Below are 122,338 nucleotides of genomic sequence, written 5' to 3'. Positions count from 1 at the left end.
GTCAATAATCAATATCTTATTATCTAGAGTACGTGTAATGTTTTACCATTGTACGATAAGGTTCTTTGATTTTGTATTTGACTAAATGTTTAGAAAAAAAATTATGATACAATATATAATTCCTCACGATGTCATTGGGTTTGAACGACTAAACCTTATCCTCAAAAAGTCAAAAGTAAAACTGGTGTGATTGATTTTCACCAACATTTAACCCATCAATAACACTCAACTGCTAACGCCTACCTGTTTGACATGACATCCTTTTTCCTTTAAATTCTATGGATTTTTTCGATCTTTTAATATTCATTCTATTCTATACCTCTGTACGTATGGCTGTATATCATCATCATCATCATATTATTATGTTGATATTACTATAATATTAGTATAAAATAATCCATCAACTTGTTAAATATTTCAAAGGAAATAAATAAGTTTTACACTATTACATACTACAATTCTTTAGTATCTGATTTGAATGAGTAATGTCTTTTTGTGGGTTAATAATAATAAAAAAAAAAAACCTTATTCTAACTATTTAAGTTTATTATTTATTATATCTAAATTTTATAATCTCAAACTTACTCTTTTAAATTCTACCTATCCATTCCAGTCTTCCTCTCTTTTAACCTCAATTAAAATTATGTTATTCTCGGATCTTAATGCACCTTCGCAGTCTATATTAGTTTGATACTTTTAATCGATATTCATGAGAGAACTCATAGCTCATTTTTAAATGCCATAATTACTAACCATTATATTTTTGATAAACGTACTGCGACTTGTTGTAATTCTCCATGCGCCATATAATCTTTGAGAGTTGCATTTATTTGCACTATGGTACAACTCGATGTTTGTAATTTGTACAGTAAATACTTGGTACTTACACATGCACATTCAAGAAAGAAAAAGAAAAACAGAAACAAAAGGTTAATTTACACGTTAGAACACATAACGTTTAGATTTTTAAGCTTACCAGTTACCACGTACGTAGATGTACTATTAATCAAAGTATTTCATAAGTGTAACACGTTAAAACACAAAATGTTAAATTATAATAGGTTCATGATAGTCGTGTAATACATATTTTACATCACTAGACGAAAGCCCGCGTAGTACGGCGAGAACGGTGATAGTGGTGGTGGTGGTAGCAGTGTGGTATTGGCGGCTACGGGTGGTGGCGGCGGTGTGGTTATTGATATAAATATAATTAATATAAAAACAGTAGTGTGGTTTTTTCAAAAGTTGAAGGATAGATATCTTTTGATACCTCTTTATAAAAATTATCATGTCTTCCAGTTTTGGAAATAATTACACAATAGTTACATACAGAATTACTAAATTACTCTTAATAAACACCAACTATGGAAATAATTTTTATAAAATACCAAATTTGTCCTTAATGAATTAATTTACACTCTAAACCTTTATTTTAATATTTAACACTTTAAGCTTTTATATTCTAAAAAATTTCCACTATCACAATTACACCAATTTACACCACTTGACACCGCCTCCACCACCAGTAATACTATCAACGACACCTAGATCGCCTTCCCACCACCGCCGTCGCATTGCGCGGGTATTATGCTCATACTCCTTTATAAAACTATCACACCCTCCAATTTTAGAAATAGTTACACAATAGTTACATACAGAATTATTAAATTACCTTAATAAACACTTACTATGGAAAGAGTTTTTATAAAATACTAAATTTGCCCTTAATGAATTAATTTACACTAAACCTTTATTTTAATAATTAACACTTTAAGCCCTAATCTTTTAAAAAATTTCACTGTCACAATTACATCAACCTACACCACTTGACACCGTCACCACCACCAATGCCATCACCGACCCCACTAGACCGTCATCCCCACCGCCACCGCCGCATTGCGCGAGCACAATGCTTATAGTAAATTATTTAAATAAGGTTATTTTAGGTATATAAGTTAATTACAAAAGAAAGATGTTGAAAAAGTAGGGATATTATGAGTTTTTTAGAGACTTAAAAGTTTATAGAAAAAAAGGGTTGTTTGCTTTATTAAATAGTATAGATAGAGATTAGAAGTGCAACTACAACACTATAAAACACAATTTAGTAGTAAATGGATAAAAGCGATAATGTACATTTCAACGATGTAATCTCTAACCAAGACAACAATCACTCCTTGTAATTATAATAGATGATAGTCGTGTAATACATATTTTACATCATTATAAGTGCAACTACACCACTATAAAACACAATTTAGTAGTAAAGGGATAAAAGCGATAATGTACAATTCAACGATGTAATCTCTAACCAAGACAACAATCACTCCCTGTAATCTCTAAAACACAATTATAATAGGTTCATGATAGTCGTGTAAAACATATTCTACGTGCTTTTTTAATATTATGCGTTTCACTCATTTTTTGCGGTATTTTCATTTTATCCAGATTTTGACCCGATACCATTTAAATTAACCAAAATGTATCTTTTACCTTTATTGTTTTTACTTGTTTTCTGCTGATCGTGATCTATGCAAGCCTGCAATTATACACCAAATAGACTGATGGTGGAAATTTTGAATTATGCATTGTGCTATGCATAAATTATCATTTTGAAGATGTAAGGTGTAAACTAGATAAATACACCTTCAAACTACAAAACATAGTGTTAAATGACTATGCATGCGTACTCTACCTCTTTAGTCTAACAGAAGTACAGAACTTGGTATGTGGTAATATCTCTCATATTTTAGTTCTCCAAAAAACTGTTTTGACCAGCCCTCATGACACATAGTCTATGCAATCTCTCCAGTTTTAAAGTCTGAAACTTTGCTTACACATTCACAACATTTTGGGAGTGAAACCCAAAAGTACATACATAAAGACGCTCGTTTCTAGCTGTTACGTTCAACGGTTTGCATTCTCAAGCAAAAACTGGTGCCCTTAGCAACTACATGAAGATGACCACATAAAGTTACAACTAAAACTTAGCAAACCCTTAAACAAGTGGACACTTTTTGGGAGTTGAATATAATGATGGGCTAGGCGCAACCTGTTCCGGTTGATGGGTCCCACCCCGGAGGTTTGATGTCTGGCCAATCACCCCTGCATCCTAACCGAATGTAAAGACCCTTCTTACCTTCAAAAAGTTCCATATGTTCTAATTACACTTCAAGATTCAGCTGTGATGTGCAGGGGGTTATACAAAAATGAGCTAAAGTATGTACCTGGAAGCTTTTTGTCGGACAAGATTAACTGCTTGAGGGCACTCAGTGTAGCCTGTGCCACAGCTTTTGAGTAGTCCGGATCCCAGCCACTGAGCTTGACTACCACATCTGCATTGGTGAAACCCTGGCTACCGCTCTGAATGGTTATCCTTGCCTCTTCTTTTGCTGCAGCTTCATCTAAATGGATCAAAGAAGAATACGATTCAGACGTTGCAAGTGTGTTACACAGATAGGTTCTAACTTTTAGAGGGGATACTTGCAATCCATTTACTTATAAATGGGTGAGTTATGATTACACCATATCTTTATAGGGTTAAACGACTCGAACATATCAAAAGTTGCTCAAAGTGTATTTTTAGCGTTGAAAACTGCCTGAATAATTTAATTTCAAAAGTTCAGTCATTGTTGAAAATTGAAATAGATATAATTTCTTTAATAGAATATGATAGTTGCTTCTTAAAAAGGTTAAAATAAAATATGGAGTACAGACTGAAAGCGTTTCAGGTTAACCTGATCCAACCCATTATAAGTTTATAACCCGTACCAAAACCTGAACCTGTTGATATTTTGATCCATAATCCAACCCGTCCAAGTTGTCCCTATTTACCACCAATCCTATTTTACATTACGGGTTGGTTAGATAGCAGTGCAAGTAGCGACACTTATATGCTGAAAAACATTGAGGGGCTTGAGTGCTTCTAACAGGTCTTGCCATAGGAAACTAGGAATTTTTATTTTAAAAGTAAAACATAAAGCTTTTATTGCGTTTCTAAGAGAATGAAAGTTAATTGTAAACGCGGAAGATGAATAGTGCATAGTGAAAAAATTGAAATGTAAAATGCATTACCTTTAGCTTCAGATTGAGAAAGCCAGACGGTAAATCCCGAGTAAAGATGCCTCCATTGATCACCTCTTGCAGCAGCACCATGTTGCCCTCCTATGGTAGCAACAACTGAACGTATATGGCTGTAGATATATATGTACATATAGTAGTTAAAGGACTATTTATGTAATTAGTTGACAGTTAGTTGTTGCTTAGTTTTGTGATGTATATACACTTCATTGTTATAACTTTTCTAATGCAATGAAAATGGAATTTTTTCCTAACTCTCTCTAAATTCTCTCTAGTTTTTTAATGACTGCAAATGGTGATAATATAATGTTTGATGTCTCTAGATTTCCATTAAGCAGAATAAGAATGGTGGCAATATAAAGGCGTGTTTGGCTCATAGAATGTTTTTGGAAGGAATGGAAGTTGTCAAAGGAATTGGAATTTGAAAGAATGTTTTTTGCTTTTGGAGATTCAAGTGACGGACGGAATGAAATTCATTCCTAGACCATGGAGATTCCATCAAATGAGAGAATGTTTATATTCCAACTAAATGGAATCTGTGAACCAAACGCGACCTTACATCTCTAAATTCTGATTAAGTAGAATAAGATCGAATGGTTTCAGGGAGAAGTCCGTACCTGCTTAGGCTTTCCAAGATGGCACTCTCTACTTCTGCTATAGCATCAGACCCTTCTGCAATCACCACTAGAATTGATTACTTGTCAATACTCAATACACAGAAGTATCACTTTATTCATGTTGTAATAGATTTTGATTCAAATAACATCATAGTACTTTAACATAAACCAAATATACTGAAGCAGATATGGTTGCAATAAAAAGAAGATCAGGGAAATTACTCACATGAATCAACTGTTTGCTTGGTAAAAGTTTCAAGCAGCTCTCTTGTATCGAGTGGTGTATATCTGAGAAACACAAAGAAAGGGCATTATGGTATATTCACAAAGGTAATACTTAAATAAATTGTTTTTAACAATCTTGAATGAACTTGTTACAAAAAGAAGTTTTGCAATTCTCATTAGAGCGTACCCTAGGCCAACTGCCAGCTCCCGAGAAACTTTATAATTAATTTCAGAGAATTCTCCAACTAAAAAAACAGACACTCCTTGCAGAAGTTGTGCAACTCCAACCGTTAAGGACTCCCATGTTTCCGTGATATCAGGCCATTTCATCTCGGGATCTTGCTTCTTCAGATTAACAACCAGTTGATCATCATCTAACAGCCTACGAATATGTGAGCTTTTTTGTTAATCTAACAGCCTAACTTAACAATTAGTTTCTAACCAATGCATTACGCAATACCATATTGTTTCTGCTGGTTTTATCCTTCCATAAAGATTAAGTTCCATGGCAGTTCTAAATGATCCATCCTGTCTTGTCTTGATCGTTATGAAATTCTCATCAGCATCAACAAGCACATCTTTTGAGCTCTGAATACTTTCATCTCCAATAAACAATCTCAATTCTACCTCATCTGAACCATCAGAAAACTGTCAAATGTATCAGAGACTGACCAACTGTTTATGATCCCGAATCACATTATCTACGCTATCTATTATATTCAGTGGTAAAATGCATTGTTTTTAACCTTTTAAGAAATAATTTCCAAGAAAAGTCACCAAAGATCCAAACTTGAAAATGCAGGGTAGCAAAAGTTTTCTCTCCCGTAAGGAATGGAAGTTTAGTTTTCAAGAAACTAACGGAAACTTTGTCAAATTTTAATTATGTCATGTCACTAAATTTGTTAAAAACTGAACTTTTATCTTATACGGTTTATCAAAACAAAACGTTCACTCCTTTTGAGGAGCAAGAATATTATCGGTACCCCGCAATGTCAAATTTCAGTTCTTTTTTGTTAAATGGTTGAATACTAATAAACTAGTTAACTGTTAGAAGAAACGCCTAAAATCAGGATTGAACACAAGGTCGTAAGGAGCAAGTGATACCAATGTGACACTTGGTCCAATTTGGGATCTTTGATACCTTTCTTGGTATATTTCACCAGTTTTAAGTATTCAAATCGTCTCATATTCAAGGCTTCAAGCCAATGTGCCATGTCTTCGCACACAACTCAAAAGAAAAAAAAATGAGAGCCCCTTTTGCCAAAATAATGAGACTCACTAACATGACCTCTTATGCTGGTTACAACAAGAGACGAGTTCAATCCTACTTATAACAGATGACTAATATTTCGGTAGCGAAAATTCCCTTTTTCAATCCTAAAAATTCAAAATTTTCAAATCCATTGAACTTTCTTCCACCAATTTCATTTCCTTTTTCTACTTCATTTCATTTATGGAGAACTTTTCGTCACAAAATACGAGTATGTCTAAAAGGATAGGACCACCCATTTGGAAGTCTTGATTCCCTCCCCACCCCATGTGTCACAACACATTGACATATTTTAACAGCAAACGAAATCATCATTAAGACAAAAGTACATTCAAGTCTATTGATTTTTTTGAAAAAAAAAAAAAAAAAACACTCAAACCTCTCAAATGATATTATGAATCAAACACAAATATTGTAGCATGGCATAATAATCTAGGGGACCATTTTTGTAATGTAACCGTAAGTAATGGAAGGTACTGCAAATTAATATGTAATAATAAAATTGAAAGCAATAAATAGCAAAGAAACAAGAAGAATAAATCATAGTGAGTACAAGGTTACACCTCATAATTAGTGGTGTTTGTTGATACAGTAGAAGAACTGTTGCAGATGAAGGTCTTTGGGTTTCTTGATGGGTTGAAAGTGAGTGAAAATGAAGGATGAAACGATAAAGATTGAAGTGAGAAATGAGGTTTTGAGAATGAAATTAAGGAATTTGGGGAATTGCAATCTTTAATGGGTTTTGACGAGAGATAGAGTGGCGATGATGATAGTGTGGTTGGAGTGGACATGTTTTTTTTTTGTTAAAAATTGTGTTCGGATTGAGATAAGGAAGGAGGGAGGGAACTTATAAAAGATTTTCCGGGTCTAAGTCTTAACTATCTCCTATCCAAAGCCGGCTAGAAATTGAAAAACTCTAACGAGTCCCGGTTCACTTTGAACCTTTCACGTAGCGACGGTCTAGGCCGCACGCTGCAACCGGGACACAAAAAGACCTCTATACGAATTTTTCATTTACCTGTTGGAGACGTCTTATTTGCTAAAAGGATGCATAATTTCGTTTAATTTGAGAATCATATTACATAATTAATTATAATTAGTTAATGAATATATATATATATATATATATAAATGTTAAAAACACTAAAGCAAGAAAATATGTTTACATACACATGAGTATCATTGATAACATTAACGGTCCGTTTCTTTTTTTAGCTATTAATTGCTAAGTGTATTAAGTAGCTGAATGTATAAGTAATGTTTGTGTGTATTAAATAAAAAATAGATAATTAACGGTTATTTTTTGTTTATTAAGTTAAAGAAAAAAAATTGAAAATTGGCTGAATATATTAAGTTTTTAATGAAGTATAAGTTTCAAAATTTTCAAAAATCAATTTTGTTTTGTTATTTCTCGATACTTTAATGTTATAAAACCTCCACGTTTGTTGGTTATTTACATAGCAAATCAAGAGATAAAATATTTTATAATTCTCAAAATCCAATTCATTTTTATGTTTATCAAATTATTAGTTTATAACAACCTAATAACTCTGATTATTTTTGACTATTTTTCGAAAAACTTAAGATATTTATGAGAAAATAATAAAACTCTTACAATTTTTCAAGAAGTTATTAGAGTTAGTTGATTTTTCTTATTAAAAAGTCTAATTTATATCTTATAAGGCCATAACTTAACAATTTATATAATCTTTTTAAACGTCAGTTAAAATCCTTTATATATATATATATTAAAACGTTAGTTAACCGAGCTTTCTAAGGGATGCTCCTCCATTCAAATCTATCCTTAAACTTTGCCATGTAGGATTTATCTTATGTGGTTTCTCCATATTTGTTTTACAACATATATATCAAAAAAAGTTAAAATAAAATTCCTCCCATATTTATCAAATCTTAACTATACATATGAAAAAAAATATATATTTATATAAACTAAGTCAAATCTTGAATATATTTTGAAGTTTTAGTAAATATCTTAACATTTTGTATGTAACAAATTAAAATTTAAAATTAATACAATTGATTTTTATTTTTTTTTTAAAAAGAGACATTAGTTTATTTTTGTATATCCTTCTCATTCCAAATCAAAGTCCATCGATCAACACAATCTTTATAGGAAAGTTCATAAAAAAAAAAAAATCTTAATGGGTTTTCCATCTATTTAATTAACATGTGGTTTTAATTGTTAGTTTTCATGTGTTTTATAATATGTTATTATTGTTTTTTTTTTTATAATTATTTAGGACATAGTACGCATTTTTTATTACTTTGTTCAGGAGCAGACTTCGGGTTTTCAGATTATCATTCCGAAAATTTATTGTGTAAGTCTATATCAAAAGGTTTAAACCAACACCAATCGAACAATAACTTATAATAATTCGCGCATCGCGCGGAGTAAAAGACCTAGTATATATATATATAAATAAATACGTTTTAGTTTTTTATACTAGCATTTTGGCATATTTGTTCATCCCCCATGGTTCTTACTTTCATACCATAGATTAGAAGAAAAATCCTCCAATAACCCAACAAACGACCCGATAACTAATTAGAGTCTTGGATTCCGAATGTTCAATTAGGTCGGTTGTTATTATTGAATAAAAAACCGCATTTATTTATTACTCACTAATTTGGTTAATACAACATAAACAACCAATCGACATATTGTGGAGTTTTTAGGTGTATCAAATATTTCGTCTTTCAAACCCTAACCAATTATAATCCCAATTTTCCGATCCCCATTTATCTTTCTCATATCAAAAACACTTTCCCCCAATTTATTCATTCAAATTCAAACCTATACATATACATTAGGTATATATATATATATATATATATATATATATATATATATATATATATATATATATATATATATATGGGAAGAGAATATGAGGCTGTTAGACACCCAAGTTAGGTGAAAAATCTCTGGGGTTTTTCAGTCAAGTTAAGTGCATAACAGCCTCATACTCATTTTTCTCACATATATATATATATAATATATATACTTACAAGCAGCATCACATCTTTCACCATGAAAAAACTATCATTTGCTCTACAATCATCAAAACCCCAAAAACCATCAATTAAGCCTTCTTCATCTACACCATCATCATCTATTCAAAAACAATTCGTTACAGAACTCGACCCATCTAAAACCCTATCCGACCCGAATTCCCAAAACCCTAATATCATTGCCCCAATTTCCAACAACTGGCAGCCTTACAAAAAGCCCCTCGACCTCCCCCATAAATCCGATGACCCCAATCTTCAATTCGAGACCTCTGATTCGACCGTCGAACCCATTGATCCGAATATCGTATACAGTCTCAATCTTCGGGTTAAGAAGAACCCGAATTCGGATCAGGATCAGGGTTTGAGAGAGAGTAATGTGAATTCGGGTTCTGGGATGGATAGTTTGATGTTAAATAGATATAGGAATGATATAAGTAAGTTGCCTGATGATAGAGGGATGGATGAGTTTGTCGATATGCGGGTTGAGGATTTCGGTGCTGCGTTATTGAAAGGTTATGGGTGGGTTGAAGGGAGAGGCATTGGGAAGAATGCTAAAGAGGATGTTAAGGTTGTCGAGATTTTGAAACGAACCGGGAAAGAAGGTTTAGGGTTTGTTAATGATATGCCTATGCCAATGTCGAAAAATGACAAGGAAAGTGTTCCAAATGGCGTAAAACGAGATGGGAATGTTGGTAGTGGTGATATAAATGGTAAAGATAAAAACTTGAATGTAAATCAGATTGATAAGAATGACGGTGAAAGGAAGGGTAGTGATAGGAAGGTTAATGATTCGAGGAGGGATCATAAGGATGAGAATAAGGATAAGAAAAGGAGTCGAGATAGATACGAATATGAAACACCGAAAAAATCTTGGTTGAATAGTCGGATCAGGGTTAGGATAATTAGCAAAGAGTTAAAAGGTGGGAAGTTGTATTTACAAAAGGGTGAGATTGTGGATGTTGTAGGGCCGTCTACGTGTGATATATCGATGGATAGTAGTAGGGAGATTGTACAAGGAGTTGAGCAGGACTTTCTCGAGACTGTGTTGCCACGATGTGGGGGGCATGTTCTTGTTTTGTATGGTAGACATAAGGGTGTGTATAGGAGTTTACAGGAGAACGATATGGATAATGAGACTGCGGTTGTTCGTGATGCAGATACTCATGCGTTGTTAAATGTTAAGTTGGAGCAAATTGCTGAGTATGTTGGAGACCCTGATGATATTGCATACTGATTGTTGCCATGTTTCAGGTACTTGAGTTTTTATTTCTAATATTGATATGAAATTCTAGAACTTTTGCCATGTTGACTTGATTTTCGATATTATTGTTTTGATATGTTTTTTAGTGTTTCGGGATATGTTTCTTTGTTAGTTTGAATTAAACCTGGGTTCGTCTTGTATGAACTTGTGTAGATTACTTTTTTGATGTTATTTTCTACATATCTTATCGGTACATTATTGCTAAGATTTCACTAACTGCCATTCTACCATTGTTAAAAGTCTACCATAAGTATTGCAAACAGGATATTGTGTGGTAAAGTAACTATGTTACTATGTTTCTCGTGCTTGGTATATATATATATATATATAGGAGTAGGAATTTCAGAGACGAAACAAAATGGTGTTAAATATTAGAGATCAAGTGTAAGAAATGACGGGTTCATAGGCATGAAACAAAGGCTAGTTACTAGTCAAATATTGGAGACCAAAACATTAAGATTGAGGCCTATTAAACCAAAACTTTTGTATCTGTTAACCAGGTGAAAAGTTATCAAACCACAGTGTAATAAGTGAGGCCTATCAAGTTTGTAAGGTCATATCTTGTTCAACATCTACTCAATATATCATTTGGCTTGGCAGTTAAATCTTTGTCATTGCTATTCAGTATTCACTACATCAGGCTTAAATTGGTTCTCTATGACAGAATACCAACTATTATTGGACCAATGTAGGTGTTACTTGATCTCAATTCACCAGAATTTGATCTTCACATGTAGACATGTAGTTATATTATTATAAGGGATGTTGCTATAGTGCATTCTAGCTTATTCTTTAGTTGACCTTCTTGATTGCCAAAATTCTCATGATAAAATGGGAGTTACTAACAAAAGATTGCTATTGTGTATTAGGCTGTTGCATTGTGATCAAAATTGGTTGCCAAGTTGGTCAAATGAAGCATGAGGTTAGTATCCTGAATGGGACCATACTTAATTAGGCTAATCAAACATGAGGGTGGTATTACAGAACCATAATTTGTAGAGAATCTAAGAAATCAAAATTATTTGGTCATCTATCTAAAGTTCAAACTAGTTTCTGTTGTAAGTTTGAACAACTGAGATAGGCATTCAATTTGCTTTTCTGGTGAAACCTTGGTTTTAAAAAGGGCGCAAGTCTTAGAGCTAAAGCGCTCATTTTTAGGCTTTTTTGTGAGCTCAGTAGCTAAAAAGCGTGAGCTTATTGTACACAAGAGGATTTTTTTAATAAATAAGTAAAAAAAATTCTTACCTCTTCTTTCTCAACAAGATTGATCTCTTCTTTTTTATTTTTTACAACGAGACCAACAATCTTTTGAGAGTTTCTTTTCAAACACCAAATTTGATCAAAGTCGGACTTAAACTAGTATCTTACTGATGGTGTTTTGGTATTTTATGTCTTATAACTGTTATATAAATAATTTATAATTTTTTTCATAAGTATGCGCCTTGCGTACGAAAGCTTTCCGCTTTTGTGCTTAGCGCTTTGCGCTTCCGAAATGGACCCCATCGCTTTTGTACACCTATCGCCTTTTAAAACCAAGGGTGAAACTTATATTGGGAACTGTGATCTCTTGCAACTTCTATAGCTGGAACATGACCACTTATTTAACTGATTTTATGCAGATAAGTAGATAGCATCTACCTTAAGACATGTCTAAGTAAAGACTATCAATAAACTTGATCCACATTGTAGCTGTTTAATTTGTCAAATAAGTTTCAATTCTTGAGGTAGTTTATGTAGATTCTTCTTCATTTAGCTTCTCTCGATGCGTACTCTTGTTTCATGCAATAGTTATTTTTTTATAAGAAGCGTACAAGTGTTGCATCGAATATCCTTTTGACAAGGCCACAATTTTACATTAAACAGATGGAAAGTTTGGGAAAGGAAGAACCTTAAAGAAGCTGTTAAAGAATGAAAAGGAACCCCGAGTCAAGGAACTATACGAAAGTTAAGCTAAATAAGGCTAAGTTTTTATATACGTTTGGGAATCATTTCAATGACTAATGATTCGATCAGAAGATAGTTTTTGGTGGAGATTGCATGAAGTGATTTTGATTAGCTATTGAGCTTCTTATAGGTAAATAGGTAATAGACAGTTAGATATGGCATTTCAGTGAGGTTTCTTATACGTGTATGATAATGACAATAAGGGAGTAAATCTTCAAAATTGATAATGTTGGTCAATAGATACACACATTGTGGTTGAATTGGCTCAAAGCTTGATCGGTGTATATGATGATTGCAAAGTTCCGTATGAGCAAAAATAAGTGTGTTTTATATGAAGTGACATCGTTTGCTAATATTTTGTGGGGAGATCATTGGACCAACTAACATTAATGCTATTAGAAAAGCATGTAAGCTACTTATGTTAGTATGGTGTTGGTGCACACCATGTTGTTACACATTAGTTGTTGATCTAGTTTGGTTCATACTGAATTGTGCCCTTACTGCTGATTGCTAGATCCTAACTGATGAATTGATTCGGGTATCGTCGAGGGCAATAATCATCAAGCTTTCTAGATCCCAATCATCGTATGAGAGGAAGTTTTGCTTTGATGGCTTGAACTCCACTTCTCTTATTGTTATATATCAGTTTAATTTATTTTCTGGATCGTCTCTTTCTCTCTTCCTTTGTTTTCTATTATACCCTGCAAATTTCCACATACTTTCTATTGTATTCTTCAACAATCAACATTCAACATGATCAAAATATGTCTCTTTCTGAAACTGAGTGTGCGGTCACCTTGTTTGGAAAATTAGTTGTTCTTTATGAATTATGATCACTAGCAGTCTAGCAGATAATCTCCATCAATAGCGTCATTCAACATTGAAGTTGCATGAAAAAACTTAATAGTACCTTCATAAGCATTTCAATTTCAACATTTTTCAAGTCCTTGATATCGTTCTTCATCTTCCTTCCCAATTGTCATTGAATTCAACACGTGTTTATCAAGATTTAACTAAGAACGCCAGGCAATGTGGATGTAGAAACAAATGTTTCTATTCTGGATTTTGAGATTTATATTTGAACTTGATCAATCCTAGAAAGAGCAATTGAAATCCCTGGGAAACACACGAGTTGACCTCATTTGCTAATCTGCTAACAAGATGACTAAAGTTCGATCTCATTTGGTCATTGATTTACATATCCATAACATCCCTTTCTCATAAATCTTTTGAAACCATTAAATAGCTAGACTCCTGTATATGTACACAGTGCCATGAAAGATATGTCCATCTTTGCCTATTACATACGAGTATTACATCATAGATGAACCCGTTGCTAAACTTCAGATTTGCTTGTGCTAAATCCCGTGGTCGTCCCTTGGCATCATCAACGTTTTTTGCATCGTTACTATCTGTGATTGCCGATCCCGGCCACCATGTTTTCCATGTCAACCATCTATGCTGCAATGCAACTACATTGTGCCCAAATAAGGTTCTTACTATTTATAAGTCTTCGTCGTGTTTGTTTCATATATGATATGAGCATAATTATACTATTAACTTGCAATTAAGTGACAATTGTTGCTTGTATTTGATATATTCCACTTTAAATTCTAATAGCGTTTTGTATTGTGCTATCATCAATAATGATATAAGCTAAATAATGCAAACAATGACTCCCTTTTTCAGATTTTGCATGGTCAAAAGTCTCACGTAACATATTCCAAACATTCCTTTACAGCTCAACGCAACAAACATTATTGTTATTATTATCATCATCAATAATAATAATAATAATGTAATAATCATATGAGATGATTTGATTCATTCACAATGCTTTCAAAAACTATTTGTGGGTTCCAGTTTCGTCTCTATTCTTCTATGTCGGTCTACGAATGTCATATCACTTTTTATTTTCTTCATTGGAATTGGAATTGAACTTTACAGGAAAGCACGGAAATTTATAAATGGCCGGTTTTTTAGTTTTCATACCCTTTTTTTAAACAATAATTTTAGCGTATTTTTTCCATTTATTCGAGATCACTCATTATCTTTCACATTATCTACTTATCTTTCCTTTTTTATATACTTTTTTTCTTGTCTTCTTTGACAAATAATTAATAATGGTATATACATTTTAACAAATTACTTATTTGCTTATTTTATAAAAAAATACACACTTTTATATAAGCAGATACTTTTTTCAATGTCTAAACACTTAAAACTATTGCGAATACTCCTAAATCAAATTTATTTTAAAGTTTGTCATTTTTTTTTCCTTTTCTAATTAGAAAGCTAGTTTTGAATTGTGATTGCTATCGTTTATAAGACATTGAACTGATAAGTATGAGTTATAGATGAGATTTTTTTCCCACGAGAAGTTATATACGAAAAGATAATCAGATAAAAAAAATAGCAATAATTATGTGGCAAAATTAACTTCGATATAGATGTCACGTCGTAGCATAAAACTAAAATTTAGTAAATAAATGAAGAGGTTGAAGACTAATACATGGAAAACAAGAAGAACAATCTATAGAAAGTAACTCCCAATGCCGTATTCCACGGGTTTTGGGTCCCAATACCATCTTCGACGGTGTATGGGGGAGGTTGATATGTAGACAGCCTTACCCCTACCAAAGGTAGAGAGGCTGCTTCCAGGTTCTACCATAGGTAGAAAAGAACCTCCAGCCTTGCTGGGCATGAGGATCAAACTCATGACCTCTGTTTCTAGAGGCATGAACTCCAACCACTGATCCAACCCAGTTGGTTTTAAGAAGAACAATCTATATTCAAGGCAATGATCTTTCACTCATTGTTACAAAGATTTGTAGGACACTAAAAAGTGAGATATTCCCTAAACAAAGTCATTGATAAAAGATTCAATATGTTCCTCAATTTTGTTTCATCCTATCAAGCCTTTGAAAAGGATACTATGCTCTATGTCAACAATTTATAAATGGTAAAGATAAAGCTACTTCACTTCGTGAGCATATCTATTCAAGTGATATTGTGTTGGTTTATTGGTGAAAGCAAAAGATATATTTCTAGTTGTATCATTTGGTCAAGTTATATAGAATCATTAGTGCAACTTTGAGATGCCAACTTTTTTACTTTAAACGTATGTAAAGCTTGCACAACCAACAACGAAATTAACATGGTTTGAATCATATACCTAATTTTACTTTAGAATTCATTCTTACTTTAACTTTGTACGCATATATTTTGTTGGATAAAAGTAGTAGTTGTATAAAAAACAGATCATAATCTTGTATTTCTAAAACTCAACTTTTGCTGTGTAAGATTACAATGCTTTATGGTAGAGAGAATATATAATTGTGAAGATGGATATGAATTGTCGAATACAAAATGGTTCATATTATTTTAGATCTTAATTACATTAAGATTGAACATATTTATATTGGAGATGAGATGCAATAATGTTTGATGCGTCGTAAATCCAAGAAACAGAGTATTTAATGGTGTTGGGTTTTTGTGCCATCCACACGACATTTACAAATTTCAATCGTGGGTCATATAAGGGAACATCCACAAATTTTGTGGCACAAGTGCATTTCTTTTAAAATACTCGTAAATTGGTTTTAAAGTTTTTTATTTTATTTTATTTTATTTTGGTGCATGTGGATCCGACCATGAAAAAAAGAATACAGCCCACGACTTTAAATTGTAAGTTAAAGGATGCTTTTATTAGAAATGTGGTCGAAAGAATGGAGATGATTCACGTTGAAGGTGCATAGAATAGATTTTGGTATTTCCTCTTCACTTTATAATCAAAGCTTGTGGCCGGTTTGATGAATTCCACACCCCTTTTGAACATAAATTACCTTCCACACTTTCCTTAGGTGGTTACCAGTCACCATCTATATGAAAAAGACCTTCATAATTTGTACAATCAATTTAACAATTATAAGGCTAAGTTCGATGAAGGTCAACTACGAACAATGACCATATAAATTTATTAACTATTATTATTATTATTATTATTATTATTATTATTATTATTATTATTATTATTATTATTATTATTATTATTATTATTTGAAATAAAGCCCTAAAGGCGTTAAGCTGCATTAATTAGTTGTATACTTACCATAAAATTCAGGGGCCGACATTTAAGTGAAGCCCTTAAGCATTTTCCTTATTATTTTATAAGATAAATACGACTCATTTTTGTTAAGAAACAACATTAAGACGTGACACAGAAGCCTCTACGCCACGTACAAGGGTCGATCCAATAATAAATGTGTTTCTACCCGGACCTCTATGCCAACTAAACCGCTGTCTGTGTGATAAAATTGGTGTGTAGCTAACCTGAGAACAGCATGTAACATTCTATGACAAATTAAAAAATGTCAAGTGTCATTTTTTAAAAAAATTTGATGCGTAACAAGACGTGACATAGAGCCTTATATGTAATGTAAAGGTTCCATAAGATTTTCCAACTCGCTTTGGCTAATTTTGTCAAATTTTGAGGTCTATGCGATGTATATATAGAGACATTTGCGCCACATATAGTTATTTTTTATTTTTTAACTTTTTTTCATAAGTGTTTTTCTTTATATATTAACTACGTATTAAAGTAATTTGTAATGTGATATTGTAAATAAACAACGCATCATATATTATGTACACATAATATATTACAATAAAGACGCATTATATAATAATACAAACAAACAACATAAGCTTATAAGGTGGCGGTGGAGGAGCAAAACGGACCTAAAGTTGTCTTACTCGAGCTCTTGCAATTTGACTAGAAACAACTTGCTAACACATGAACCTATCAACATATATGTTTAAAATGTTTGACCTGAAACCATCTTGTATCCCACCTAGCTAGTTAATAATATGTGAGATGTTATTAGGTTTGTGGGTTATTTTCGAGTCACACATGTCAAATGGATTGACAGGCTGACGAGTTAGTTTCAAGTCAAAATGTCAAATATTCCAAATGAGAACATGGGTAATTTTGGATCGAATATTGTCAAATTTAATCTAATAGAGGTTTAAGGGGTTAACTAACTTGTTTAAACTTTAAGATATTTTTATATTTAATTAAAATTTATGTGTTAAAAATATTCAGTCAATTTAAAGTAAGAATTTTTATTATTTAAAAGAATAAATCAAATAATTAAAATAATAATTGTTTTAAATTCTAAAATAATTTTTTGTTCCTTTAAAAAAACATTACATGTTTCAAAAGGATTGTCAAAAATTAGGTAATTAAAGTATTATTAACCCAACTATTTAAAATTTGGATAAAAAACTTATAAAATTAATTTCAACATTATAGGTAAAGTGAAATAACTTACCATTTCTATTACAGTCAAAGATCAATATTTAAAAACTATTTTTGTATTTTGACATATTAATTATTATCTAAAAATCAAGACCCCTCAACTTTACAACCTAATTTGTCTCTAGCATTATATTCTATAAACGAGGTTTTTTACCCGCACGATGTGCGACAATTTAAAAATATAATTGAAATAGGTTTTGGTTAAGTTTACAATGTAGACGTCAATAATGATTAATTATATATATTTTTAATTTGGTAGTATTATGCTAATGTATTTTATCTTCTTTTTTTCAATTTAGTATTATAATGCTAATGTATTGTCTATTTGTTAATACATGAATAAAAATAATATACTTAAGGTACGTTCGACAAAAGTAGTTGTACCTTATATCCGTTGCTTTAATTTAACTTTAAGCTATTGCTTTTAAGAAAAGTTGTTAGTTAAAACTTTTAGTGGGACAGAGGAAGTATAAATTTAGTGTATTATTTTTTTTTTGTTAATGTATGAATATACATAACAAATTTTAAATAGAAAAACAAAAAGTACAACCAAGAACTTGATATTTACATGCTAAACAGACTCATGAAGTTAAGTGACTCATACAAAAGACGAAGTCGTTAATTCTTACCATCTACATAAACCCGAGAGTATAAATCTGTGTTAAAAAAAGTCTCTTTGTTTTGAGTTTGGGAGTCACCGAAAAAATCATTGTTTTCGTTGTATCCAACCTATTGAACCTGTTCTAACCCACAAACAAAACAAATTGTTATTGTCATTATTATTAAGAACATTAAACATGTGAATATTAAGTTTGCATGGAATTAGAATCATACTATTGAAAAAAACTTGAAAGAAAAATATCTATGCTAAAAGTTGTAACTACAAATAGAAATAAGGGAAACTTAATTACGGAGCTAGTCAATATTATTTTTGCTCTATATTGAAAGATTTATTCGATAGGTAATATAATAACTTTCTATATATAACAAATATATATAATAGATTCTATATAATAAATATAGGATATAAATATTTCAAAATTTTATTTTATTATGTACCAATAATTTTAATAAGAAAAAATATGGAGATGTCACATAAAATTTATCCTATGTGGCAATGTTATAAGCTAATTTTAAATTGAAGATGCTTTGAAATCGTTCGGTTAACTACTGTTTTAATAATTATATAGATACTCTTTTTGTCCTACTAGAAGTGTCCAGTTTTGAATTTTCAAAGTCTTTTTTGTGCAACTTTGACTTTAAGTATATTTGTTTGTGTTATATGATACTTGATAAAATTTATATGAATTGATTAAGTTTTAGATGTGTTTTTATTGATGAAACTTCATCGAATATTATATAACACAATTAAAAATATTTATGATCAAAGTTATAAAACGAAAACTTTGAAAATTCAAAGTGGGACACATATGATATGATGTACAGAGAGAGTGACATTTTATGAAGGATTAGTTACATTGCAAGTAGCTTGCCTATACAACATTTTGTTGAAGGCTTAGCTACAATGCAAACAGCTTGCTTGGCAGATTGTTGCGCAACAACCTATCAACATGCCTACTTGTATGTTTTCTTAATCGTCCTGACTCACAGATTATTGCACAATTATACCTAAGCTTGCATGTTTGCATTTTTAGCCTTTTTTTCTCTTCTTTTTTGATCACGTTTAGCCTATATGTTGATCTTTCATTTGTTATTTTAGTCACTTATTAGTATTTGATTTCGTTAGTGTTTTTATAAGTTTTTTAGATGGAAAAAAATATGTGTTCTTAAATAATCGTTTGCATCACTTTTATTATTCGTGTTGTACTTTTTTTTTTTACCTTTATGATACCCTTTTAATATGCATGTTTTGGTTTATATGTATCATCGATCTTATACACATTTCAATTTTACGTACCGTTAAATTTTGTTAGGCAACACCCAGATGCAATAACTAGTTTAATATATTTATATATGTGATCTTTCAAACTAGTTTATTATGTGATCACGTACATGAACACACAAATGAATGATGCAAGTCACATGTTCAAATTTTATCAAAGACAATTGATGAAACTGTATCTTGTGATCGATCCATGTGCGTGGGAATGTTGAGTTACCGAATATGAGTTCAATACAATATACGCTTTGTATACTAAAATGATACATGAGATCATAAGGTTCCATCCAGCTCGTCCAAAACCATTTCCAACTCGTCATTTTTGGAAGCTAATGCCAGCGAGTGTTCGTATCTCGTCGAAATGGAGTTTGTTCGGAATTAAGAACCGCTTGGACGAGCTCTTGTGGGGCCGTTGAATAGTATATCATTGCATTAATAAAAAAAGGTTTAGGAAGAGGTGAGGAAGATGTGGAGGAAGAAGTCTTAATGTTATGGGTAGCTCTTAAATTGGAACATGTTAATGTGACATTTAGGAAGAGGTGAAAAAAAGTTTTAAGATGGATCTTATTAAGAAAGGCTTAATTAACTTTTTTTTTATTATTATTATTGTATTTGTTTTTCTCATTTCTGTCCTTTTTTTTTTTAAATTAACCCCACGTACATAGAAAAGAAAGCTACTCACACAAACACGCACTCCCTTTCTCTCTTTTATCTCTCTCTATCACTCGTCTATTCAAGTGTCACTTTCTCCCATATACTTCACAGAAGAGAGATACAATAAAACCATTATACCTTGTCATTTGTCTTCAATTTTTTCGCCCTTTCTCTCTCAAAATTCAAACAGTGTAATCCCATCACACCATTGATGGCTAAATCCCATCTAAGAAGTTCTTGATTTCAACAAACTCTAATTTACTTTGAAAACTCATCACTCAACTACTAACATTCCCTTCAATCTGTTGGTGTACGTACCCTCTTTACAACCTAAAAAAGAAACAACAAACAATTAACAAGAAGAAAAAGAGCCGATCGAACTTGCAAGTGTAAGTAAGTAAATGGAACTTTTCCCAGCTGCCCAACCAGACTTATCTCTACAAATCAGCCCACCAAACACAAAACCCTCATCAACAACATCTTGGAGAACATCAACACCACCACCAACAACAAGTGGTGCTCATCACCATGGTTTGGATTTAGGGAATTTTTGGAATATTAGAGCTTTCAACTCACAACAAAACCATGCCTCAACCACAACACCACAAGTTGAACCCTCTTTCTGGCTTAACTCAACCCACCCTACACATTCCATTAATATTAATAATTACAAGCCTGAACTAACCAATCATCTCACCAACCAAAACCAACATCACCTAGGGTTAAGATCAGATGATGATCACTTAGGGTTCTTAAGACCTATAACAGGAGTACCTATTTATTACCATACTAATAATAATCCTTCTAATAATCTTAGCACTATATTATCTCATAATAATCCACATCATCTATCTAATTTACAAGATTCTAATTCTGCTAATAGTAATACTTCAATTCATTATGTCAACAATTTTAATGCACAATCAAGATTATTCTTGTCTTCTTCTTCTTCTTCTCCGAGGTTTCCGGTCAAGAGAAGCATGAGGGCTCCACGGATACGGTGGACTACAACCCTCCATTCTCGCTTTGTTCATGCTGTTGAGCTTTTGGGTGGCCATGAAAGTAATATATATATATATATATATATATGTTCAATAATTCTTGATTTTTTTTTTGGTTTGCATATGTTACATGCATTTGGTGATGTATCAATTATATGAACGTTTGTTTGTTTTTGTAATGAATTTAATTAGGAGCAACACCAAAGTCAGTTCTTGAGCTAATGGATGTAAAAGATCTCACATTAGCACATGTTAAATCTCACTTACAGGTATTCCATCTATATATGATTCATTCTCATTTCCCCAATTAATACTAATTAAATTTCATATATATGATAAAAGTAGAGTATGTATTTTATTTGAGTTTCTAAAAAGATACATGTTGTTTTTATTAGGTTTTTTTTAAGTATTTAACAATATTTGTATTCAAGATTCATTTATCGATCTCAATATAAATACTCATAAAAATAATACTCGTAACTTCAATTTGAGGTCGATCTCGAAAATATATGTGCAGATGAAGAGGCAAATTAAACTTTTGTTTTCAATACCGTATTATTTTTGACTTTTAATACTAATAAAAAGAGGAAGATTAATTAATTAAGGATTAAATTGTGTATCAAAAATAATTAAACAATATAAATCACAAATTCCGATGCTAATTTAGCTGCAGACAGGTACATGTAATTCTTGGCACCTGTTTTTCTGCAGCTAGTACTAGACCTGACCGCTTTTCCGTATATATGGGTAGCTATAAATTTTTCAATCTAACTTCTTCTGATTGAATTATGAGGTTATGATTATTACTCGTATTTTTTGTTTTGTTTTTTTGTATCTATAATTATTTATTTTTTCTGAGATATATATTTTAAGTTGTTTTACTAATTCATGTTCCGCAGTTGTTATATGGATTTTAAGTTGTTGATAATTAAATTAGACTATTATTTTTAATTATATAGTCACACCACAAGGAAATCTATTATTTTATGATGCATATGTATTTTTTGTCATGTGTTTTATATTATATTATACAATCTATGATTTAAAAGTAATTTTTTTTTATGGAATAACATGATTTTACACCTAAATTAATTACACATATACCATATCTGATATGAAATCCAAGACTCTTGAATAGTATGTATATTGTTACACACCTACTCAGTAACAAAAATTATTTATTTTATTTATATTTATATATATATATACCAATCCATTGTTATGTTGCATATGGTTCCCTTGATTCTTACTTGTCTTTGATTCTTACAAATAATGGTTAATTGAACACGTATAATGTATAGTAGAATATATAGTATATAATACGTAACTATATATTGATATATGAGAATGAAAATATAAGTCTGTTAGGTACCTAAGCTTAGTTGTCAGACACTCACATATAAATTTTTTAAAACATAAAAATCATGACGCCCTTACATTTATTCATTAACAATAAATAATAAAATATTAGTATGTGAAGGGATCCACACCTAAAATTAAATGTCGGACAACCTTATATTCTTTTTTCTCGATATTAAGATAAAACTATAGATGAACTATATAGAGGCAACATTATACAGAATTATAGACTTACGGATTTTGCGGTACAAGACAACAAAGACCAAAGAAATTGAAAACACAGACACAGAACCCAATATATATATATATATATTAGCCAAGACAAGATTACACACAGTTCATTTCTTTATTGTATTTTATAAAAGAATTTTGTGGAAACAAATGAAAACATTATTATATTCTCCTTTTTCCAGAACTAAAGACTAGAAAAAAGTACACAAAACGCCATCATTCATCAATGATATGTATATATATAGAACTGTAACATATAAATGCATATGCATATGTAATGGAGTATTATTATTGTCTAGGAAGCATCACATGTGTGGTTTCAAATCCAATGTTAACCATGGTTAGGTCAACTAGCTACATGACTTTCACCTGTATGGACATGCGCCATAAATATGTGTGCTTCTGTGCTTGGTCACATACATACATATGTAGTCACTTCATCAATTCCTCCTGCTTATTTTGTACCATTTATCAAAATAAATAAATTTTCTTTTTAACAAAGAATTTTCCAAGGTTTGAAAAAGTACTATACTAGCTAATATTTCCATCATTGAATTAATTTTAATATATCATCATAGATAGATTAGTACGTACTTATGAATACAATTAAACGTGTTCAATTTCTGATATATATATAGATACGTTAAGAGTGATCATTATTTTCTTGTTTCCTCAGATGTATAGAACCATTAAAACAACTGATAGAGCGCCAACTTCTTCGGGTAAATCGCTTAGCTAATTTGACTTATGTTTCATATTCTCTACCAAAGACATCACTAACACAACTAATTAGAGTTAAAATATGTTTAAACTATATGTGATTAGGGCAATGGGATAGTCATGAAAATGGATCATCGGGAGATACTTGTAGTGATGATATATTGCATGACATTCAAAACCTAAAGAAGACTAATAATAATCAGCCATCGATTGAAACCGCTGGAGGAAGCCCTAAGGTTTATTCCCAAAAGGATCATGGAGTTTGGCGCAATTCTTCAAGGTAATTACCACTACATATACATTTTTAGCTTGAACTTAACTAGCTTATTTATAGGAAATAAACTCTTTTTAGTTTCACGGCTAACTTATTTTTTTGATTGGTTGATAATTGTTTAAATCACCTATCTTTTAGTAAATATAAAGATAAAGATTAGTCGAAGAAACATACAATCATTTGCTTTTAGTTAGCTAGGTTTGTGCTCGATCTTACACTTTTTATGTTTGTTGATTTTGGGATTTCGGCCACATTGCTCTTCAATTTACATATCTTAGTCTCTTAGGTATAATACGACTTGAAATCTACATTTCATCTCTTCCACACTTTAAATCCGATAAGAATATTGGGCATCGGTTGATTAGGGATCTGGGTTTAGTTAGCATATGATATTGTATGTCGTGGTGCCTCAAAGGAGGCTTGTGACATTTTCCTCATGAAATGTAGGGTAATTTTAAGTTGGGTTATTGATTACTTTAAGTATATATCCTATTATTAGATTACTCACGCAATGATTTCAACATTACTTGATATAGAAAATATCCCCTAATTATGAACCCCTTCAAAAATAAGACCAAGCCAAAGATGAACATATCTATTCCCCCCATTGATTTCGTGGGTTCACAAGGTCATTCTTAATTAGTGGGATCCACTAGCTAGTTAGTAAATCTTGGGTGTCAAAGCCAAGACCCTTAGATGAATTGAAGGACCCATTGTGTGAGAAACTTTTGGGTGCCAATTTTGCTCACTTTGAAACTTCCCTTGTACTTTGTTTCTGTTTTATCTATGTACTACAAGCAAGTTTTTCCCTTTTATATTTTCTTGCTTTTCAATTTACCCTTCTTTCATCTTGTATGTTAATGGGTAAAGAAGCTATTGCACATGGGATGATTTTAACTTTATTATCTAAAGATATACATAATGAGATGTAGCTTTCTTTATAAGAGTATGCCTTTTCTCTCTTCTTTCTTTCCGTCTGCATGGGCTTCCCACTGATTGGAAATATTCCCTTGTCTATGTGTACTACTGATCTATATATATATGTATGTAAGCAGGGAAGAAGCTTGGATGCTAGCAGCAGGCAAACAAAAAGATTCTCAAGTAAATTTACCATCTCTTAAGGTAGATTTCATATATAGATATATGCTCCTTTTGTTTCTGAAAGTTGTTTACATGAATTTCCTTTCACCACTTTTAATAGCATTCTATAAGGTTATGACTTTATTTGTCAAGAATATTATTATCTCAAGTGGATAAAAGATGAAGGCTTTCCAAAGACTAGTCAAGTCATCCAAATATATATTAAGGCTCAATTATTCCTTTTGTAACTATAAGCTCATGGCATCAAGGCTAAAAGCAAACAAATAACAACCCATTAAAGGGATCCAAGATTTTGAAACCCTTAAAGCAGCTAGTGCCCTGGCCACTATAACTATGAATTAGCATAAGATATACACGCACATATATATAACGTATATATAGATCAGCTAGAATAGGAACGCATAATGTAGCTAGTTTGAGCCTTGATAGAATGCCTTTTAGATATATCATTGGGAAATGAACCTAACTGCTACTCGTATAATATAATTGCAATGCTTTCTCATATATGTATCATTTTAGATGGAAAGAAGGGGACATGCACCCAATATGTTTCGTCTATATATACTCACACATGCATTTATGATCGATACTAGCTTTCATAAAAAACATTTTGTGCACATTTAAGTGATATATATGATAGAAATACCATATATTCTACCATTCATTTTTTATAACTAGCAAAACCAATTGGAAATTATATATTAATGAGTGAGTTGACTACTAATTATACTATTACTAGTTAGATATTATCAATAATGGTCAACCTAGCTAGTCAGACACCTGTCCGGTTTTACTTAAGGCTTTGAGTTTGATCATCAGGGATGACAAGTTTTAAGGTTTTTCCATCGAAATACTTGTAATGTCCCATGGTCAACTTCTCGTTGTACATACGTGCAAGCACTCACCATCATACGGTGAGATTTCTCTAACGTCCTATCTCGAATGATCGAATGTTTGGAAAAAAAAAACTAGTTAGATATTCAATCGCTTAAAGGGTTAATTAGATGTGTTATAATAATGTTGGCCATGTATGCAAGAAAAAACTATTTACATGACTTGTGACTATTATACGTTTATCAAGTTTGTGCATTACGAGTATTTTGTAATTTTAATAATGCCTCTAGCTGGTTGCTTTCATATCTTATCTACAATAATGAAATTTCATTGTCTTTATTATCACATCATGACATACTATACACATTCTCAGGATGCAGTCAAGATAACATAAACATTGCTTTTATTTTTTCTTTTGTTACATTGATAGATATATTCCTGATCGATATATACTAATCGATCGATGTCATGATTCTCTTTCAGAAGGAAACGAATTCAAAAGGTATGAACTATGAGAGATTATCAGAAGTGAAATTATCAAAACTTTTACCCATGAAACCCAATCTAGAGTTCACTTTGGGAAGGCCACAGTAGTGACATACATACATATGTTGGTCAATGGTCATGATGATGATACTTTACATATACTGATTGTACTATTCATTACCATATCATTATGCATGCTTTTTTGAATATATGGTTAATGGTGAAAAAGATTGGTGAGGTCCCCACTAGAAATCAGAAAAAAGGAGAAGAAAGGGGAAAAAGAAAGAACTAAAGACACAAGGAAACAAAAGGGAGGAGGTTGTAAAAATTAAAGCATGTTCTTCTTTTTCAAATTTGTAATTAAACATAATTTAAATATATTAAAAATATATAGTAAACACATGAGGTTTTTCCATTTGAGTTATTAGGGGATGGTGAGTTTTTTTTACTCAGATATATGTGATTTATATTTGAGGTTTTTGCCACTTCCAAGATGTTTATTTAAGAAGATTTCAAGCTTAAGACTTTTTCTTAAGAATCAGAACGGCCAACCACTTTCGACCTTTGTAGTTTGATTAATATCTTGATTATAAATATATAATGTTAGTTATGCTTTATATGCAAGAAAACATGATGTCTCATTTAATCTTTTTACGTTTCTCTGCACTAAAGAATGAAAGAGTACTGAGCTAGCTTTAAGCCTTTAACTTTGTCTAAAGGATATATGAGGAGGTGGTATTTGGTAATGTAATAGACCACTTTACATAGAGCAGAAAAAGGAAGAGCATATTTTTACGAAAGGTGTAAGAGAGAGCTCCCTCTTCTTTCCTAGGTAGTGTCATATGCTTTATACTTGCTAAAACAAGAAAAAGTAAAGAAAAGGATAGCTTATTAAAATGAGAGCTAAAGAATGTTTAGATCTCCATTGCATCTTGAAAGCCTATATATAAAATGAATTGAAAATGAGGAAATTTAACTTTAACAACTAGGGCCAACCAAAAATGAATAAAATTGCTACTTAAATATTACGTCGAAATGTTCAAAAAAATAATAATATTACGTTCATAGCGATATCAAAATTAATAAGTTTTTCTTTATTGTATTAGTTTATTTATTCGTATATATACTTGAAAAAGTAAAGTGATTTATAGATGTATACTAGAAAAAAATCGTCAAAGAAAAAATGTTAAGGGATTTAGATATGTTTTTGTGAAGTATAAAAAATTATATTTCTACTTAATGGGTAAATCCGCCACCTATCTAAAGTTTTGGAGGATTAAATCATGCTGAAGAAACCTACCCGTCAAATTAATTTAACTTAAAGTAAGGATAGACGGGGTGTTTGGAATCCGTTTATAAAATAGATTATGCATTTTCGAAAACTAAAGTAAGGATAAATGGAGTGTTTGAGATTACGTTTAAATAGATCATGCATTTTGGATTAACATGTCTTAATATGTTACTGTGAGAACTCATATAATCAATTATTTTGCCAAATACTTTTTTTCCATTAACCACGTCATATAATATTGTAAATACAATAATCAGATAATCAGTTTAAAACGCAAATACAGACACTCTTTAAACCAGTCTTAATCACTGCAATTTAAAAACTACTAACCACCATTTTTTTAAGTATCAATGAATATCCATTATTTTTCATGAAAAAAGAAAATAGTATTCTGTTATAGAATGTAACTTCAACTTATTTTAGAAATTAATTAATCAAATGCACAGGATGATATTTTAATTAAGAATGATAATATACGTTATACAACGATACTTATCATTTTACTTCTTTGAACAACATGATTATGAGTTTTGTTAATGACAGTCCTTAGGGCTGTCAGTATATACTAATTTGATGCATTAAAATTTGTATTTTGTCTTGTGAAAATTCAGGGGATGGTATTGATATATATAGTACTACTTTTTATGCATGTAATAAGCTGTTAATGACAACTTTTAAGGCTGTCATTATCATTTTTCTATTTAAAAAAGTCAATAACATAGTACGTATAATTAAGGAGTTAAGAAAGTGTTAAGATAAATTCTCTTTGAGAAATTTGAGCATGGAGACCCAAATAAATTAAAAGATAGCTTAAAAGTATGTAAAGATAAATTTGATTTTCCTTTGGCTTTGTACTATAACTTAAAAAATTGTTCCAAGAAATATATTAAATTTATAAAGACGTTTCCCACTTTTTGGTAAATTTCCCGCTTTTCTCCTTTATCCTATCCTGTTCTTTTTTTTTTTTTTTTTCTTTTAAAATTTTGAGTGTCAAAAGTTCAACACAAATGTTAGGGGTTTGGAACTATTTCGGATGTTTATTTAGAGAGTTTTAAGGATATATATCTTTAAAATTTAAAAAGATTTGTTTTGATGCAAAAGATTTATGATAGGGTTTTAAATATAATTATCTATTTAATATGCAAATAAAAAACATTTAGAAAAAGGAGAGAGCTCTAAAGTAATTAGGAGAAAGTTTTAAGATTAAAAAGAGCTTTAAAGAATGCTAAGTGTACCCTCAACTTCTGTTTTTATTATATGATAGATACACAAATAATTATGGACCAAATAATCTAGCTGTAAAGTAGATCACCAAAACCCAAACCGTTATACGAGTACATAGATATAGCAACAACAACTTATATGATGTTTTATGCTATCAAATACTTTACTTGCAAGTGTTCGTATATAGATAGTACGGATACGGATATACTCTCCTTTCGTGCAAAAGTTATATATGAAAAAAAGGTTTTAACGGAAATTAAAATATTGGGAAAAAGCTCTAGACCTAGCTAGTACATAGAGCTTGCAAGCTGCAACAATCTATTGCAATTATACTATGATAGTATGATGTATTCGGAAAAGGGAAAAATATTGGGCAAGTAGGCAATGGTTGGTTGAATGTCAGATACTCTGAAAGAAATGTAAATGGGTCCAAAGTCACTGGGATTTGAATTCGGCCCACTAGGCCACTTTTCCAGGCTGAATCTTCCGTAGGCCCGTGTCTCAATCTTCTTTATATTCATATTTTTTTATTTTTTATTTACCTTAGCTTAACCTAAAATGTTGACCTGTGGCTATTAATAATCAATCTACTATATCAAGATTGGATGGATAAACTTAAATTCGGCTAAAAGCATGCCTTCGGGTTTAATTGAAAGTTTCCCCTCCTACTAAGTATTGAGAATGAAGGGCCTCTCTAGCACGGACCCGGTTAAAACAACGTAAGATAAATCTTTTTTTGCGAGCAAATGATCCGCACCTTTAAAAAAAATTCAATACTCGATTTTTTTTTTAATAAACGACTATAGAAATTACAAAAGTCCTGTTCATTCTAAAATGAACATCCTTGTCTCTGGAGACAGAGGTTATGGGTTCGATCCTCATCCCATGCAAAGGTTGGAGGGTCTTTTCTACCATTTAGGTAGAAACTGGAAGCAGCCTCTCTACGAGGTAAGGTCTGCCTATATCTTAACCTCCCCATACACCGTCAAGGTATTGGGGCTCAAAACCCACAAAAGGCGGCACTGAGCAGTTACTTACTTACTTTTTTTTCTTTTCATTCTAAAATGAACTCTCAAAATGAAAGGTTTTTAACACACCAATTGAATTTGAGGGAATACAAAAAAGATTGGTTTTAATTGTTCAACTCATAGACATATTATATATAACTAGCATTGTACCCGCGCAATGCGGCGGCGGTGACGGCGACGGTGGTTTAGTGATGATCGATGACATCAACAATTGGTGTCGAGTGGTCTAACCGTGTAAGTTAATACAATGGTGATAATTTAGAAGATAAAGGTTTAAAGTGTAAATTAATTCATTAAGGGTATTTTTGATGATATCTAAGAACCATTTCCTTAAGTGTTGTTTATTAAGGGCAATTTAGTAATTTCTCATCTAACTATTTTTAACTCTTTCTTAAAATAGGAGGTGTATAATTATTATAAAGGAGTAGTAGATAAAGCTTGATTACACCTGTTATATGTATAGTGCGTAAGCAACACTATATTGAATGAATATATTGTGATTCCTCCTCACCTAGTTATGTCCATCAAATGATCATATACAACCACACAACTGCCATACCAAGGGGCAGCTAGAAACCAACATTTTTGACGTTGTATCCCATAAAATCTATGTTTTAGTTTTTTGTACCATTTTCATAAAAATTCATAACAAGCTTTCCTAATCATCCTTGAAGATTTTGTGTGTGTTTTTTTTTTTTAACATTTCGATGATTGTCAACTTCTGCACAACCGTCTTGGTGTGATTCTTTTGCTGCTCCTGCTCGATAATGTATCAAAATAATCGTTTATCTGTTATGCAACTCCTGTCGGGATCGAAACAAATACACAAATAGTACTGATGCTTCTATGTTTATTTTGTCATCCATGTCTCTTTATTGACTGACTGGTCTTTAATGAACGAGACCATCTTATAAAGAAGAATAATTTTAATTAGGTTAGTACCTGGAGTTAGAAACATGTCAATTGTTGTGTCAAAATGATTTTTTTTTTTTTTTTTTTTTATGAATGAAAGTCCTCTCAAATTTAAGCACTTATAAGTTATACGAGTAGCAATGTAAATTTAATACGTTGCATTTTTTAATTAAACCATAGGTTTTGTGAGGGAAGAATAATAATAAATAAATTAAAATATGATGCACAAATGTATTTGTACTTATGCTGCCCATAGACTTGAAATTAACGTTCCTTTATGTCCTATTGTGACATGGAGTCCGTCCTTAACTCCAAATGGAACTATAGGCTAAAACTCTTAATCCTATATTTATAACTATGATTTTGCTTTTCTTTCTTCTCCCTTATATATCATAACTTTGGACTTATTCCAGATTGAGGTTCTTGTATGGATTTGATCGCTCCAAAGTCTGGAACAGGTCTAAGGAGACGTAATTCATTTAGCACAAGTGATGCGTCGAGTTCAACTGTGAAAAGACGACGCAGGTGTCCATCTATGCTATCATTGAATGATCCGAAAACCATTGGTGATGAGAACCAGATTTTGACATCAACAACGCCGATTGTGGATCAGTCTAGTAGCGTTGTAACGGCCACCACACCAACCACCCCGACTACCCCAACAACTGTGAAAAGAAGTTCAAAGTACCGGGGAGTCAGCAGGTACAAAAGATATAAAAAATTGTACATGAAAAGACAAAATGCCATAGAATTGACATTTTGTCTAGCTACGGACATTGTTATGAACTTATGATCAACAATGATATATATTTTTAGATTCATTGTAGCACATTAGATTTTATGAAACCTTTTCTTCTTATATAGTGACTAGATTACGGGTATTTGTGGATTTATAGACATCGATGGACAGGAAGATACGAGGCTCACTTGTGGGACAAAGGGTCATGGAATGCAACACAAAAGAAAAAGGGAAAACAAGGCAAGAAAGATGGTCATTTTATAAATCAAAAAGACTTCAAATAATAATATATAGTTGGTCTATCATAACTAAAGTTATACTACGAGCTCCTATACCAGCATATAAACGCTAACTCGAATTTTGTTATTTTGAATCCTGTATATATTGTGTTGGATGCAACTATTGGATGAGGCAGTTTATCTTGGTAAGACTCCAAAGTTAAATACTTGGTTTGTTTAAATGTACTTCAAAAGAGTGATCAGTCATGACCTTATTGGCTTTTCTATTAGGGGCATATGACGAAGAAGAATCTGCAGCAAGAGCATACGATTTGGCTGCAATCAAGTATTGGGGAACATCGACTTTCACCAATTTCCCGGTATCATATACATTTTTATTTTACATTCAGCTTAAAGCCTTGAATACAACGTCAAATGCAGGATCAAAAAGTGTAGTTTCAACCATATATATGTGTGCTTCAGGTGACAGAATATGAAAAGGAATTGGAGATAATGGAAAATACTACCAAGGAGGAGTATTTGGCCACCTTAAGAAGGTACTCACATAAAAGTGGATTTTCTAATCATAAAAAGATACATTTATGTGATGCATACTAAATCTATATATTTGTATGAGCATATGAAAAAGAAAATGTCATGTATTCACAGGAGAAGCAGTGGCTTTTCAAGAGGTGTGTCAAAATACAGAGGGGTTGCAAGGTTTTTCCAAAATATTTGCTTAACTTTTTTTTTTTTCTTTTTTCAACTTGCTTAACAATTTTAAACAAAGATGATATAAAACTTTGTTAAATAACAGGCACCATCATAATGGTAGATGGGAAGCAAGGATAGGAAGGGTTTTTGGCAACAAGTATCTCTACCTAGGCACTTACAGTAAGTTCCCAAATTTTCACCAAAGGCACTTACATTGAATAAATGAACCGAATAAGACTGAAGGCTTGATAACTTGACCATTTCCAGGTACTCAAGAGGAAGCTGCCCATGCTTATGATATTGCAGCCATAGAATACAGAGGAATAAATGCAGTAACAAATTTTGACTTAAGCACATATATAAGATGGCTGAGAACAGGTTCCAATTCGGTTGGCAGCAGCGGCGCCTCTCAATCCCAAGATCAACCTCCGCCTCCAGAAACTATCAGCCACCAAGTTAACCCACTCATAGAGGAGCCTCAGTTTCATTTTGGGCCCGGTTCATTACCATTGGGGATACCTTCTGAGAACCAAGAACGCATTGATACAAAGATGCTGCCTGATGCCAATAAGGAATCATCACCTTCTCCTTCTGCTTTAAGCCTTCTCCTTAGATCATCTATGTTTAAGGAACTCGTGGAAAAGAATTTGAATGCAGGACATGAAGAAGAACATGATACCAAGGAGACAATGAAAACAGAAGGGAATGAATTTCGAGGGATGTTTTTCAATGGATTGGATCCTTCCAAGGTTGGAATGGAATTGGATGAAGAAGATGATGATAAAGATGAGTTATCATTGTTTAGGAATCCAAACCAGTCGCTATGGAATGGATCTTTGAATATTAACACGCCTTCTTCTAGGCACTAACCGTCTCTGAAAACAGATGTGTGTATCCTTTCTTAACATTATTGAAACATAAGTTGCTTTTGGTCAGAATAATGGTTTTTCGTTTGTGCTATGCATTATAAATAAAACTTCCAAGAAAAAAAATGGTTCAATGAGAGATGATAAAAGTCAGACAACTAGAGGTTTTCGGATAGATAAGATGCCTCAAAAAAGATAATTACTACTAATGTGAACGTGTACAAACTCAATCATAGACTAAAATGATTTGGTTTCAACCTATGCATAATATACCATCAATGGATTCAGATTTGGTACCACCCCCACCATCTCTTATTGTTCACAGCTTTTAAATGATCAAATTCAAGGTATTTCTCCTGTTTCACGCCAACAATAATGACGAGATTGATTTCATGGAGCATAAAAATTAAGATACGAGTACATAATATGGTGGAGGCTTGTAAGAATGTGGTTAGTATTACCTGGTTAGCAATCTTGATGTACGTTCTGGTCTAAATCTACGGTTTTCTGGTGCGCCATTTGTTGTGTTAGAATTCATGGGATGTAACTCGTCAGCGTTTTCTCTCATACCCTGTAGAAGAAAACATCATATGAAATGAAAATCTTCTGGCAACTAATAATTATCTATACTTGTACTTATGAGCATACAATGTTAAAAGATGAAGTTCAAAAGTCTGAGCCTAACCTCATGAGTGAGCATTCCTCCAGATAAGAGAAAACGGCCAGAGGACTCACCCGGAAGATTCAATCGTTCCTATATTCAATTATAGCATCTGACTAATGTGAAAATTAATCAAGAAAAAGGAAAAAAATAATATCAAGAAACACAAGTGAAGGCTAAAAGGGTGCTTGACGTACAACATGTGCAATGGCAGGGATTCTATTTCGATCTAACTGGTCGCACAGATACCAAACTCCTTGATTAGCCAAATCCTGTTTGAATAAATTGATCAAGTGTATTATCAGATATAATTAGCAGAGTAATATGGCCGTAAATGTTGTTTTCTTATTAGGTCGTTTACAACAAGACAGTTCACTAACATGTTTTTCTTCCAGTGTTAACATCCTGCCAGTCTGCAGTCCAGTTAATAGAGAATTAGTTAAATACAGAATATTAAAATCTCAAAAGCATATGTAAAGAACTAAAAAGAATACTCACCAAACCAGAAAGTTTCTCAGTCAATGAATCCACGTTATCCTCAATTTGGGCAACATTATTAAGAGTATCATTCACCTGTTTCACAAGTGTAACAATTTACTGTTATATCGTTAGATTATGCATTTAATCACATATATGTAGTGTTTTTGTCTAACAACTTTACATCATCTTGAATTCTTTTGGCTCTGTTTTGTTGGTCATTCACTTTATCATGCAGATTCTCAATTCTCTGAATTAAATGCTTCTTTGCTCCCTGATTCAGTAAAACACCGAAAAGTAAAAACCATTAACATCAACTAATCAATCTGACATATAAATTGTCCTCAGTCTCAACATTAAAACTTACTGCGATAGCTTCTGAAACATTATCTAGATTACTTTTCAAGCTTGCAACCGCATTTTCCATATTTTCCTTTGTCACATACATGAGGTCTGAAAATGAAAGTCCCTAATTTGAAATAGAGAGTCAATCTTCAAGAGTTCACACTTCATAGTTCATGAAAAACCAGAGTCATTAAGTAAACGATAAGTCAAGATACCAACATACCTTCCACCGCATGTATCCATAACCCACAGCACCCGCTGCAGCAGCTGGTACCACTACAGATGATACACTGGCTGCATCATTGTAACATTGATATTAAAGATAACAAAAATTTCAGATCAAGAAAAAATATATGACAAAAATCATGAGATTATGACAAAAAGATGACAATATCTACATAAATTTATAGCATATAGAAGTATAGACAATATACCACTGGAACCTCCATTCACAACAGTGATCTGGTTGCCTGAAGCCAGCTGCCGAACTTCCATTGCTAACCGACTAACCTGTTCTTTTAGAGTTGTTAAGATCTAAGTCAATAACGGTGAGCTTGTACATCAATGACCTACAAACAAAAGAGTACCTGGCGAGAAACGGCATCTACATAATCACCATCAGCTCCCTCTCCCTGATTTTTTTCAAATAAACCCTGACGAAGAACTTTAAATTATAGGCTATCTCCAATGCTAAGAACGCCCTTAGGCGTCCTTGAGCTGCCACATCATATCCTTACAAATCCTTACACATCCTTAGAAACCCTTTAAATCCTATAATTTTATCTCCAACCATACATACATCCTTAGATATCTTTACATATCCTTTAATTCCAGTAAAAACAAAAGAAAAATATAAGGGCACCTAAGGGCATGCCCTTGGGTAAGGGCATGCATCAAAAAATCTTTAGTTTCAGACAAGCTTCAACCGCAAAGGATATCCAAGGGCACCTAAGGACACCTAAGGGCGCCCAAAAACATCCCCAATGGAGATAGTCTAAGTATAACTAATCCAATTGACATCACACATATATTTAAAATTTACTAAGTAGTCTAAATCTCGCTACATCAAATGACGACAAACTATTTTAGAAAAGAGAAAACAGAAAATTAGTAGCATATCTTACAGGAAGTTCACGCAACACGTCAGAAAGCTTGCCATTGTTAAGCAACACCGAAGTTGTGTAACCTGAAAGATAAACACATCGACATTTTCATCGATTCAAAACCTATCTTACACGAGGGCCATATAAGTACAAAAGATTGCATCCTTACTTAAAAGCCTTGAAAATAAAGGCAAAAGTTTAAACACTTAGGCTATCTCCAATGCTAAGGACTCCCTTAGGCGTCCTTGAGCTGACACATCATATCCTTACAAATCCTTACACATCCTTATAAATCCTTAAAATCCTATAATTTTACCTCCAACCATACAAACATCCTTACATATCCTTTAACTCCACTAAAAACAAAAAAAAAAAATGTCAGGGCACCTAAGGGCATGCCCTCAAGGGCATGCATCAAAAAATCTTTAGTTTTGGACAAACTTCAACCGTAAAGGATATCCAAGGGCGCCCAAGGGCGCCCAAAAACATCCGCATTGGAGATAGTCTTATATGTATATAACAGTTTAACCGAAAAAGTAACATTACACCAAACTATTTTATATTAAGATATGACTAATACTTTTGGTGACTTTTATCCCCAAAAAATTCATAGCACTACAATGACATCCTAGACCCTCATTACAAAAGGTCTACATAACCACCTCCAAAGTGGTCTAGTGGTTAACATTTGGGGCCTCTTTACAAAAGGTCTCGGGTTCGAATTTCACAAGGTGCAATACTTGGCCAAGGAAATGTTCAGAAACGGTCACTGGATACCCAAGTTAGGCCACGTACATCTAAGTCAATAAATACGCGCCTTCCTGGGTAGCCTGAATAGGGAAAACCTCATTCATTTACCCGTTTAACTTTTGTTGTTTACAGGTCTTTTTCAAAAACGCAAGCTACCCCGATGACATATAATGATTGTATTGTGAAGACTTGATTAGTGTCTTTGAAGCAATGTACACCGCAAACCACAAAACAAAACATCCCTATTTGCATCAATTCAACACTCTATTACACCAGGACGTCACTATGATAATATGTAATTGCTTAGAATGAACCCTAAAACTAAAGGAAAAAACCGGAAACACTAACAAAAAAGATTTACTTATTAACTAATTGTCTACAATCAACCACCATGTACCCCAAAACAAATGCTGGATTGTAAACTACTACATTTTTGTTTAGTTACAGAGGCTAGTGCCCAAAAAAATATATTAAACTTGTCACGTTTCGATATTGTGTACATTTAATTCTCAAAACCTCGTTGTTATATAGGCTTTATCTTGATGTACATATTTCATTACGTAGACTCTTCAAACTAGTCACATTCAGATCTCGTGTATGTTCAACTCTAAAAACCTCTGTCGTAATTAAGGGCATGCATGAAACTATAAGATATGATAGCCTTCATATTGATATTTATATTGATATAAATAAACATATATTGTACATAAATGAAAAAAATATACGAGTATATATTAATACCTGCTCCAACAAGAAATACAAGCCTCGTAAACCCGATTGGCATTGCCATGACTGAGGTTGAAAACTTTGCAGAAACCAAATAAACCCTTTTGTATTTTTGGTATATATTTTCTAATTTACTCGTATTTTTAATTGATTGTTGGACAAGACACACGAGTTATTATGTTTAAATTCTCTATACTTCTGGTATTCCATATTAAAAATTATATTGGAGTGTTGAAAAGTTTACAAGTTTGGGACATGAGATTTTATTCTTTTACTCTTTCACTTAAAATAAAATATAAATATCCTCATTCTTTTTTTCTCTCTCTAAAACAACACACAAAATATTCTTTCTTATGCATATCAAAACAATACACTCATTTATTTCCGTGAATAACCACCGTCGTCGTTCATCATCACAAACACACCTTGGCCATCATCGTCCATTATATCCGTCGCAACGCGCGGGTACCATGCTCGTTTACTATTATTATTATTATTATTATTACTCGATGGCCAGAGGTTAATTTGTGGCGGTGGGGTCATATTTAAAAAAAAGTCTTGTATATCATAGTAGATCATGATGGTGGTGTGTAACTTACGAAAATCAATGGTCCTTTTTTGAACTTTTTTTAGTTGGTCTCAAATTATCTTTCCCCTATATATATATATATATATATATATATATATATATAATTAAAGATTGGGTAAACATAGAGTGTTACGAAATTCACAGATTATAGAAAAACTATTTTGAACGGTGGGTTAGTAGGTTAGTGATTTAAACCGGTTTCAACCCAAGACCAAGGGTGTGATACATGACCCGCACGTATCTGAAGATGTAACCATGGGGAATTGAGATTCGATCCCTGGTCTCAAAGTCAACATCCGCTCCCCTAGAAATCTCAAAAAGGGCTTCATGGCCACTTGAAAGACCTAAGTCGTTTCACAGATTATACATTTATCCGTTCATTGTTTCACTCATTTGTTTGTAACAATTATGGAGTACGTTTGTATGTATGCAGGCTTTTTCCCTACTTTCGAACTCGAATGTATTAAAACTATGATTTGCTTTTAAACATGGAAACAAAACAAGGATCCAAAATTCAAAAGACTACGGGTGAACTTCTCGCACACCCTCGAAGATTTATTCATATCTCACCACAAAATTATGACAGTAGGACTTACAAATGACAATACATAGTCAGCGGGAGAGTGCGTGACAAGTTTTACATAAGTAGGGCGAGAGTCAAGTTTTTGGATATTAATATCTTCCAATACGGTTTTAAGTTATGTTGGGGCAGCAGGAGTAGTATGCAATGTGGGATGTAGTTAAACATTATAAACATTTACTCTTTTCTTGCGGCCTTGCGGTTTGATATGATAAGTTCTTTTGCGGGAGGCGGGAGCACATGTATGAAAAATACACACTAAAAGGCTCGAGTAAGGCCCCATTTGACGTGTTTTCTAATGTTGTTGCACGAACTTGTTAAGGACACTGCCTTTTCTGAGCCATTACCACTTCTACTGTTGGGCACACCCCCATTGCTGGAGGCGGAAAAGATTAGTCAAGATATTAATACCATGCTAGTCGTTTCCTAATATTCAATTTGCATCTGCAAATTTGAGACCCAAACTCCCCCAATAATACGTGTACATTAATGATGTACTTTGTTTTCCTAAGATGTCTGGCACTGCGCCTTGGCGACTCTTGAAAATAATTTATTGCAAAATTTTATCCAAATTGTATTAATCAATCTTGTGTATTCTGAATTTCTGACTATGATAGTTTAACTTTGACCAACCTGTTCAACTTCTTGAATTATATACTACGTAGTTATTGTGGGTTCTAGGGTAATGCTCACTTGATGCAAAGAGATATGAAGCCATGAAGGCACCTTGAGACAGAGATGGCAAAACGGGTGGGTCAGACAAATTTGCTCAGGTCAAATCAGGAACTCCTAATATTTATGTGCAGTCAAGTGATTGAAAGAACATCTGGATAATTTTAGCTGCAGATGTAAATTCATGAACGTTTTGGATATATTCGGCAGATTTATCATGTCAGAAGTATATGAAGCTCTTGTTTAGCTTTTGTTTCCCTGAAGATTTAAATATAATCTTTGGCTGTAATTATCTGATTCATTCAGTTTCATGCTGCTCATATGCTTCATTTGGGGATGATGAATTTAGCTGATTTCAAGTCATGACTTCGTTCATTGTTGGATTTACTAGCTGACTTCATGCAGTGGCGGATCTGGAACCAGAAACCACGTGTGTGCGCATCGATAGTTAAACTAACAAAAAAGTATGTCTAATATGGGTTACCTAACGGGTCAGATCTAATCCTTACAACTTGAATGTGAAAATACCATCAAACTTCTTCCAACCTTCCATGAAAAACTCAAATATTAAGATTAGATAAACAGGATAACCAAACAAACTATATTAAACAACAGTTTTTGCTAAGATCCAAACTATCAAAACACTCGGGTTTCCATGTACAAAGCTTAGCTGGTAATCTTGGTCTAATGGGATCTCTAATGAGTATTCATCTACATGAATTGAATTTTTGTGTATCTTTGTGGTTTAACTGGATTGTATGTGGTGCTCGGAGATTTTCCATGCTGAAGTGGCTGTGACCTTGTGATATCATTTTAGAAAAGCTAATAACAACTTTATTACTGTATCATTTTAGAGCAGTTAATCTTGTTGGAATACATCAATTTCATGAGGCAAATGTCAGTCAGGGAGTAACAAAGCAGGTACAAAATACACTTGAACATAACTTCAGCATTGTTATAATTAAAAACATCATCAAAATTGCAACAAGACTCAGTTTCAGCACAATATTCACCAAAAACACTTGAAACTGATAATAACAACAATCTCTAAATGTCAGTGTCAGTTAATAGTTACCTGAAATACGATGTGCTTACAAGATTCAAAACTGATCATTTGTCTAGAAGGCCTGAAATCACATAAATACTTCTGATTCAAGACATCATTGTTGATATCTACTTTGGTTTACTCCTGAAAAAGTTACAATTACGCCAAACTGAAACCAGCGGCAACATACATTACCCATGACTCAACCATTGCAGGATATCATTGCGAATCACTCCATTAAACCCAAATCCCAGTTTACCTTTGTTGTTGCTGGACACCAATTGCCTGAATTGTATATTATTACTCATCACAGGCTCTCGACGTCTCAAAAGCTTTGCAACAGTTGGATATGTAGTAAGCCAAAGGTTCCTTGACGAGTTGACTAAACGCCTTCTAGATTCCAGGTACCGGAAACCAGCATTAGTAGTTTTCTGACGCCAGGCCTCAGTCAACCGCTTCCTTGGTATACTAACGGTGTTACTACTGCTAGCATATTGTGTAGGACCCCCTGGTCGAATCTGAGCTGCTGGTTTTGCCTTGTCAAGCCACCTAAGAATCCAGTTTCCTAAATTTCGACCAAGTTCAAGATCTCTTTTTTGTATCTCACGATGAACCTTAAGTGTTGCATCAAATACAGCCCGGGTTCTCCTGTTACACAACAAGCAGTCAAAATCATAAATATAAAAACTAACAATTTTCAGTCACTGGGTTTACATGTACCAGCAGGCCTCAACTGTATTCAGCATGTTTTGTAACGTGGTTAAGACCCCAATTGTCGTCAGATTTTCGGCTTAAATTAAATGTTGGATGTGGTATGTAGTCATACACAACAATTTACAGATAGCATATACTATTATAGAGCGTACGCAACAACTTTTGGTCATACACAACCGATACAAGTAGCATATTATACGACAAATCCGGTCCGATGGTTGTTCTCCACTAACCACAAGGATATAGGGACACAAAATGTATAACTATGAAGCATTAGGTTGTTTTTCATTCTTAAAGTTAAATCAACATACATTTTTGTAATCGATTTCTGCCAATCAGGTAACCGGCCCCACTTATATCAAATCCTGGCTATAACTCGAAACAATTAATGTTTTTTCGACAAGACCCTTAATAACAATGAATGACTGCTGTGGATCATCCCAATAAATATTGTTGGAAATTAGTGAGTGAAACATCAAGTATCAACTACTTTTGTAACATCATCATACATAGGCATATAAATTGATTTTCACACAATTAAATTCTCCAACAACCATATTCTTGTAGCAAATATAGTACGAAAAAGGAAAATAATAAAAGGATGTAATAAGTAAAAATTACCGATGAAAGAATTGACGGATGTGGGGATATTTAGGGCTGATAAGACGACGTTGAATTTGAAGAGAAAGCTTGTATGTTCTTTTTAACCCTAAAAAATAAGCTGTGCCCAATGCGATTTCCCATAGCACCATTCTTCTTGTCAATCACTAATTACTATTACTGTATTATTATTAGTACTATTTGTTATTATTCAAGAAAGAAGAAGATGATCTTGGATTAGTTATTAATATTTTAGTTGAGATCGGATTGAAAATATCTCATTTTCTTTCTTATCCATCAAGACATCAGTATTTCGTTTTCCCCAAGGCACAAATGGGAATGGGTCTTCAAAAGTCAAATATAACTTCACGCGTACGAAGATATCAATTCTGACAATTCAATTATGTTTGGCATTATAAAATGAGAAATGATTAATACTCTTAACAAAAGTTAATAATGACATGTAGAAAAATTAGGAAACAATTTTAAGAAAAATAATGACTAAATAACGGATGGAGATCCCCAAGTTACTTTCAACTTAAGGGGTCAAGTTAACAGTTTCTTAGCTCTTAGATGAAATTCAAGGGTTAAGATGTAAATATAATCTTTTAATCTTTGCTCTTTATTTTCAATCAATGGTCAAGATCCCCTCAACTTGATTCAAGTTGGAGTTTCAACTTGAAGAAATCCTCATCCATAAATAACACATGTCACCTTCTTAAAGTTTTAAAAGAATTTATCATTTTCCTTATAAAATATCTTTGGTTTTTAAGCATAACAAACTTATTTATATCTACCATGTTGCGGGGTGATGGAAGTTTAGTCAGTTGTTATCCTATTTCTTTTTCTTTTCAATGAGAGGCTCTACTAGGACGATGACGACGTTGATAGTGGCGGCAATGAGCCGACAAGTGGTGGTGACAACAATAGTAGTAGTGGTAACATGGGTGGTAATGACGACAGTGACATAATAGGAGTATAGTTATTAATGTAAAAAAATTTAGTATATTTAGACTTTGACCACATGTGTGGGCAAGCAATGAACCTCTAAATGAGGCATTTCCATTATTGTTTAAAAGAAAAAAAGATAAGTGATTGGTTAGAGATAAATTCAATTGGGTGTCGTAATCCTTTGTGGGGAATGAGGTGGTGGGTATTTGTGAGCCGCTATCAGATTTCGAGGTCGGTGAAATTTAGTAGAATAGAGGGATTACTGGAGACATTTAAGTTAAGGAATAAGAGTTATCAATGGGAATGGATTGGGAGCAATATAAGGTGTTTACAGTCAAAGGCGTCAAAGAATATCTCATAAACGACAAGGATGACATTAGTCATTTTGTTTTTGAGTGGTCAAAATGGGTGCCAAAGAAATGTAACATCTTCATGTAGAGGGTCGGGTTGGACGTATCCAACTGTCATGGCTTTAAAGGCCCATAATTGTGTGTTCAACTCGATAATGTGTGGACTTTGTGACAAGGAAGAAGAGACCGTGAATCACCTTTCAATGCTTGCAAGGTGTCTATTGTTATTTGGCAAAAATTGATTGGTTGGTGTAACTCCTCTTTTTTCTTTTCGGGTTCAGATGTGTTTGATCTCTATGACCAGCAGGGATATGGGAATAAACAAAGGAAGGTGTTGCAAGATTTAGTGTACATCACGTGTTGGTGTTTATGGAAATCCCGTAACGACAATAAGTTTGACAACAACAAGACTTATATTAAAATAATTTTTTATGATGTCAAATTCTTAGGCTATTCATGGTAAATAATCTATAACAATATATATTAAGCAGATGTATATAATTAACAAATAAATGAGAAGGACGTTTTAGTTTTAATAATTTCTTGATTAAAAAGGGTTATCTTTTATAATATAATAAAAGTGTAAATAATCTATCTATCTATACTTCATATATAAACAAATTACCCCCTCCCCCATTCAACTCTCTACTTTTGAATTGTCTAATTTACCCTTCTAATTTATACTACCTTCACATATCTTATCCCCGAAATTCCAAAATTACCCTTAAAAAAATCCACAATTACCTTCAACTCTAAAATTATTTAAGAAAGTATTGTTATGGATAAGAAAAAACATCTTAATTGTCATATATTATATCACGAAACAATTAAACAATAATTACTTTTTATAGCTCACAAAATTGCTAACCAATTATGTCCTTTTTTATATTCGTATTAAATTTAAATCTTTGATTATTTATTTTTTTTAATTGCCCTAACCTCCTCCCCTACAATTGTATGTTTCATATAATTGGTTATTTTTCATGGTTAGTTTTTGCACTCCATTATTTCATTATTTCTTGCACCTAATCCGCGACTTATTTTTAGAATGATAGATACGGTTAGATATTGCATTGATGCATCTCATGAAAGTAACCTAAATGCTATAAACCGTTACGACATCTAACGCGTTATAGACCGTCGCTGCTGCAACGCGCAGACACCACTCTAGTAATGATAATACATTTTACGAATCTACATTTTAAGTTCAACAAACTAAATTACCAGAAATGTGTTCTTAAATTTATTTTTCCTTTTATAATTAATCCAAATATCTATAATATTTTTATTAATTTACATTATTTATCTCTTAACTCATAAAATAACTTCACTATCCACCATCATCACCACTAGTCGCCGATACACCATATTCCCCATCGCCACTGGTTGTCAACTATCCACGTTGAACATTTATAAAATATCTACCGCCATATATCATGTAAACATGATTCTAGTTAGATCGAATATATCTCTAAATATATATAAAAAAGAAACCTTAAATCATAATTAGAGAAGTATGGACCTTTAGATGAAGTTCAACTTTTAATTAGAGCCATTAGATCAAATGATGATGTCATATACCTTATTTAACTTTTTTAGATTTAATTTTATTTTAACAAATTTAAATTATTATTATTTCCTTATTTAAGTTTGTGATGATTTTAGTGATATAATTATGAAAACCGATATTTTTATATTTTACATCATTTTTATCTTTAAAATTAATTTTTAATGATTTTTTACAATAAAATTTTATTTTTTAATGTAATACGTTTTTATTAAATCATATTTTTGTATAGAATTTTTATCATATAACGAATAAAACTTGGTTATATGGATTTTTGAATAGGACTTTTTTATCATCAAACGTTTTTATTAAATCAATGTTTTGAAAAACTGGACCGGATGTCAAACCGGTCTTCTTAATAAATAACTGAAAAACAAATATGGAGTTTATAGTAAGTTATTACAATTATATATCAGAAAATAATTGTATAAAAGTTGTAATGATAATTATGCATAATTTTAAGTTAGATTAACAAAACATGCGATATATAGATTGATAATTAAATTGCTTAGTACTTTTAGCGTATAACTAAATTATTCGATCAAAACGTTAAAACACAAGTACAATGACAATGCAGACATATCCGGATGAATGAAAGACATCCAAATAAATGAAAACCTTACTTAGCGAGACATCTAATAGATAATGTATCCATTTTTCAACTCTCTCTGTTAACCGGAATCTAAATGACCACTAATGTAATTTCATGTTTTTTAATGGTTTAATTATTATCTGGTTAAATATTCGTGAAAATTATAATATTATGAAAATTTTACATGTCATTAATTATATATGTTTCTGTGTACTAGGCAGGTAATAATCTAATATTCAATACATATGGAAGCTGAAAACCACCGAATTAAACAAAACTATTTTAACCTAGCCGATGTCAGCATATTTTAACGTGTATACCAAATGCCATACCATTATTTTTTTTATAGTGGCAATTTTGATTCCCGTTCATTGGAATATTCAACTAAAGTCGATGGAAAATTTCTAACAACAAAGACAACAAGTATATAACGATCAAATGGACAAAACCAGTTTGGTGAAAAGAAAGAAATGAATAAAGAGTACTTGAAATAATTCTGTGGTGAAATAAAATACACCACCGACAGGAGCAATATACTTGTGGCATAGTAGAGTTAAGCAAGATACATTTAAGTGTACATCCAAATCCCATAAATGTTAAACCATCCGATTACAATGCCAGTCAATAAAAAAAAAACACCACAAAACAATAGCAATATAGCATACTAAAATTATGTAACACGTATATAGTCAGTAACATCCCGACCCCATGATATAAAACCAACTGACTACAAAAGAGCCTTGCTATTACCTTAACTTTTTATGTGTAGGTTGGTTTTTTTTTTGGGTGAATAGTTCTACCATTATTACTTAGGAAGTGATATATCTTTTTATAAATAGCTTAATAATCTTTTTAAAAAATATAAAATATGATAAACGTAATCCACCCATTCTTTTTCATAATTTCATTATATCAAATGTCATAATCACATAGTTTGAGAGACTCTTAAGAGCATTATTTAATAAAATTTATCAATACTCACATTCATTTAGGGGGTGTTTGGGATTGTTTTTTGAACATGATTATTAAATTATTGTGTTTTGAAATCACAGAAAATCTATTTTTAGTGTTTGGTAAAAAAATTAACAAAAATTGATTTTTAACATTTTGAACCTTTATAAACGTGATAATCCAAAAGCATAAACCTCTTACGGTAAGAAAACGCTACTAAATTATTTTATTCTCCTGCTTGTTAGCTTACATTAATACCCTTTATAATTCACGTACCTCCACATGCTTATTTACGGCTTAGTTAAATACATAACAAACTAAGTATAATTCTTACTCTCTGTGTTTTTTTTATTATTATATATTACGTAACAAACTTGTTTACTTTATACATGAATAATCCCTATTTACGTAAACGAAATAATTGATTTATATATGATAGTTATAGTTATTGCTTATTATTTTTATATATTTGTTACTCGTATGTTATTATCAGTGCGCATATTTATCATATACGAGTTTTAATATTTTAATTATAAGTAATGTCCTCTTTGGTCATTTGACTAATTTAGTCATCAAATTATGTAATTTACCAAACACTCAAAAAACTAATTATTTGATTATAGCGATATTAAACAACATAATTAATTCCAAACATTAAAATACATTAAAATTTTATATCACGTTTTGTTACAGTTAATTATCTGATTCTGGTTATACAAATAACATAATCTATTTTCAAAAAGCAATCCCAAACACCCTCTTAGTTAAACAAGATTTTCTATTTTTAAAATAATTGGTTGATCGTTGAATATTTCTATATCTATAATTCCTTATAAAATAAAGTGAATTAAGAAATTAAGTATTTTTTCATTATACTCAAATTACCTCTAATTACTTTTTCAACACTTTTTATATTTTCCTTTATTTCCTAATCCTAACGTATGTTTGGCAAAAGTAGTTGTAGCTTGTAGCTGGAGCTTTGTAAGCTATCATTTTTAAGCAAAGCTGTTAGTAAGAGCTTTTATTTTTTAGAATTGTTTGGTATGATAGATATAGCTGCAACTTTAAGAGATATTTGTGTACTTTTAATGACTAAAAGCTTCATCGAAAAGCTAAAGCTCCTAAAACGCTACTTCAATAAGCGTTTCATATTAGAGTTTTTTTTTCAAATAAAAGTTAAAGCTAGTTGATTCCAAAGAAAGTTTTTAAAACAATAGGAGCTTTTATTCAAAATTAATAGCTAAAGCTCCTCAAAAACTCTTGAAAATATCTTGTCAACCATAGCCGATATGTGTATTCAACCTTAAAACATATCTTAGATTCTAATCCTAAAACATACCCCTCCTTGAGCTTTCGCTCTCTCTCGCTAGCTTTGACACCACCACCACCAAACTGCTGTCGTTAACATTATCGGCGCCGCATTACTCGGGCATACATCTAGTTTTAAATGGTAGATTTGCATTCAATAATATTGCTTTTTTATTTATATTCTACTAAACTTCCATAGAAAATCCATTTCTAAAAACCGTATATCTTTGATCTTAAAACACTTAGTTCATATTAAAATGTGAAACTAAAACCTCCAAATAAAGCTAAATCACATTACGATCCAATAAAGCTGAATACCCTCAAACAAGATTGAACTTGGCCAATAGATTATTATGTCAATTTTATAAAGGGTAATGATCAATCCTCATAATTAGGAGGATGATAAATCCTCTTAACAGGATTATGACATGTGAAAAATCAAGGGGTGAGATTAGGAAAAAGAATTAGTGGATTACATGTGTTAACAAGTGGATATATTAAGAGGATTTTTAGGATGATTGATTATGAGGATTTATCATTTTATTTATTTTTATAAAACTTCACGGGGCGCAACAAACTTCCAAAAGATGACCACAAATCGACCCTACAGTAGTTAGGGGCATCTTCAATGAAAACATCATATGATTGCGTTATTTTAATGAAAAATATATATGTTTTAAGCATAAAAAGTTATTAGTTTTCAATTTATTAATTAAAAGTTAATATTAAGTCACTTTCAATTTTTATACATCAAAACTTTGAATTATACTGTACATAGTAATGTTTCAATCAAATAATTTTATCAATTTAAATCTAACTTATTTCAAAAAAGTTAATTATGGAGTATATATTAGTTAATTTAAAAAATAATAATTTGATATTAACAAAGATTACAAAGGATTGATAAAATGATAAAAAAAAAAAAAAAAAAATTAGTCTAAAATTTTTTCTGATTTTTTTAAATATCCATGTTCTACTATTGTTACAGAATATTTAAGCTAATAAAATATATTATCATTATCCAAAAAAAAAAAAAACTTATCACACTGCTTTAAATTACACTTCCTTTTCTTTTTTTATCATTTTCCTTTATCATTCTCTGTCGTTCTCTTTTTCTCTCTCACACACACGCTTTTTCTCACCAAAAATATACCACTAAACAAGTAACATAATTAAGCATAATGCACCGTCAATCACTCGGATCACCGGCGTCCAAACTCCACATCCACAACGCTATCTTCACCGGCACCGTAGCTATCTCCGACGACATATCACCGTCGTCATCTTCTTCTTCTTCCGCCAGCGTAACAGAAGAACGCAAGTCACTACATAAACCTTTATCTTATTCTTCTTCTTCTTCTACAAATAAACTTATTCACTTAATTCCGTTACTTACATTCTTATGCTTTTTAATTCTGTATTTATCTTCTCACGATCCTTCTAGAACAGGTACTCAACTTAATTAACATCATTATTTTATTTCTATATTATATAAATACTTCTAGTTACAAAATTAATTCATCTAGCTTGTAATAAATTTTTTCAATTTTTTTGTTATGTATTTCAGATTTTGCTAACGTCACATCTGGATTCACAGCGTTTTCTTCGAAGAAGTCTGTTATAGGTATGATTCTAATTAGAATTTACATATCTATATATAATATAATTATTTGATGATTTGGTTTATTTCATTTTAGAGTAATTTAATTTTGATTAGCTGTTGCTATTATGTGATAATTTTGAGATTTAATTGATAACGATGATAATGTAGCTTGATTTTCAATTAGTGATAATATATATTGGTTTTTTTTGGTAAATAAATGTTGTAGATTCAATTGATTTGGATGATAATATTGGAGGAGGATTTCTAGAGATAGAAAAGAATGATGTAATAACAATCAGAAGTATGAGGAATTTGCAACAACAAGAACGACATCGTTTTCACCGGAAATTTGGTCAATAAGAATAAAAAGTCAAACCTCTGCTTTTACCGTCGTCGGTGGACTTCACACGTGCGTAAATGCTGAGAAAATATTTTGTTTGTATACCACGAGTGTGTATGTAATGTATTGATGTTATAATATAGATGGTGATAACTTATATACGTATATACATTACATACACATTTCATATATATATGCATGTGAATTTGGCATTTTAATCTGTAACCGTGTGTGTGACACTTCTCAATCGATGATTGTTTTTCTTTTCTATTGAAAAGAAGAAAAAAGCCAAAGGAAAAAGTGACCGTACTGAATTCAAGGCGTATGGCTAAAATGCGCATTATTCATCATAAATAAAAATAGGTGATAACATCTGCACATATATTATTGTACAAATATTTTTGTATCGTTATATTAAGTTTATTAAAATACAGTGTACCTTTATGAGGTTTTAAGAAATTTTTGTTATCATATGATAACAATATACTACAATATTTCTTTTTACTTTTTTAGTTATTCCTAGGAATCACATGTTAAAGTCTTCAAGAAGATCATGAGTTTAAATTTTTATATTAGATTAGATTATTAGATGGTTAATTTTGTTTCATTTAAGATGGATTTTTTATGTTGGTGCGAAAATAATTTGGTGAATTAATAAAAGAAATACCACATTACGAAGAGCGCATGTTATCATAAAGATGTGCTGGCTTTTTCGTTTTCTCTCTTGTGAGTAAATGGAGTACAGCTGGAAATTGTAAATATAAGACCGTTGGGGTTCATTGGGGATTTCGCTATTGGTGTTGCTTGGCAGCTAGTTAGCTAGGAAGGGTAATTTGGTAAATTTAACGTATCATATTGATTCTTTTGCTCATTTTTTATGGTGACAGCTGGACCCCCCAGGTTACGGTAGTGAATAATTCATGAAATGAAACTGTAGCTACTATCAGAACATTTTCTATTCACGTTCTTGTGAAAGTGTTCAAAATAAAATTTCATTGTTCAAACTATTGTATGATTTTTCCACAAGCAGTGGTACTACTGTGGTCGTGCAGTATCTATATACTATTTTTAAAGCAGTACCCGTATAACGTAGGCTAAGCCATAATTTTCATTTTAGAGTTCGAACAGTTTTCATTATACCAACAAACATACAATTAACATATTAAATTAAATTACACAAGTCTTGTCAATATATAAAATAGTACTAAAATTTGTAAATGTTGTCGGATCGTCATGGTCATCCGTGATGACCACATAGCTCCGACATTAGGTGTCAAATACTTTGTGGTCAACAAGGATAGGTAATATTAGCATATTTCATTCAAAATTGTTGTTAAGGTTTATTTCAAGATTTATTTTGTAATTATACACTTTAGCAATTTGACGTCTTACTAGTTGCTTTTAATAAAATATCTACTGTTTTGAAAAAAATGGTTGTATAAATGAATTCTAGGTTCAAATGATAAAACCCAGATGAAATGAAATGTATGGCTAAAATTAATATGTGTTAAAAAGAAATGCTAGAATATTTTCAAGCTTTTTTCAAAAGCAGTAAACTTATCAATTACGAGTATTAGTTTTTATAAAATCCCATACAAGAATCAACTAGATATTGAACCCTAATCTATAAGTAAAAACTTCTCATGCTACTGCATCAATTATCAGATCTAGGCCTCCTTGGTTATTTTTAAGCATATTGAGTAAATTGTATTACATAGAAATTAGATATGGTAGCTAGAGGTAAACCAGATATAAATCTGTTACCCTCTTGAAATTAATTGAAATGCATAAACAATTTATAAATAACTATCAATGAAGATAAGAATAATTTAGCTAAAAAGTTTCGATTGTTGGAGTAAATAATTGGTTGGAGTATATCTAGATGAAGATGTTGATGAAAGAATCTAAACCGATACCAATAGTTTCGATAGTGTTTCCATGATTTTTATTTTATTTTTCTTTTCAATATGATTTCTACAATTGGAATGCAACGACCGCCTTATCTTCTTTTCTCAACCTATTCTTATTCTTTGGACAAAACGATAGACTCGTTTCGTTACTAATCTATTTCAACAAATTATAGGGCTCCTTAGTAATTACTACTTCCGTCAATAATTGTCCGCAAACATAAAAAGCTTTATCTCTAAAATAAGTATAATTAAATAAGTTATTAAATTATTATAGAAGTTTTGTGCTTGTAATTGATACAAAGATGCCGTTAAATAAAAAATACAAAGATAACTTGAGTAATTTTTCCTTTGGATTAAAAATCGAGCAAAACTTCACGATTTAACTTGAGAAAAGTAAAGCAATTTCGAGCTGTAAAGGAGAAAAAGATTACAAAGATCATGGAAGAAATGGTGCTTATAAGGTTGTAAAAGTGTATTTATGGATTCTGTAATTTTTTACTTTTTTTCGTATGGAGTTTCATGGTGTGGGGTTTCATGGCGGTTCGGATCGAGTTTGGGTGAAAATCGGTGGTGCGACCCCTTGTCTCGATGATTTTTTCCTGAGCCTCTTTCAGGTTTTTTTCCATACATTTTAGTACTCTCGCAGTCAAGATCCGGACAATGGGTAATTTAAGTTGTTGTTATGGTTTGTAAGGTAAACTTGTACCTTTGCTTTACTAGCGACTTTCTAGTATTTGCGAATACAATTTTCTTCTACCTTTCAGGAAAAAAAAAAACTTGAGAAATTACAACAATGGTACAGTAAATCTCTATAAACTAATAATGTTGGGACTGAAATATTTTATTAATTTAGCGACCTCTTAATTTATCGAGTGTTATTTACACTATTTCTCTTAACTTGGGTCTGGATAAATTATTAACTTTATCGAAGTATTAATTTATCGAATACGAGTATTAATTTATAGAGGTTTGAATGTAAATGATTAAGGATAAGATAGATAAATGATTGAGTAATTTTGTTGTTTGTGAATATTTATTTTGGTACAAAATAAAATAAAAAGACAAACATAAAAGTGAAAAAGAGGAATTATTATTTTTTTGACAAGTGAATTTTACTTCAGACGCGTATGATGTGTGCTAATCACACAACGAAAGGGTCCCGTACTAAGCGGATTTTAAATAGTTTTTCTCACTATACTCCCTCTTTATTGGAAAATACCATCGAGGAGAACCTACCAAGGCTCGAACTCGAGACCTTGGAGTAAACTCCCCCGGGGCCCGCATAACAGGTTTAATGAAACACCCATGACCATTGGGGTTTAACCCAGTGGCTAAAAAGAGGAATTACTTGATTGCATATTTAAGTTGTAAAAAAGAAGTGACTCCTTCAATTTTGTCACTTCGTAACCTGTTCTGTACGTCTTTCAAATTTTGTCACGTCGTATGTTATTAGGGCAGTGCTTATAGGTTGTCTTCCACGCGTCCCAAAGCCCCCAAGAAGCTCCTCCTCTATTGAATCTGTGTGTCCTTCTTCTGCGTCCCTCCAAAACGTCTTCACGTAGAACACTGATGGACGCTCCTTAGTGGGCCAGCAATCACGTTTCATCCAATTAAAAAAAAATAAAATTGAACGTTTGGAATTTAAAAGAATTGATAATGTGGTGAAGAAGTTCTGAAGAAGCTGTCCTTATAGACAATGAGTGTCTTGAGGAGAGTCCTGAGAAATGTGATGCTGACGTGGCAGGCAAGAAGTTTTGAGGACGGCCTGCCTATAAGCACAGGGCTTATAATATAGGTCTAATGGTTTGATACAAACACATGATATATATGATCAAATGTTTCAAATAGAGAAAACCAATAACTTTATGCAACATTAATTATGTAATGTATAAACAGTAGATTTTTCAATATAGTTGCCTATCAATTAATCTTATACATCTATTTTTTTTTTTATTCATATACGAACTCTTGAAAATACTACAATGCATTCGTATTTATTATTCAATGGGAAGTTATTTATGTACCACGAAAATTATAAATATATCACATATGCTTTAATAATTATACAATATGTTTTAAAAGTTGTACTGTATAGTAAATTTATTAATAATTGTGATACGAAAATCATTTCCCTATTCAATATATTTAGGAGCAAAGTCAAACAGTCAAATAAACGCTTGATATTTCATTATGCGGGTCCCAAACATGTGTTCATTTTTAGCCTCCCGACTACATTATGTCACAGGATCATGAAAAATATGGATTAGATTTTGCACCAGAGAAGTTATACCCCGTTATGTATTATCTTCAAGGGGTTGGTTAAATAGAGTACAAGCAATCCAAAAAGTATAAGGAGATCAATCTCCACCGTTGGATCGAAAATCTTCTTCCTCCTTCCTTCTTCTCTGGCGAGACAACCACCGCCACCACCTCCAGCGACATCTCTGGCAATCATAATTTTCGTTTTCCGGTGGATACGGTATGAGCGTCGCCCTCATTCGTTTTAAAGTGGTTGTCACCGGACGCATAAGGCCATCGTATGGATTTGATGGGCGGCAATCCAAGAGATGGTGGCGGTTTAATACGGTAAGGCTTCGTCCTTGCTGCCGGTGTCGGCGCCATGGTAGGGTGGTCGGAGATGATGGTGGTGGCGGTGGTTGTCTCGCCGGAGAAGAAAGAGATGGTGGCTGGCAGGGCTCGCCGGAGAAGAGGGAGGTGACACAACAACCGAAGAAAGAGGAAGAAGGAGGAGGAAGACTTGATTTGAGTTCTTGATCGGACGGTCAGGATTGATCCCTTTGTACTTTTTAGATTGTTTATAGTCTAATTATCTTTCCCCTTATCTTCAATTCTCATATATATATATATATATATTAGGTCAAGTTTTGAAAAAACGAGTTGTATTGTTTCATTGGTTGTCTAACTCGGAGGCCAGATAAAATGTTTCTTTTTATCGATTGATATAGATATACATAATTTCCTAATGCTTTAAAAGTTATCCGTTAAAAACATCCCCAATGTTCAAGCTATACGATGAAAGCTTATTTTTGAACAAAGTTTTTTTATTAGTCAATTTTTACTCCAATACAGAAACAATCTTTTAGATGATTCTTTTTTTTTATGATAGGAGAGAAGTTAATTGGTGTCAAAGACTTGACAAACACTAATAAGCTATTGGATGCTAAGTGCTTTTTCCCCACCGTTAAAAAATAACTTATTTTCCAATGGAAAAAAGCTAAGCTAATAACTTTATTTTCAATGATAAAGACACATGAAATATACGAGTAACAAAATTCATGTCTTTCCACGTTACGTTATCCATCTCTCGATAGTATATATTGTTTACTACTATCTTGAAAAATAAAAAATACCTTGATCATAAAGGTTATGAACCAGTTGCTCATTGGTATGCTCAACCTGGTTATTAAAAAAGATACAACTATACAAGTTACGTTTGAACCGGAAGCCGCCCGAGCTTTTCTAGACTCGGCTCGATTAAAGCTTTTGAGAAATTAAACTCTAACAACTCAAAAATAATTTGACTCTAGCTCGTTTACATAACGAACACTTTTTTCAAAACTCCAACTATTTTACCTAGAGAATTAAAAAAACGAAGTCCAACAAATATTTTACCTAGAGAAGTATTATATTTTAATTGAGTCATATTAAATACTTTAGGTTTTCGAGGGTTGACCTTGTAAATTGTAAGCAACAAATATGCACACTTGTGATGCTAGCGTCCTTTTGACGTTGCCTTTGTAAAAAAGAAATAGGAAAGGAAAAAGTAAGAAACAAAAATTTGGGACCCTTATATGCCATAAGTGTAGAATGTAGATTATTGGGTTGGATAATGATAAATATGTCTAATAATGTGTTTAATAATGTGTCTAAAAATATGCATTTAGCTTTAACACATGCATTTCACATTTTTTCTTTCATAACTTTTACCATTGAATTGTTATGTATCAAACTCTCTTTAGTAGATATACTTTTAAGCATATTTTATAGGCACATTAATCATTTCGCTATTGAGTAATATTCATTTAACCAGCTATTTTCAATTTGCATCGTATTTCAACGATTCAAAAAACAATATGAAAAATGCTATAGTGATTCAATTTGCATCGTATTTCAACGATTCAAAAAACAATATTGAGTACTTCAACGATTCATTTAAACAATAGATTACTTGATTTGTTGTTTGCTAATTGATGTATACAGTTTCTAAATTAATTAGTTAGCAGTAAGCTTCTAATATACGTTGAAAATGCGTTAACTATGTAGATTTGACATCGAAAAAACTACAAATGCAGTCGAAGGAATTAAACAACATAACAGTGTATCAGTCACGATGGCAATAATTTTTTGTAAAAAAAATCCATCTTATATTAAAACATTATATATTGATATAATAACGCATTAACATAAGAATATGCATTAGTGAATACTGAGGATATCCACCGTAAAGGCGATGTCAACGACAAGTTTTTAATGAATTTGTTGAATTTTTACAGATTATGATTTTTGGTGGTGGTTACTTTATTGTTATTCGGATATCCAAAACTTCGGATATCCGACTTTGAATACCTCTAGTTATGTCTACTAATACTCAAATACATTTTTTTTATATAAAAAAAAGCCAAAACCGATTTTAAAGGGAATATAAATTGGATCTTAAACGGGTTTTGTAGGGTGAAATTTCTATATGAATACAAACATATAAAGTACATGTTTCTATGTCTATGTTTTATTGTTTTATATGTTCAAATGGAACACTATTTACTATGTATTTTTGGGTTTGCGCTTTATCTTCTCTATTTTTAATGTAATTAGGTATTACGGCTGACTCTGTTATTTATACCTTCTTACACCTTGTAGATTTTCCTCGTTTGGCCAGAGATTCCTATGAAAATAATCTCTCTACTTTCTAGGTAGGGGCATGACGGACAACGTCATACCTTCCTTATACCCTGATCACAAGGATTAAGACTTGTTGTTGTAACATATTTCTATGTGAATATATATATTTTAAATCATGCATGAATGATTTAGCATTTCTTCTTCTTGAAAGTTTAGAATATTTTTTTCTTTTCTAATAATTAGAATATGGTCATTGATTTTTAATATTGGTTGTTGAACCTTCGTACGCGAGATAGTATAAAAAATATTGTCGTTCAAAAAAAATACTATAAAAGTTAATTTGATTCATGTAATCATGTATCTTTTTGGAAATTAAAAAAAGAAATTTCTGATGAATTATAAATGAATTCATTTATAAAGACTTGTATTATTATAATGTTTTGAAATAGTCTTGTAATGCATATCTTATCACTTACAGATTCTTGATCGAACTTATAAGCTTACAGCTCAGCTGGCACCCTAAACACGTTTACTACACAATAATTAAAAGAAGCTATATTCATACACATCTTTTTTTAACGCCAAGTGTTATATATTAATGATGCGAACTCCAGCAGCGACATCCAAAGTGGACGGTATGCTGGAAGTTACAACTCGCACACTTCTGCTGAACAAGAGTGATAACACGTACGTATGTCAACACGCTTAAGAGGTAAATGCCCGAAATCATATGGAAACGTATCTTGTAAAGGGCATTAGCCATTAGCTAGCTAGTGATAAAAACCAACCAAAATCATGAATGATGAACAATATACGCAAACTTTATACCCTACATGGCTAACTACTATATCTTCACCAGCAAGTCTTACTAGAAAGTGACGATATTATAATTTAAAAAGCCACAAAGCAATGCTACACACAAAAAAAAAAGCATCAATCATGAAAAACACACCCAGCGTAAAAAGTTTAATTTCAATCATACACGTAATTTTTAATGGAAAAGATGTGGAGTATAATACTTGAAAATGCAACAACTTAGAAAATCATGACTAACATTCTATATCTTTTCGAAAGCAATATGTTAAAATGCGTGGTTTTGTTGTATCTATCAGCTTCGTTTTCATGGAGTTATTCATGGATATCATGTTTTTAGAGAGTCCTGTTCAATGACAATGAGTCAACAAATGTGACAGCCTATTAAGTCATGACTAATCCTACAATAAGATCAACGCACAAGACAAATAGTTGAACAAAACAAACATCAACCCATCAGGTGTTGAAAAAGTTGAATAAAACAAGAGTAGGGAAACCTGAAGTCTTCCTTCTTGAGACATGTACTGTAAAAAACTACTGTATTTCCTTGCTAATCAAGTATTTATCGATACAACTACAATAAAAGATTCTTATTTGCCTAAAATAATCACATATAATTTACTTTTTTCGTCAAAGACAAATACACACATCTTACACTTATAATTGTGCATAATGAAACTTAACCTATAATCTTTTTAATCAATAATTAATGCTAGTATTTGATTGCCTAGAAGATTTCCACATTTGTGATTTAATTTGATCAATTATTAAGACTAGACAAGTCAGTTTTTGATTCGTATCAAGAAATAAATTGGGTATGGTTACTTGGTTGGTGACAGTCAGATCAAACATCGAAGCACACTTTCAATGTTTTCAAAACACATGGTTTGGGAATTGGGTCACTAGCATTCAAACGATGCTTCAAAAGAGGCACTTGTTTATATATGAAAGTCTGAAATTTTAATCATTGACCAGATATTCACTACATAGATATACCACCAAGAGTCCTGCTCCTACATAACACAAATTTGTAAAAAAATAAAGATATAAAAAGGTTCCATAATCATTACTTAACTTCATAAAACATGGGAGTCAAGAATGCATATCCCAAGTTCACTAGAAAGAATGCAGTGCTACCAAATACCAGAAAGGTTTTTAGTCTTGCGCGACAGGTGGAGTGTATATACATAAAAAGGTGGTTTAGAGGATTAAACCTTGCACTGGTTCAGGCTTAGAAGGTGGTTGCTGCTGCTGCTCCTGTGGCTCAATTGGAGCTGAGGCTTTTGGAGACTCGGATAAATGAACTTGAGCAAAATCATCCACCACCTTCTGTTTGTCTCCATCATCAGCCTTGCCCACTTTCTCCTTTGTTTGTTGACCAACTTCCGAGGCAGTTTTGACTACTTTATTGAAAGCACCCGTTACCCATGAAGCGCTAGTAAAAACATACCTGTTCTTCATAATGGCAGATCCAGCATTACTTACGGTTTGTTCTGCAGCTGCAAATGCTGATTTGGCTTTCTCAGAAACTTGAAGTTTCTGGTCAACTTCTTTGACTTTTTCATTGACTATGGAGGTACCTGTGCTGACCTTCTCAGTGAATCCTATTTTCTTGTCAAAAGAAGCAACTTTAGCAGATGCTGTGGAAGTTAGCCCATGTTTCTCATCAAAGGATTTGGCTTTACTAACAGCATCTTTACCCAAGACAAAACCCTTTGCAAACATGCTGCTCACCACATCCTCAGCCTTGCGAAGAGCAGATTCATTTTCTGGAGTGTTCATGGCTCGTGGCTGTAAAGAATTTATGATTATGACATAAACAATTAGAGGCGACAAGACAGGCAGGTCAGAAAACAGGTCAAAATAGATATGGACTGAAATGAGTCAGATTTTTAGAATGGGTCAAAACAGGCCAGGCTGGGTTGGCTTGAACGGAAACGATGTTTTTGTCCATTTTATAAAAAAAATTATGCATTAATTATTATTACAAATAATACACCAATAACTTGAATCTTTGAATAAAAGACGACATAGGTGAGTATGCTTGTAGGCATTAAACATAGTGGTAGCCACTTTCAACCAGTTCGGTCCGTTTACCCAGTAGCTACTTTTCGTTAGACCCAAATGAAATTAAAAAAAAAAAAGTGCCTTTATCGACCCAGTTATAAGCAAGTGGGAAGCATTTTCTTTCTTTAGAAATAACAATATGTCAAAGAATATTTGAAAGCATGTACATCTTGAAGGATTATCTTACTGAAAGGGCAGCTGTAGCTTCTGGTGGAAGCTGATACTCTGGTGCCAGAGTTACAGTGACGGCTGTATCAACTATTGTTGCTCCCTGATAATTACAAATAATAGCAAGCCCAATCATTTCCACATGCATAAATGAGGGATAAGTTCTTTCTATTACGTAAGGTGTGCCTATGAGATAATATCTGAAGCTGAAAAAGTGAGATCTAATAAAAACAAAAATAAATAAAAACGACATGAAAATTAGTAGACATAAAGTTATTTCATCACCTGATACAGGATTTTAATGCAAACTATTGACAGAGAGACGATGAAAACCCTCATGAAGAAAATACCAGGTGACTTTTTAAAACTTGATAACCTTAATGTAAACTATTCTTCCTTGGATATAGCACTATAATCAAATCTCTATTAAATATTAATCTATCATAGGTATAATATTAACCACTTGAGAAATGGAGCGTTAAACCAAAATTTGTGAAATAGGAAGGATGAGTATAGTGGCAATGAAGGAATATGGATTGTATAGATGGTTGGAAGCGTGAGTACTTAGAAGACGGTATCTAGAATCTGACTTTGTTAGTATTTAGTTGTTGTAATATGTGCTTTGACTGCTCGTAGTTGTTGTTTAGGAATGCCCAAATGGCTATTAAGTGGTTCTACTTGTAATGTTTTTTGGAAAAATAAATTGATACAAGTGACTTTTGAAATGATTACCCTCAATTCTTTACATGTAACCAACCAAATAAGTTTTTGAGAATTAGGAAATAAGAGGAAAACGTTGCAGTGGAGAATCAATAGCATGAATAATGGAAAAGGCAAAAAAGTATCACAACTTCACAAGGAATCAAGGATTATAAATATGTTTCACGTGGAAATTTTATGTAAAGAGGGGGTGCAATAAAGGTCCTTGGAAGCCTGGTATAAGTGTGTTGGCATGGTGTCTAGGGCAATAGGGCCTGGTCCTAGCTATAACCAGTACTGTTATAACAGGTCCTCGGACTAACATTTTTAGGCACGACAATCATAAACGGTTAATGCCTGGTCCATCAACCTGTTTCGGGACTTTTACAGTTTGTGCATCTCTCAGGCCAAAATCCCGGTATGCTAAATGCCCAAAATTTTGATGGTCTCAATGATCATTAGTTCTTAGTTAATTTGTAGTACCCTGTGTAGGCAGGTAACCCTAATATGCAGCGATATTATCTTAAACAGATGCCTTCTGAATAACTAATTTTTATTGCCTATATGTACTTTTTGAGTTGTCCCGTCTAGACCATCCACTTTTTATCCCCTTCGGGACCGGTATAGTTTTCAGACATCTTTTTAGGTTATTAAAACTTTAAAATGTACCTCTATTAAGTCATTTTATTGTTACCAAAACGACGTCATTTGGGTAACAACATGGCCTAAGAGGACATATTTTAAACTCTTAATGACCTTAAAGGGGCAAAAAAAAAACAAGGTTCAATGGACTTGAAAGGACTAATTAAAGATTTTGAATTAAACTAAAAACAACTTACCATGGTATCAAAAGAGAGAACCAAACAGAATGCATACAAGTATAGGAATCTAAGTTTTAGACTGGATGAATAATGAGTATATAACATGGTGGTAAACAATTTCTTTTGCTCTTCCTATAGTCTTCTAGCCATTGTGATATTGTATGTATGCAGAGAAAAAACTACTGTCTTACAAACTAGAAGTTACTTACAGAAAGAAGAACAGCTGTGTCTGCTCCTTGTGAATCTGTGAAAGTGACAAATGCATTTTGGGAAGATTCGTCATTACTGCACAGAAAATTGCATATTGATGTTAACAGAAACTAAATAAAAAACTTTAAGGTAGAAATTAAGTTGGATACTAACCTTTGCACCTCAACATATATGATGTCACCAGAAAAGGAAAAGAACTCCCTTACATCCCGCTGAGAAGCCTTTAAGGACAGATTACCAACTTTAACAGTTTTTACCTGCATGAATAAAAGATACAATTAACACTAGGAGACGAATACTCGATCATTCAATCAATATAGCTAAGGATATGTCAAGTTAATTGTTCAAAAAGCTTTGGCTTCCATGTTATACGTGACCCATGAGTAGAACCTTGACCTAAAAATCATACATCATGTAGTATATAGTACAATAAGAAAGCACAAATAAATCTCAGTAACATATATATCCTGTTAAGTTACTCAAAAGCAGATATGAAACTCTGTTTGTTTGCTTTCTGTTAGACCTATCTGATATCTGCTAACTTTTCTTGTACTAAAATTGTATTACCCAACCTATATTCGACAGAATTAACGCAAGTTAAACGGTCACTTGTTCTTCTATAAACCTTTGAATCTCAAAAAGAGAACAGAAGAATTCTATACCATGCCTCAATATATATTTCGCTCATAGGGAATGAAACCACATAAGACATCACTAAGATGTCAACCAAAAAGGTTACTCTTAAATAATGACAACCAGGAAGGAGGTGTCCAAAAGACACTGCTGAAACTCAAAACACACTCAATAACTTCAAAATTCATTGAAAAAGAAAGGAGACTGAAAGCTTGTTAAACAGATTGACATTATCTAACACCGGATCTAATAGTTTATTTCTGATGCATCAAACCGACATGATCTCTTAACATATTTGAACCATTCCATAATTTCCTACTTCCTTGGGCTATTTCCAATATCTAAGATAAGTGACAGGCTACCACTGGGAATACTATCGGCCAATCAGAAAATTCAAAGTGAAACATTTACATCAACAAAATCTGTTATGATAGAATAAAAACCAATCCAATTCCACATTGAAGTTCTTCCATATCCATGGTAACGACAATCCTTCCCAGACTCCACATCCCTTACTGCTCAATAATCAACAGTACCAATCATCCCAAATAGATATCCATGTTATTTCTATTCTTATTCCAGATAATCGACTAACAAGATTTAACGCTTTGTAATTTGCTTCTTATTTTTATAGCTTCATATTCAATAAATAAAAATGAGAATTATAACACGCAAGTCCTTAGCATCGATTGTACAATAAATGTATGACTACTATATACTCTAAATGAAACTCTACTATCAGTTTTCTTACCTAGGTAAGTAAAAGTATTTTAATCATACCTACTATCTACATTCAATAGTTGTTGAGTTAAACAAAAATACTCATACAAAGTCCACAAAACTAAGATGTGTCATTAACATCGACCAATTATCACTCGTCGACATCTAGAATACTTGACATAAAACTCAGATTATATTAAAGGCATACAAGTTTTCTGTGCTTCAAATTAAAACAGATCTAATCTATCTATACTATACAAAACAATAACACAAATTAATCATATCTTACAAATATGAGCTACTAAATAAATCGTAACAACAACAAAATCACAAAAAAAAAAGAGATTAAAAGTTACAATTAACACAGCAGTAACTGTTTAGCTAAAACAGATCTATATAACTATAATAATATGCTCGTACGATACATATATATACTGACCGACGACATATTGCGAAAGCTTTGAAATGAGATTTCAGGGATGACGTGTCAAAGAGAGGGTTTTGAATAGATTTTGATTTGAAAGGGAAACAAGGGCGCACTGTGTTTTTTTTTGTTATATACTATTGAAAAGCTTAGCGTACAAGCTTTGTTGCAAATGGTACTACTGGTTATTTCTGTTTGATTATGTATAGGTCCGGGTTTCTCGGGTCCGATCCCCGTTTATGTTTTGTCTGAACTTGCCTGAAATATTTACCATTTTATTTTCATTGTATGACCGACCATCCGTTTACCTTTTTTGACTTTTTCACTAAGGCCTTATTTACCCAACTTTAGAATCATTGAATTGGCGCAAATAGGGGTGTTCATATTGCGGTTCAAACCGAGAAAACCGGACAACCGACCCGAAGTTGGACCAAAACCGAACGAAACTGAAGCTTACGGTCCGGTCCTCGGTCCTATAAAATCATCTAATTCGGTTCTCGGTCCGGTCCATGTATAAACCGAGAAATTGCATGTTCAGAACCGAGAACATGATACAAGATTAACTTCAAATGGTATTCTAAGTTCCTTTTGATTCACTCTTCTAGAATAACTAAAATCTTTTATCATATTTTATCTTAGATTCCTAGTATCCTAAATTCATAGACATGCATGCATATCATATTGTTTTGCCACATACACGCTTTAATATGAGTACACATTACTTTGATTACATCTCTAATACAATTGATTTACTCATATATGACATGTAACATATTCATCACTCATTTTATTTTGGATCATGAATACCTCTATAATGGAATTGATTTTGCTTTAAAATAAGGAATGTGATCAATTTTCATTGGATGTTAAAATCTAAATCTTGCGTAGACTTTTAGTATTAAAAAAAGTTCGTAAACAATTTAATGTTTTGAAATTTTCTTGGTCCCGGTCCAACACTTAAAACCCGAAAATCGACCACAAACCGAACATGAACCGAACCGAGTTAGTTGGTTCAGTTCTCGGTCCTATATTTTCTTATAATCGGTTTTCGGTCCGGTCCTGAGTTGGTCCGGTTCTTGGACCGTGAACACCCCTAGGCGCAAACAAGCCTGTGGATAGAATCATTGTTTAGGCTTCCAATATGCGTTTTGGATTATTGGGTTGTCTCTTTCCAGCCTTTTGGATTAGGCGATTCACCGATTTTGAAAGGCCTTTCAGTGTTCTATTAGCAAGATCCATATCATCTTGAAGCAGCAAAACATAACGGCTAAGATCTTTATCTCTTTCTAGTTGATCTGTAGGCTTTCTTGCCAACATAATACCCGAGGCACTAAGAATGGCTGTTAACCACTTCCAACAATACCGTATACATATCACCAATAAAATCGGGACCAACCCTATCATTTTGCATATTACCACAATCGTCATTTGAAGTGCTATACACAAGCTCAAACTATAATTTTGATATTTTGGATGAATATCTTGCATTTGCGACTACCAAATGAGAACGATATTCTGCTTTTTTTCCAATCAGATAATTGGTTAGTCCAGTAGCTCTCTACTTTAAAGACCTTGATATGGTTCCAAATCCATTTTACGGATAACTTATAGCTCAAGGTTGCAAAAAATTTAAAAAGAGGGGAAATTGCACCAAGTATGACTCCTATTGATTGTATAACTACAATAACCTGTTTGAACCACGTTAATGTGACCGTCACTGATCGTTTATCATTCGTGATATGATAATTGGCGATAATTGAAATCCCTATGTCTAGTAACTATACGATGGGCGTATTTACTCTTAAAGACATAATATAGGGTTTCTTATTAGATGATTGGAACTTCAGGGACTAATGTAGCACATAATAAACACCGGGGTTAAAACTGTAAGTTCTCTTATTATAAATAGAGACTCATGGGTTACATTTTAACCTCCTAATCTTTCACATAGTCTTGTGTGTTTGCTCTCCCAAATTCTAATCCCCATCTAAGAACAATCATCTTGTTTTGGGAACCCGACATCAATGACAAACATTATTGCTTTTATAAGGTCCTCTAGATTGTTAGGTACACATTATTATTATCATATTTTCATTATATTTATAATACGAATCATAATTATTCCAACATAACCAACATAGACCACGTATAATATGACCTATAGTCTCCTCTAGTACCATATCTAATTAAAACGTAATACATATAATAGGTGTATAAGATAGTGCTCACAACACATATTGCCCCAGAAGCATAGGTTGTTGTAAAGCAAACTGCCATGAATTGGGGGTTACTACCGGTTCGTGCCATGATCCAATAGTTGCTCACATGTTGCTTAAGCTTCTCACAACTTAATATTCTCGGTATTTGCAAGTCTAGATCTTTCAAAGCTGCTTCATGACCTACTTAATTGGTATTTCGATTCTATCATCCGTTTAAAATTGAGAATATATAGCGAAAGATGAACAAATATGTATTATCAGCAACATGAGTAACATCGGTATGAACAATGTTGCTACACAGAGCTCTCGTCAATTATCGGATAAATTTGGATATTATAATTCAAAGAAATTTCCCTACCCATGGATCGGCCAGCAGCATACGAAAAAACACCAGTATTAATTTGAATGCAGACATTAACGACCAAAGTGATGACCAGAATACCAAAAGCTATGATATTTGTGAGAAGTTCCTTGTTGTCCATGTTTGCTAGAGAAGGCAATAAATTTGCCATCATGGTACACATGAAAGGCATTGGATTATTTAGATCCATGGGTAGCTTCATTGCAATAGCTATCATGGTGAGAGCATGGTGAAATATTTACATGGAAACCATAGTTTTTTGTTTAAGAAACCATGTAATAAATCAGCCACCATCGCCAGGATGCAAATAAGAGAGGCTAACGCGATATACATCCCAATCCATGGCATAGGTTCACTATACTTGTTTTGCTCATCTCACTGGTATACTAACATGCATGGCGTAACTCCACAAAGAAGTTTGTAAATCTTTTGAAACGTTATAAGATTGCAGTTGTTTCAATACATGGATGTATTCATTAAAGTTGGAACCCGTATATAGTTATGTTTCTATAAAGTACGAGTAATTGATTATTTGTGATTAAAGGTGTTGCTGAAGTTGGTGGAAATGATGACAATTAATTAACTAGAACAATACATGTGCATTGCTCGGGTTACACTTGATTATTAAATATAACCTCTTTTTTTTTGTTTATTTACATACTTTAGTTAAGTTTCAACCGATAATTAAATTTAAGATTGGAATTGGTATAAAATAAAAGCAAGTAATTATATGTAGGAATGGCATGAGACATGTTCGGGGCGGGTGGTACCAAACCCGAACCCGAACCTAATAAGGAAAATATGCTACTTGAACTTGACCCAATATCCATAGGTACCTTTATCAAAATCAAAATATTGCTCAAAACCAACCGGATATCCGATCCCCGTTAACCATTCGAAACCCAACCCTAATAGTGAAAACTTTCTTAACATACCAAATATTAACATCTAAATTTCTAAATATCACTATAGATATTCACGTAAAAAAAGACAAGCATTTAGAATATAGATTTCGATGAACCCGGTAGCGGTAGCACATGGGGGATAAAAGGGGGCCAATGTCGCCCCAAAATTTAGACTTTGTCATGTAATTCTAAATTTTTCATAGATTTTTAAAATTTTATTATTGGTTTTCTAACATTTTGACCTTTTATATTTATTTTTCACAGTTCTGAGATTTTTTTTTGTACGTCTCTGGATGAACCCAATGAAAAAAGTGAAAGGCACATCACAAGTATTACTAACTCAAAAAAGGAGAAAAATATAAAAGTGATACACACATGTAAGGAATGTGAGCGTTTACATACCAAGATATATAAGAACGTATTTGGCACGCCACATGATTTATATATATCTCTAAAACAATAATCCTCGACACAAATGATTTGTAACCCAAATGATGTTTGCTGGAAATTTATAAGCTATGAATGTGTATCGTGTCCTTCATCAAGTTATAATAAACATAGATGAACAACCTCGCTTAAGAACCCGCTAAACGTGATGTAAACCTATATTTTGTACCTACCAGTTGATATCTTTTTAACCTTGCATATTTTTTATAATAAAATGTTGTTTAAAACAAAACAAAAAAAAACATTGAAGTAATTATAAATTCACGAAAAAAAAGACTCATAAAATGATGAGTGCCACTATTAACACGAAACAATGTTACAGTACTAATATGACCAAAACATCATGCATTTAAGTTCGCAAGGATATAATATATATCAAATAATTAAGAGGAAAAAAATGATATTTTATAACATGTTGATGATGTAGATTGTAGCGGCCGAAACACATATGAGAGCTCCATCCACAAGTCCACATTGCTTGCTAAAGATCTATATATCATCACAACTATATAAATATCATATCATATCTAATTAATATATTTAATGAAAATTAAAGCAAGTAAAATCACAGTCACACATTTCAAAAATTGTGAGCCGATCCACTTTTCCATCCGTCCTTTTTTCATTATTTGTCTGTCCAGCTTCCAAATCCTTCTTCCATTAATCTTGTATCTTTAGGACTTTAGATGGGTTTACTGATCGGTTTTGTTGGGTTATGTATGGTGGTGGTGAAGAGCCATGGCTTAAGGAAATTTGCTACTCAAGAAAGTTGGTTTTGGAGAGCAATGGTGTATGTGAATGGACGGTTTCCATTAGCTTAGAATCTTTTATTCTTGTCATATATGCTTGATGTTAATTATCATCCACCCATTTAAAATAGATTTTTTGCTAAAAAGGAGGGAAGTTCGTTATATGTCAGCTAATTTCCAATACCCACGTTTGAATTATCCAATTAACAATCTCTCCGTTTTAAATGGAGTAATTTAGACGGTTTAGATCAAAAGAAATTTGAAACTAAGGATCAAGATTAAATTTTATTAATAAGCACCGGTAACAATCTACCAATATATATATGACAATGTCCTAAATTTTCTTATGGAGAAACAAGGACCGTTAGATGAGTTCTAACTTTTGATTACAACCCTTAGATCTAAATAATAGTACCATTACCAAATTTAATATTAAGTAAACACAACATTAGTCCATCTAATTTAAATAATTTACATTTTTTTGTTTTCCATCACTAATTTACACTTTTCACCATTAATATTCAATCACTAATATTAAGAAAACATAATATTAGTCCTTGTATTTTAAATAATTAGATATTGTATATTCAATAAAGTATATATATATATATATATACGTAAGAAGTCATAGATCAATCGATCAGTGTAATGTGTAAACATAATAAACTAATATATATATATATAGATGGGGGACAATCTCATACTCGCTTTTTCCATATATATATATATATATATATATGCATTTATGAGTTCATATTGTAATTGTACTATTAAGTTATCAAATTTTTACAATTATATTATATACATTAAAGTCTTTTAGATTATTTGATTATTATTTAACCAATATAGATAACTATTAATTTATTAATTAAAGAAAAAATATGTCATTCACTATATATATTAGATACTAGATTAAACCTGTACGTTGTACGAGATAATTGAGAACATAAATATAAAAACAATAATTGATAGTTACATTATCATTCATAGTTATGGTAATATAAAGAAATGTCAGATTACAACTGATGGAAACAATTAAATTATATTTTATGAATATATGATATACGCCAAGTATATATAAAAGCAAGACTAATGAAACATAAATATTTATAAATCATAAAAATCTTTCTCATGATATATAATTTTTAAATATAATATAAATAAATACTTTTCAAAAAAATTAATAAACATAATATAATAAACAATCTTATTTGATAAAAGATAACTATCAGTGAATTAATAAAAAAAAAAAGTAGTATCATGTATATAATCTTTGTACCTATATAGAAAATAGAAAATTAAATATTAATGATTAGGATTATAATTAATGATTATGATCAAAATTGATTATAAAGATCATACATGGCAACATAGATATAACATAAGGTAGATCGATGAGAACCCTTTGATCCCGTGTACCGAATTGGTACCTACAAAACCTCAATGTTGAGTTTTTTTGCATCGATGATTAACTATAATTATCAGTCTTATCCATGACAAGAATTAAATATGCGTTCCTCAAGATAACAGATTCTTAATGATGTCATGGTGGCCAACCCACCTAAATGAGTTGGTTTGAAATTTAATCATTATAGTAAATAAAGTGTTTTGTTTATATTTACTTTTATATCATCATTATACAAATATATAACAACCATATTATAAAAACCAACTACACTAAAGAGCAATTTTGAATATTACTATTTTCACCAGTATTAGATGTATTTAACATTACATTGTCATTATACAAAAATTTATATATCTTACTAGCCATATTTGATGCAAATAAAACTTTAAATAACAATACAATTGTATTTTAACATTTTATCTATAATTAATAATTATGTTATTCTTAAAACTTATTATGTTTATCTCGCGTAATATGCAGGAAAATATAATTTAACTTTTATATATACAAAAATACGATTTTCTTAAATAATTATTAATCAATTGAAATATTTTATTTCACTTAATCAACATTTGCTTATGTTGTTAATCCTATCAAATTGAAAAACTTATTACTTGACACTTTTTAATAAGTTATTTATTATATGTTTTTCTTAATAAATTTAAATGTTGAAATTTAGGATCTTTTATAAGATTATATTATGAACTTTCAAATCTTGATTATTGTATTATAGTTTGCTTTTACATAAGTGATGCTAAGTAAAGTACATATTAAAAGTTTAAGATTTTAATTTCCTAAATATTTTAGTTTTTTAAATTTCTTACATAAACCCAATATTTGTTTCAAATATTATTAATATATAAGTACATAATCCGAAACTCTTAATATATTAATGTAAATCTAATTTTAAAAATTCAAAAAGTTAACTATAAACATAAAAAGTAAACTTTTAAAAGGTGAGCAATTAGCAAGATCTTAAACCTTTGGAAAATCCATCAGGGTATAAATTACACTTTCAAAATTTGTAGGAGTGGATAATTAAGAGGGTTTTCGATATTACTGGGTTTCATTCCAAACATACGTAGTTCAAATGCTAACTACTTTTGTTTTGTTAAATTTTATTTATATGTGTATTTATATAAACATTAAACTACGTGAAAATTATAAAAAATGACTAATATAGTTACACACTAATTAAAGAGAAGTCAAATCCATATAGAGTTCTTATTTATATTCTGCTAAACAAATCTATTTATATTGAATTTCAAATTATCACTTGATACAATAATTTGAAAGTGTTATTAATTGTTTATACAAACATACATTAACTTTGATCGTAAATGCGATAGTTTTCAATGAAAATTTGCTTATATGTATATTAACTCATTACAGCAAGATACTAATTAATTTACATCTTTGGCATCATGATACTAATTAATCTATTTTCAATATTTTTTTTTTGTAGTTGTCAATGTATGATATTGTGAAACGATAACTTGTCACTAATTAAATATGTTATCTCGCGTATTACGCGGGACAATAATCTAGTAAGTATATATAATATAAGATTTGTCTTTGTCAGAACCTTTAGTTAGGGGGTTTAATTAGAAAATGCGAAGAAGATATATAGTGATCGAGGCAGATATCATATTGTTCAGGCCGGCTTATAGTTATATCCCTTGTGAATACTATAATACGAGTCTTATGAAAGACTTGTATATATAGATAAACTCCATGCTTTTAATTAAAAACATGGTTAAGTGCACGTAATTTCTATGCACTTTAACCCTTAAAAATATTTAAGTTATTACATTTATAAATTTATAATGTACCCCACGTAATTTCCTGTAAATTGAAAAGGGACCCTCGGTTTCAGCTAAAGTCACCGAGTCAAGTATGCACGTACTGATTAATTGTTTGATAATTGACAATATAAATATACTGTATACAGTATAAAAGTTAAAATTCAGACTTTCACTTTCACTAGCCGGCTTGGAAATTTAGTGGAGTAATTAGAAAGACAATTTCCATGAACCGAATGATCAAAAGAGTCCTTAGTCGTAATTATATTTGATGATTCCGTCGACTATATTGAACCACATATCAATCTATAAACCCTTATAAAACATATTAAAATTCTATTTTAGGTAATTTAATCAATATCCTCGTATTACCCAAATTCACATATTACCTCTAATTCTATATCTATAAACAGTCACTTCTTTCTCCTTTTTCTATTTACACACACATATCAATTCCCACATTGTTTTGTATTATCATCGTCGTTTAACCGCCGCATTGCGCCGGCACCAACCATCGTAATTATTTACACCCTTATGAAACTGACGTTTTGAACTATTGTTTGCTCTTTGTAAGACCGGCCATCTCGATCATATCTTCTCTTTATTGATTGAAAACACTACTTCACATATCATACGTATTTATAAACATCTATTACTAAAATATTTGGAGCATTACTCGATATAAAAACTCATAAAAGAAAAGAATTATTTATGCTCACAATGTTTACAAAATTAAGTTTGGGTGTTATATTTTATGACCGTGAATTTCATCATATTCATTTATATTAACTTCAAGATCAACAATACACTTCTTTTTATATATAATTTGGAACATACTCATGTTAAGGAGACCAATCCTCATGGAAAAAATTCAATGAATAGGATGACTCTTTAAAATATGAGTAATTTTAGGATTAATTACTTTTTAGCTTGTTTTTTTTATCTTTTAAAAAGCAACTCATCCTAGATGTAGCAATATTTTAAAGAATAATCCTATCTTTAGATTTTTTTCATCCTCACGACCAATGTTACTAATTAATTAAGCACAATGATGGCAAATACGAGTATAATTTAAGCAAAAAAACCTCTAAATTAAAAGTTCTACATAAATCACATGATGGATAAAACTTGAGCAGGTAATTCTCAGTAAAAGCTAATGTAGGCTAGCTCATTTGATAGAGGTTTATATCTCTTGGGTAGAAGACCAACATTCAAAACTTTACATATGGTTTTAGGATTAGGATAAATTTTGGTGTAATATTTAGCCGTTGATAAAAAACTCTTAAAGAAAAAGTTCAACATAGATTACCTAAAATGATTTCTTCTAGCATAGATTACGTTGTCCAGACTGTTCAGATTTTTTGGGTAACACTTGCACAACACTATGCGCTTGTATATCTTTAACAAAGACGTTTTTTAAGCATGGGTTTTTGGTACGTATCAATCCTGTTGGTTTATATGCCTTTTCCTCTGACCTTGATTTAGGTTGGAATGGTAAATAACCGAATAACACGTACATTAGTGTATATGTAATTCTAGTTGGTTCAGCATTTTACCTCACACGTAAAAAGAATTTTAAGGAATCTCCTGCTAAACAAAACGTCTCTTGCTACTGATCAAACCTTCCTATCTATTTCTACTCAATTAAGAACTTTGATACTTATGATGAACCGAATGGGAGATAAAAAAGGTATTTAAAATCAACTCAGCCCATAATATGCGGAAGTTTAGTTATTGGGTTTTAACCATGTTCTAAATATCTAAGTCAATCCCTTTTTCAAATGTGGTTATATTTATCCTTTTTTCCACCTATTATATAAAGAGGTTAGAGTTATGTGGCTGTTAGACACCCAAGCTTGGGTGTAGAACTCCTCACATCTTGTTTTTTTAATCCATAAAAAGCATGGGAGACCAAGTATTTATAGATTTATTAAAAAATTAGTATGTGAATGGTTTTACACCCAAATTTGGGTATCTTACAGCAACATACTTCATTTTCTCTTATATAAAACATTATGTTATATAAATTCATGGGTTATTATATCACTGTTCTGTTTTAGATATTAAGTAAGTTGTTTTTTTTGTGTTTTAATTAAAATTTGTAATAGAATGTTTACCTATTTGGCTTAGAATATCATTTATTATTATTGGCGATTCATCATGTTCTGGTAATTTTCATTCATTACCATAATAAAAGTTTAAATTCTTTGTTATGAGTTTTATGTTACACTTTTGTTTCGACAGACTCTAGACATACAAAATATTCTCAATATAGACCCGAAACAAGATCATGTTATTCTTGTGTAAAATCAGTAGTTTGGATACTTTATGTCTGATAGCTTATCAATTATTTATGGGAATAATGTTTACATCAAAATTCAAAGAATATATTAGGGCTGAAATATTGATTTTACTTAAGGGCCCTAAAAATCAAGTTGGTACTATCTCTTGGGTAGAAGATCAACATTCAAAACTTTACATATAGTTTTAGGATTAGGATAAATTTTGATGTAATATTTTGCCGTTAAAGAAAATCCTTTAAGTAAAACTTCAGCATAGCTTACCTAAAATGATTTCTTCTACCATAGATTACGTTTTTAAGACTATTCAGATGTTGTAATATTTGTGAAAGAATTAATATATTCAACTTCATTCGGGGTCAATTAGTGAAGCATAAAAAGCCTAATTAATCTCGTTCACACACAATATATGTACACGGATCCATATTGACGACTTCTATGTCACCCTTATTGGCAACGTGTACAACTTGGCCACCACTTATGATATGGGATCGGGATGTCATATATTTTGTTGGTTTTTTATTTAACACATGGTGTATATATTATTGAACCGTCTATTTCATGTCCAAATAAACTAATAACATTCGTAAATTTGTACAAACTCTACTTAACTTACTTTTTAATGATAAAGTTTTAATGTATATCAGACTAAATATTTTACCAGTTAACTTTTAACTGAATAATACGAGTATAAAAAATATTAAATTTTATTTGAATATATATACAATATGTTTTAAGTTTTTAACCCCTTAAACCCCTATTTGAAACTATGATGACTTGCATACAAGTATTCAATGCAACCTGAAAGCCTACCACGAATCCACTTATCAATATGACATGAAATAATTCAAACAACCTGTCAACTCGTTTGAAATGTTTCATTCGAAACCAATTCATTACCCTGACAATCCATTTTTAATAAATATTTTGGTTGACAAATTTATAATTAATATCATGTTGGGTATTTTGATTTTCAATCAACTAATCCAAATTTACAAACCCAAATTCGACGTAATAGATAACCCTATTTGAAACTCATATTAAAAGGTTCAAACATTTCTATATATAGATTAAATACCGTGCGTGATTCTTCGTGCACCTCACAACTAGATCAATACCCGGTCGTTGACCGGGTTAGAAACAAATCGACAATACACATATATACTTAAAAAGTACACGAAACATGTTTAACTTTACCTACAAAGATATAATAGTTAAAAAAAAATGCAAGAATCCAACTTTTACTAATAAGACGTAACACAAAACATTGCAACCTAAACATAATAGTTGAAATTAATTAATATCTAGATGTTCAAACAAATAAATTGATATTGCAAGAAATTTATGGTAAAAGACTATAATTTGTGTCTTGCCACTATTGTAAAAACACTAACTACATTAATAATTTTGCGTTATATATAGTCGGTGACCACATTACAATATAATCCTATATATCTAAAACACATTGAAACCCGGTCCAACCTGAATTTTTACTTGAAATCATTATAAATTTTTAACACACCAACCTGATTATTTTAAATCAGATCTTGCTTGGATTTTTAGGTTGCTAGGTCGATCCGACAACCATAATAAAATGTCGGCCCATTTAACACAAAATCAACCATTTAACCTACCAACCCATCAACCCACTTGACCAAAAAACAACCTATTTTAGTTACTTGACTTAAAACCAACCTATTTGCCCCATTTACTCGTCAACCCATTTGACTAAAAAAGAACGCATTTGACCCAAAACAAACTCATGTGATCTATCAGCCACATGACCCAAAAACAACCCGATTATAACTAATTAGGTCAACCGGGGTTGACCAAAGCCGAGGCAAGAATGAAATTGCTCACTAGAAGTTTTTTGTAACTTTTGCCAAAAAAAACTATCTCCATTATACTTTTATATTAATAACTTTTACATTAATAAACAAACTGTTACCACAACCATCATCGTCGTTGTTACTACCGTTACTTTATACGAATACCTTTCGAGTTATAATAAATATAAGGTGAGCCCATGACCCCATGTCATTACCCTATCATCTCTCCCTGAGTTTATTTTTTTCTTCTTTCTTAATTTTCATATGCTCCTAAATTATTTCAATCCATGTAGAAAAATCGATCGATATCAAAAATTCAACATCTCTATATGTAATTTGTTTACCAACAACAATCACACGAAGCCTTGAGATCTAGTTTCATATTGTTTCTTTTCTTCATTAGCTTTTGTTATTTCCATTTTATCTGTTTATTTATATATTTTTCTTTCCTTTTATTTGGTGAATATGACATTGAGTATGGTCATATGGATACAATAAAAAAATTGTTATGGATGCAGTTTTTTTTTCTAAACGGCAATTAGCTATCCATCTTTTAACTCTTAATAACTAATTGATTTTTTTAATTATTATTATGAATGCATGATCAATTAGTTTGTTTATTCTAAAGCTTTTTCAATTGTTCATCCATTAAAAGTTTATCACAAAATATTCAGTTTAGGAAAAGGATTTTTATAAAAGTAATGGATGAACATTGCATTAAAAACTATGGCTAATAAAACTCCAAAGGCATGTCTAATGGTATAAAGGTAGGTGTATTAAATATTATAAAAAATTTACCATAATTTATAAGTAAATTGACTTTCAATTTAAATGGTGGAGATTAATTTGTGGGTTTATTTTCAATGGCTTAGATTAAAAGATAATTTTATTTTTTTCTCTTTGTAGTGGTAGCCATATACATATATAATGGCCCCATTTTTTAATTATTTTTTTTTTTCGTTTCCTTTTCTCCTTTTGTCGGTTAGCAAAAAATAATATACAGTTCCTCACAGTAATTCTTTAAGCGGTCCTTAAAAAAAAATTTCTATTGGTGCACCTCAAAATACCCCATTTATTTTTTTAAATTTTTTTTCGTTTTCTTTTCTTAATCCTTTTCATTTTAATCATTTTTCTTATAAACGAGATACGTTACCCGGACGTTATCCCGGGAGACATTATATTTATTGTGTTCCGTACTGTATAAAAATTATTACATGCTTTTAAAAACATTATATAGCTCAAAACCTGAGTTGATTTAATGAGTAAGCAATTATAAATTAGAAAAAATCGACAGTAAAATTTTATTACAGATTAATATATTATATAAATTCTAAAAGATAATAAGTATAAAAGTAGAATCTTTAAAATAAAAATACAAACATAATAATACAAACATAATTAAAGCTAACTTCTCAAATCATTGAAAATAGAAAGTGAAACAAAAATAATCCATAATAATAAAACATCAACCGAAATAACATTAAAACTAATAAGTATTGCAAACAAATTTTTCGGAGATGGTTATGTTTATATATTCAAAACATACACCCTACTGTTATCTGTATATATACTATGTAATAATTCACTTGTAATAACATGAGATAAAGTAAAAATGTTACAAACTTAAAAAATGATAATATGCAATTAAAATAAGTGATCTTTGTAAACAAATTAGAAGCAATTTAAAAGATCAAAACATAATTTGTCAAGCTCAAAATTAAGAATATAAGATGGGTCCAAAATAAAATGAAGTTAGCCCATTAAGAAAATGAAAATGGGCCCAAACAGATAAAATGGTCTGTTACTATATTTTTTTACCTTTGTTTTTAATATATATAATAATAACTTGCTTAATCAATGTTGTAATGCACGGATTACGGACCGCAGCGAAGCGCGGGTGAGTAACTAGTTAAACATATTTAACATTCATGATTAAAACATTATTTTTCAAATCAAATATGATGGACCATTCTACATAACAACCACCGAAATATTGTATTACTATTGACGTGTCCCATTCGGTTTGACTTACACGCGCCGGCGTCAAATACATACAAACACATATACTACAACAACCTCCCTCCCTCAATTCCTTGTTTAATCATTTTGCTTTTGCGTCAATCCTCCCCCAAATTTTCGCTAAACCAAATATCCAAATATTTTATTTTTTAAAAATTATTTTTCCTTCAAATTCAACTCAAACCCCCGAAATTCCCCATAATTCTCAAACTCTTACTCGATCGATCGTCACAACGGTAGTGTTTTTCATCTTAATTTTCTTTTTTTCTTTCAAAATATTAAAATCCTGAATAAGTTTATTTAGGGTTTATAATTCGAAGAAGGATTAATAAATAATAAATAAAGTTTTAGAAGAAGATGAGCTTTCAAGATCTAGAAGCAGGTCGGGCAAGACAAAATGGATATAAAAACGGATTCAAGCAACAAGATCCGACCCAGGCAATAGCTTCTGGTATATTCCAGATCAATACTGCTGTTTCCACCTTTCAACGCCTTGTTAATACCCTCGGTACTCCTAAAGATACCCCTGAACTCCGTGATAAACTGTACGTATGTTCCCCTTTTTTCTCAATTATTCTTTCTTTATTTGTTTCTGTATCTATACCTGTATCTATACATATATTTATGTATTCAATTTAATTGAATTAAAATTTTTGATATTTATCTATTACAATTTAATTGAATCATTGCTAGATTTATCTAATTTAGTTTAATTTTATTAACGCCTTATAAACCCGGTTCCTGTTTACCCGATAACGATGAATTTATACGTACAAAAACTAGTACAAGTTTTGTAGTAGGGTAAGGTTTTTGTGTAAATTTCGGTTAGTTACTAAAATCAGTTTCGCGGTTGTAATTTAGTTTTCTTGAATTAAAGCGAGTGTCGGTGATTAATTTGAAATGGTTTTAGTATAAGTAATTGCTAAAGAAAATGTGACTGACATTTTTGATATGGTGCGAGTTTGGGGTTCTTTTATTCTTTCGAATGATTTTTTCAGTACGATGGGTTTGAAACGTTGCGTGCCTGTTTTTATAGCAGGAATAGTAGTTAAATTATTGATTTTTACCGAATGATAGGCACAAGACAAGACTACATATCGGGCAGTTGGTGAAGAATACTTCAGAGAAACTCAAGCAAGCTAGTGAAACAGATCATCGTGCCGAAGTTAGTGTAAGTCATTCTTGCTCCTGATCTCTCTCTCACACACACATGTGCAGATTACAAACAGCTCGGTTCCAAGTCATTTTACGGCTAATTGTTTCACACATTCATATGGCTGTTTGAGATGCTTGTAAATAGTATATTTTAGAGATTCTTTAAATTCTATTAGTTTCTCATTGGTGAGTACCGAATATGACAAACCTTGGAATTTGGATAATGGGAGTGCTATAACTTTTCATCTTTTGGTTAACTTTCGTTGCTCTTTTGATGTGAAGTCAATGATTATTATATACTTTTCACAATTGCATCATTCTGAATCATAAAGCTCTCTGCTTTAGCTGGACATCATTCGACCAATCTTTGTTTATCGTTTTATTTTTTCTCACGTCACTGAAATTGTTTTACTGCTTTCGTGCAGGCAAGCAAAAAGATTACAGATGCTAAACTTGCAAAAGATTTTCAAGCAGTTCTAAAAGAATTTCAAAAGGCACAGCGCCTTGCAGCTGAAAGGGAAACGGCTTACACTCCATTTGTTCCTCAAGCTGTTCTTCCATCTAGGTAGATGTTGGGTAGTGAGGAGCTACAAATATAGGTTTATAAGTATATATCTATGTGACTGTGTGCAGTGATATAAAATTGAATTGAAGCAAAAAACCATTCTGCGAATTTTTGCTCCTTATGTTATAGTTATTGCAGACCTCTGATTATATACTATTTTGTACAGTTATGCAGCCAGTGAAATGGATATAAGGTCCGACAAAAGTTCAGAACAGCAGGCTCTTCTTGTGGAATCTAGAAGGTGAGAATATTACTTGCACCTCACTGTGTTTCATACAATCTTGGCATTATGTCTCTCATAATTGATGCTGAAATGAGTAACCTTATAATCAATCACATTATGAAAAGTGTCTTTAACAACATGTGTTATCGTTTTTAAGTTTTGATGTGCCAACTTGTTCTGAAATATGTCGTTTTTCTCTCTGCAGACAGGAGGTTTTGCTGTTAGACAATGAGATTGCATTTAACGAAGCTATCATAGAAGAAAGAGAACAAGGAATACAAGAAATTCAAAACCAAATAGGTGAGGTAAATGAGATTTTCAAAGATCTTGCTGTTTTGGTTCATGAGCAAGGAGCTATGATTGGTTAGTGTGAAAGTTCTCTCTTCTCCTACTTATTTTTTTTTTTGCTTCCATTTCATTGTGGGTATGTGAGGTCCTAAAATTGCTTCTTTGCAGATGATATTGGCTCCAACATTGAGAATTCTCATGCTGCAACTGCACAAGCAAGATCTCACCTTTCCAAAGCAGCAAAAACTCAAAGAGCAAACTCTTCCATGGTAAAGTCTTATTCGTAATGATAGTTTTACATTAATTAACTTATTTATCTTTCCTTTTGAGCTTCTATGATATATACAGTCGTTTTTTGGTGTGCGCAGACATGCTTACTTTTGGTGATAGTCGGGATCGTACTTTGCATTGTGATCATAATTCTTGCAGTTTGACCCCAAAGGTTGTATATTGGTCAGAAATGGTGCGATATCCTTCGATCAGAGTGAACATATTGGGCTCTACAAAAATTGATTTTTCTTTTGTTCATTGTGTGATAACATACTTGAAAATATATTTGATTGCAGGGATTTTTTCTGTAAGAATAACATGCTCTATCTGTTCAGTCTTTCCTTATTTTAATCTGTTTGTTTGTTTGATCTATATAATCAATATACATCACACCACTCAATCACACCCAAGGCCTTACCTTGTCGCTGTCGTACAGCTAATTATTTAATACACAACCAGTTTGCTCTTAAGCTTGAGTTGGATCCATGTATAGCGTATCTATCATGAGTCGTGCAAAAGCAAATAGGTTTGAATGCTGTTGTTGAGGTTCTAGATTTACCTGCAGAGTTTTAACAAATAACTTAAGTTTTAAAATCCCTGCTATACATCTCACAAATATAATTTTACCTGCAGAGTTTTAACAAATAACTTAAGTTTTAAAACCCCTGCTATACATCTCACAAATATAATTTAAGGTACTTGTAACCTGAGTTAATAAATGGCTGTTTCATTGGACTGCTGTGAGACTCGTTTGGGACGCCGACTTTGATGAAATCGCTGAGGGTTCTTTAGCCTCCCGTTACTCTTAAATAACTCTTGTTCTGAAGATACTAATAAGCACTCTGGCAGTGGAGAAGGGTACCTTAGCCGGTCATAACAGTAACTATAATACATGTACTTTTCCCTGAACCACTTATTAGCTTGTCGTTGTCTTGGTGTAATAGTAGCATATTCAGAGGATTCCAGTTCATCAATGGCGTCAAGACAGTTGGTTGATGTTGCATCGGTGGGGTCAACACGGCAACCCTGGAGTACAAGGTCTTGGAACTCGGAGGTAAAGGGTTCAAACCGGTAGTCTACTTTGTGTTGGCCACCACCTGTGGCCCATGAGGAGGCGTCCCATACAGTTGCATATGATGACATGGGCTTTGATGGGTAGTCACCTCCCATATTTTCGTCACGCAAAACCTCCCTTATTGGGATTTCGTCCACGTAAAATCTAAACAAAATGAAATGTGTTAAAAATTTAACATGTAAACAATGTATCCCACAATAAGTTAGCTGTATCATATTCCTTGAAATTGGAGGTCAAATTTTAACTCCATCCCTTGCAAAAGGGATTCTTTTTTGCTTATATATAAAAAAGAAACCCTTTAATTGTAATGTCTTATTGAACTGTTATGGTTTTTGATAAATTATTTTGATAAAAAAGGCCATCTGAATGGGTTTTCTAACTTGTGTCCGGGGAACATGTTGATGTTTATGTAATAATGAAAAAAAATGCATTTTCATTAAATACACATCAAGTTTTGTTTATGTTCAATTAATTGCAAGTAAGAGTTGAATGTTGCTTACATGATCTTGTTCCGTGTCCAAAGAATGCTGTAGCGGTGAAACTCCTTACTTGGATCAAACCACAACCGGTATCTCTCTTCCCGGCCACGCATTGTGCTACCATTGCCGTATATATTTGTCTGAAACCTCCATGGCTTCCCCTTTACATTACCTAGAAACTCCAAGTCTAATTCGTCATGAGTTTTTGGGTACATATCTACATTAGATGCCTGTACCAAAACATATGATATTCTTCCTATTATCAATTTTAAATGAACAATACCTTATGTAAACTTAATCATGACTGTAATAAGATAATGTTCGAGTTTGCTTTCTTAAATACCTTATAAGATCAAAACATATAATCAACTTGTTGAAAAACAACTTTTTTCAACTTAAGAGACAGCTTTTTGAACACATATATAGAAAAGGATTTTGTTTTTTGAACGTTCGTATAATCAGAGTCTGTTTGTCCCACTTATCGGTCCTTACGTTTTTTGGGCAGGAAGCCATTCGAATTTCAGGAACCACGGAGGGGAGAAAACCTCCTATTAATCCGCCAAATAACACGATGATAAATATGAGTAAATCTTGTCCCCTCAGGATTCGAACCTGGGTTTTCCCAGGACCAAGACATATGGAAAAGGATTTTGTTTATTACAAGTCTTTAAGACTACGTATAATTAAATGCGTAAAGAAAATATTATCTTACATATATAAGTCCACTACCTTTGAATTGAATTTAATAATAAGAAAGTAATAAGCAAACACGAAAAGAAAATAATAATTTAGATTAAACCAATCTCTGATAGTTTATTGAAACAACAGATTTTTCTCATAGGATAAACGATGAGATAAAATAAAAAAAAAGTCTTTGTCATCAAAAATTGCAATAAGCAATAAGCCAAACCCAACGATCATAACTATGATAGTTGTTTTGAGCATTTTCCGCCCAATTTTTATAATATCAAACTATCCAAATTAATCAACATTTGAAAAAGATGTTCGAATTACGTACATAAAAGGCTACGACGATTCCCGCTGTGTACTTCATCGGTAATTTAATTTTCGCACTGAAGAATCCATAATTGTAATAATCCGTCGATATAATACCAGAACCTGTTTTAATACGTACAATTTATCTAAGATGTAACTAAAACCTTAAATTATTAATAATACTAATAAAGAACACAAAAGTTTAGAAAAAATAAAAATAAATCTCTCTATTAATAATGCATACCAGATTGACGAGTGAGGAGGAGACGGACATTCATATCGTCCTCAGATCGATCAATATTGAAGTCGCTAAACAAAGGAACATAGCCTTGATCGAACGTTATGGTGTTTAGATCAAAAGCCATCGCGCTATTTATAGGAATAATACTACCATTTAATATATGGTTAACACATAACGTAAACAGAAGGAGGTGATGGACGGGTGATGACCACGACAAGGACGATAACGTTTTTCTTCTTTTTTTCAGTGATGGACGAGAAAATTTTCGACAAAAACATGTACAACGATGATCCATATGTTATGTGTTTTTTGAGATTAAATGTCTATATATATATGCATATATATATATATATATACGTACATGCATGCGCATATATATACGGAGTGATATGTACAAGATTGGAAATTGGAAGAAAGACCGGGGATTCAACAATGAAGCTAGGAAGAGACCGTGAGAGAAACTTCTTTCTTTTTTTTCTTGTTTTCTTTCTTTTTTGTACAAATACTAAAATTGTCCAAATAAAAGTAGGTGATTTGCTTAAGGAAATGATGGACAGGCATACTAAAATACTTATCGAATGCTTTTTATGCCCTTAATATATTTTACAATATTTTACTTGTAGGAATTAAATTCGCAACTAATCAAGCCCAATATAAATCTAATGGGTTCTACTCTAAAACCATATAGTGATAGATGAAGTAGCCCACAATCTTATATACGTGCTTAGAGTTTATTTTTTTTCAATGTGAGACATGGGTTTTACATGGAGTATAATTTTACATGAAACCCCCCATCACTTATTCAATTCCTCAGCTTTACTTTCTTACTATCATATACACGCACAGTATCGATGATGCATATTACTCAATAGCTTCTTTATATTACTCAATGGCTTCTTAGGTAGGAAGGAGTACAATTTATTACCCAATTCTTACCCAATTCATTCTCCAATCAAAACTCTACAACTCACAACTACCCAATTTTACTCAATTCTTACCCAAATCACTGGCAATACATACCCAATTCTTACCCAATTTCGTTTTCTTTTTCATTTAATTTTAATACATATAATTAAAACCATATAAATATAAAACATAATTTCATTAAACTAAAAACCACAATACATAATATGGAAAATGATTAAATACGACTAAAAAACACTTAAATTAAACTAAAACACTTAAATAAAACTAAAATACTTAAACAAAACTAAAATACTTAAATAAAACTTAAACTAAGCCTCGGAATAATCCGAGTCCACAGTGTTATCACCGTCATTGCGGTGAATGTAGGGGTAGCGCTCAGGAGACTCGGCGGTCGCGCCTGGTAGAGGAGAAACGTACTCCTCCATCGGGTTAGAGTAGTAAGGTACATCCTGACCACCACCCACATTGGTTTGTGAGATTACCCCGTGGTCTAGCGTCTGGGTCAATGTTGAAGAAGCAGTGTTTAACTGAAAAATAACTTGATTCAGCCAGTCGATCTTCTGTTGAAGATATACAAGATGCTCATTCTCCGCAATGTTACGTGCATATCCTGGGGCAGTAAGTCGGTTGATTGCGGCTTCGTAAGCCGCTTTGTTCTCAGAAACGCCCTCAATGACGTTATTCATATCTGGGAGGTATTTGGAGTCGTGATTTAGGTGAGCTTGGATAACCATTTTACAATCACGAGGTCCATTGTAGTGATTTTGGTTGAAAGAAAATTGTGGATGAAATGGAAATTGGGTGAAAATGAAAGTTGTGGTGTAAATTTTGGAAGAAGAATGGGGTTTTTATAGGTGAAAAGGTAGAAAAGTGGGTTAAAAATTTTTTTTTTTAAAAAAAAATGAGATCTAGCCGTTTGGGGTTGGGGGAGGGTGGGGACCCACTTGATGCCAACGTTCAAAACTCTTTACCCACAATCGGTTTAATTACGCAATTTGCTAGCCGATCGGGCCTTAGCCGAAGCCTACCCGAACACCTTCCATGGTGTAGCCAATCGGGTATGTGTTAGCCGATGCTTACCCGACTCCCACTCTTTCCTACCTTAGATGGACTGCATATTTTAAACATTTTATATACAAAACTCATAATACAAAATACAGTAGCTGACATTTGAGATGATGACAATGCTAATTAAAAGTACAGTAATAAAACAAAAGAAAAGATAGATCATAATAATGCTTAAAAGCTACTCCCTCCGTCCCAATTTAAACGTCCTACTTTAACTTGTCAAGTCTTTCTTTCGTAACTTTGACCGTAAATAATTTTGTTTGTGTTATCTAATAATTGATGAAAATTATACCAAATGTAAAATACATTTAAGACTCTATTCATTCATATATTTTACATCAAGTATCATATAACACAAACAATAATATTGACGGTCAAAGTTAAACATGAAAGACCCAAAATGTCAAACTAAGACATTTAAATTGGGACGGAGGGAGTATTTTTTTTCCATAATAAAACAAATTATCCCCATCTAACATTCATATTTTGTTTACCAGAAAGCTAAAACACCATACATTAATTGCACCTAAACAACAACATTATTAAAAATTAAGGGACAATGTATCAATCTTTCTTTTGACCAAATGCATAATACTAGTTTTGATTTACATTTTGAGTGTTATCAACAATTATATGAATAACATAAATAATAAAATCTTTCAGAAAACAAAAACATTGAATATGCAAATAGATATATGGAAACAAAATTTATATGGTTACAAACTTAAGAAATCTGTGAAATTAATAAATAATTAGAAATTTATAATTATATGAAACATTTACATTGTTATTTACATTTGTCCAAGAAAAAAAAGATGTTACATGAATGATGACTGCACGAAAAGTGAATTGTGAATATTGAAACCAAAATTGTGAAAGGGTTATGGAAGGTTAATATTGAAATACTTTGGATTTTTATAAAAGATATAAATGTCATTTAACATTTATTTTATGTGTACCAATAAAAATGTTCCTTGAACAAATCAGTTCCTAAAAGTATATGACCTAAATAAATTGAAATTAAACCTTTTTTCTCTACTACCTAATAAAGCAAAACACCATTTTCTATTTTTAGTAACTTCTGCTTTTAAAATATCAATATTGCCCTTGGACATTTTCCTTTTTTCGTATACCCTTTTCCGTTTCTCATTATCCCTTCCTCATTATCTCTTTTACTCTCCATACACACACATCTTCTTACTGTCTCTCTCTCTCGAACCAAACTCCGCCGCCGAGTCATCACCACGAACCACCGTCGGATTCATCGCCACCAATATGTTAACCAAATCCACACACACACACTAAATTGCAACCCCTCTCTCTCTTTCGCCGGATTCATCACTACCAACTACCGCCGCCGGATTCATCACCACCAACCACTGCCACCGGATTCATCGCCACCAACAGGGGTTTTTATTAAAATATTTTAATCCATGTTTTATTTTGATTATCCTTGATTGATTCTTTGTTATTTCAGCCTCACATACATCCCCCGCCGCCGCCGTATACTTCCCCCGCCGCCGCCGCCGATTGAGCCACCGTCTATGTGAATTAAAGGTAAAATAGATCTTTTTTATTAGGGAATAACATAAATACTGTTAACAGCAAATATTTATATGCTGTTTAGTCATTTTTTTAAGCCCATTTTCTTTTCAAGCCCGCTAAAATCATTAAGCGCCAAAGTAACTTATCATTAGCCGCCAAAATCAAAGAAAACTTCTTATATTCCTCCTAACATATCTGACTTTTATTCCTCTCTGATTCCAAATACAACTAATCATTTCTAGTAGTTAAGAGAATGGTTTTTTTATTTGATTTTGGCGAGGATTGCTAGAATGATATTAATTCAAGAATAGATGATCCAATCATTGGAGAAGAGCTCATACATTCAGGTTTGATCTAAATAACAATTTTTTTATACTTGAACTAAGGATACTCTTAATTGTAAATTACGTACTTCTACTTAATAATATTGTTACAGCTAGGATAAATTTTGATTTTGATCAGATGCAATAAATAGTACCAGTGAACCTACATTGATTGATGACATCGACAAAAATGGATATATAGTTCATGATGAGGAAGAAATCATTGAAACGGGTATTTTTCTTATCCACGTCATGTTCTATTCTTAGTTGTTTTGTGCTTCACTTGTTGTATTTTTAGGTAAATTTGATTATATTTGGTTTAATCAGGTGAGATAAATGATGAAACACAATATTTTGTCGACATAGACGGACATCTTTCACATGAGGATAATGAAACCGATCCAAATGATGTTTTCAATCAATCTTTTGAGGGCTGTATAATCGGGAAAAAATTTAATGATGCAGAAGATGCTTATAATTTCTATAACGAGTATGGTCTGTCTAAAGGTTTTGGTATCCGAAAGCATTACCACAATAAGCACTCGGGCACAAAGGAAATATACCGACACATATTTGTGTGTAACAAACAGGGTTTAAAGTGTAGAAAGCAAACAACAGACAATGTGAAACCACGTTGTATTAGGCGTACAGGGTGTAAGGCAATGATACAAGTGACTCTGTCAGAGCAAGGAAAGTGGGTTGTGGACAAGTTTGTGGATGAACACAATCATCCTTTGGATAATCTGTCACGGGTACCAACACAGTGGTCTCACAAGGTCTTTCATCGTTCCAAAGAATGTAAGGATCTTGTAAAATTGATGTCACAACAAGGCATCAGACCTAGTGCAATCACGAAAATAGTGAATGCATATAAGGGTAATCTAGAGGACAAACTAACACGAATTCAGTGTTCTGCTATTGTTGGTGAAGAAAGGAAATTCAACTTAGGCAAAGAGTGTCATGAAATTATTATGCATTTTCAAGAGAAAGCTAAGGTGGATAAAGATTTTTATTTTGCAATAGATTTGAACGCCGATGGGACATTTAAAAGTGTGTTTTGGGCTGATGGCCGATCAAGATCCGCTTATAACCAGTTTGGTGATGTTGTTGTTTTTGATGTAACTTACAAGACGAATACATTTGGCTTGCCATTTGCTCCGTTTGTTGGGGTTAACCACCATGGTCAAACTATTTTGTTTGGAGCATCATTGTTAGAAAATGAAACCGAGGTGACATTTACATGGTTGTTCAAAATTTTTCTAGAATGCATGTATGATTGTCCACCTATTTCTATCATTACCGACCAAGATATGGCTATGGGTAAAGCAATTCAAAAGGTGTTCCCCAAATCAAGGCATCGATTTTACGCTTGGCATATTAGAAAGCATGTTATAGAGCACCTTCAACCATTACGCTCTCGATTTTTTGATTTTAAAGATACCTACAATAAGTGGGTAAAAAGCCAAAATATTAGTGATTTTGAAGCAGGCTGGGAAGTTTTAAAGGAGAAATATAACATAGATGATGATACTTGGTTGGGAAAGATGTATAAGTTACGTAGTTTTTGGGTTAAAGCATATCTCAAAGACACATTTTTTGCTGGAATGACAACTAGCGGGCGAAGTGAAAGCATTCATTCATTTTTTGATGATTATGTGAACTCTAAAACAATGTTAAATGAATTTGTAGTGCAATATGACAAGGCTGTGAGTTCGCGAAGAATGGCGGAAGAAGATGAAGATTTCAGAACAGTAGACTCACAACCGACATTGCATAGTGACCATCCGATTGAAGTAATGGCAGCAAAATATTATACTCGAAATATCTATGAGATCTTCAAAAAAGAATGGAAGGCTAGTTTTGATTGTGGTCATGAAAAAATATGCAAAGATGACAAGTTGGTCACATATCGAGTTGGTTACTTAGCAGGTAATAAAGAAGGTTGGAAAACGGTTGAATGTAAGGTTGGTTCCCCGTTTTATGCTTCTTGTTCGTGTGCAAGATTTGAGACATCTGGTTATTTGTGCAAACATATTCTCTATATTATGAAGAAAAAGTTGTTAACTTCCATTCCCGATCACTACATATCACCAAGATGGACTATGAACGCAGCTTACAAGGTTGGAAGTATTGGAACGAAAAAGAAGAGTGTTAGCTCTGATGCTAGTAATGAAGTTAGTTTCATGAATTTATGGTCTATTAGAGCAAAGTTTAACAAAGTCATTGAAGATGGTCGAGATTCCCCGTCTCAAATTGAAAAGCTTGATGCATTCTTTGATGGTTTTCTTGAAGAGCAACATAGAAGAAAGAACAGTCAAGCTGGGATGATTTCTGGAAGTAATTCTACAATACCAATTGCCAACCAGATGGACATGCCACAACGCTTACTTGCGTCTGATCCTATAAATCGTGTGAAGACGAAAGGGCGTACGAAGGTAGCCACAAGGCAAAAATCTAGTATAGAATTGTCTATGGATGAGAAGAAAAAGAAAAGATGTGGCTATTGTAGAGGAAAGGGTCATAACTCTACCCGGTGTCAACAAAAAAGATGTGCTTTCTTCTTAAGATGGATGAATTACGAGATGGTGATAGGCCTGCTAATAGTCACTTACAAGATGGTGATGTTGCTGATTAGTACATGATGGTTTTATGGTTTTGAAATGAAGTACATGATGGTGATCACTGATACTTGTTTATGTTCTTAACTTCTTTTGGAATTTAACTATCTGAAGTACATGATGGTGTTGATGGTTTTATATATGATATTTATATGATGTTTATGAAATAAATTTCTCAGTAAATAGTAGTCGGCTAGTCGATATCCACTATAAAAGTCATAATTTGAATGTGGGACCCATAGAAGGTTAATCGCTTAGATAAAAATAGGTTTAAAAGTCTTTACAGTATATAAATTGCCTACTGTTAGCAGTATATTATATATTCCCTTTTTATTAATATATTTTAATCCATGTATTATTTTGATTAGAACCTAAAAATCGAAAATCGATATGAATTAAAGGTAAAATACATCTTTTTTATTTATATATTTTATTCCATGTATTATTTTGATTAAAACCTAAAAATCGAAAATCAATATATTTACACGTGGTTATGAGTTATGACTCATGAGTGTATGCTAATTGAAAGTAAATCAAATGATCTTTATATGAGTATATGCTTGGTAATGAAATCATGCCATGTGAGATTTAAATTCTCACAAATGACCTTTATGTGAGAAATTAATAAGTGTGTCTTTTTCCTTGCTCATGTTGTTTTTAACTTACATATTTAACGATATAATGATTTTTCTAAAAGTTGTAGCTTAATTGAATCGTCATTTTCGTGTAGCTTAATTGAATCGTCATTTGTTTTTGGTAAGCCTAATAATGCAGGGTCATCTTCTAATCTCAATAGATTTTGTTACTCACCCCCAAGTATTAACTCTTTATTTTTTGCATTATTATCCACTGTAAGTCATATATTTAGTCTTCTGTATTACCCTATGGGTGCTCATTTTACTCAATGCATTTTTTTCTTTTAGGGGAAGTTATTTTCAACCAACAAGTCAACAAGATAAGGCTAACATGATTTTTTGTTATTGTTACTGAATCATAATATGGGGCAGGAGATAATGTGATTAATTTTGTCATTTCATCAAATTTTCTGTTTGCAATATCACTTAGGTAGGAAACTGGGGTGGGTTGTGTAATAGGACATAAAGAGTAATTTTTAAAAGGTTTTAGCTTGGGTGGCAGACGTTGCTAAACATTACTTCAATACTTTCTAGCTGGCATAGTGTTGGCTTCGCACACGGTGTCATGAATACCAACAACATGCCCGTATTGGGTTTCATGATTGATTATGGACCTTTTAGATTTCTTGATGCTTTTGATCCCAGTTTCACCCCAAATACTACAGATCTTCCGGGGAGACAGAATTTCTTTTCAAATCATACCGATGTTGGCATGTAGAAAATATCTCAGTTTGCATCAACTCTTTCTTTTCCTAATTTGATAAATGAGGTCAATTATGCTCTTGAAAGGTATTTCACCCTCCCACCCTTCTATTGTGTTTACACTGATTATAAGCACCCAGTAGTAACCAGTTTTTGGTTGCTTGGGTAAAGTGATTGTATTATTTTGTTATTATTTATGCCACATTTATTGAACTTGGAGTATCTTTTAAGAAGGGGTTTTTTCTCTTCAAGAAAACTGACATTTCTCATAATAATATTAATAGCAATTTTATCATTAGATAAAGTAACCGGTTATAATCAACTGTCACTATATAGATTAGTAATCTAACACGTGAAAAACTAAATTGGAATTGAAACTGGATATGGAACTCAACTTAGAGTAATCAGAAAGCACATGTAAGTTTAAATAAAATGTAGACAGTTTGCAAGTTATTTTTTATGGTCTTCTTCTTCTATAGTCTTAGTCTTATTAAAGATAAAACAAGAGTGTAAGCAGTTTTGCTTATATGTTGAGCAGAGGCAGGGAGTTTGGCTATGCTTGTAATATTGTATGACCCAAGCTCTTCTCTTTTTATGACTGTTGGATTTCAATCTGCCATAAAAGTGCATCAGTTGCCTTCGTCATCACCCATGGGTCTAGAAAATGAAATGGGGGTGGAAGACTTTGCAGGATGGTTCATGGTTGTTTCTCACGGAAGCATCTTGGTCTTATTGAATATATTGAGCAAAGCAACTTTGATCCTGATAATCTTTTATGCAACATATGTATAATCTTTTCTATAATGAGCATTTTTGTATGTTGAATAATACATTAAGTACGTTTGATTAAGATTAGTAGCCGCATCGCCTTTGTATTTCTATTGTATACAACCCATGTGTTTTGTTTGTTCATTCACGCAATAGAAAGGTACCGCACATTTAACCATCTTTTTTCCGAAATTACCGCTGCAACGCGTGGATACCTTTCTAGTTTTTGTTAATATATCGAAGTAACTTTATTGAAAGTATTAATAAGAGAATATGGTGTATTATATTAAATCTCACTAAACAAATTTTTTAAGTTGATTGAAATGACATCTCCCATTCAAGAGATCGATTTCGTGTTCAAGCTTTTGGATGGATATAGAAAATTTCGTTATGAGGACTTGACTTGAGTATACTCAGGTTCAAGTCTGAGGGGCAAAGTTTACCCCTTAATCTTCGTGCTTTCGAGAGAATTAGTACGTAGGGGTTTTTTCATATCAAATATTTGAAATAGACATTTCTATTTCGAGTAAGCTTTCTAGTGCGGAACCAGTTAAAACAACGTATTCTAGACCTCTCGCTATTGAATCGTGACAAAAATATTTCAAGCGAAAGTTCATGATTAAAAAAAAAAAAACTTGTCGACTATAGTGCGGTAATCTATAATATTAGAGATTAATGGTAAATTGTATTTCTTTACTTTTCATTTTACTAGTATTTATTTATTTTCTGAAAATAGTCACATATTAATAGCTGTAAATAATACCGGCCAATATGTTTATTTAGAGTATTAATTACTCTTATAGTCTTATGCATAGAAGTTTTTGAGGTATCAATTTTGAAGTAGATGGTTGAAGATGAATTTTTACAACGATTAATATTTCATAGGGTTTAGTATCCCGAAGCGTAAGGAACTTTTACACATTTCTTATTGTATGAATGAAACTTATATCTGGTGCATTGTAGGAAGAAACTTTGTAAAACTGTTCAAATAATGTAACATTTTTATATGCATAAATCAGAAACTTACACGTGGCAACTCATATCTTTTGCCACGTATACAATTTTACATTATTTGAACAATTTTCAAAAATTTCTTCCTACAATGCACCAAATATAAGTTAAATTTATACAATAGTAAAAGTATAAAAGTTTCATTCACTCCTAGATACTAAACCTTATTTCATATAGATGCGATTTTTGTTTTCTTTCGTATAATGATATATACATACTCGATCTCCAGTTTTTGTTGCAAAAACGAAACGAGATATGGTATGTATTTCATACGACTCCCAACCAAAACACCCTTCATCATACAAAAATAAGAAGTAGACATGTGTAAAATATAGTAGAATCACATGAACAAGAACAAATGAGAAAAATACTGCAAATATGCCTCAAGTAACTTAAATACTTTATAAGAGAATATTATTGTTGTAATAATCTTATCGAATACGGAGTATTAATTAAGCAAGCTAGAAATGGTACGTAATCAAGAATTCAATTCCATGGTACCTCAAAACGCCAATGAGAGTTAGGAAATGGCACATTCTTTGTAGATACGTAAAATCCTTCTGTTCTTACTAACCAATAACAGTGTTGCGTACCAAGTAGAAATTTATAACGATAACAAAAGTCTTTGATGCGATTATCGTATAATTTGACTGATGTGTTGTGTGAGCCGCCCCAAGTAAAATCGCCATTGTACCATTCATTAACATTGGGACAAAAGTACCAATCGTAATCTTGACCGGTGGAAAGGGTCATACTTTTATCGGAACCATAAGTATGCCAAGAAAGTTGAATATCATCAGGCATGTCACTGGTAACAACCATATGCCATTCTGCTACCAAAATACAATTTGATGAGGAATTAGTACTAGTAGGGCGAGCATATGAAAATGTCGGGATAAAGAAAAGTACAACAAAGACAAAGAGGCTAGGCATTGGATTTTTCAGAAAACTGTAACTCATGTTTTCAATTTATATATGCCAAAAATGAAAAAGTTTTTTATATTGAGTTCACTAATTAAAACGTCAGAAATTAACTTATGAGGTAATTAAATGTCAAGTGTTAATGAAAAAAGTGGCATTTATCTCTATTACCTTAAAAAAAAAACACCCCCTCCCCCAATAAATATATTTCTATCTTTAAAATTACGTAATTGCCCTTAGATTTACCTTTTTTGTTTTTTTTAATTTACATAATAATAACAATAATAATAATAACTACCCAAATTTTTTTCCCCACTACACAATCGGCAGCACAATGTTTCCCCCCTTTCCCCATTCCTCTTCAATCACCATATCTGGTAGTTTTTAAAACATCACAGGATTCCTTTTCATCACCACCATCATCGCTGGACCTGGTAGGTTTTTAACGGCGGTGGGTTTAGCCGCCTATTTAAAAAAAAAAATTTCTTCTTTTTTACATATATATGTATGATTAGTTATGATTTTTATCTTTTTTAATAGGTACATATATCCAGTTCATACCCGTGTAGAGAGGAAATAGGCCATCAAAAACAGGTTATGCTTTACAGTGCATCCTTTTGAAATTTTTCCATATTGGTTTGCTGATTGAATTCATCATTGCTTATGGGTATCAAACCATTGGTTCTGAAAAATCAATTAAATCCATCATATTGTGTTTTGACCATGTTTATGGTTGTTAAATGTCGTTTTTTATATTTTTCATAGAGTCAATTACCCGATGTATATTTTTTCATATCTATCTTTGGTATATATTGTGATTGATTTGTAGGACATTTATCTTTGGTAACCTCCAAAATTATAGCCTTTTCAACTTTTTTGTTTGTCATACTTTACATTTTTAGGAAAATGCCAGACACCATTGCAATTTGAATTTTAGTTGTGGAATTATGTATTAAACATGACAGGAATTGTCACGAAAAAGGTGGAAGATGTGATGTCCATTGCGACTGTACATTAACATGAGGAGCTTGACGATAAGCTTTAAGGTTATTTTTAAAAGTTATGTGTATATATGCATGCATAGGTATGAAGGGGTGGGTTATTTTGAGAACTCATAAAAAAAAAAAAAAACTCAAGAACCATTCTAGACCACTCATTTTTTCTCTGTTTCTCTCTCTTCAATTAAATAATAAAATTCATCAAAATCATTCAAAATGTTTTATCTCACAAACCGTAAATCGTTAGACGAATCAAAAAGCATGGGTAGTCTTAAAATTTCGATATATTTTTGACGACTTTTTAATTTTCGTTTTATTTTTGTACTTACACATAACTTACACATGTGTAGGTTGAACAAAAATTATTATTCGGAACAGGATTCGCCCTTAAGGATATTCATAAACCAAAGCTAGTGGGGGTGATAGGTCATAGGGTGATAGGGCATAGAGGGTGATAGGTCATAGGGGGTGACCGGTGATGGGTGATCTACCTAACGGGCTCCGCCCTTAGCCGCTATAGCTCCGCAATGAACTAACAGGCTTCGCCCTTGGCCACCATGGCTCCGCCATGGATTGACAGGCTCCACCCTTAACCTTCATTATATTGTTGTGTATATATGTTCATTTACTGATTTACATGTGAAAACAATGATCCTACACATGTGTAGGTACACAAGTAGACGAGGGGAAAAAAAAGAAAATTAAAAAGTCGTCAAAAGGATATCGAATTGGATCTCTAATGAAAGATGACGAAATTTTAAGACTACCCATGCTTTTGGTTTCGTCTAACGATCTACGGTTTGTGAGATAAAGCATTTTGAATGATTTTGGTGAATTTTATTATTTAATTGAAAAGATAGAAAGAGAAAAAAATGAGTGGCGCAGAATGGTTTTTAAGTTCTTTTTTATTTGTGCGTTCTTAAATAACCCTTCCTTTAGGTATTAATCTGAATACATATATGTCTTGATTTCCGTTTTTTATTTGATTATTGTTTTTCGTGTTAATAGGGAAGAGATATTCTTAATATTAATCTTCCGTAACGTCCATTTGGTACCAAGGTAAACACATCTATATACTAAAGTCTAAAACTTTTATTGACAGAGTATTTTTATAATGAAATATATGTTCTTGCTATGAAAGGCCGTTTTGGGACTTGAGTTTCTAATGCGGTTTTCGATCTAAACTTGGTTCATTTTAATTATAGTATAATTATGTTATTATCGAAAGATGGTCAGACAAGAGAAAGTGCCCAGGTTCATGAATCAGTAATGGTGGATTAATTGCTGTTGAATTTGTGTTTATGTTTTGGCCCATTAATATTTCTTATATTGATTCATGGATCAACCTTGGATGGGAAACGTTTCAACGTTTGGTCTATGGAGGTTCAAGTGCATCTGAATTTTGAGTGAGAGTTTGTTTTGCTTATGGAGACTGAAACCGGTCATGTTATTAGTCTTTATTAATCTGCTAATGCATCCACTGATGTTAGGGATACCAAAGAAAATAATTGCTTAAAAGGTCTGCATCTATGAAAATATTCATTATCGTAGTAATCAATTTTTTTAATGAAAATATCCATTTTTGTAATAAAAAAAATTTCTTCACTACACACTCTTTGTTGCAAGAGAGTTATCTTAAAGTTAAGCCTGATATGAGTATGACTATGATGGATGTTGGATCATGCTACGAACATCATTTTTAATCATTATTTCTTTGTATTTTCAGCAATTGTTATGTAACCTTTGACTACGTTGTGTAGGATATGAGGTGACACAAGAATGAAACCGGAGAATCAGCCTTCGTACCCATAATGGTAACACAGCTGCGAGCTATAGTAAAGTTGAGCAACTCACTAACAAAGATTAGACTGTAAGTCATTGATCATCTTCTGGTAATTTTAATATTGGTACATATTTGTTTTTATTTAGATTAGATATCATGATTTTTTGTGTTTGTAGTTATAAAAACCGTTAGCTGATATCCTCTACCGTCCATCATTAAAGTAAAAGAAAAGTGAGACTGTAAGTGATTGATCGATAGAGTGGATCATTTTTACTTTTGAAGAATAAGAACGTTGTCAAACGTACTTACGTACATATGCATTGTTCTCTACCTACTAACTGTATTCGATTTTGTCATGGATGCATTATGTGTTCATAGGTCGCGTATTCTGTCATGGATCCATTATTTGTGTTCCAAGTATATTTGTGTTCAAATACTTAGGGCACGTTTGGTTCACAGAATGTTTTTGGAATGAATGGAATCTTTCGAAGGAATTGAAATCTGAAGGAATGAAATTTGACGGAATGTTTTTAATTTTTTGAGAATTCAAGTAACGGAAGGAATGAAATTCCTTCCTCCATCCCCATGAAATGGAGATTCCATCAAATGAAGGAATGTTTACATTCCTACGGAATGAGATTCCTCCTTTGAACAACCAAACGCACTAAGGAATGGAATTCAATTCCAATTCCAATTCCAATTCCAATTCCATCGGATTCCATCAAATTCTATGAAACAAACGCGACCTTAGTTTCTTTTTTAAGATTAAATGTCGTATAAGTTAAATAGTAATCTGTAATAACTAATTATGTATTGTTTATTACGTGTTTTTATGTCAATGGTACCAGTGTACCACTCATACAGATTGTTGTATTAAGATTATCTATCAACTCATTGGACAAATTATTCTTCCTTTGTACATGTTGGTTTCATATTTTATCTTACTTTGTTGATGCTTAGCTTTTACCTATTGCTGTTGTACTCGGATGGATTCGGATTGCAATGGAAATATTATTGTTGCACTTTTCTTGAAAATCTGAAGAGTTTGATAATTGCATCCATTTAAATGTACCGTTACCAAATTTTTGTTTTGAAATTAAAGTTGGTTGACTCCTCACACATTGTCTATATTTTGCCGCAGCATCGCGCAAGCATACATCTAATTTTTATTACATAATAATCAGGTTATTGAATCTGATTTTCTATTCCGGATGTAGTGTTATGTAATTATTATACAATGCTGACTTCAAATAATAATAATTTTTTTTAAAAAAAGAAGCTATGAGTAGAGATGGCAAAAATATTCATATCCGATGGAAAACCAGATACCCGCACCCGAATTGACCGGGGATGCGAACATGTATGCGGATGTAAATTTAATCCCCGATGGGGATGGAGATGAGGATGGGAAACCGTAAATCCCCGATCTCCATACCCGAAAATACTATATATATTTATTAGAATCACTTTAAGTTCTTAGGGGGTTGGCAACAGATGGATTATGGGTGAGTGGTCACTGCGGCACCACCACTCAACACCGCCGCCAACGCCCCACGGCGCGTCGTGGCATGAAAACGAGTGGTCACATCACGCACTCGACCACTCACTTTGTGGCTCTTGATTTGTGTGCTAACAGCTATTTTGTCTAGGTAATGGCATTTTCCCCCTTTTTTTTGTTTTAATACTTTATTTACTTATATATATATATATATATATATATATATATATATATACACATACATACAACTACATAACACACACACTACAACTCACAACACATTCATTTTCTATTTAAAAAACACACTACAACTCAAACATATACACACTAAAAAAATGGAAAAACGTATTGGTTCCACCACAATTATCGACGAATCGTTCGAATGGTTCGACGATAGTAGTTATTTTTTTTTAAAATTTGTTTTATGGTTTTCAAGAATTATTATGTAATATTTATGTATTTTAATATTTTTAGTTTAATGAAATTTAATGTTTAAATAAAATGAAAATTGTAAAATGAGTGGTAAAGTGAGTGGTCGGATGCCAATGAAATTTGGATGAGTGGTGAGTGAGTGATGGAGTTGAGGTGGCATGCTGTGATTGGTTAGAAGTGAGTGGTGAAAAAGGGGATGGAAGGTGGGTTGCCAACCCTCTTATCTATATTCTATAATCAATTTTAAGTTTAAAGCTTTTGTTTAATATACTTTGTATGTGTTTTTTTTTCTAATCATTTACTTAACATAAATCTATACTATCTTATAATAATTATCACGTTCCCTCTCATAAAAGTGTTAGATGCAAAATTACCACTTTACCTTTGAATAATTAATTTACATTATCAATCCCTTATCTTTTAAAATATCTCCACTATATTATCTTATAATAATTATCACATTCTCTCTCATAAAAGTGTTAAATGCAAAATTACCACTTTATCCTTCATTAATTAATTTACATCATCAATCTCATATCTTTTAAAATAGAGTTAATTACATTTTTCGTCCCTGTGGTTTGTACCAACTTTCACATACCATCCCTTAGTATGCGAAATTACATGTATCGTCCCTGAGTATGGAATTCTTTTAACAAGTTTGGTCCACGACCCAAACGTCCGTTAAATTGGTGGTCACATGACCTGCACGCCGAGGGTATAATGGTCATTTCCTGTCACATGGACCAAAAATGTAATTAACCCCTGCCTGGATTAATTAGTCTTTCTTTTCCTTCTTCCTTCAATTCATTTCCTTTAATTAGTCTTTCTTATTCATCTTTTTCAAAAAAAAATCAAAAAACAAAGACCATAAATATCAGACGACGCATACGAACTCATATCTATTATTTTGGTCAAATTGAAAACAAATACATCAAACACATATATTTTGGTCAAACACAAGGACCATAAATATCAAACACATATCTATATCTATATTTTGGTCAAGTTGTACAGATCCTTTCCTCATGCCCATATTTTGTTTCAACACTACCTGGTGGTGGCTGGGCATCGAATTCACCGGAGGGGTAATTGCTTCGATTGTTCGACAGATGCATTAGATTGATTAGACTCATCATCTAATCCACCAAAAGAAAACAAACCAGGTGGCGCTAGATTAACCGGAATCTAGCCGGAATTGATTTCTCCGATGAGTGAGCGGGATTGGTTTCTCCGTCACACCTTCGCCATCACCAGCAGCGGCATCAACACCATAAACCCACCACCACCGCAGCCCCTGCCATAACCACCGCAACCACACTAGCCTTCATTTTCTATCTCTCTTTATATATACACACATATATCTATAAACCTAATATGTGTGTGTATAGATCTACAACTCCATTAGTTAGTGTGAAGATATAGATCAGAGAAACACACACACACACACACACACACACACACATATATATATATATATACATATTGAAAACATAGATCGGTTGGATTCCTTGCCACAGTAAGGCAACCGAAAACACAATATCCCAGTCGACTTCGTAGATCGATAGTTCGTGATGTTCAAATATGTGATTTTGGAGATAATATTTGTTGGGTTTCATCTTGTTATGGCTGCTTAGACTAGATAGAAAATGATGATGAGTTTTGGTTTCTTGTTTTATGTGCAGGGAAAAGGATACGAAAAGGAATATAAGAAAAAGATTTAATTACATTATTGATTTAATGTTTTTTTTCTTTTTTGGAATAGAAATTTAAGTTTTAAATTTGATTGCGGCTTTTTTGTCTCATGATTATGAAAAGACGATTATACCCTCGACTTGAAGGTCATGTGACCACAAATTTAACGTCCATTTGGGTCGTGGACCAAACTTGTTAACAGAGTTCCATACTCAGGGACGATACATGTAATTTCGCATACTAAGAGATGGTATGTGAAAGTTGGTACAAACTACAGGGACGAAAAATGTAATTAACTCTTTAAATATTTCTACTATATCTTTACATCAATTACTTACACCCACCACCATCAATAGTTCGTCACAACCACGACCGCCGTCACCACTACCAGTCGTCGTCATGACCAAACCGACGCCGCATCGCGCGGGTACAATGCTAGTATTAGTTTATACATATAAATGAAATGTTAAAATACACATTTTCTTACATATTTTCTATTAAGATAAATTCATGATCATTCAAAAAAGGTATCCCCGATACCCAATAAGGACGAGTTTGGGGATGTAATTTAATTACCCGACGGGGATGGGGATTACAAGTGAAAATTAGGTACGGGGATGAGGATTGAGATCCCTGACAATCCCGCCTCATTGTCATCCCTAGCTATGAGCTAAAGTATCATAATTGTGACAGATTTTGAATGATATTTACTTCGAAGTGTATATATAATATATATATATACTAGTGCCCAGGCCTATCCGTTTGACGTGTAGTCTCAAGATATATAAATCTTATAATAAGTGTATGACCAATATACAACATAATGAATACGAAAGTTACTGAAGAAACATATGAAAATTAACTCCATATATATATACTAGTGGTCAGGCCCGTCCAATGGACGGATAGTCTCAAAATATATTAATCAAAGCTAAAAAATTAGATTTCAAATATATTAAATAGATATACCAAAATCAACTTGAAAATTTGCTAGCTAAATAGCCACTCCATCGGTCAAAATACTCCAAAAATTATCCGCCCAACGAAGAAACATACGAAAATTAACTCCATATAAATATTGATTTCAGTTTACCCCTTTTTTTTCAACTTTAGTTAAATAAAAAATTTACAGTTTCTTATATTCTAAAAGTGTAAACTATATATATAGAAGTATAATTAAATATAAATTAGGTTAAAGTGTAAATTGGTGATGAAAAATCAAAAAGTGTAAGTTAATTATTTTAAATTGGGTTAAAGTGTAAATTGGTAATGAGAAACTAAAAAATGTAAATTAATTGTTTTAGATTGGGGTTAAAGTGTAAATTGGTGATGAAAAACCAAAAAGTGTAAATTAATTTAGATTAATATTAAAATTAGAGGATTAATAAGGAGAGTGGATTAGACTCAAGGAGGTGGATTAGGGGTGCCAAATGTACTCCCAACTCCCTCTTTTAGTTATACTATAGATTGATTCCAGTTTACTCCTTTTCTTAATTTTAATTAAATTTAAAAAATAAAATAAAAATGTATAATATATAATTTAAAAAATACATACCAAACCTAGGTAAATAAGTCTCTCAACAAGATCGGGATTTAGGATATTTTTTGTTTATCCTTATCTTGTAGTTTGAAGAAAAGTCATTTTGGAGTTGGCAACTTGGTCGACATGACGTGTTGGACAAAAAGACAATTTGAAAAGGGGTCATCTTTGTATATATTTCCAAATCCTTATCCATTGTTTATATATATATATATATATATATATATATATAGGTTTTATGTAAAATAAAATAAATATTAATGCAAAACAAATAAAATGATAGGCTTTTTTATAATGATAATCACCGTGCATCATAATTTCGTGAATCTTCGTACAATCAATTTAACCATGATCTAAGAGTCAAGATTTTGTCTTATTTGTTTTACTTTAATACTTTGTCTTATTTGTTTTACTTTAATATATGAGAAGTGATATTCGTATCATTTATTTTGATTGATGTACCACAACTGTACATTTCCGGCTTGTACTGTCAGCTATACAATCTATAAATTGTGATACATTAATCAGACATAGTGATACGAATATCACTTCCCATGATATATACCCGACCTCTATATATATTTGGCAGTAACATAACATCAAGAAAATCAAAAGACCATATAGTAAAGATGACTATCATAGTTTCATATGAAATCATTAAACCATCTTCTCCAACATCTTCTCATCTCAAAACTTACAATCTTTCATTGCTTGATCAAATCAGCATGGACGAATTCTTACCCATGGTCATGTTCTATCCAAACACCACCCAAATTTCTCGCGATATAATGACGAACGATCTAAAGAACTCGTTATCTCAAACGTTAACAAAGTACTTCCCTTTTGCCGGCAGGCTTGCAAAAACCGCACCAGCCTACATCGATTGCAATGATGCTGGTGCAGAGTTTTTTGAAGCATCCATTGATAACACACTTTTAGACTTCCTCCAAAAATCACAACATGAAGATTTCGACCAGCTCTTTCCATACGAACGTGTATGGTACGAGTCAAACAATAAAAGTCATGATCAAAGTAGCGACCATATGATCCCACTAGCGGTTCAAGTCAACCATTTCAAATGCGGAGGAGTGGCAGTTGCAGCCTCGTTGTCTCATAAAATAGCTGATGGAACCAGTTTGATTCATTTTTTAAACGATTGGGGTCAAACGACACGATTTTGCTTAAAAGGAAACATAAATAATAATACTGAAACTCCAATTGAACCCGAGTTTTTTTCTTACCCAAATGTAAACTTAAATTTCAATGGGTTTTCACTTGATGGGCCAAAAGATTGTGTCACTAGGAGTTTCGTATTCCCCAACTCGAAAATAAACGAACTTAAAAAGAAAGTCATGGACATGGCAGCTGAATCCGGACAGCCCATTACGAACCTGACCCGTGTAGAAGTTTTAAATTGGCTACTATACAAGTCGGCTGTCGTAGCGGCTAACTCCGGGTTTTTTAAGCCGGCTGCGGTAGGCCATGTTATAAACATAAGAGACAAAATGGTGGAGCAAGTGCCGAAAAGGAGAATAGGAAATCTTTACATGATAATGAAGATTTTAGCAAACAACGAAAACGAAATGAAGCCAGAGGTGTTCATCAATGAACTCCAGAAGCAAAAGATGAAATTCCGTGCTTTAAAAAACATCCAAGAAGCGTTTGGTCTTGTCGATATATCTTCTTGGGAAATTGTTAGAAAAGATCAAGAGTTTATTGACAATGCGTATATTTGTACGAGTTTATGCAGGTATCCGACATATGAGATTGATTTCGGGTGGGGAAAGCCATTGAAAACAACGTTTGGAGGAAATCTAAGGAAGAATACTTTTTTATTATTGGATGCTCCGGATGGAGATGGGATTGAAGCACTTGTGTGTTTGGGAAAGCAAGACATGAACATTCTCCAGAATGACCCTCACCTCCTTGCTTTCTGTTAATTTCGGGTATGGGTTAAATAATAATGGTATTAGCAAATGTTATAAAATAGCATAACTTTATGGTCTGTTTCAGATCAAGTACTGACGCCTATATATATATGATTCCATTATAGTCAAGTGTTTGTGTTGTTATGGTGAACAACTTGGATAAATATCTATTGATCTTCGTCAGCAGTTCCCAAAAATCCTTTTATAAATAAAATTAATACGAATTTTATCTAATCATATTTCCTTACCTATAATATACTGGAACTTTTTCATGTTTTATTATCTATATGTTTAAATGAGTGTATTTAAATTACATTGCCATTATTTTAAATGCGTTCATAGATGTGTCTGATGACACAGAATTCAAATTTAGAAATATTATAGCTAAAAGGGGTATGGACGTATGATTCAAATGGGTTGATGACATTCATGTGTGGTCTAGGTGAGTCATTGACGATTTGACTCATTGAGTGGTTTGAAAGTCTTAAGATGATTTTTATATAGTTGGCAAAATGATCGGGCTGGGTAACAAGTTTAAACGGGCTTAGGTCAAATAGAACTTTTTATATGGGCTTTGATGGATTATCTGCTCGAAGCAACTACAACTCGATCAGTTTATGTTCTTGATTATCTTTAATATCTCATAAAACAAATCATTTTTTTTTCCATTAAACATTCTGTCTTTGAAAAACCAAAAATACATTTTTCCTTTATTCACGAATTTAAACATCTTCATCAAATATACCTATAATACTCTTAATGAAATAATTCACAGTATAGATCCTTCAACACTTAAATTAACTACAATACCACCTTTAAAATCAATTACTTTTATGTTCACGTCGCCCACATCCCGCCACCACTGCCACCCCCACCACCTCCGCCATCACTATCCCCACCGCCGGTGCATTGTGCGGGCATAAGTTTAGTACATAGCAATGGGTTTCAAACCTTAAATTAACAACATAGTAATGGGTTTAAGCATATCTTCAATGCCACACTCTTGTATGGTTTCAAACTCGATGTTTGCTTCATGCGCTGTTTTTTCCGTGTTTGGTTATTTATTACATAAACATAAATTAACATCATCACAATGGGCCAGTTTAATCATCTCCAATGCCTCGCTGTTTTGGTTTGGTATATAGTTTGGCAATTTCTAACACGAACATGTTAACGACACGAAGTTAACACGTGTTGCTCGTGTTTCAGCTTAGCAGTTTTGTGTCGTTGATATGTTATTAATATTCATGAATGAATACAATTCTAGTAATAATAAAAACACATGTAATAATAAAAATCCTACCAATGTGAGTTCGGATGTATTAATCAACTAATGGAGTTTCAAATGACCTTGGGATTGAATATTTGGTCCGATTGAGTTGACTTTTAATTTGGACGAGTCAAGTTACATTTTCTTTTCATTCAAAAAAAAAAAAGAAAGAAAATAACTGTATCTTATTTGAGTCGAGCTCCGAATCGGTAATGTGGCCCTTGAATTTAGTCAAACGTTGAGCATTAATTCTTTTAATTGCACATTATAAGATATGTCAATTTGCATAAAGCAGTAAACATTTATTTTATTTATAACAACGTACTTTCGCCTCTATAGTCGCACATAGATTCGATGGAGACATGCCAACGTGTTAGGTTATGCGAATATATAGGATAGGATGTGTTATTTTAATCAATTGCTCCGACTTCAATTCGTATAATTTATGGCAGAATTAACATATAGCCTAATATAAAGGGTCATTAAAAAGTTTTGTATTTTTATTTTGGTGAATTGATCTAACAAATATGACAGGCAGTCTGGAAAGCTTTAGAAGAAGGAAGTTTCACACCGAAATCATCAAACCGTCTTCTTCAACCCCTTCACACCTCAGAACTTACAATCTTTCATCATTTGCTCCAAAGATGACCAAAAACGTGATCAACTCCCCCCCAGTGACCCTTACTTTCATCATTTCCCAAATATAGACATGAAGTTACATGGATTTTCAGTTGAAAGATCTGAGGATTGTGTCGTTAGGAGTTTCGTATTTCCAAATTTAAACATAAACCGCCTCAAACTCAAAGTCAAAGCTATGACAACTGCCTCAAACCTTACTCGTATAGAGGTTTTGAGTTGGCTACTTTTTACGTGCGCGGTGGCAGCAGCTACCGAAAACAATTCAGGGTTATCTACTTTCAAACCGACTGGTGTTCACATTCCAATTAACATAAGAAGCAAAATGATCAAGCCATTGCCCGAAAAGGCCATAGGTAACTTTTCATTGATAATGAAGATTCAAACAAATAATGAAAACGACATGAAGCCAGAGTCAATCATCAGTGAGATCCGGAACCAAAAGAAGCAATTCCAAAATTTGAAAAACATTGAAACTGCTTTTGGTCTTGATTCTAATAACATGTATTCTAAAACGGTTATAGAAGAGTTCCAAAGAAAGGTTGAAGGCTGTTGTTATATATGTACAAGCATGTGTGGGTATCCTACATATGGCATTGATTTCGGGTGGGGGAAGGCGTTGAAAGCAACCATTGCCGGAAATTGTGGAAAGAATAGCTTTATTCTAATGGATACTCCGAATGGGGATGGTATTGAAGTGCTTGCCTGTTTGGGAAAGCAAGACATGAGCATCTTTCAAACCAACCCTGATCTGCTTGCCTGTTGTGCCATTCATCACCAAAGTCGGTTAGTAAACTTTTGACCTTTACTTTGACTTTTACTAGTTGACTTCTTTAACTTTGACTTTGACAAGGCAAAGTAATTGTATACTTGAGTATGGTATACTCTACTGGTATACTAGATATGTGAATGTTTATAGGAAATAATTTGATATGTGCAGTATTTGGTTTGAAAAAAATTATGATAAATCTCCACCTCCATTTATATATAAAAAAAGCCAGCTTAAAAACATGCAAGGTGCCGAAACCTAGGCCGCCATGTTCTGTCCTTGACGCCATATTCATAAGTCATAACATAGAGTTTGATCATGAATCCTGGGTCTAAATTGAATTTCAATGACTCTACTTTCTAATCGATCCAAATAGCTTCAAGTCAAAACAACGACTTTAAGACAGAATAGTCTTTACAAGCTAAGTGGTCAAAACTGCGTAATCTGAGCAGATTTTAGGTCGATTTTGAAAAATCATAACTCGCTCAATTTTAAGAGTTAAGAGGTGATCCTTTTTCTGAGATACTACAGTTAATTTAATGTGTTCTTCTAGAATAAAGAATTAGAACTTTAAGTACGGGAACAGTGAATGCTTCAAACCTGTTTGTGTTTATGGAATTATTAAAAATAAGTAACGTAATAGACAAATTATACATGCGTTATGGCGGATGCAAACGAGCTATTAGGGTGGTCACCACCTCCCTTTCAAGCAAGTTTTTGTCAGTAAAAGGAGAAAATTTACATTAGCTCCCAACCAAAATACTGGGCGGCTACAACCTAGTTTAAGGTAAAAAATAAAATAAAATTCAAGCCCCTGTCAGCTAGAAATCCTAGATCTGACATTGAGTACATGTTTATGGGGCAATATTCATTTTGGTCCCTGATTAGGACCGTCCGTACGTTCATGCTCTTGTGTTGCATCCATGCAAGTAGAGAGACTGCTTCCATGTTCTACTTAAATGGTAGAAAAGACTCTCTAACCTTTGCATGGGATGAGGATCGAACCCATAACCTCTGTCTTCAGAGGAGAGGGTGTTTACCACTGATCCAACCATGTTGCTTTCGTGAGTATTTCTCTTTATTATGTACTAATGACACACATATACCTTGATTTCAATACGGAATCGATTATTTTTTTTATATATAAACCTGAAAACTCACTAACCATATAATGTCAATATTTCGAGCAATTTATTTCAGGTATTAACAATGCTTGAGGAAATCTAGTGGTTGAGGACTTACAAAGACTCCCATGAACTACCCTGCATATGAATTTGTGTTCATTTTTTTATTAGAAGCAATTAATAAATGGACGTACCAGTACCATGCCTTAAACATTTTAATTCCCTCATGTGGGATTTAATATTATTATTATTGTTAGTTATTATATGTACTAATTGTCTAATTGACAATATATATTGCTATTATTATTATATGTGGTATTAAACCAAGAATCATCAAAATGATTAAACCATCACCCGAAACCAGCAAAGGGAATTCATTTATTGCCATGGATATGATGCTCCCGATGGTGATCGATGGCATGGAAGCACTTGTGAGTCTAAAGAAACAAGACATGGAGATCTTTCGACGAGATCCTCTTTTGCTTTCCTTTGTTAAAGAGTAATCATATCTAGATATGACTTATTGGTAGGCTTACTAAAATTTTGGTAGACAAGACCACTAGACCAGCAGCTAATTTAATTTCAAACAAACAGATTACACAAAGTCATTATTTTTTGTATATATGAAACTTAACTACCGATCATGTTGTGATCAGCATCAGTTTTTTTAGACATATCTATAAACATACCAATATTTTAGGGAGAAATTTTGTAACATTAAAAAAAATTAATATGGAGATAAATTTTGAATCTAAAACTTTCATTTTTATATATGTTTAATGGTTGTGCGACCCTCATACTAACTAGACCTATATATTTTCACTAGTAGTAATACGTTTCCTCTTTCACAAAGTTGCTTATAAGATTTTTGTGAACTTGGGAAACATGTGAAAAGTCAAGAGTGTTGGTTGTCTTTGATGGCACTCTAACTCGAATACCACTAAACAAAATTATATATAGTTCTTTTCCTCTATACTTTAACATGTTTATTGGTTGGTATTCCCTTTCATCAACTATTACTAATTTATACGAATACATTAGATATATATTTAATAACTTTCATTTATTATAAAGTTTGGTATAAAAAGCTCAACAACTCTATGTGTAGGGTCGTTTGACTTTAAAAGTAAAACAAAGAATAAGTAGTAATCAATGGATAACTTGAGCCCTTTTCTATACTTGAATTCATGTGGTGGAAAATAATTCCAGTCTTAGATGATGTTTAAAACCGATTCGAGATATAAATAAATACATGATTTTTTATGGAAGGAATAAAGAAAATTTATAATTCCACCAAGTAGACAAAAACAAACAACACTACATAACCAAATCTGGTCAAAGTAAAATAGAAGTCTCATGAATCTTGGAACAACTGTGCAAATATTGTGAGACAAATATATATACTCTATAATAAACACATTTCAAGGATCTTTCCCCTTAGAAAGCAAAAAAGGATTCAATCACTCTTTTTAGAACTCATACTCAAAGTGTAACAAAAAAAACTCAATCATGTACAACAGTGGCTGCACGGCAGACGGGTCATTAAACAACTCAAAGTTCAATGATCCGATGCCATGGATCGGTATCTACGTAGCAGCAGCATCAGTAATCTGTGGCATAGCCATGGCAATGGATGCCCTGCAAGGTTTTAGATACAAGAAATTTTGGTTTCCATGCAGATTCTTCACCCTCAATGCCACAACTCTTACTTTTATAGCAATTGCGATCAAGTTTTCTGTCGATTTGAATGCAGCCATGCCTCGTCGACAAGATCAGCTAGCGAAAGTAAGCAGTTCGGCTTTCATATGTATTGTGATGGGCAACTTACTGCCTTCTTTAGGAGCCATGGAAGATACGGAATTGTTGATGAATATTATAGCTTTGGGGATTCTTGTCATCACAGCAATCACAAATATCTGCATACAAATGGGTACAGGTGTTATTTTTGAGTTTTGGGTAGAACATGCTTTGATTATGCTAGTTATGCTTATTTTACTTGCAATCTTGTGTTCTATAACTTTGGCTACTCCAACAATAAAGTATTATCTGGATATAACATATGAAAAGAAGTTGAAAAAAGCAAATAAAGTGTGCTTCAATCAAAGAAACTTGTCGGTAGCGGATAGGCTAAAACAAGATTTAGGGAAGTACTGGATGATGGCATATACTTCGAGCCCTCAATTTGTGATTGGACGATCTGCACCATGCTCAGCTGCTGGAGCGTTTTGTCTTTTTAGCACACTGATCTTAGCTGAAGCCATACTCAGAACCCGCTTCATGCCTTGGTCTTTCAGATTTTGCCATGGAAATTCTGATTACAAGTGGTCCACTACTCTCGTCTTCATGAGCCAAACAGTTGCAGTCTGTGTCGGCACAATTTCACCTGCTTTTAGATGGTTCATGACTATAAATTTCAGATGTCCAATAAAGGCTCAAGTGGCCTGTCGACGAGAGTTTTTTGCAGAAAGATATTGGATTAAACGGATGCTCTTCTGGCAGGTCCAGCCGTTAAAGTTAACAATATGCAATCGCCAGTGCAGAAAGCTAGTTCATAGAGGAAAATTTCATATTTTTCGTATGTTTATCGGGACACAAAAAGGTTTGGTTGTTTCTTGCAAGATGATCAGGCTTGTGTCTATCTTCTTTGTGAGCGGGTTCTTGAGGTTGAGGAATTTTATTAAAGGTGATTATAGCGTGCACAGTTCTGACTCTGACTCGGTGAATATGAATCTGAGTCCTTATGTTATCTATCTTGAAGGAGAAGAAGGATTGGTGGATCTAATGACAGCAAACAATTGTGATGCTACTGCCCACTGGATCAGAATGGGAGAAAAGATGCAGCCAAGAAATCTGATAAAACTCTTGGAGCAGTCAAATTCCTCAAGTTCCTTCAATGGAGTACAGGACTTTGACAGTGCTAAAATTCCGCCATTAAGTTCTGCAGAACCTCCAAATTGTTGGGCTCTCCCTATCGTGACATTAACTAGCATAGCAGTTGCAATTCCCAATATTAAAAATGAACTAGTTGAGCAGTTAGTGTCCGGTGTAGACGAAGGCCTAAAGTATATCTGTGAGATAGAAGATTATATAGACGAGAAAAAACACTTGAAACATGTGCGAAAAACAGCAGAAATAGTTTGGGCAGGGGTGGAACTTTATTACAAATGGTTAGACATAGATCTTTACAAGCTAGCACATCAAGAACATCAGAGTGAAACTGAAGTTATCAAGTTACTTGCTGAAGTATCAAAGGAGAAATTCATGGAGTTTTCGGATAAGGACATGATGCATATGAATGAATGCTTAAAAGAGGCACCGTCACGATGGCCCGTGAGGGTGTTGGCAGCAAATTCCATGTACAAAATATGTGAAACTCTCTTGTTGACGACACAGCACGAAGCCAACGAGAGATTATTTGAGAAGATATCACTCATGATTTGTAATATCTTAACTGCAGCTTTGACAAACCTACAACATGTTATTTCGAGACAATGCCATGAAAGTAAGATCGAGGAGAGGGAGAAGAGCATCCGCTGTGCAGTTCTACTTTTTGGGAAAACAAGAAAAATTTTAGAGATTATCGACAGAAAAAGACCCGAAGATTCAGATCATGGGAAGCTTATACACATAGATGACTGGCATCAACTGAGCAAGCTGATGGATTCACTGCACTCCATGTCTTCTTCAGCAGATGAAGAAACGGCTGTCTCTAGTCCATCTGATTATTGTATATCGATTAACTAATATCGCAACTTCTAGCTTATAATTTTGCATATGTTAGCTACTTATTATTTGTGACGATGCAGTAAGAATCAATGTATAACATGCATAAGAATTTTGATTCAAGGGTACAATGCCTATGCTTGCAGAGTGTATCGTTTTTCATGAACACTACATCCTGTTTGGTAACATCTTATCACGGCTTTTAACTGTTGCCTATCAATTATGAAACAGTATAGTAAAGCCATTAAATTATGTCATGATCAACCAAGGCCTGTGCTTATAAGGAGGACCGTCCTCCAGCTTCTTCCCTGCCACATCAGCATCACATAACCCAGGACTCCCCTCAGGACACTCATTGTCTATAAGGACAGCTTTTTCAGAACTTCTTCACCACATCATCAATTAAATATAATTTATCTCACACACACAAAAACACCTATATATACCCTACACACATATATAAAACAAAACAAAAAAGAGATAAAAGGACCCACCTTGGACATCTTGCAACTTCTTGGGGAAGAATTGGTGGAAGGACGCTCACACAAAGAAGATCACGGCCTATAGCCGTCCGCGTTTTAGGCTTGCAAGGACGCTCGGGAGAAGATGCTATAAGCACCGGCCTAATCAAGTCCCTTGACTTTATGTTAATATGTGGGGACAAAAAACAAAAAATTCAATATTCTTTTCATTGCCAAGTTGAATAAAATAACAAGTGTCTACATTCAGTTAATTATTGAATAAAATATGGGTAAAAAGATTAGTTAATCAAAGAGCTCTATCAGATGACTATACAAGTATACAACTACTCACCTGGTCAAGTCTTTGCAGATAGCAAAATAACCAAATATTGGTTGTCGACTGAGACCCGTGTACAATGATGCAAACTCTTTAAGTTCCAATTCAACAGCCTTGACCTGATCATGCCTTTCATTAAAAATTCAAGTACAATCTATCAATTAAAAAATGCACGCTCAAATAAGAATATGCTCAAATTAAAGTAAATGAATCAAGGGGCTTACATATCAAATGGTACAAGATACTTTTGTTTACTAACTTTTGGAATAGATCTTCATACCGATCATTATCCACTAGGTGTTTCTCAGCCTCATCCTGATTCCCATTAATGTAATTCATCATCTTCAAAACACGTCTTACTAAAGGAAAACCTTGAATCTTGTTCAAGCGTATTATGAGCCCCGGAAACTGAACTTATCCAATTACTTGACACCTAAAATGAAACTGCAGGAAACCAATGAAAGATTATTTGAAAGAAGGTATCTTTCATCACTTGTAATATATTAACAGCAACTATCACTAACCTACAACATTTTAATAATCCCCAGCAAAGCCCGTCAAACTAGGATAGATGAAAGGAAAAACAGTATTCGCAATGGCACTTTGTTAACTGGCATTTGGTAAGCAAGCAGAAGAATCCACTGCACTCCGTGTCTTCTAACACAGGTGAGAGAACAACTCTTGCTATTTCGCCTGAGTCAAAGGGCAGAGCTACTCGAGTCATCGAGTGCAAGCGATGAACCCACTGAACTTTAATTATAGTTATGACCACACTGCTTTTTCATACAAGTACAACTAATTTACTCAAAAAATGTTATCGAGCGATTTTATAACCTAACCCTGTGGTCCTCTGAACCCTACTTGGCTCACCTCACTTTATATACCACCATTTAGAGTGGGAATGGATTCGAACGCGTGACCATTTTTTAGCAAAGTCCTCCACAGCGGATACACAAAGCGCATTTACATTGGGGAAATGATACCATGAACGCCAAAGCCCCATTGTACAAACATTACCTATTTCGACTATGAAGACACTGAACTTGAATATAGCTATCAAGTCTTATCACACATCTATACGCGTTAAAACTTGAGATCAAGACAATCAGCTCTAAACATTTTTCGGGGTATAAGATTGATCAGATGGGTTGAGGAGTTAATTAATAATATCTGAAAATATCTAACATACAAATCATATCAGTCTGTTTAAGGTTTTCTAAATTATTTTACATGTTAAGCTTCATTAAGTAAGAGACACCTGTTAACTATATGAATGAAAGTTATCCCCAAATAAATAAATGGGAAAATGGTAAATACACATTGTATAAAACAGAATAGAAATGGGAAATCAAAATTCATCTCCTCATTAAATAGTAACGATAATACAATACAAAATCGTTAGAATTACAATTAATCAGCCTCTCTAAAGCTTCAATTAAAAATAAAAATAAAACCTGGAAGGGAAAAAAAAATTAGAAAAAAAAACTAGCGTTTACGATAACGTTCTTCAAGTTGCTTAGCTTTATCAAGGGTTTGAAGAAAGATAATTTTAATATCTGGAACGCTGTAATTTTGAGCTACATACATTCCAAACACCGTTCCTGCTATAAATGGGATATTACTCAATATTAATCCCATTTTTTCACCCTTCTTTTTTTTCTTAAAACACAATCCAAATTTGATGGTTTGATTAATGATCTCTGGTTATTGTTATTTGTATTTTTGGAGAATATAAGAAACTTGAGGAGAAATTAATTAGTAATTTTTTTTTTATTTTGATGCGAATGAAATAGAAATTGAAGTGGTGTTGTTTGACTTTGACATTTTTCTTTTTCTTTTCTTGGGGAGTTCTTTTCTTGGGGAGTAATCTAGATTTTGGTTTTTTGTCTTTTGATTGAGAGAAGTCCTGAAGCTTCGGTAAGAATGTAAGATATAAATTTTAACAGGAAAAATATAATGATCATTTAAATTAGATGCAAATGATCTCAAAAAAAAAAATTAGATTATACTATTTTTATTTTTAATGTATTAAGTTCCTTGTTTGTGAATTAAAGATTTTTTTTATGAGAAAATATTATATACTGCAAACATCAGCCCCTACCCTCACATTAATTTTCCCAGATGATGAAATAAAAACTTAGCCCCCTCCCTAAATGTGAGATGACACAGCAGATAACCATTTGCTGTTAACAGCATATTAGACAACCCCATTTATTATTCGTTAGTTATATCATATTGAAAAATCTTGTATCCTAATCAACTATTATCCTTTATTTAGTCTAACATAAAGAGTAAATTATGTGTTCGTATATTTCTAGTTAAACTAGTTTCTTTTAACCGATAATTTGATATTACATTATTTTGCTTTATTTTGAAGTTATTTTTCAAAGGAATAGAAAAAAAAATTAAAATGTAAATAAAATAATTAGAAAAGAAAAGAAGAAGATAAAAATGACGTTATATACATTATTTGTTCTAGAGCTATTATCTATTAAATGGACCAACACTAAATTGAAACTAGTTAAAATAGTCATTGTAAAACTTTCGTAAATACATGAGTTAAAAGAAGACTCCGAATAGATCAGTGAAGTAACCATTAAACATTTTTATTCAAAACCTGCTGAGCCAAATCTGTAGACTTCAATTCAGAGATCAAAGAATTATGAAAAAATTTAAAGTAGAAAGTTCAATGTCAAATCAATACATTTGGGTATTTCATTTTGAGACTAAATTGACCGCATGTCGATTTCATTCATCTTTTTACAAGTTTTAAAGTTATTTTTATCCCCTGGTTCTTCCAATGTCCAGGCTCCCTTTCCTCCTTATGCTCCCCCGGCGTAGGCCTACCACGTACCTGTGATGTTTTGCCAATAGCGTCAGCCTCCCCGCTAGCTGTATAGGCGGGTTCTCCCTTGTGTCTATGGATTACGGGAACAAATGTAGTTGAGTGGAACAATAGGCGGGTTACGTTTCACTGTGCAAAGATTTGAGGTGCGAGTATAGTTAAAAACAAACAAAAAATGTAGTTTATAATAAAACTCCAATTGTGTTTATCAAATACTTTAATACAATTGGTAAAATTGTGAGATCAAAAAGTACAGTAATTCACAAGCAAAACCACATAGCCTCTGTCCAAAAAGGAACAATTTGAGAGCCAAAAACCTGCTGTCCGTTTGACTAAGAACAGATGAACATGAGATGGATGCATGTTGAAAAATAACTAGAAAAATAATCACTACAAAAAAAGTTTAATTCTTCAGTTATATCTCCCCGTAATACGCAAACGTGTATTACTTATAGACAATGAAAGAAGGGCACCACCAGTCAATCACCCCCAATGTCACGCCACATATGGCACAGTCATGTGGTGTGTGGTAGTGCATCTTGGGAAAATATTCAAGTCCACACATATATTGCACCAGACACTAATGTACATGTTTTAAAAGCTACAATAAATATATAGTTCTTATGGCGAAATCTGACTACAAAGACTTCCCTAAAACGTCACAAACCTAAAGAATATGATGTACTAGAGCTGAATCTGTACCCAGAAATTCCTTTAAAGCTATACAGGTTCCTACATTTCGCTGTCCAAATAAATAAATAAAACCAACTATATAGATACTATATTATGCTCGTATATTACCTCCAATTTGTTTAACCGCCCATGGTAACCAGCTCTGCGCATTTATTCCGTTTATTATTCTTTTTTCATGTACAAAGCTCCAAAATTATATGGAAAAGTTTATTCACTTGGTAGTTTCTACTAAGATTGGGAGTGAATTCTTGCATACACGATCTTCTTATCTTGAATGGCCTTTTGGAGGTCAGTAAACATTTCCACAGACAACCCTGAAAACTTACTTAACTTTTCAAGAAACCCCTCCAAGCATGACCTTAAACGATCAAAATCTGCAATTCGGTCTTCCAAAGCTTCTTCCCCCAACAAATTCACCCCTGCAGGATCGTTGGGCAATGAATGATGACGACCACCTTTGGATTTTTCTTGTCGGGGCAGGAAATGGTTAATTTCAGCAGCTAAATCTTTTATGGCATCTGCAACTTCTTTAGTTGGTAACTTATCAAGCCTGTCCAGCCAGAAACCACAAGTGATGTATATGGGTGGGCCATAGTCTCTTAAAGATGGTTGTTGTCGTCTTTTTTTCCTGGTGTATTGTTGGGGAGGAGCACATTTGTGAAGCCACCCGTCTAAAGATTGAACATAAGCTTTTTGTGCTCCAATCCATTTTGTAAAACTTGATGAAAGGGTGATCAATTCGTTTTCAAGATAGATGGTAATCTGGCGATGTGAGTCTGATTGTAGTGAGATTTTGGTTCGTGTGTTTTTATGTAATGTTGATATGATAAGGTACTGAGTCTTATGGCATTCATTCATTACTTCCCACATCTTCCTCAACCTGCCATTAGAACACAAAGCAAACATCAACTTAAATTCGCTAAATAATGTATTGTCAAAAGGACCATCATGCAAATTCATACTCAGAATGTGCGGCTTGGTGTGCATTTTGGAATGGTTCAGGTCACTTTGAATAATTAAAATAAGGAATCTATATGTATATATATGTGTGTGTGTGTGTGTATGTGTGTGTGTGTGTGTGTGTAATTAAACAGGTTATAAGAGATGGTGTATTAACATGCTTTTGCTGTTTTGAGGTAGTGATCGTTTGAATCAACTGAATGAGTTTTGCAAGTTTGAAAATTTAAGGTCCAGGAACAAAATCACTCAAACTAGGTTAAAAGGACATAACTGGATAAAATTATTTTATCCTCTATTAATCAGTTTTGTTGCAATTAGTCAGCTACTGTGGATATTGATTGTTCATATTTATCAGATACCAAAAAGTAGAATTTGTTATTTCAAACTGAAACAACTGGATATCGTGACAACAACTAGAAACAACTGAGATGCTCAAATCTATAACTCAAACCTGAAAACCCCCCTAGACCCCTCTAATACGATCATATGGTTTATGCTTGTGTGTTTGTGTTGTGTGCTTGTGTCTGTTGTACACCCACAGATTTGTCACAAAAGAGTAAGTATCAAGTAAGACAAAAAAACTTACCCTTCGATCAATTCTTCAAGTTGTGGGTGAAGTTCTTTGTCTCTTAGGTCTTCAATCCTTCTTGATATTGAATCAATCCTCTGGATAGCAACTCCAATTCTCCAGTGTAGATCCTTGACAATTGCTCGAGTTTTATCAACCCTGCGGCTATCTTCTCCACTGGATTCTAATTGCCTAAGAAGTTTGCGCTTCTGATCATATACCTTTCTGAGCATCTCATTTGCCTGAAAGTAAAAAAAGGTATTAAGAATTTAGATGAAGCAAATAAAAGCAGTTACATCACCTTTTCTTTGGTGGGAACCAAAACTATGGTAAACTAATGTGAAGTTCTAATATACACAAAGTGACACCCAGCCCCTTTGCCCCTTGAGGACATGTCCATCTAGCCGGAGTTTTGACTATTACTAAACTTTATCAAGTGAAATCCATGTTTGCTAAAGAAATGCATACAGAACAAGGATATGTAATCAAAATCCTAGCCCCCAATAAGTCATGTAGTTAGGTTACAATGTCTTCAAGCTTCTTGGCCATCAAAAGTCACCAAACAATTGTGCCATTAAGGTCTCTAATTTAAGGACAACACAAAGGGTTATCAAGATATTAAGAAGTAGACTTTGTAACCAAACTCATGAACGCACACAATGGAGTCTATCTCATTTGAACCAAACTTTGATGTCTTTTTCTTTTTTCGTTATCCATAACCTTATAGAAAAGGTGATATCACTGTGTGTCATCTTCTAGATGTTTACAGCATGTGCAGTTATATTTTTATGCTAGTGTAATTGAAGGAAGCAACCGAAAGATAGCCCCAAAATAATGAGAATGAGACAATATATATCCCTAGATCGTCAAAAGAGGTCCTTCACTCCTTCATATAAGGATTTGTGAAGGACAATAGTACCATGAACTAGATTAGGAACATGTTTGTGTTACAAATCAATATTTCATTCTAAATATATGTAACTTTCATAAAAATAAACTTTAGGAAAATAGATATACGAGTATTCACCATACAATACCTTAACTTCGTCATAAAGCTTCTTCTCCCATGCATAGAGTCTATCCAAAGTTGAAGCATGGCTTCCAGCATTCATGCAGAAGTTATCAAAGAGGCTACTGGCAACATCCTCCGCAGTTTCTTTGGTGTTGGCATTGGGATCATGCCTAAAGGATGAAGCACGAGACGATGTTGACCGATGCCATGTCAAGTACTTGGTGTCACTTTGAGCAGGTTCTAAATAGAAAAGAACAATAAATTAGTTACTGGAACTCAAAAAAATAAATACAGTTGGAGCAGCTAATCATATCAAAGTTGTTAAAGGCGTGCGCCTCTTGCACCTAGGCGCAAAAGGCAGGCGAGGCACAACCTTAGCGCCTTAAACCCTAGGCCCAAGGCCCACTGACTATTTGAAGCGCCAGTTTACAATTTTCTATATAAATAATGTTATAACCCTTCGTATTTTAAGGAGTGTAATGCATGCCAGAGAGAAAATTACTATATTGTTAAAATTCTGTATATATCATTATTCTCAATAACATCATTCATAAGAGAGTATTCTTCATACAACTAAAAGGTAAGGTTTCTTCAATTTCTATATTTATTAGAACTTCTTTTTTTCTATTTTATACACCCTCTTTAACATGTTCATTATCATTGTTAGAGACAATGAATAAAGATGGTAACTTAAATGGCATTTGGTTTGTTTTTTACTTGAGTGCACTTTTTTTTTCGGGCGAGCGCTTTTTCTGCGCTTTGAGTTTGCCTTCGCTTTTGACAACTATGAATCATATGGCACTCTAGTTTTCATGCACACAAGGTTAGCTTCCAGATATGCATCTCAATGTATTTTAACGCATCATCTAGAGCAGACCCTTGTGTTTTCAAAGGATCCTTAAAGTTGCAGTTTCAAAAATCAGTTTTCGTGTGAATACACAAAGATGAAGCTTCTTATCTACTATCTATTTAAGATCAAATGATTATAACAAACTGTATATTTAGAGTGAAAACAAATTTACCTATAACCATTCTTTTAACCCAAATTAAAAAACTTATATTCCCATTTTACAAAAGTTTACTCCTTTTCACCAAAATGACTATTGTTAGATAAATTATTAGAACTTCCCGGGCACTTAAAAACTAGAACTTTCCCATTGGAAAGATATATTGATTATTCCTTTTACACAAACATCACTTTATATATATATATATAAATATATATATATAAAAGTAGAACCTTGCAAACATTCAAAAATCCGATTATCGATGATGATAGATCAGCTTTAAACAGCAGAAGCCTGTAAAAACACTATCTTCTAAAGTCCTGTTTAATACAGCTAGATAGAACGCATGAGGTTTTCTGAGGTTACCCGGAGAGGGTGAGATTTTTTTTACTCCGGAAAACGGGATCTAACCTGGGTATCCTATTTATTACAGGCTGATTATCTTATTCTGATAATTCAATATCACATATGTTTTAGCTGATTACTCCCATATATTACAGCTTCTATATATCTATGCGTCCAGGCCAACAGAATATACTATTCAGGGCTTTTCCATCAATAATAACATATTTTCTGATCCCTATTTAATAGCATTGCATAAAAGCTAAAGCTCCAATATACATTTGCTTGGATTACTATTAGGAGCCATGATAATAAATAAGATGTAAAAGAATCATGTGCATATCTATATCTAGACTCTTCAACAGCTGGTTTGTGTTTCAGAGCAACTGAGATTCTTCATTTTTCAAATGATATAAGTGAAAGCTTTATGATATAAATGCAGTCATCAAGGTTAAAAGTCTAGTTGAACCTAATAATATAATTAAGGTCAGTGGTCTTATGTTTGAAAATACGAACCACGAAAGAGTGGGGAAACACTCAACTAACACACACTCCACTAATATACATAAGTGATGATGCAGATTGATAATTTGATTTAAAAAGGTATATTTGTTTGGAAATTATAAAATCATCAGAAACTAAATATAGTATCAACACATTAATTGTTAATCACAGGGAGCACAAAGACTCACATCCATAGTGCTCGTAAATGTCATATAAGCAACAATCAACATTCATAAACGCCATCTGATATATACTCAAAAATTGACAATAAAAAGAAGAGGTTGAGAGCTACTGAGCTCAGCACAGTTTTAGTTTTAGCCAAGAATTAAGCGTTAGGATTCAATTATGTTCTTTCATCTCTGTTCAAAGATAAGCATCACAAAATACTTTCAGATATAACTAGACCAAACTGTTCAATGCCTACCTTCCTGTACTTGGCTTGGATCATCTCCGCACGCCAGACATGCCTTGATAAATTTTGAAGAGAATGACCCAGCTGCCATAATAGCAACAAAATGTAAAAATTAGAACTAGAGCAGTTCAAGCCCACATTTTTATTTTTTATTTTTTTATTTAGAACAGCAAGGGCCGGATCACGGGTATCCGGACTGGATACCGTGGACCTACCCGATCCCCTCACCCGCCCGCCCCACCCGGTAAAAGCTCCACGAAAGCCAGGACAAAATCCTGGCGGGCAATCGCAGGCCGAGAGTATCGAACCTGTGACCTCTTGGACAAAAGTCCAAAGACAAAATAGTAAGTCACATAACAAAAATACCATTTGAATAGAAAAATGAAGACTCAATATATTTAATTAGGAAGAGAGGGAGTTACTTTCTTTCCCTGGAAATATTGGACGAAAGTGAAGTTTGTTGGCTTCGAGCATTCTTGGAACTTCTCTTCCGCACTCGGACGCTCTAACAAAAAGATGTTCGATCTCTCTCATGCTTGAAATAAAATCTTTAGGAGGTACCGACTTGTAATCAGGAACTTCTTTTACCATTTCCGCCTTTTCATCTTGAGGAATTGTAACATTCTTAAAACCGGAAGTTTTTCTCTTTAATGGTGACGCTTGAGAAGAATTACCACCGTTCAAATTTCCAGTTTCTGTTGTGACGCTTTCAGCAGATGACATGGAATGTAAACCAGTGCCACTATCATTATCTTTCGACCTATTGTAATTCTCAAAACTTCGAACCAGACGATCTGTAGATGGCTCATCAAACTCGTCATCGGTTTCTTGACCCTCAACACTCACACTCCCTCTAGACGGACTTTTTTCTTCACTCAGATTGTGCATGTCATTGTAATTTTCAAGCCCATGATTCAATTCCGGAACATCCTGTGAAGAAAATTCATTGTCAATAGGATGGGGAAGACCAAAAAAATCCCACGGCTGACTTTCAGGAAGCATGTGAGGAGGGGTTTCAGGTTCATCCATGGAAGGCGGAGTGGTGGTTCTTGGTGTACTTGATGTAGTTACAGAAACAATTACAGGTACAGGTGGTTGTTCTTCAACTTTTCTAGAAAATGAACCACTTGTTTTCATATGACTTGCATAAAACCGACTGGAAGTTGGCGGGGAAGGTGTTGGGGATCTATTTCCAGCTGGATTTACATAATGCGACATGGTTGAAGAGAAAGAGAACGCATGGGGCTCCGGGGTTGCACTTGTGGAAGTATATAAAGATGATTCCATTGCAGCTGCAGGTTCAACAAACCTCCTTAACGTACTTCCGATAATGGATAAAGACTCTATATAAGTAAAATGAAAGTCTGCAAGTGAACATCTTCCATCAAGTGCTCGTCTAACAAACTTTTTCCGCTCACGACATAGTTGCAGAGCCTTATCGTCTTCCACTTTTGAGTTCGTTGCACCCATATTGGATTTTTATCAAAACATAGCCAGACTTGTTCCTGAAAGAATACTCAGACTTAAAGCACAATACTTGAGTAACTTCCCAAATTCTATAAAGTCGGAACACTAATCACCACCAAGATAACCTGAACAAGGAAACCTCGTTCGTTTAGCCATTTATAAAAACAAAAAAACATATAGTAATTCATTTAATTGTGACCCCCATGAGTCTGAACCCAAAAGTCAAGATAGGTCAATGATCATCATTTCATTATATATATTTAAACAGATAAAAAAAACATGGAAACCTCAAAATTAATCAACTTTATTCTTCTTTAAAAACTAAATTAAGCTGACAAAGACACACATGTAGTTTCTAATTTCTTAAATCTAAAATAAAATAAAAAATGCATCTATCTACACAAGTATAAATAAATAAATACAATAAATACGGGATATGTATATAAAAATATATATTTTTTGTATCCAAAACTATCATGAACTGCTTTGGCAACTTGTCACCTGGAATCTTAAATTCGACAACTTTTTAATTTCATACATAATACAATAGACTTTACTGTAGAATTGAATACGAGTGTTATCGAGTCGAAATTAACCGACTCGGATTGTTAAATCGTGGGGACTGAGTGAGTAATCTATCGGCATTCAATTCTGTTCAATTATTATAAACAAAAAAGAAGTATAAAAAAATAAAAAACAAAAAAAAAGAAATTGAATAAAAGGCGGTGCTAACCTTAAAACAAGCAGAAGATATGACGGAAGGATGGATGGATTTGTTAAAAGAGAATTTTGGGGATTTACAGTAGATCTTTCTTTCTTTCTTTGTATCAGCACCACCCGATGGATGTATTTTATATTGAGTTGATTCCCGAATTTTGTCAATTGTGACCCCCCCAGGGTGTTCGAAGACGCTAAAGTTTTTTAACTTTTTTATGAGGAAAAAAAGGTACGTTTACCATTCATCGATCATACTTATTCCATATGACTTTTTACAGATCATAATATATGCTTTTTGTACAGATAAAACGATATGTATATTTGGGAAAAATAATTAATAGGAACATATTTAAAATAGAAGCAGCTGGCTAGTTTCTTCATCACAAACTTCCCATTATTTAAAAATCACATGTTTAAATACAAAATATCCCCCTAAAAATCATGATAGAAGCATGTCAAATAAAAAAAAATTTCTTCTCTTCTCAAAATAATGATGTCATCATAATTGGTGTGGTTGAAAATTACAACCCTTCCAAATCTTACCAATCAAATACCTTCAATTCATTTTTTTTTTCAACTTTTCTAACCATTTTTCATGGCATTCATCACTTTCTCAACCCTCTAAAAAATATTTAAAAAAAATAAAAATCTTTTTCATTTAATTTAATCAAACATTTATGATAAAAATTTAAGCATTTCACTAAAATAAACTAAACATTACTAAATGTTAAACAAATATTATAGTTTAGAAAATACATTAAGTAACCTATTATCAAAAATAATATATAAATTTGTAAACATTGTAATAGTTTAAGGGTAAAATATAAAAATATAATAAAAAAATACTACTATACATGAATTAGATCTCTTTTTGTGCAGCCTTCTTCAACACATCGTCTTCTCCACTCCTTATTATTGGGGGGGTTTTTTTTATATAATGCAACGGTCAAATGGCTTTACACCCCCCCCCCCCAACACACACACAAACACGCACTTCCCAACGGTCAGATTCTCTCCCCCCTTCTCCAACCCATCGCTAGCTTTTAACCAACCGAAACGCAACCCGCGCTCATGGCGGCGGTGTTCTCCAAAGGGTTGAGCAGCCCGCGCGAGCAACCCTTGCTCCACTCCTTTCCCCCGAAGAAAAGAGAAAAGATTAACCTAATAATAGTTAGCAATCACTTGTTTGAATTTCATACGAAATTGGAAGAAAGTTATTGAAA

General features: G+C 32.6%; 15 protein-coding genes and 1 long non-coding RNA gene across 20 annotated transcripts; 9 read left to right on the top strand and 7 right to left on the bottom strand.

Annotated features, from left to right (window-relative positions):
- Positions 1-2,725: 2,725 nt before the first annotated feature.
- On the bottom strand, positions 2,726-7,013 carry LOC122606478 (probable inactive shikimate kinase like 2, chloroplastic). 2 transcript variants are annotated; one of them, XM_043779331.1, is made up of 9 exons: positions 6,753-7,013; positions 5,380-5,567; positions 5,107-5,301; positions 4,921-4,982; positions 4,695-4,761; positions 4,072-4,190; positions 3,225-3,401; positions 3,050-3,136; positions 2,726-2,947 (listed from the first exon to the last, which is right to left on the bottom strand). In XM_043779331.1, exons 1-9 carry the CDS (start codon positions 6,978-6,980, stop codon positions 2,892-2,894), a joined length of 1,179 nt encoding a protein of 392 aa, XP_043635266.1. In that variant the 5' UTR covers positions 6,981-7,013; the 3' UTR covers positions 2,726-2,891. The 2 variants fall into 2 exon arrangements, with proteins under 2 accessions (XP_043635266.1, XP_043635274.1); XM_043779339.1 differs by having other exon boundaries at positions 5,380-5,551; positions 6,753-6,828.
- Positions 7,014-9,241: 2,228 nt separating this feature from the next.
- Positions 9,242-13,207, top strand: LOC122594447 (protein MOS2-like). The gene is made up of 4 exons (XM_043766901.1): positions 9,242-10,473; positions 11,353-11,405; positions 12,103-12,207; positions 12,347-13,207. Exon 1 carries the CDS (start codon positions 9,242-9,244, stop codon positions 10,454-10,456), a length of 1,215 nt encoding a protein of 404 aa, XP_043622836.1. The 3' UTR covers positions 10,457-10,473; positions 11,353-11,405; positions 12,103-12,207; positions 12,347-13,207.
- Positions 13,208-20,456: 7,249 nt separating this feature from the next.
- LOC122580732 (probable transcription factor KAN2) lies at positions 20,457-26,707 on the top strand. Of its 2 annotated transcripts, none has more exons than XM_043752959.1 (6): positions 20,457-21,363; positions 21,495-21,571; positions 23,569-23,614; positions 23,718-23,892; positions 24,942-24,987; positions 26,305-26,707. In XM_043752959.1, the coding sequence occupies exons 1-6, from the start codon at positions 20,703-20,705 to the stop codon at positions 26,413-26,415; spliced, it is 1,116 nt and encodes a 371-aa protein (XP_043608894.1). In that variant the 5' UTR covers positions 20,457-20,702; the 3' UTR covers positions 26,416-26,707. The 2 variants fall into 2 exon arrangements, with proteins under 2 accessions (XP_043608894.1, XP_043608893.1); XM_043752958.1 differs by having other exon boundaries at positions 20,459-21,363; positions 24,942-25,008.
- A 4,055-nt stretch (positions 26,708-30,762) lies between these two features.
- LOC122585012 (AP2-like ethylene-responsive transcription factor At1g79700) lies at positions 30,763-33,385 on the top strand. Of its 2 annotated transcripts, none has more exons than XM_043757106.1 (8): positions 30,763-30,784; positions 31,176-31,464; positions 31,659-31,741; positions 32,011-32,099; positions 32,203-32,276; positions 32,389-32,439; positions 32,537-32,613; positions 32,701-33,385. In XM_043757106.1, the coding sequence occupies exons 2-8, from the start codon at positions 31,190-31,192 to the stop codon at positions 33,300-33,302; spliced, it is 1,251 nt and encodes a 416-aa protein (XP_043613041.1). In that variant the 5' UTR covers positions 30,763-30,784; positions 31,176-31,189; the 3' UTR covers positions 33,303-33,385. The 2 variants fall into 2 exon arrangements, with proteins under 2 accessions (XP_043613041.1, XP_043613040.1); XM_043757105.1 differs by having other exon boundaries at positions 31,659-31,925; positions 32,701-33,384.
- A 4-nt stretch (positions 33,386-33,389) lies between these two features.
- LOC122585013 lies at positions 33,390-37,460 on the bottom strand. The gene is made up of 13 exons (XM_043757107.1): positions 37,377-37,460; positions 35,907-35,968; positions 35,370-35,435; positions 35,217-35,292; positions 35,006-35,076; positions 34,805-34,906; positions 34,622-34,711; positions 34,459-34,533; positions 34,341-34,373; positions 34,158-34,232; positions 33,985-34,053; positions 33,761-33,870; positions 33,390-33,655 (listed from the first exon to the last, which is right to left on the bottom strand). Exons 1-13 carry the CDS (start codon positions 37,423-37,425, stop codon positions 33,628-33,630), a joined length of 906 nt encoding a protein of 301 aa, XP_043613042.1. The 5' UTR covers positions 37,426-37,460; the 3' UTR covers positions 33,390-33,627.
- Positions 37,461-40,124: 2,664 nt separating this feature from the next.
- LOC122584797 lies at positions 40,125-41,879 on the bottom strand. The gene is made up of 2 exons (XM_043756861.1): positions 41,583-41,879; positions 40,125-40,895 (listed from the first exon to the last, which is right to left on the bottom strand). The coding sequence occupies exons 1-2, from the start codon at positions 41,711-41,713 to the stop codon at positions 40,439-40,441; spliced, it is 588 nt and encodes a 195-aa protein (XP_043612796.1). The 5' UTR covers positions 41,714-41,879; the 3' UTR covers positions 40,125-40,438.
- Positions 41,880-48,380: 6,501 nt separating this feature from the next.
- Positions 48,381-49,491, top strand: LOC122584923. Its single transcript, XM_043757006.1, has 3 exons — positions 48,381-48,729; positions 48,848-48,904; positions 49,110-49,491. Exons 1-3 carry the CDS (start codon positions 48,462-48,464, stop codon positions 49,241-49,243), a joined length of 459 nt encoding a protein of 152 aa, XP_043612941.1. The 5' UTR covers positions 48,381-48,461; the 3' UTR covers positions 49,244-49,491.
- An 8,360-nt stretch (positions 49,492-57,851) lies between these two features.
- Positions 57,852-62,661, bottom strand: LOC122578674 (binding partner of ACD11 1-like). Its single transcript, XM_043750695.1, has 5 exons — positions 62,564-62,661; positions 60,925-61,028; positions 60,771-60,846; positions 59,061-59,144; positions 57,852-58,597 (listed from the first exon to the last, which is right to left on the bottom strand). Exons 1-5 carry the CDS (start codon positions 62,570-62,572, stop codon positions 58,007-58,009), a joined length of 864 nt encoding a protein of 287 aa, XP_043606630.1. The 5' UTR covers positions 62,573-62,661; the 3' UTR covers positions 57,852-58,006.
- A 4,082-nt stretch (positions 62,662-66,743) lies between these two features.
- LOC122585454 lies at positions 66,744-67,312 on the bottom strand. The gene is made up of 2 exons (XR_006321708.1): positions 67,058-67,312; positions 66,744-66,969 (listed from the first exon to the last, which is right to left on the bottom strand). It is a non-coding gene; the product is annotated as an uncharacterized LOC122585454 (long non-coding RNA).
- A 9,369-nt stretch (positions 67,313-76,681) lies between these two features.
- LOC122580921 (syntaxin-22-like) lies at positions 76,682-79,439 on the top strand. Its single transcript, XM_043753068.1, has 7 exons — positions 76,682-77,132; positions 77,665-77,758; positions 78,168-78,307; positions 78,474-78,548; positions 78,736-78,893; positions 78,987-79,087; positions 79,187-79,439. Exons 1-7 carry the CDS (start codon positions 76,945-76,947, stop codon positions 79,250-79,252), a joined length of 822 nt encoding a protein of 273 aa, XP_043609003.1. The 5' UTR covers positions 76,682-76,944; the 3' UTR covers positions 79,253-79,439.
- Positions 79,440-79,570: 131 nt separating this feature from the next.
- On the bottom strand, positions 79,571-82,174 carry LOC122594435 (probable xyloglucan endotransglucosylase/hydrolase protein 30). Its single transcript, XM_043766892.1, has 5 exons — positions 81,883-82,174; positions 81,661-81,761; positions 80,664-80,872; positions 79,795-80,307; positions 79,571-79,647 (listed from the first exon to the last, which is right to left on the bottom strand). Exons 1-4 carry the CDS (start codon positions 82,172-82,174, stop codon positions 79,800-79,802), a joined length of 1,110 nt encoding a protein of 369 aa, XP_043622827.1. The 3' UTR covers positions 79,571-79,647; positions 79,795-79,799.
- Positions 82,175-83,707: 1,533 nt separating this feature from the next.
- On the top strand, positions 83,708-88,384 carry LOC122594423 (protein FAR1-RELATED SEQUENCE 5-like). The gene is made up of 3 exons (XM_043766883.1): positions 83,708-83,864; positions 85,882-85,974; positions 86,070-88,384. Exons 1-3 carry the CDS (start codon positions 83,708-83,710, stop codon positions 88,382-88,384), a joined length of 2,565 nt encoding a protein of 854 aa, XP_043622818.1.
- Positions 88,385-100,963: 12,579 nt separating this feature from the next.
- On the top strand, positions 100,964-102,397 carry LOC122584661 (acyltransferase Pun1-like). Its single transcript, XM_043756706.1, has one exon. It carries the CDS (start codon positions 100,970-100,972, stop codon positions 102,278-102,280), a length of 1,311 nt encoding a protein of 436 aa, XP_043612641.1. The 5' UTR covers positions 100,964-100,969; the 3' UTR covers positions 102,281-102,397.
- Positions 102,398-104,247: 1,850 nt separating this feature from the next.
- On the top strand, positions 104,248-104,976 carry LOC122594412 (acyltransferase Pun1-like). The gene has a single exon (XM_043766878.1). It carries the CDS (start codon positions 104,248-104,250, stop codon positions 104,974-104,976), a length of 729 nt encoding a protein of 242 aa, XP_043622813.1.
- A 2,519-nt stretch (positions 104,977-107,495) lies between these two features.
- LOC122597319 lies at positions 107,496-109,913 on the top strand. Its single transcript, XM_043769927.1, has one exon. The coding sequence runs from the start codon at positions 107,577-107,579 to the stop codon at positions 109,809-109,811; it is 2,235 nt and encodes a 744-aa protein (XP_043625862.1). The 5' UTR covers positions 107,496-107,576; the 3' UTR covers positions 109,812-109,913.
- Positions 109,914-113,981: 4,068 nt separating this feature from the next.
- LOC122611208 (protein ROLLING AND ERECT LEAF 2) lies at positions 113,982-121,271 on the bottom strand. Of its 2 annotated transcripts, none has more exons than XM_043784193.1 (6): positions 121,132-121,271; positions 119,354-120,523; positions 118,944-119,015; positions 116,692-116,906; positions 115,673-115,896; positions 113,982-115,006 (listed from the first exon to the last, which is right to left on the bottom strand). In XM_043784193.1, exons 2-6 carry the CDS (start codon positions 120,399-120,401, stop codon positions 114,355-114,357), a joined length of 2,211 nt encoding a protein of 736 aa, XP_043640128.1. In that variant the 5' UTR covers positions 120,402-120,523; positions 121,132-121,271; the 3' UTR covers positions 113,982-114,354. The 2 variants fall into 2 exon arrangements, with proteins under 2 accessions (XP_043640128.1, XP_043640136.1); XM_043784201.1 differs by having other exon boundaries at positions 119,354-120,436.
- Between the last annotated feature and the right edge of the window lie 1,067 nt (positions 121,272-122,338).

The sequence above is a fragment of the Erigeron canadensis genome, chromosome 1 (genome assembly GCF_010389155.1).
Source record: "Erigeron canadensis isolate Cc75 chromosome 1, C_canadensis_v1, whole genome shotgun sequence".
NCBI lineage: Eukaryota > Viridiplantae > Streptophyta > Magnoliopsida > Asterales > Asteraceae > Erigeron > Erigeron canadensis.
The sequence above is the reverse complement of the archived record's forward strand: the minus strand, read 5'-3'. Positions and strand labels throughout refer to the sequence as shown.

Coding starts and splice junctions, on each gene's coding strand:
- LOC122597319 (XM_043769927.1), top strand. CDS start 107,577: ATGTACAACAGTGGCTGCACGGCAGACGGGTCATTAAACAACTCAAAG.
- LOC122584661 (XM_043756706.1), top strand. CDS start 100,970: ATGACTATCATAGTTTCATATGAAATCATTAAACCATCTTCTCCAACA.
- LOC122580732 (XM_043752958.1), top strand. CDS start 20,703: ATGGAACTTTTCCCAGCTGCCCAACCAGACTTATCTCTACAAATCAGC. Junction 23,615..23,717: donor TAGAGCGCCAACTTCTTCGG/GTAAATCGCTTA, acceptor ATATGTGATTAG/GGCAATGGGATAGTCATGAA. Junction 25,009..26,304: donor TAAATTTACCATCTCTTAAG/GTAGATTTCATA, acceptor ATTCTCTTTCAG/AAGGAAACGAATTCAAAAGG.
- LOC122578674 (XM_043750695.1), bottom strand. Junction 60,847..60,924: donor ATATATGTTGAGGTGCAAAG/GTTAGTATCCAA, acceptor TTTTCTGTGCAG/TAATGACGAATCTTCCCAAA. Junction 59,145..60,770: donor ACACAGCTGTTCTTCTTTCT/GTAAGTAACTTC, acceptor TGTAATTATCAG/GGAGCAACAATAGTTGATAC.
- LOC122594412 (XM_043766878.1), top strand. CDS start 104,248: ATGAAGTTACATGGATTTTCAGTTGAAAGATCTGAGGATTGTGTCGTT.
- LOC122580921 (XM_043753068.1), top strand. CDS start 76,945: ATGAGCTTTCAAGATCTAGAAGCAGGTCGGGCAAGACAAAATGGATAT. Junction 78,549..78,735: donor CTTCTTGTGGAATCTAGAAG/GTGAGAATATTA, acceptor TTCTCTCTGCAG/ACAGGAGGTTTTGCTGTTAG. Junction 79,088..79,186: donor AAAGAGCAAACTCTTCCATG/GTAAAGTCTTAT, acceptor TGGTGTGCGCAG/ACATGCTTACTTTTGGTGAT.
- LOC122606478 (XM_043779331.1), bottom strand. CDS start 6,980: ATGTCCACTCCAACCACACTATCATCATCGCCACTCTATCTCTCGTCA. Junction 5,302..5,379: donor AAACCAGCAGAAACAATATG/GTATTGCGTAAT, acceptor ACATATTCGTAG/GCTGTTAGATGATGATCAAC. Junction 2,948..3,049: donor GGACCCATCAACCGGAACAG/GTTGCGCCTAGC, acceptor ATCTTCATGTAG/TTGCTAAGGGCACCAGTTTT.
- LOC122585012 (XM_043757106.1), top strand. CDS start 31,190: ATGGATTTGATCGCTCCAAAGTCTGGAACAGGTCTAAGGAGACGTAAT. Junction 32,100..32,202: donor CGACTTTCACCAATTTCCCG/GTATCATATACA, acceptor TGTGTGCTTCAG/GTGACAGAATATGAAAAGGA. Junction 32,614..32,700: donor TCTCTACCTAGGCACTTACA/GTAAGTTCCCAA, acceptor GACCATTTCCAG/GTACTCAAGAGGAAGCTGCC.
- LOC122594423 (XM_043766883.1), top strand. CDS start 83,708: ATGAGATCTAGCCGTTTGGGGTTGGGGGAGGGTGGGGACCCACTTGAT. Junction 83,865..85,881: donor TCCATGGTGTAGCCAATCGG/GTATGTGTTAGC, acceptor GATTTTGATCAG/ATGCAATAAATAGTACCAGT. Junction 85,975..86,069: donor GGAAGAAATCATTGAAACGG/GTATTTTTCTTA, acceptor TGGTTTAATCAG/GTGAGATAAATGATGAAACA.
- LOC122584923 (XM_043757006.1), top strand. CDS start 48,462: ATGCACCGTCAATCACTCGGATCACCGGCGTCCAAACTCCACATCCAC. Junction 48,730..48,847: donor TCACGATCCTTCTAGAACAG/GTACTCAACTTA, acceptor TATGTATTTCAG/ATTTTGCTAACGTCACATCT. Junction 48,905..49,109: donor TTCGAAGAAGTCTGTTATAG/GTATGATTCTAA, acceptor TAAATGTTGTAG/ATTCAATTGATTTGGATGAT.
- LOC122584797 (XM_043756861.1), bottom strand. CDS start 41,713: ATGGTGCTATGGGAAATCGCATTGGGCACAGCTTATTTTTTAGGGTTA. Junction 40,896..41,582: donor ATCCGTCAATTCTTTCATCG/GTAATTTTTACT, acceptor GTTGTGTAACAG/GAGAACCCGGGCTGTATTTG.
- LOC122594435 (XM_043766892.1), bottom strand. CDS start 82,174: ATGGATCATCGTTGTACATGTTTTTGTCGAAAATTTTCTCGTCCATCA. Junction 81,762..81,882: donor CCTCCTCACTCGTCAATCTG/GTATGCATTATT, acceptor GTATTAAAACAG/GTTCTGGTATTATATCGACG. Junction 80,308..80,663: donor TGGACACGGAACAAGATCAT/GTAAGCAACATT, acceptor CATTTTGTTTAG/ATTTTACGTGGACGAAATCC.
- LOC122594447 (XM_043766901.1), top strand. CDS start 9,242: ATGAAAAAACTATCATTTGCTCTACAATCATCAAAACCCCAAAAACCA.
- LOC122611208 (XM_043784193.1), bottom strand. CDS start 120,401: ATGGGTGCAACGAACTCAAAAGTGGAAGACGATAAGGCTCTGCAACTA. Junction 116,907..118,943: donor TCCAAGCCAAGTACAGGAAG/GTAGGCATTGAA, acceptor TTTTCTATTTAG/AACCTGCTCAAAGTGACACC. Junction 115,897..116,691: donor AGCTTTATGACGAAGTTAAG/GTATTGTATGGT, acceptor TTTTACTTTCAG/GCAAATGAGATGCTCAGAAA.
- LOC122585013 (XM_043757107.1), bottom strand. CDS start 37,425: ATGGCAATGCCAATCGGGTTTACGAGGCTTGTATTTCTTGTTGGAGCA. Junction 34,907..35,005: donor ATGGATACATGCGGTGGAAG/GTATGTTGGTAT, acceptor ATTTCAAATTAG/GGACTTTCATTTTCAGACCT. Junction 33,656..33,760: donor ACATCAAGATTGCTAACCAG/GTAATACTAACC, acceptor GGCGTGAAACAG/GAGAAATACCTTGAATTTGA.